At 44.1% G+C, this 139,156-nt stretch overlaps 4 protein-coding genes across 6 annotated transcripts; 2 read left to right on the forward strand and 2 right to left on the reverse strand.

The window, feature by feature from the left end:
* Window positions 1-8,659: 8,659 nt before the first annotated feature.
* GTF2E1 (general transcription factor IIE subunit 1) lies at window positions 8,660-57,972 on the reverse strand. 3 transcript variants are annotated; one of them, XM_048295039.1, is made up of 5 exons: window positions 57,888-57,972; window positions 49,565-50,042; window positions 18,395-18,596; window positions 13,393-13,640; window positions 8,660-10,419 (listed from the first exon to the last, which is right to left on the reverse strand). In XM_048295039.1, the coding sequence occupies exons 2-5, from the start codon at window positions 50,010-50,012 to the stop codon at window positions 9,989-9,991; spliced, it is 1,329 nt and encodes a 442-aa protein (XP_048150996.1). In that variant the 5' UTR covers window positions 50,013-50,042; window positions 57,888-57,972; the 3' UTR covers window positions 8,660-9,988. The 3 variants fall into 3 exon arrangements, with proteins under 3 accessions (XP_048150996.1, XP_048150997.1, XP_048150998.1); XM_048295040.1 differs by lacking the exon at window positions 57,888-57,972 and adding an exon at window positions 57,364-57,864; XM_048295041.1 differs by lacking the exon at window positions 57,888-57,972 and adding an exon at window positions 54,986-55,161.
* Window positions 57,973-58,210: 238 nt separating this feature from the next.
* Window positions 58,211-69,606, forward strand: RABL3 (RAB, member of RAS oncogene family like 3). Its single transcript, XM_048295171.1, has 8 exons — window positions 58,211-58,288; window positions 58,473-58,564; window positions 60,170-60,299; window positions 63,174-63,288; window positions 64,446-64,596; window positions 65,245-65,316; window positions 66,142-66,180; window positions 68,794-69,606. The coding sequence occupies exons 1-8, from the start codon at window positions 58,243-58,245 to the stop codon at window positions 68,857-68,859; spliced, it is 711 nt and encodes a 236-aa protein (XP_048151128.1). The 5' UTR covers window positions 58,211-58,242; the 3' UTR covers window positions 68,860-69,606.
* Window positions 69,607-77,128: 7,522 nt separating this feature from the next.
* HGD (homogentisate 1,2-dioxygenase) lies at window positions 77,129-100,931 on the forward strand. The gene is made up of 14 exons (XM_048295148.1): window positions 77,129-77,283; window positions 82,378-82,449; window positions 85,291-85,379; window positions 87,071-87,176; window positions 89,334-89,393; window positions 89,870-89,961; window positions 90,593-90,627; window positions 91,772-91,851; window positions 91,981-92,080; window positions 94,399-94,523; window positions 95,101-95,205; window positions 96,368-96,494; window positions 99,804-99,985; window positions 100,565-100,931. Exons 1-14 carry the CDS (start codon window positions 77,269-77,271, stop codon window positions 100,694-100,696), a joined length of 1,320 nt encoding a protein of 439 aa, XP_048151105.1. The 5' UTR covers window positions 77,129-77,268; the 3' UTR covers window positions 100,697-100,931.
* A 3,183-nt stretch (window positions 100,932-104,114) lies between these two features.
* Window positions 104,115-106,450, reverse strand: NDUFB4 (NADH:ubiquinone oxidoreductase subunit B4). The gene is made up of 3 exons (XM_048295149.1): window positions 106,250-106,450; window positions 105,850-105,996; window positions 104,115-104,276 (listed from the first exon to the last, which is right to left on the reverse strand). Exons 1-3 carry the CDS (start codon window positions 106,448-106,450, stop codon window positions 104,214-104,216), a joined length of 411 nt encoding a protein of 136 aa, XP_048151106.1. The 3' UTR covers window positions 104,115-104,213.
* Between the last annotated feature and the right edge of the window lie 32,706 nt (window positions 106,451-139,156).

A 139,156-nucleotide genomic window follows, 5' to 3' on the forward strand; every position in this document is an offset into this window, starting at 1 on the left:
ATTTAATCCATTAGTTCTCCCTGCAGACCTCCTGAAGGCTGGGCTGTGATTAAGGAGGAGATAAGTGCCCTGTTTATTGCTCTCCTGATACTTCTTCACTTTCCTCTACACTTTCACAGCATTTTCATCCTACAGTCATGCAGTGCCTTGGAAATGTGCATGGGAACTCCCTGCTCTGTCCCCTTGGGATGGGTTGGAGAGTCCACCCACACTCAGCAATACAGGTCCTGCTCTCCTGTGAGGCTCTCTGAGATTCTGTGATTTTATAGTTACAGCCCTTGGTGTGAGGAAAAGCTATCAGCAAAATGGACTGTCACCTGCAACCACTTTTTCTCCTTGATTCCTTGCCATTAAACTGTAGGCTTGGGTATCATATTTGTTATCCCAGTTTAAAGGGAAAATTCATTATTTTTCATATTTTTCATTTTCAAAACACAAGGAAAGGGCTGGGGGAAGTGGCCAGGCCAGGAAGGAAGGAAAGTTCACCATCTCCAGTAGACCACATTCTTTCTGTTAATATGCTCCATGAATCGTGCAGCATGGCCACAGCTCCTGTAAAAACCAGAGAGGACAAGCATGAGTACTGAATCACAACAGCTCTCCTTGTGCTTCTGCAGCTGTCATTGCCACAGCACAGGCTGCATTGGTCTCACTGAACACTTGGCTTCTTCTAGTGCTAAAAAGTGCTGGATTTCCTGTGCGGATCAATCCATTGGCAGCTGTGAGGTCAGAACGGTTCCCATTTGTGCTTCGCTGTTACATCCCCAGGTGCCAAAGGGTCTTGCATATGGGACAGAGAAAGGTTCTGGTTCACTGCCCCTTTCTACTCAACAAACATAAATAATCCCTTAGTAATGCACAGTTTATTTCCCTCCCAATACGGGCTTCCAGTTTTGATGCTCTTTCCATTACTGACTTAGGCATGAAGCAGTTTTTATGTTCACTGCAGACTTGGAGTGCCCTACACACTTTCTGCAAACAGGGAGCTGTTCATCTCCTGTTCACTGGCTTTGACCACCTCAACAAACGCACTGCTGCCCACAGTATTCATCTTGATTGTTTTTCAGGTTTCTAATGGTTTGCCTCACGCCTTTCCTGGGGCAGATCCCATTAGCATATGAATTAGCAATGCCTCAGGGAGGTCTTTAGTTTGTGGTAGCACCTGGGTGCACCAAAAGATGCTTGAGCCTGCTGCATGAGAAGCAAAAAATGCAAAGAATTAAAGAAAAGCAAACCCAACACTGGAAGAGCTGAAAATGTGGCATTTTGACACATGTTCAGCTGTAAGAGCCCGTGTCTGCTGTCTGTGGACATCAGCACTTTTAGTCCACACTTCAAACAGCTGCAATGATGTGACTGTCTAATGAACAAAAACTCCAGCTGTCATTTGCTGCTCCTGACAGTAGCTTCTACCTAAACCATACAAAGTCCTTATCTGTTAACATTCCCAAAGGGAGGCATGTTTGAGGAGGGCTGGGCAGCCCCCTACATGACTTTGTTTGTTTCTCATACACAGACATAACAGCACAAATTCTGGTGAAATATTAGAAGAAAAAGATACTTTTTAATGTCACAACTGAACTCAGTTTCGCAACTAATTGCTGTGAGGTATTTTTACACCAAACCTCTCAACATGACAAAAGCAGGAATCAGATCATTCAAATGGACCTGCAGGCTCCTGCTGAAGTTGGTTGCTAACTTGGGCCTTTCCTGACGCCTTTATGTGTTGGGGTCCCTCCCCCGCCGTGTAGCCCTGGGAGAGGAGCCCTGAGGGCACAGACACGGGGCTTCCCTGCCCCTGCTCAGCCTCGTTCCCATTGGTTGGTTTGTGTCCCCTGCGCGGGCAGAAGGACCCTTGGTCCTGTGACTGGAACAGTTCCTCAGCAGAGCTCCGGCCATGCGGCTGGAGAAATAAACATCTCTGAAACAGCTATCAAGAATCTGTCTGTCCGTATATATTTCTTTTCCACGGGACTCCTGGTTTGATATATGCGTGTTGCAGGATCCCCACTGCAACAAATGGTGGAGATTTGAGAGCAGAACGATCCCCGATCCCTAAGCGACTGATTTGTGTGAGTAAACCCTGGAAACTTTGGATTCCTCTTCTTGGTTTTGCTTTGCTATTCCGTATCTAAACTATGGAGGAACCGTGGGAAGACTCTTGGCTCTCAGAGCCGCATATGGACATTTATCTTAAACTTAAAATGATTCTTGAACAACGATTTGTAAATTTTAGCTTGATTCAAGCTCAAAAAGAACTGAAACACTTCCTGGCATGGTTGTTTAAGAACTTTTTCTATGTTTCTTGGGATTTAATTCTTACCAAGGGCTTTTGGAAAACCGTTTGGACACAGTTAATACTGGAGTCAAAATATATGCCGATGGAAGAATATTTTCGTGAATATTATTTAGTTACCGAGACTGTTGAGCAATGTCAGCTGTGTCCTGGCGAAGGGAAGCGTGGCGCAGGGACCGTGCGGCCCAGGCCACGTGCGCCGAGCGCTCTGCGAGCAGCAGCGAGGCAGTTCCCGCGCGCGGGCGGAGCCACGCGAGCCGCAGTGTCGGTGGCGGAGCGAGGAGCGGCGGGAGCGGCGGGACCCGGCGGTGCCCGAATGGCCCCGTGCAGCGCGTGGTGGAGCGAGTCCCGTGAACGCCCGGCCGAGAGAGGCGGCGTGCAGGCAGCGGTGGGCGGCGGTGGCGGTGGAACGGAGCCGCGCCCAGCCGAGACGCGCGCTGGAGCAGGGCGCGGGGGAGTCATCGCTCGGGGGCCCGGCCGAGACGTGGGTGCAGCGCCCGGCAGCGGCAGCGAAGCTGCGACCAGAGGAGGCGACGCACGGAGAACTGAGCGGCGTGGCCCGGCCCGGCCCGCGCAGCCCCGAACGCGACCCCGGGAAGAGCCCGCAGGCACCAGCAGCCCCGACAATTCCAACACGGGAGCGACCAAAGGAGAGAGCAAAGACGCAGCGAGACAGAAAACAGCAGCCACTCGGAAAAAGGAAAAGATCATAGTAACTAAGACCTTAGGGATAGTAAAATGGTATAATGTTAAGCAAAATTATGGTTTTATAACAAGGTGTGACAACCAGCAAGACATATTCGTGCATAGAACTGCTATTAAAAAGAATAACCCTGAAAAATGCATCCCAAGCTTGGGAGATGGAGAAGTGGTGGAATTTAATATTGTACTAGGGAGAAAAGGGTTACAAGCATCGCAGGTCACTGGGCCTGATGGTGTTCCTGTAAAAGGCAGTATATATGCAAAAAATCGTAGTCATGTTAGACAGTATCTCCATTGTAAGCCCCCCCTACAGTTTCCCTTTCCTAATCCCACCTTTCCCTTTTACCCTATGTCCTATTACCCCCAGTGTATTCCCAATCCGTTTTTTCATCCATGGTTTCCCTCACAAAACCATGCTTTTGCCAATTGTTTCCCCAAAAATCCCTTTCCAATGCCGAGTGGGGGATGAAAAGGGGGAGGGAAGAAGTTAAACCCTCTCCTGCCTCAGTTTCCCCACAAAGCATGCTCAGAGAATTCTGTCTCCCTTCTGTCAGCCCTAAGATGTTCCAGAGAATCTGTTTGGACATTTAAAGACTCAGGAGGGTGGCTTGTTTTGTCTTGAAACGGTTCTTGTTATGTTTATCCAGTTGTTTTCATTCTCCTTTTATTAAAATAAAACGGGTGAGGTGTTGGGGTCCCTCCCCTGCCGTGTAGCCCTGGGAGAGGGGCCCTGAGGGCACAGACACGGGGTTTCCTGTCCCTGCTCAGCCTCGTTCCCATAGGTTGGTTTGTGTTCCCTGCGCGGGCAGAAGGACCCTTGGTCCTGTGACTGGGACAGTTCCTGGGCAGAGCTCCGGCCATGCGGCTGGAGAAATAAACATCTCTGAAACAGCTAGCAAGAATCTGTCTGTCCGTATGTATTTCCTTTCCACGGGACTCCTGGTTTGATATATGCGTGTTGCAGTATCCCCACTGCAACATTTATGTAACTACAAGAGGTTGGCACACTTGGAGAATATTACTCTTCCTAATGGGCTCGGAGGCAAGGGAATACACCAGGATAAATGCACCATAAGCCAAGTCCTTCTTCATCACATTGTATTTTTCTTTGTGTGGATACAGCACCCATGTGGCCTGGCAGAGTATGCAAGAGTGAAACTTCTCTCATGATACACCATTTTCTTAAGCCCCAATTTCCCTCTAACTGCATTTCCCTCTACTCTTCCGTGTTGTACTGGAATAGTTTTCATCTCCTGACATTGCCAGAAGGGCTGAGGTGTCGAAAGCATACACCTTCTTGGAAAAAGGACTGTGTGGCAATGGAAGAATAGTTGTGGTGGCAGGGCAGGGAGAGCAGATATGTCTGTCTACCAAGATTTTACAGCCTCATTTACATAAAAAAAAAAAAAAAGTTTTTTCTTGTTAGAAGCAGCAGGGAAACATGAGAAATTCAGCAACTCAAAATATTCCCAAGGAACAAAAAGAACAAGGGTTAAAAAAATAAAAATCAAACCCAGTCCTACCAAACCACATCTAGTTCAAGCAGCAAAGAATGTGTGACCAGCCTAGGGCTGATACCTGTTTTCTCCCCATGGAAGGAATTGAGGGGGCCTGAGCCTAGCCAGAGCTCACTTCTGGAAAAACAGAGACCTACCATTCATTAAACCTCTCTGCTGGGATGTGGCACAGGCTGAGGCAGTCATGGCTGAGACCTACATGGTGCACCTGGCGTGAGAGGGCCATGTGTCCCAGGAGTGGACATGGCACAAGCTGGAGCTGCTTGGGGGTGGTGGTGATGGTAAAGCACTTGAAGCTTAATTTTGACACCTGTGTGTGATTGCAGACAGATTGAATTTATGAGAGCCCATCAGCAGTGACTGGGAGAGCAACAACCAGCACCTTTGCAAAGAGCAGGTATTGATAACCCAACCAAAATTACCCAAGCAATCATTGCCTCACATGGGCCAGCGCTGGTTCAGACACTGCACCCTAAAGCACACCCAGGTCAGTCAGTCACGAACATTTGTGGTGTCTGACACACTTGTCCCCCCATACTGCACGTCATGAAAAAACAGCCAAAGCATGGACTGTGGTAACGGAGCCTGCTAAATCTGGCATTGGCTCAGGCAGATTTCCATTGTCAGAAGTGCAGAAAATAAATGCTTAAGACTAGGAGGATCTCTTTACCAGGGGGAACTGAGCCAGGCTTCTCAGCTCTATGCACAATTTTAGCTCACTGCAAAATTACCACTGCTCACCCTCCTTCTTCCAGCAAGTAATGGGATGGCAGAGGCTGGTGATATGGATTCCAGGTGAAAAATAAGCACAAGCAGTATGTCAGGGGTTTAATCACATCTATATGAAATGTGATTTTTTCCTCCTTGCCAGATGTACCTTTTTTTGTACCCAGACATTAATGCTCGTGGAACAGCATTTTATCAGCCTTCATTTTCTGGCTGGCTCCCTGCCCACTTTTGTGGCTGAGCAGCCCAAGGTTTCCTCCTGCTGCCTGGCCAGCCCTGGGTAGGGCTGGCGCATTGGTGGCTGTGACAGCCGGGGCGAAGCGCACGCAGGGGCTCTAACGCACTGCAGTGGAGCCGCTTCCGATGCGGCTGCCTCAGCCTCCTCTCTGCCATCCCCGCCTGCTTCATTAGCATCACACTGTTCAAAGGCATGGAAATCAAATTATATTTAGGTCACAAACATATTTTAAGCAAAAATACCTATTATATTTAAAGCAACTTGTTCAGAGACTCTGTCTGCTGCTTCAGGATGGTTGCACTAATACTCACTGTCCTTAATGTTTTTTAATGAGATACCAGGTGCTTCCAAAGTCTGATTTTTGTTTGAATATAAATTAGGTTCATTCTCTCTCAATTTAAATGCTGGTAAATAAGAAACTACTTTCTGACAGCTCATTTTGGTATCCCAAACAGGCAAAAGCCCAGACTTCCCTGGATAACTTTGAAAGAGAGATAGAACAGCTCTGCCATAGTGACAGGACTGTAGTCCCGAACAGTCTGGTGCTGCCGGTGCTCTGCTCTCTGCTTGCTAGGAGGGAGCAGGCAGGCAGGCAGGCAGGCAGGCAGCCTTCCAAGAGCACCAGCACTCAGACATCGCTCCCCATGCTTTGGGCTGCCACTCCTTTTAGCAGTGGCCTCTCCATGACTCTCTGTGGATTCACATTTTAAACAGATTCAAGCATCTGGCTATGCCTCCTATCAAGACTGTACAAGTGATGATCTCCTTGGACTTTGTAAATATTGATCATTATTCTGGAAGCAGCTCAGCACAGAGAAGCTGCTCTTCAGCCTCAGCTCCTCTGCTGCTGGAGGAGACTGTGTTGTCTCACAGTCCATACACTTCAAACTGGAGTGTATTGTGATGCTTAGGGAACGTTGGCTGTCCATGCTTAGATCAGTATTCCCAAGCCTCCTGTGAACAAGCCTGAGGCATGGTTACCTAGCCCAGGGCTTGCAGTGGGATAAGGCAGTACCAGTCCTGGACAGCCCAGAGCAATTACCTGGAGCACTGTGTGACATGTCCCTGCTCCAAAGGACAGAGCCCACAGCCTCCCTCGTTTATGCTGACACACACCAGAGGAATGGGGCTGCTGCTGCTTCTCCCCCACAGCCCACCCCTGGACAGCCTGCTGGCTTGCCCTGCTGCTGACATGTCCTTCCACCTGCTCATAACCTTTCTGTTTCCATGATGGCTTTGTCTTGCATTTGATTCCTGAGACAATTTTCCCTCTCCTCCTGCAGTGGCACAGTGGGAGACAGAGACCCAAGCACAGCAGGCTGCTTCCCCCGCCAGGCCCTCTTAAACTTCACAGCATGTCCTGGCGCTGCAGGCATCACTGAGGCACAGCTCCTCAGATGTCTTAGGGAGGAGGTGATGCTATTTTTCTGCCCCCCAGGATTCCTCCAGGGGACCTTCAAATCCCTTGACTCTCAAAGAGCAAGTCTGTTTAATCCAAGTCTGAAGGAGGCAGCAGCACAGGAAGAGTTGGATGGAGGAAGCCAATTTTTGGAAGCTTAGTAGAAAAGATTCTAACATTCCTGTTTCCTAGAGTTGACAGTGCACATTTCCTCCATCAACAGCTTAGCTGATCTGCTCTGGCCTGCTCTGTACTGGGCAGGGAGCACATAACTCCACTGAAGTTTTCTTGACCCGCAATGGGAGCAGGAACAGAGGCAGCTCTCATCCAGCTGGGAGAGGCCCCTTTGACCATTGGGAAGAGGAGCATGGGAAGCCTGAGAGATGCAGTTCTCTTTCCTGAGCTCCAGTGCCCTGCACAGGACACCCCCAAGAATCACACCATGCGCTTGAGAGCATTGTCCAAATGCTTCTTGAACTCTCAGATATCACTCATCAGATAAAACGCGCTTTAGGCCGGAAGCAGATGCAGAAACTGGTTTGAATGGTGTTAGACAGAACATCCACCCAGGAAGGCCTGACAGCGTTATTGGGTTAGTGTTAATGCAGCACATGTGGTCCAGCAGGCAGGGGAAGTGGCTGGGCCTTCCTCAGAATTGATGGCTTTATCCCTTGCATTAGCACCAACCTGCTGGCAGTGCCTGGCTTTGCTTGCAGAGGCTATTTTTCCCTCCTGACATGTGTGCAGAGCTCTGTTTAGCTGCAGGAAGAGGAAGAGGGCACTATCAACTGTGTGTTCTGTTCATTCAAGCCGTGCTTGTCATGACAGGGAAGCAGCAGTGTATGGTTGTCTGTCAGCAGCCCGAACTGGCTGGAACGGAGTAGAACAGCCATCCTTTCTAATGCCAGGAACTGTTGGAGAGAGCAGGAAACAATGATGGCATCTGCTCATGCACCTTGATCTTTCCAGTCCTCCCCAGGGCTGCATGTGGTGCATGAGATGGAATGCAAACCCCACAACCACTGCTCTGATTTCCCCATGTGCAGGACGTGCCTTGCAAAATGACAGAAACTGCAACTGCTGCACAAACCACCATTAAATATGTCCATTAAGAAACCCACTACTTTATAGATTGTTATGCTGGGTATTTCTTCACTTCAGCTTTACTAAACCTTGATTTTCCACACTGAAAACCCAGTACAAGGTCCTGGTGAGTTACAAGCACGAGCAGCTTTCTGTATTCAGGATTAGTCCTCAGTTTCTGCTTTTGGCTCCTTGTAAATCTACCTGCTTTTCTCCAGTGTTAATACTGAATTCAGCCAGATTAAATCTAGACAGAATGGGTACAGCACATTTTTTTCTGTTAGCTGATCACTGAATTTGACTTATCAGCTTTGTGACTTGATATCCGGAAGCTTGATACCAGATCTTGGAAGCCTGTCTACACAAGAACACCATTTTAACCAGCAGTACAATGTCTGCGAGTCTTCTACCATCAGCCTATGCCTCCCTTGAGGAAGGAGAAAAGGAATGGAAGTGCTGATCAAAACCAGCCTCCCATAGCACTGGTGTAATGAAACATCCACGCTGGAAATGTAGGAGATTCCAAGAGGCATTCAATGAAGCTCTGGTAAGGAGAAACAATGTGCAGTGGGATTTCAAATGGTCCTCTCAAAAGGAGAGCTCAAATTGGTTTTTTTTCTTGAATCCAATAAATCAAAATGATAAGCAAACAACATTCCCAACTAGGCACAAGACAAACTGAAAGATGACAAAGAGGAGAAGTTTCTGTTTATTTATTCCTCTTTAAAATGACTTAAAAGAAAATTTAAAACACTATTTAAAAAAGAAGGGGATTCAAAATATCGAGAAGCTGAAAACCAAACCACAAAGGAGGCATTACAAGGTTAGCAGAATGTAGAAAGCATAGTTAGTATAAAACAGATTTACAGTCTCAGTGAACGGCAAATTTGTACCGCCCATGTAAGTGGAACAGCACATAATGCTGCCCCTACTCTCTGGAACACAGAACTCTTTGATAATTTGGTTTTATTGTAGTACTATGTAGGAAAACACAACAATTTTAAAAAAGCAACATTTTCAATTGAAAGAGAAAAACATTAAAAACATTATATTGCTCTATAGGCACTGAAAAATGTCTTTCTGTGGTAGAAGAGTGTGCCAAGCAGAATTCAAAATTGTGTAATTCCTCTTAAAATCATACAGCCCTGGTGAGATTGCAAATAAAACTTAGTTATGCTACTTCTCTGGCACTGCCTGACAGCAGCTCTGCCCACTATGAACTGTCTGCAACACTGGAGTTTGGACAGGGCTAGGCAGAAGCAACAGGCAGCAATATCGGAAAATGAAGGTATCTCCTGGCAAGTCAGAGCTCCGGCAACTCAGATCCATGGAGGGCATTTGTTACACTGACAAAAAGTGATTGACTCTGTGTGCTGTCCAAGGCTTCCACTCCGCCTGTTTCAAGTTACACCTGACCTTGAGGTGCTGAGTCCCAGCAGTGAGTGAACGGGAGCAAGAGAAGATTGCTGCCTACAGGCCTGCTTAGAAAGAGCCACTCTGGTGGCCAGTGGCTTCTGGCAGAGGTCAGGTACAAGCCCTGTCCAAGCTTGCCATCAGCAGACAAGTGCTTCCCTCTCCTCTCCCCCCGCTGAGCACAGGCAGCTGTATGTTACGTACACCCTCCTCTGCAGAGCACTCTGCTCAGAGTATGGAGCCCTTATGTCCTCTGAGGGCAGGTATGAGAACTTCACTGGGATCTGCAACAAAAATCAACTTAAAGCCATCAGGGGAAGGAGCTGCTAGGGCCTTGGAGAAGGTTAAAGCAGTGCCCATGTAGGGCACCCTGAAGCAGATTTTCACCTTGCAAGCATCCTCAGTTCTGAGACTTGTCCTCCCCTATGTGTTCTGGCTCATGCAGCTCTGCTGCACCCCTGTTCTGGTGAGCAGGATGCTTGAGTTCAGCAGTGCTGAGCCGCAGTGACCCTGCCTGTGCACAGGGGAGGGAAGATGCGCTTCAGTCTTCTGTTCTGCTAGGGAGTTACTGCCTTGAAAAGTCACCTTTTAAAAAATGCAATGGCAGGGACCAGTTAATCAAACATGTCCTCAAACATGCGTTGCCCCATGGCTATGTAAACCTCTTTTTCCTCCGGTGTCATCTGGGCCACCAGCTCAGGGCGCTGGCTCACTTGGCTGTAAGAATGTGGACGCCCAGCCACTGTGACAGTGGGGTCTTCTGCCACCACCTCGAACTCTTCATCCTCCTCCTCCTCCTCCAGCCCATACGCTGTGGTGGCCGTGGCGGCGGGGCGGGGAGGGGACTCCTCCTCCGACTCGCTCGTCTCGCTCTCGGAGTCACTCGCATTGCCGCCAGAGAGAGGAGCGGCACCGCCGACCGTGACAGTGGAAGCGGAAGGTGTCTTCTTCTCGTGGATGAGCAGGGCACGCATCACCTCCTCATTGTCATCCAGGGCTGCCCGGCCCTCCTCACGCTCCTGGAACATATCCAGATCCCGGCTCCCTGCAAAGGGACATGAGGGAATGAGCATTTCCTCAAAGAGATGTGTGTGATGGCCCTGAAAGAGTTTTCTTAACCTTTATTAATTACTGCCACTGAGCTCAGTTGGCCAAGTCACACCCTTTCTCCAACTCCTCCTCACCCTTAAAACAGTTATTTCTTATAATGGCAGAGCAAGTACTGACATTTCCTAGGAGCAAGGGACGCCTAGAGTCACTGTGGCTCCCAGCTGGAAGCCTTGACCAGGAGCACACTGCAAGTGAAGACAACAAATGCACGATGGGCAGGCACCTGGAAAAGACTTCCCCAAGGAGGTGTCCAACTCAGGCATTACAGTGGAGAAGAAAGCAAAGCAGTCCTTAAAATACAGACCCAAGCCTAGGCCCTATCATGCTGAGCTCCCTGCCTGTAAGGATTAACACGGAGAAGAAATGGACCCAGGCAGACAAGGAATATGTGGAAACCATGTGTTATAAAACAACATTTAGAGCAGCCATGCCTGCTCAGCTCAGAGGTGCACCTACCAGGTGGGAAGGGGAAAAGCTCCTTACAGGAAGATGGTGGTGGCATGGAGCAGATGCAGCTGACAGCCTGCAACCAAGCTGTGCAGCACAGCACTAAACCACTGCCTGCTCTCCAAGCTGAAACACAGCCCAGACAGTCCCTGTGGCTCCCTACCTGCACCTCTTATTTGAAGGGGACTGCAGTGTCCCAGCTGACACACCTGGCCTGTGCTCCTCTTTCAGTAAACTTGGCTGTACAATAACTGGCAGGGTTCCATATGGCTCTGGTAGGCAGGATGTCTGAGTTCATGGCTTCAAAAGGTAAAATTCTGCTCAAAAAGTAGAATTCCACAGGAAACCTCTCCTAATCCTACATTTGATGAGAGGGCTGCGAGTCCACCTAGCACCAAAAGAACTACAGACAATATGGAAAAAAAAACAAACAAAAAAAACCCAGAACAAGACATGAAATACGGAGAACCTTACATAAAAACAAGGCCTAAGAAGCAGGACAGGCTCCCTGTGGCAAACTTTCTGTCTTACACCAAAAGATGCTGCCTATGAACAATAGCTGGAGCTGAGGTGTTGGCATTCTGCCTTCACACAGGCAGCCACTTGCCCATTCCTCCAAGACATGGAATCTCATGGTTTTGTCACCACATTCAGGCAGGCGGCTCCCAAGTCTTTCCCCCCCCAGTCAGAAATGTGCTGGTTACGTTTTAAAACTTGAGATGTAAAACGACTGTGAAGGAAGTAAATTCTGCATTTAGCACTGAAACCCAGGGCAGTTTGTGGTCATTCCTTTCCTGTGGTAAAATAAAGGCCAAAAGAACCACACCTAATTTCACCGGACTTCTGTTTTCATTGTAAATGAAGTCGTAGTGATGGGCGATGGCTACAACTACTAATATTAGAACACTGCCAAATTCTTGAAAGAAAGAAAGAATAAAGGCATCATGTTGGCAGTCGTGTGCTCAGCTCACTGCTTGTGACTGTGGAGCATAAGAGGCTGTGGGAGAGCACCTCTGTGAAATAATATCATAGCTCATCACACTGAGAGCTGTGAAACCACAACAGCCAGAGGTAGCTCCACAAATGCTGACTTTGTGGCTCAGGAGTGGGGCTGTCTCTTGCTTGCAAGAACTGTTGCTGCCAGATCCAAGCAGTGAATCTTTTCTGTCAACGGCCCCAAGTTCCTGTCCTTCCTGTTTATGTGTTGCAGCAGCAATTTCAGGCTATTTCCACAAGCTCCCTCTATGATCTCCAGTAGCTGAGGAGGTTAAGCAGTGATGCCATCATCCTGTAAGGAGACATACTCCCCCCTCCATGTCCCTCAGTGACACCTTGAGAAACATTATGCTGTGTACACCAAAAGTTGTCTCAAGGAGTTGACTTAAAACTAGAGGGGAATTGAATGTCTAGCAGAAAAATGGGGTGAGAACTCACCATGGCTGGTGAGTAACAACATCTGCTACAGACTGCAGGAGCAGATTGTTCAATCATCTCACTTTGCTTAATCTATTTGAAAAATGTTTTAGGATCCATAATACACTTGAAAGGCATTACATGTGAACAATTCTTTAGGTATCTTCTGACCATTACATCACATCCATTTTCTTCACTTCTGCTATACCTAAATACTCCACTCCTCTTCTGAGCACAGCACAAGTTCCAGGGTCATATGCTCACACACATGGCTCCCTTTTGCCATCTTTTCTTCCTAGGGCATCAACAATTTCAGTCCATAATCTTCAAATGACTCTAAAGATTCTATCTATTGACTCACTCTTGCAAAAACCATAAAAGGTCTCCATTTCCAATTTTGGCATGGAAGCTTAAACAGCACACATACCAAAGCAGAATATTTCTACTAATGGTTATAACATCTTGACCACGGTCTGTGGACAACCTGACCCCAAGATGAATGAAAATAAAAGCAGAGATAATGAGAAACAAACAGAAGGGAATAAAAGCTCACCTGCCATGGTGACAGACCTTCCTACTGTACTTCCAGCTCTATTTCTGAGTATTCTTCATATATAACAAGTTTTGAGAAACAATTGGCAAGAAGGCTGGGAGCAGGTAAACACTGCTGATAGATTTAGTAGACTTCAGAGTCACTGAACATTAGAAAATGTTATTTTTCAGCAGTGACCTATTAGGGAGACAGCTTTCTAGATGAAACTGAAAAACCTTCATCCAGGAGCAATAAGCTCTCAAGGTGGAAGACATAACAGTTAATTAACATTTTAGAAGCCCCCACAAAATTTCATGGACAGCTCAGCTTTACTGACCTAGATGTCAATCCTGGATCTAAGGAATTTTTACATCTGCCTACACACAGGTGCTTTGCGCAGCAGAGTGGAGCAGACAAGCTCCAGTATTGGAAGCAGCAGCTGTACACACACAGGAGAACATGTTTTTGACAGCACTGTAAAGGCCTTGCAGGACTTCTGCTCTGTGAATTTCTTACCATCTTTGATTTCATCAGGGTCATAAGCCCCCTGCACCGTGCTCTCACGCAGCCAAATGGGTCTCTCTCTGGCTGGCTTTCCTTCACTTGCAGACCGGTTAAGATCCTCCTGGTCCTCCATGCTGATGACGACATTCTGGGTATACAAGTCCTCATATGATGGTCCTTTTGTAGTCCATGCTTCCCGATGGTGTCCACCTGCAAGGCCAGCTGCTGCCCCTGAACCAGCACCCGCTGCACGCTCCTTGCTACATGAAAGTCAAAGAGAGAAAAACAGAGCTCTCAGAACAAGCCCCTCCTTGGACAGAAACACTTAAATTATGATTAGTTATCTCCCATGACCTGCACTGAGAACTTTCATTCTCAGTTCTAACATGTGCTGCCAGGAATTTTCCTGCCGCCTTTGCTGGTTTGGGAAACCTGTGGTTCTCTAGTGGGAAACCCTACAAAAGGCTACAGCAACATCCATCACAGACACTGAAAAGAAGAGGCAGCACTAGAGATGCAGATGCACTTATGTAAAAACAAGCATAAAATCCCAGAATTCCCTGAAACAAAAGCCACAGCAGCAAAACACAGTCAAACAGTAGTCTGGTATTTGGAAAAGCCTTTTTGGCCTTCACACAGCAACCATATAGTGCATAAAAAAGAACTCAAGTTTAACCAAGGTAGACAGTAGGCCCAGGGACCCAGCACGTTCAGAGCTGTGAACTGTTACTAATCAGAGGACTCCTGAAGGAGTTAACTCACCATGAAAAACACAATTCAAACCCTTGCTTGAATTATGAGTGACAATGCACATGAAAAGTTGCCTCTCCTGTGTTACAACAGGAGATCTGTACTTTCCACAGACACAGCCTAGAGAGGACTGGGGTTTCCAGGCAGAGAAGAAAGAAGAGAGAGCACCTTCAAACCAGAGAACCAGGGCTGGGAAAAAGGTTTTGTGTGCTGATGGAGCACAGGAGGAGACAGAAGAACTGTCTTTACTATGGAAAAGCTGGAGAAATAAAGGTGCTGACCTATGTGAAGGGTATGGCAGTCAAAGCCTAGCCCTCCTTTGCTCCCTGCACATTTTCCTCCAGGGCCCCTTCTAGCTCAGGAGACTCATGGAGAAAAACATTCCTGCTTGGATCTGATTGAAAGAGGATATCAGGTGAAATATTTTCTGCCCACTGATGATGGCAATGAGCCTAAAATACGCCCTGGCCTGTGCTGCTACATATGCATAGATCAGGGAAAGTGGTTGAATGGAAACTCACTGCTCTCTGGGTGGGGAAAGCCAAACATGACTGTTCCTCTACTTCAGAATATTTTATCTTTTCAAAGAAACAAATCCACTGCAGACTGCACCCACCCTCAGCCATATAATTTCAGTCATCTAATTGCCACGGGTAACTACAGCTTTTCAGGAGGAACAGCCCTGCTTTTCCTCCTCCTCTTGGCCAGAGTAAATCCATCAGGGATACTCCATGATGCCAGCTGAGCTGACAGTTGTCATCAGTGAGCATGGTTCAGTTGCTGCTGTCTACCCAATGACCTCTTCTCCAACCAAGAAGCTTAAAATAAAGTTGCACTTGGAGAAGACCTGACTAATATGCAATTTTTTTTAGTTCAGCAAGGACATTACCTTGATGAGCTAATTCTGCTGGATTTCTAGGGGTAAACAGTGATGGGAAATTACGCAGGTAGGTGAACACTGCTCTTCCCCAGATAAAAAATATTGGTGTGTAGAGCCACAGTGTTGATCAAGGCTACTCACAGCCTCTCAATAGTGAATTTTCTGGGATCTGTTAGCAAAATAATTCACAGCATCTGTGTTAGCATGTCTTGTGTCCTTAGCAATCCTCCAGCCAGCTCTGCTAGGAGAGCTTCACAGCAGCCTTGAATTTTGGGGCAGAAGGCTCATGCGCATGTATTGCTTATGTAACCTAAGGAACCACACAGAGACCTTCTTCCCAGCGTGTTATTTCAAGTGTTGGTACCTTTCAGCTCTCCAAGACAGGCGTGTGTTCTGTCAAAAGCACCACTCTGCTTCCCACACAATAGAGATCTCTAACTAGCGTTTCCCTGACGATTTTATGTAATCCACTTTCCTCACAGGATGCACAATGCAGCTCTCCCCCAGGCTCTCCCTCCCCATGACTACAGCGTGACACTAAACACTCAGTAGTGCCAGGAACTACCTAATAATACTTTTGCACAGAGGCCCCTCTAAGTGTGCCTGAAATTGACTTTTTTCCTACACCGAACCACTTAGCAGCAAAACACTTATTCCATGACGTCAGGAACGTTTCAAAAATGAAAGTAACATTTCTAAGAGACACCTACAGTTCTAATTACTTCACGTGATCTACTGCAATGTCCCACACTGAGCTGGAACCATCTAGACACTTTCTGTCTAATTTTGGACCCCAATAAGCTTTGCAAATGTGCCTCAATTTATATCTTTTTATCTTCAGTGACGCTGTTGGTAGGTGTGAGCACCACCTGAAGACTACCTGAGCAGGAGAACACTTCTTTCTGCAAGAAGAGAACTTCCTGTTCACCAACCTGTTCCAAAGTACAGAATTAGACACCATGGACCAGGCACCAGCAAAAGGCCAGGTGTGTCAGTTGCCTTACAGGCAGCACAGAGCAGATGAAGGAATCTCTTTAGTCTCTCTTTGTCTTTGAGATCCATGAACTACTTTTTCCCCACCTTGCTCTACACTTCGCATGGCCACCGTTGCAGGCAGGAACCATGGCAGCTCAGTGGCCCAGATGTGGCTACATTTAGTCTGTTACCCATTGGTTGTTTTATTCACCCTGATGGAAATCCCTTAATGAGTGGTTTAGCTGCCTTTAAAGGCAATATAAATAGTCCTTGACATAGCTGAGGTATGACCCACAGAAACCACACTGTGCAGTGGACAAACAACTTGAAATTTTCATCTCAGTCCTGCCCAGACTATTAAGAAAGGTCTTGGATAATGGGGATAACTCTTTTATTTTTTTGCCACATTTGAGAATAAAACACATTTTCACTTGCTCTTAAGAGCTTCAACTTCAGAACAGACAACCCATGGTTCTTGACAGCATGACCACAGAAAATTAATTCTGTGAAGATTTTTTGTTAATTGAAATCATGCTATTTTGACACAAGGAAATGGAGGGGTTATTAAAATCCATAATTTTTCAAAAACCACACAGAAGGGCTTAAGTAAAGCAGGTTTATTTTGAAACCTGTGGGGCTAATTCATGCTCTCCCACGATTAAGAATTAACAGCCTCTTAGGAAAATATAAATGAAGATCTACCCAGTTTCCCAGGGCAGGTGAATGAGAGTCATGCAATGTCAGTGGGGCCACTTAGAGCTGTAACATGGAGTTGCCTGAGTTACTGCAAAGAGAAGATGCAGGCATTTTGTGACCTTTTCGGTTTGTTTCAGAATCACCAAATGTCAGTTTTGCCAACGATTTCAGACATTCAAGACTCCATAAAAACAGAGGGAATAAATAACCCAGGGTTTGGCACTTTAAAAAAATCTCACAGCAGTGCTTTCATGGAATTAACTGCTTTGAATTAATAAGAGTTAATAAATAATTAAATCATTGTATGTGATGAAACAAGTTGTGTTCAAGTAAGCATTTAAAAAGCTGCCTATTTATTTTGTCATTCCTTGCACAGAGTAATTAATCATTTACAATATTTTTTAAGTATTTAAGAGTCAAGCAAGTGGGTGCTGCTATTTAATCATGGGACTGCATCAGGCCTCTGCTGCGATAATTTCCTGTACACAAAAGGGGAAGACTGAAAAATTACTCTCTTTTTGGTAGGGTTATCCCAGTTCTACTATTTAAACTACAGAAAAGGGGTTTTAAAGCAAAGTCTAATGATTCAGTTTGGGTATAAAGGCTTCAAAGAATTCTCCATATCACCAAAGACACGTTGTGCGACCTTGGAAAAATCTTTTCTGCTCTTTGTACTGTTTCTGTTTTTCTATCAGAATGATGAGGAAAAATAGCTACCTTCTTGGCTAGAAAAAGACTATGAAGAGACAAAGAATTTTTATTATATTAATTAGAAGCTGTCTAGCATGAATATATGAGGAACATTCTCTCTCAAGGTTAGCCTGAGAGAAAAAAAAAGAGCATCCTGCTTGCTCTCCTATTAACTAAAGCCAAGCACCCCAAGGCACTGTGGGAATGGTTCTCCTCATGGTACAGTTCTTTTCCCCTGTGTGTTTAATTAATTTTTTTTAAATACAGAGAAGTGCATCACATTTCACCACAGCTGACAAAACTGACAGCTCCCCACATCTTTTTGCATTATTTAAACGTCATCTGTTTTTGTAAAGCTAGGAATGTTCTGAAAGAAAGTGTCATTTCCCATGGGTAAGAACATTTTAAGGAGTTTTTGATTCCAACATGGTCTTCTCCTGAAAAAAGAGGTGTGTAACAAGTTGGAGAAAATCAGAAGAAAAAAATCTGGTTATCACAAGTAATGTCTTCAAACTAGAATGTTGTAATATGAGGATTTGAAATACAAGGTGCAGACTACAGCCAGCTCTGTTTCAAGAGCTAGGTAGAAGTAAAAGGAACAGATGAAAGATAAGTATTTGAGAGACAGAAGACAGCATAGACAGCCTAGATGGCACCTGCAGAGCTTTGTCAAGCAGCTGCAGTTTGCATTTTTTAAATACTAGGGTGAGGGCTTGGTGTGCATACCAGCTGCAGCATGGCAAGCAGCAGGCAATTGAAGCATCCCACCTCACAGAAAAATACATGCAGGAGGCTGACCAGAAGAACAGTCATTTGCTTTGTTTAGTAAAAAATGGTTACAGCCCTCTGTCTCCTTGTAAACCGCACATCCCTGAGGGACTCTGTCAGTTGTTTGCATAGCTGGTGCTGTACAAGTAAGTCCTCAACGCAGCCAGAGGCTGCAAGGTTTGGGAATGCCCCACAGAACAAAGGAACACACTACAAGGAAGCAGTGCAGTGAGAAAAGACCAGGCGCACTCCCACCTCTGCTTCAGGGCAGGAATCTCTGTGGGTTCTGGCTCCAGGATTTCATAGGCTAGGTTAACATCTTCTGTCTCACGAAGCAGGGCATAAATGGGCTCAATCTGCTCATTAAATCTTGCAACGAGTGTCCTTGCATCCTTTTTGGGCATTGCCGACTCATCTTCCTCCACTTCAGTCTCACAGAAGGTACAGCGGAAAGTTCCTAAAACGAGAGAAGTTGCTAAGCGTTGGAAGGAAAGCAGCAGGCCCAGCTCCTCATGCAGCCTTCCCAACAGCAGTGCCTTAGCTGGATGCTAAGGAGTTTTTCTGCCCCAAAAATCCCTTCCCACACATGGTGTACCGGTTATTATTCAAGCAGACAACAAAGCTAGCATTTTGATAGCATCCAGTGATACCCAGCTGGGTACAGTTTCTCACTCTGAAAAGCCCAGATGGGCTGCAATACCTCTACTGAGACATGTCCCTAATCTCCCTCCCTCCTTCTTGCTGCACATTTTAAATGTCAGCTATGACTGGGCTGTGATAAAAAGCTACACAGTATCCTCTAAGGAGTTCAAATATCATCTGTTTCAGGTGCTTGCACTGGTATCTCCCAGGCCATACCAACAGGCTCATTTCACAATAAAACAGTGTAGTTTTACACTGCACCAACCAGCCTGCAGTAACTGCTAATATAACCATTGTCACTTTGCAGCTACTGCAAAAAAGAGATGGCTTCTCCTTCTGTTTCAGGGCCAAACCAGGCAAAAAACCAGAGCAGCCAATGCAAAAACCTATCCCACCCAACTCCCATATTACCTTCTTAAAATTAAGAATGGTAAGATAAGAATCATGTGAATAGCAGTTAAAAATAAGTTTGTTTTGCAGACCTTGTCAGGATCCATAAAAACAGGCCAGACTGAAATGGCTGCATGGCAAAGCAGCTACAAAAAACCCACTGAACTCCTGCACAGCAGCTTTTGGGTTTCATCGCTCCATCTGTGAGCTCGACCCTTGGGGCGGTACATGCACAGTGGGACCTTTCCATATAGTCTGCTAAGAGGGGAGCAGCACACTGTAATGACTTAGTCTTGCAAGTGCTGGACTGAGAACATATCCCTGCTACCTCAGAACATGACATCCAGAGTGATGCTCACAGGCTTCTTGATTTCTCTTGTCCCTGGTTGATATTTTTTATTTATCCATTCTGTGACACCCATCCACATCTAGCCCCACCTCTCCATACCCCAATGAAGAAATGAAAAGATCTTTTTACCAAGAGGGAGCCTGAGGATAGGTCCTGTCAGGGAAATTATAATCTTACGTATAAAAACCAGAATTAGAATCAGTATGGAAGCCTGCTACGTCACCAGTGCTATGTCCAAACACAGTCAAAAGAACAGGGTTTGCCCAGGGCACTTGGGCATGATGTAATGAGACAGGCTGGCAAGCCAAGGCTTCTGGTATCTTGGTTTGCTGCTTACATAGATTTGCTAGTGTTGTCACTTCATTTTTTAGCACACCTCCTTCCCTGCCTGTAATAGAGTGATAAAAACAGACCCAACTTCTTCAGCGCTGGTTGTGAGGGCTAGACAATGCTCACACTCTTCTCAGCAAACACAAAAAGCACTGTTTATGACAGGAGGGAGATCTGTTGCCTCTCACCACAGTCTGTAGAGATGCAGTTTTGTACCCTGGCACCATCTGAAGTAGCTTTTGCTCACTGCTCCTCAGAAGGGAATGCATGTTGTGTATGTGGCCTGGAATATGGACACATTTCCTGCAATAAATCCTCTCTTTAGAAAGTTTCTCTTATTGACATGCAAAAGCCAGAGCAGCCAACAACAGCACTACGCAAAGTAAAAGATAAGCGGATAAAGTGCTCTTCCCTCCTATCCAAGCATGAAACACTCTGCTTATTTTTTTCCAGGCTGTCAAAACTGTCCCTACTGATTCAAAACTGTCCATTATATAAGCTGTCAGCCCGGCAAAAGCCAAACTCAACATTTGGTCTCCTTATCCCACATCTGAGGCTATTGGTGTGACAGAAGCTGAATCAATTTCAAAGAATTAGCACATCTCAGTTCCCATAATCGACTAAGGGAACAAACACAGGTTAATGAAGAACATTCCCCTCTTTTTACATGCCCCCTGAAAGTCCTGTTACACGCTCCTGAGACAACTCAGACTTTTCACACTTCCATCTGTGAACCCCATGAGTATCTGCAAAAGATTAAGATCATAGGGAGAATGGTTCCAATTCAGAGTACCAAAAAACCAGAAAGTAAATACAGCTCTAATGAAACAGAACTCCTAAAGCTATCACGGATTTGCTGCAACTTCCACCCCTCAGGGTTCTTAATAAGCAAAAAAAAGTTAAGAGATGAATTATGTAAAGAATCTGGGAATGAGTAAAACGACAAGCTTCCTCCATTAATATGCTGATTTTTTTCAAGGTGATGCAGCATTTCACAAGAGGCATATGTGATTACAGAACTGGGAAGCTGCTTTGCCATGGCAGATGGCATTTACAAGTTGCAAACCTCTTGCGTTAGACTTTTAAGAGGTCAGAAAATGTCACCAAAGCTTTTATGACATGGCACATCACATCGGCAGTGACACGTTCCTTTCAGATATGAACTGCATGTGACAAACATGAAGTGGAGGCCATCCAAAGGCTGATAATGGCAATGTTTCCACTCCAATAATGTATTTTTTCCTTCAGCCCTTACACAACAGAGTTTTTCAATTCAGACATGCTGCATAAACCAGGACAAACAGATATCCTGCAGCAAACAGACATGAGGCTTTTCTGCATCTTGGAAACGCTAACAGAGAGCACATACATCCCCATCTTTGAACACATGCTCAGGCACTCAACAGACCTCTCTGGCTGCACTTTAAAAACCAGCCATCTGAAAGATATCTCCTCATATGCTCCCAGACTCTGCGGGGCAGATACACTGGTAATCTGGCTCCCCAAGGCTTCCTAAGATTAAAGCAGCTCAAGCTCTGAAGTATGGGGCCAGAATATTTAGAGACAATTCCTAATGACTTGATTTCACTTGAGACAAGGAAAAGGTCAACCACCCATACACATTGAAGGCAGGATGTCCAAGTGCGCATGCTGTATCTGCTACAGTTAACACATTTAGCAGGCTATAGACTCCTGAGTCTGAGCCCAGGCCCTACTTACATCCTTGCCCAACAAGGTGTCTTCCTTCCACTCTGGGAAGCTGCCCAAGACTCTCGCTACTCTCTTAAAAAACTATTTAATTTTCAACTTCAACTTATTCCCATTCATTTCAAGCCTAATGATTATTTTGCCAAGAACTGTACCTCATCTCATCCAGTTTCCATCTTGTTGTGAATCCTGCAGATGTATTTACAAACTGCTGTCCTACTCATCCCCCCACCTTCATTTTGCAAGGCCGTATCTTCTTCTTTACCTTTTAAAACTGGCCATCCATTCCTCTGACCTTGCTAACAGCTTCACTGGCCCTTTCTCCAGTTTGCTCTCATCTTGTGCTGTGAAGATGGAAGCACAGACAAGTGTCCAGATGAGTTCTCCCAAAAGCTCAAATGCATCAGTGCTCCTCTGATAGCCATTGAGACCTTTTAAGATCACATTGTAACAGACCATGAAAGTGCTGCCTCAATTATCACAAGACCTAGCAATGCTCCCAGGTCTTTCTTTTCCTTTGTATCTTTCCTTCTCCTTTGTAGTTTCCAGTTGATGAACTCCATGTTTATAGCAGACATTTGCATTAGATTGTAGGTGCATGACACTGTACTTTATACTATAATCTTTCAGCTCCTTTATATTCCTCCAGCCTTCACCCTCATCCAATTCTTTATTCTTGATTGCATCACAAAACATTAAGCTAATTTATTTTCAAAATCTCCCACAACCTTCTTTTAGAAATAGCATTATTACCATTACATGGTGAGTGAGCTAAGACACAGATGGCACAGTTTCAGAAGTATCTGCTGATTTGAGCAGTACTTGATTTGAGATGCTTTTCTGAAACTTCTGTTTCAAAACAGAATGTGCAGTATTCTTACCAGTCTCCTTCCAGGCTCTAGGATTGGGCATCTCCAGTGAGTTAGGTACAACACCTAACGACAGCCTCTGAGAAGTTCAGCTTAAAATGACTGGTTCAACATCACGCAAATCAGCTGGCCGGAAGGATCAGATCATGTTCCTGTGGCTGCTACAGCCATTTTCTTCAAGTAATTCCCTGACTCTCACACTGCATTTTTCCTTTTTCTGCAGCAAGCCAGACAAAAAAAATGCATCCTATAAGCATAACTCCTCTCTCTGATTGAGCAAAGCACATTTTGGCAGAGGGGGGGATTATGTCACAGAGAAAAAGTTACAGGATGCACAAGCAGCTTTATTTCAGTACTCCTTAACCCTGAGTGCTTCCCCTGACGTTAAAATGAGAGTATAAAGGCCCCGAGGAAAGGATGGGAGTTTCCTAGGTTCCTCCCAACAGGAAGGCAGACAAATGCCTCCCACCATGGGATGCTGTGCCAGCAGCCATATGGTTCACCAGGCCTGGAGCCCTCAGTTCCACACAGGCCTCTGCCACTTGACTCGACAAAGGCAAGAGGACAACCTGCTAGTGCTGCAGGGGAGCAGGATGCCGTGCCAGCCTGCTTCCTGTAACGAAGGGAGGATGAGAAGCAAACACCTTGGGTGCTCCTCTAGCTTCTTGGAAGAGAGGTGCTTTGTGGGAATCCGCTATTCTACCTGCTAGCTCCACACCTGAAGTTTCTTATCCAGCTCTTCCCATCTACTCCCATCCCAGGTCTGGGCTTTTCCTTCTCTGATGGTCCTATTCTCCTTGCTAGCAAGTCTTGGTTTATGTGTCCTGCTTTTCCAGCCTGGGCTTCTCTCATTTCTCAGACTTCTCTGTCCATTCCTCTTTTCCTGGACTTCTTTTTCCAATTTCAGCCTCTCCTCAATCCTGTGCCTCCCTGCCCCATGCTCTTAGATCAATTAATTCTGCCTCTTGATTTGAGCCCTGGTCATCAAACTAATTTCCTGTTTCAAGCCAGAGATGGAAGATCTTTTCACAGCACAACCTGTCATCCAGAACAACATTACACAGGCAAAAGAATATACATTTCTCCGGTCTCCCCTTCCATTTTCTCATCAGCCCATTCTTCAATACAGCCAAACTGTTTTAAGTTAAATTTTCCTAAGCAATTTAAACGTAGTCAGGTGCATAGAATGGGAAAAACTCAACATATAGTAAGTGTTTGACAAAGTTTTGAACAGAACAAAAATCACAGAACAATTCCTATGCCTGCCGTCCACAAACAAGCCAACCTCATGTAATGAAAATACTTAGCAACCTAAGTAAGAGACAGTGCTGTCAGTACAAATTATAATTAAGCTCCTTTATCATTGATTTTTTAAGATTTAGGGGACTGTTTACAGCAGCACCTAAAGGCATATCTCTGCTGAATCATTAAAGACACAAATAGTAGGTCAAGTGGCTACAACAGACCTGGATCATTAGTTACCATAACATGCTCTACATTAGGATATAAGGATACTCAACCTACTAGAAGTGGCAACCTGAGGGGTTAAATTGAAGCAAAGAGAGTTTTAATGACCTTAACAGACTGATCTGGTAACAGAGCTAATTGTTAAAACAGTTGATTGTTAACTGGATTCATCATAATGCAGATTAGACTGTAGCAGCTGTTGTCCTGACTCCCAAACTTAAACAGACTTCTCAGCCCTCATCAAACTGTTCTCACCTTCTCAACGAGAACGCAGTCCAGTGTGTCTAAGTGGGAAACGCACTCCTGCCACACAGAAAGATGAGTCTGCTGTTAAGTTCATCAGTTAGCCTTCCCTGGCCCCATCCCTCTTTTCTCACTATGGGTACTGGAAATCCATAGTCCCTAGCACATTTGTATGTTCCAAAAATGCAGCTGCTTTAGGAAAAAACAAGAGAAATCCACCAATAAAATCTGTCTCCTGAACACCACAGCAATACACCATTCTCTCTTGCAAGTAATTCAGTGATTCAACACATGCAATGAAAGAGCCAGTTACAGAGCACAGTGTGTCACATAAAATGTAATGCCACATCTTTCTGAGACAGGTTTCATGGTCCACTGGATCTTAAGCTCCTGGAGCCACTCCAAAGCCCAGGGCTGAGTGCAGTACTCTCTCTTGAAATGTGACACAGAAAGTTAAAGTTTTTGTATTAGTCCTGTTTGGGATAGCCCAGAACAGACCCTGTTGTCAGAACATGAAAACAAACACTGGACCATGTGTAGAAAATGTCAGCATTTTGGAAAGATTTGCTGACCTGCTTCTGTAATAAAACATCCAGTTTTGCCATCGAAATCCAAAATGCATCAGGCTTCACCCGATTTGCTTTATAATTTCTAACTATAGAGAAGATAAGGGATATTGCAATTGAAATGAGTAGCCTCGGTCAGAAATGGTGACAGAGCAAATCCAGAACACGTGGGTGATAGCTGAAAGCAGAGAACTGAATGGTTCATGGGCCAGTGCTGCCCACAGAAGGTCAGTGCAGTGGCTGCAGTTTGGAGCTGAGCACACAACACCCCTGGAACAGCACTGCACCCAAATTGCCACACTCGCTGCATGATGCCTGAGCAGATGCACACTGCTAAATACAGGTCCTGCCCCCAAAACTGACAGCTCTCCTAGTAACAGGCTAGTGAACTACAGCATCTTCTCTATCCCCCTATTCCTTTTCTGAAGACCTAATACCAGGCACATACAATTACCATTATGGGCAGGAGGGACAGCAAGAACCAATACTATACACCGCTGGACGTATCCTATTGTCAAATCCTAGACTGAAATTTGCTAGAACATATTTTCTATCACAATTCTGCCTCAGATGAGTGAGGAAGCATGTGGAGTGCACATTAGTAAATGTCAAGCATGGCAGTTCAGCTAAAAATGGGGTTAGGAACAAATAATGTAACTAATACTGTTATCTGAAGAAAGATTTTAATCTCTTTATTAATTTTTCCACAATATCTGAATTCTTAAGAAAGTTGTGTAATCTACTGTTTACAAATGGGATCAAGACCCCACAATGAAGTAAAAAAACCCCCTCCTTTTAACTTTATGTGCCCCAAATCTTGATCCAGTTTTTCTCAGGTCTGTATGTATTCTAGTATAAATCCTACTGAGTCAACAGCTATGAGACTAATCCTTCTCAGTATCAGACCACAAGGTTTTAAAATAGGTTTCTGTGAATTAAGAGAATGAACAATGACTGTTCACCTTCCAACAGCTTGTCTTCACTGACCTGCTGTTCAATATGAAATGGGACTGTAGGGTGGACACGGGAGAGTAAAATCCAGGTTCCTGGAACAGCATTCAACTCCCTAGCCTACAGGTACAGGTTTGGGAAGGAGTCATATATTCTCCTGCCCTCCAAATCAGCCTTTGAAAATGGGTGATTGAAGAGCACTTATTCTATGATCTTAGGAAGCAGAAGAAACAGTACTTCACTATACAATTCAACACCAATTCATAATATATACATACCAAGATACAGCTCTGACTTTCGAGTATCTATTTTGAGCCTTAATAATGCTTCTTAAACATTTTAATATTAAACATGTTTAATATAGATTCAGAGTATTGAATTCCCCACCAGGTATTAAACAGAGAGTAAACATTTCATTTGGGATAAATGTCAATCAGTTTCCTTTCAAAGCTTCTATTCTTGTAACATAGATGTATCAGCCACAGCATTTAAGGGCACTCATGCAGTAGCACTATTTCTGATTCAGATGAGGTAATTCTGCCAGAAACATGTTCAGAAGGTTTCAAAACTGCAACTTGCTAACATATGAAAAATGATCAATTTGTTTAAAAAATAAAAACAAGATGGTAACTTAAAGCAACAACAAAAGAGATAAAGGCATACTCTTCAACACACAGCAGGAATAGCAAAAGATGAAAGAAACATATTTTATAATTGCCATTAAACAGTGTCTCACTATAATCAGAAGGAAATTTCACTTAGCCAATGCATATGTTCATGTATTATTTATTCTTCCTGAGAGCAGTGTGTAAACATATAAAAACTGAGGGACTGGCAGTCCTGGAAACAGAAGATCCCTCTGTTAAGCTGCAGAGCGGATTTTGCTCCAGCAGTTACATTATCCTAGGCATAATTTGGAAAAATAGTGGTGCTAGAATGTTATTACAGATGGCTAAGAATAGTGTCCAGCACTCATTCCGGACCCTCTCGGCACAAAATGAACCCTGTTGTTAACAATAGAAGGAGGACTTGCCAAGATAAGACACCCTTGGCAACACCTTCAAATACGTAAGGCCAGCATTTTTCTTCCCTGAAAATCTCACGTGTTTGGGGACAAGGAAACAGAAGGTTTCAGAGGCTTCTTCCAGATCACCCTGCTTCAGGCAATGGCAAATGTTAAATACTTTCCCCATGCCTGAGATCCACTTGTTAAACTACACCAGCACCTCTGATTTTCTGAGAGAGATCTTTTCTTCCATGTTCACTCCCACTACCAAAACCCTTTAGTATCATACAACACATTCCCTGAGGAGTGAGATTCAGAACTCTGGCACTACTATACTACTTACAGTCCAAAAGGGCTTCAAATTCCATTGCTCAGAAATGGCAACAACTTAAATCCTTTACTTTCAAATTCTCCTCAGAGAATTCAGAATCAGAGTTAATGTGTAGCAAGAAAAATCTCCTGCAAAAACCACCAGGGCCACCAACAGAGAACAATACAGATTAATAAAAAAAATGTAAAATGTCATTTTCTCCTCATTATAATAAACTCCAGTTAAAAAGAAGGGTACCCAAGGGAACACACAATAGATGCTGAGACTCTGCATTTCATGCAAATCTGCTCATGTACACACCAGAAATCTATTTAAGAACAAAGAGCAAGAACAAAATCCTTAAACCATGGTCCCAAGACAGTATTTGAAAGGCTAACGGGGCCAGTATCAGAAGCGTGCATTTCCATACCAGTGCTTGGGATGGCAGCAGCTGGAAATATCAAGAGAGAGGAATTAAGGCAGGAGCTCCAAGCCAGCATGTTGTTTCCAGCCTTATTTTCAACAGCATCACATAATGGAATGGGCCAACACCAAGAGGACAAGCTGCTCTTACGTCCACTTTTCACTTTTTGTTTTCCAAGAGGTTTTGGAGGCCCTTCACAACAAACAAAGTAAGTTTCTGTGATGTTTGCTACGTAAGAATAAAGACAGGCTATTATCAGAACAGGTATCACACTACCCTCCTTCCTGAAGGTCTGAAAGAATTTATGGGCAATATTCACCAACTATTTACTGGTGTAAGGTATTATGCTCCTAGCTGTCAGCTTTTGAAGGTGCCTCAGCACTGCAAAAATATACAACAGTATGTGATGAGTGCTGCTTTTCAGCTGACTTTCTGCTGGGAATTCGAGGGATGATGCAAGGTAGCATTTTCTACTCAACTAACTTGGATTCTCAGCCATACATAAGGTAACAGATCCCCTTAAGAAACTTCTGCACATACCCTTTGCCTGGAAGTGCCACCTTTTAAATGCTGCCTTACACAGTATTTTTATCAATCTATTGATCGTTTCAGTATTTCTCACATTTTAGCACATGAAGCCTCACTTCTTACCTGCCATCAAGGAAACAGAAATATCCATGAATTCTTTTTTGTTCCTTCAGACTGTCTTCTGAATAGTCATGCCATCCACTGTTCTCTTTTCTCCTTAATGTTATGCCTTTTAGAAACTCCTTTGTGCAGAAGTTCTTTCTTCTTTACTCTCAAAGGAAATACCTTTCCCTTGCTCCTTGTGAAAACTACAAGCCACATGAAACCAGTTCCAGTACTGCTCCACCTCTCTTGGCTGGGGAAGGATTACAGCCCAGCCAGCTCCCACCTGCAGGACCCTCTGCACATAACCCGGGACTCAGGCCAGAGCTGGCAGAAGAGAGTGAAGAGAAATCCAAAGAAGTGTGACGGAAAAGCTTCTTCCAAAGACAACACTTAGTGCTTAACTGCCCTTCCTCCCTCTGTCCACGCAAAGCCATTAGAGTAATGGGAGCAGCCCTGAAAGCTTGGGCAGTGCTTCCCACAGGCTGGCAGGGAGGACCCCATTTTCTCATTAAATAGAAGGGAGAATAAATGGAAAGAGAGGCTCCTCAGGACTGAGCTGAGCTCCAAACTGCAGGACGGTGCCAGAATTGCCATGGACAGAAATAAGTTGGCAGTTTCTAAGTGAAAGAATTGCACAGATGCCAGGAGGGAACCTGAAACATAAAGGGAAACTAACACAGAGTAGGACTACAAAAATGTTGAAAAAATAAACTAGGAGGGAATAACAGAGCACGAGGTGAAACATGCAGGAGAAATTGTTGAGGCTGCTCAAATGCTGGCCCATGATACTGGGCAGGATCTCTTGTGAAGCCCACACTGAGGTCTGGGTACCTCTCTCCCACACTGCCTCAGGGAAAGAAGGAATAGAGGAGGTGTATTTTTTACATTCCCTGAGAATGACCTTATCTATCCCTTCTCTTTTGACCTGTGCAATGGGAACCACATGGACCTACACAGGTGAGAGGGACTAAAACAACAGCATGGACTGGTGAAACAGTCACAAGTGCCAAGGTTTGTGTTAATAAACAGGATTTCTGCTAACAACCCTTCTAAGACCAAATTCCCAGCACTCTCACCTCTACTACCTGCTTGGAGAGGAGGTGCTGTTTTCAATTACTGCTCTTCTTGGAGGAGAAATATCTCTACAGCTAAGGGCAAATTTTGCCTTCTGTACTGCAGTCTCTCATCACGGGTTTCATGGTAAAACTGAGTAATGCTCACCCATGGAGCCAGGCGCCTCTGCACTGCAGGGTTTGCACAAAACCTCACCTTACCAGCATCCAAGCACTTAAAAAGATTTAAAGAGCAAGCCATCCCATGTGCACACAACTTCCTTTAAACCACCCTCTCACTCCAGCAACATGCATACCAAAAGCAGCAGTTTGGAAGGGCAAGGGCAATGAAATAAACTGTTTCCAGAGATTATTTCACTTAGTAAAAGAAATAAGTAATGAAGAACATTTTAGGTCATGAAATGTTCTTTGTTAGAGAAGATGAGATGTTAGAGATGCCAAATAGTAAGAGCCTGACCTTCCTGCAGCAGCACACAGGAGAATTGATCAGAAACAAAGCCAGTGAGACTAGTTTTCCAGTTCAGTCTGACCTACACACAAGAAATAATCCAGTAAAAAATTTTAATTCTCATCATTTTCTACACCAAGCAAGAGAAAAGGACTTGCTAGTAACAGGAATACTTTAATGGGGTTCCTGATCGACGGGTTACTGCTGTTGCAGATAAGCCCCCAGCAATCTGCCATCTCGATACCCATGGAGCTGTCAGAGACTGATGCAGCTCATGGTAATGCCAGCCAAAGCAACAGAAAGCCTCCCTGCCACCTGCAAATTTTGAGTACAGAGGCACCACCTCTCTTTATGCCATTCTATCTTATTTCTAACACATCAAATTAGACCACCTGAAAAATAAAAGCTTAAGCAGTTTAATTCAGCCTTGCCTTGACTTCCACTTCCTGTTACAGACAGAGCCCTCAGATTGTTACAACCTAAAACGGCACTATGTTCTTAATAGAAAATATAAAAGAAGAACAGATTAAAAATGCGAAGAAATAGCAAATTTCATTCGTATATTTGTGGAGAATGTGTTGTTTAAGATAGACTGTACAGACCCGACAGTCTTAGATAAAAAGTATTTAATCTATCACCTTGCAAAACAAAGCACAAGTTTTCCACAAATTACACCCCAGCAAAACGTATCTTTGGACATCAGCTTGGGTGGACTCTGAAGGAGATGCCATGATAGATAGCCTGGACAACAGAAGCTGAATACACAAAATAAAAAATTTCATTTAACGCATGTTAGTGGCTTAACAAAACAGACTGACACGTTACCCGAGTTGACTAAGTGATAAAAAATTACCCTTATTTTTCATTAAAAAACAATAACCAAAAATATACTGCCTGTTTTATTTCTTAATTTGATCCATCATTGCTAATTTTTAAATCATGCCATTAACCTCTTTAGTGAAAAAGAAGGAAATAACAAAGGTAACATGGATAAACTACCCTTCAGATTGCTAAAGCATCAAAACTGATACTGCCTTTCAGCTCAGTGGGTTGAGTCAGCTTTTGCCTTGTCTGTTTTGTGAGTGTAGAGATTTAACATTTGTGCAGTGTTTTGAGCACAGCAAGTGTCAAATCCTTTCCTCTGACACTGATCACAAATCCGTAACAGGTGCATTCCCGGATAATGTTTCCTACTATCAACATAGATAGTGCTTGTAAAGATACTACAAATCCCTGAAATCTTTTTATTCAGATCATCTGCAATTCTAGTGAAACAAATGCAAGAAGAAGGTGACCAAGTTTTCCCAGTTACTTTTCAGAAGCAAAGCACGCCTGCAGATAGATAAAAGTGTTAGTACATAAAAAAACCCCAATTCCTAAAAACATTCCTCTTTTTCTTATTCGTCTTGTCTCAATCAGAAACTTTTTGGATCTTCAAAACAAGTGCTTTTCCAACAATTTATTTTACAGAGCTGTTTCTCTGCTATTCCTTCCCTTTTCCCAGGGGGAGCAGTGGCTCCACTGATCATGTGCCACAACAGCTCCTGATTAATTCTGATAGACAACCAGCAGTTAGCTGGCACATCATCATCATCACCCTAGGATGAACAATAATCTGCCTCACCATCTGCTCCCAAATTTATTTTTAACCAGTCCCTGCTCCCTCCAGAGCAGAGAGTACGGCAGGAAGGGCAGCCTTCCCCTGGAAGTCCTGTGCTGGGAGGTGGTGTCAGGGGCCAAGGGGGGAACGTCCAGTCACACACCCCTGAGCATCACAGTGGATGGCAAACAGATGGACAAATGCAGCATCCCAGGAAGGAAAAAGGGCTTCTGCACCAGAGGGGCTGGCAACTCCTGTTCTCCTCCAGCAGACAGGGAATGTGTGCTGGTTTTTCAGTTCCATGGGCAAGTTTGATAAGGTTAAATGAACTGGACCAAGGTGGTAGGAGAACTAGGGGAAAGTGGTGGATGTGGACTAGTTACTGATGGGAATATGCATGCCTGCTTTTTCTGAGGTCCACCCAAAATTTCAATATAAGAGCTTTTTTGATCAGTTCACTTCTGAAAGTCAAAACTACGCAGCATTGACGGACAGACACTGTTCCAAGTGAGCTGTGCTGCTGTGCCAGTTAGTCTCAATGTATGGCATCTCTGGAGTAGCACAGACTCCATTCATTAACTCCCTTTGAGAAGGAGCACCAAGACGTTAAATCTCCAGAAGGTAGCTGGGGGGTGGGAGAAAGACATGAGCACAGGCTTGCTGAAGGCACAGGGCAGTGAGGAGGTTCATTTTGTAACTGCATGGCCCTGCTCACTGCCTTCATGCCACATCAGCAGCAGGGACCAGGAGGTGGCAATTACAGGGTCACCATGGCTGTGTCACTGCTCACAAGTGCTGCTGTCACCAACAAACTGCCCGTCAACAACATCATATGTGGGAACTGGTATCATGTTGTAATAGAGAAAAGAAGGAAATCAGGTGGAACCTAAAGCTGTGTACAGCTGGTAAAAAAAGTTTCACATCTCTGATATACCAGCAGCAAGATCTGATGATGATTCCCCCATAGAAGAAAACAGGAAACTGTTGAAAGCAGGCTCTGGGATGTGAAGAACTGTCAGAATCTCAGAAGGACAAACACAAAGAGTAAAAAGATCAGATCTCAGAAAGAACAGAAACATAGATGGACCTTAGCATATCTCCAGTGCAGCCTCTTGCACAAATGAGGGCAATCAGACCTGACTGCTCATGACTCTATCTAGTCATGTCTTGAAACCTCCCTAGGGTGGAGGCTGCACAACATCTGTGGGAAGTCTTGCTCCAAGTGAAAAGGTCATGTATTGGTTTGGACCCTCTTGTTTTGCTTTGTACCCATCACTTCTTGTCCTCGCACCTGGCACCACTGTGAATATCCTGACTTAGTCTTCCTGGAGATCTCATAGTTACAGACACTGAAGAACAGGCATTAGATGTGATGCAATCTGATGCTGGACTGTTCTGAAAAACATCCTCACCAGGGAGAAAGTCTACAGGTGGACTGATAATGGAGGATGCACAACTGAAAAATATTCTCAATATTCTCAGTGAGTAGGCATCAGTAATTTCTCATCAGGTGGCAATGAAGTGAGGCCCTGACCACAGTTAGTATTTTCTAGTGAGTGTCAGATAACTAAATTTTGTGAATTTAGCTCACAATTTAAATGGTAGGGCTTAGAAATGCTTTAGGAGACAGGATTGCCATTCCAAATGGAGAAACGGTTGGAATAAATATAATGAAATTCAGTAACGATGAGTAGAAAATATAGCACTTGAGTTAGGGGGAAAAAAAAAGAGAGAGAGAAAAAAGACAAAAAATAAAAAAAGGGAAGGGGGATGACCAGAATGGGGGGTAATTGTTTTGGCAGCACACTGCAAAGAACCTCAGGTTTATAACAGAGGACAAAGCCAAAACCAAACTTGTTGTGCTATAAGGAAAGTAAGAGAAAATCTGGCTGCTATGTATATTAATAACCATGCTGTGCATGACTATGACTGTTACTCTCCACAGTATGTTACCCTGCTTTATTCTTCCCTATGAATATCTCCTCCTGATAAACCAGGTGCAGCTTCAGATTCCATACTCGAAGCAAGGGACCAACTGTAAAAATTCCAAATGAACAAAATGACACAGCTTAACATATGTTTCATTAGGGAAAAATTGGAAAGACAGACTTGTTTAGTTTTAAGAAGGTGGTGGTAGGGAACAGCAAATTTTGGGTATTACAGTAATGAAAACAGTGACAAACTGTTCTTTAATTTCACACATACATAAAGAGATTACTCACAGCTTTGATTCGGGGTAAAAAACCCCTTTATAGGTTAGGGTATTATGAAAAACTGAGGATAAGAAGCCTAGAATATGCTAGCCATGGAGGTTAAATTTACCCTGCCTCAGAATAGGATGATGATAAGGCTATCTCTTCTAGCCCTGCACTGTATCTGAAAATAACCTTCAGCATATTCTGAAATGCAGATACTTTTACTGTATACTCATTCCCTATTTTGTATCTACTTTTCAAAGCAGAAACACACAATGTTTTTAAAGCCACAAACATAAAATTGACAACCAAGTACAAAAAATTCAAAAAGCACTTCCCTTCCCTCCCACCACCGAGGACTGTTTAATAAATAAATTGTTAACAACATCTTTCCTTGGAAAATTTGATTCTGCACCATCATTCTGGTTCACAAATGCCATATCTCTTGTTTCAGGCTTTCTTCTGTACATTTTAATCAACAGATTGCCAGTTTTAGACTATATTTTTCCACTGTTTATTCTGGAAGACAGTGAGCCAGGGTCACAGTAATTGAAAGGCAACAGAAAGCACAGCCCTCTGGAGGTCCGTATGATTATCCATTCTCCCTTGCCCTCTTGTTAGCTCCAATAACTGATATTTTAATCAAGGCCCCACAGAGCCTGAATGCCTTTCTTCCTGGGACTGTAGCAAACACTTGCACCAGTGCCTTACACATGGACTAATAGACCATCTGCTAACCTGTTCAAGTGAAAGTCCCAGCTGTGTGTTTTACTTTAACACGTTATTTTATGTCTGACTTGGCACTGAACATCTCTTGATGTTCTTGTCCTGTGTTCCCAGTCTCCAACACAAGCAGGCTGAAAGAAGAGTAAAAAATTGCAGGTTGATTCCTATGACAAATTCTTGATCCTCACACTTTTTTTCTCCTGCTCCTAGCACACTCCCTTACCAGGTATGCTGTGAGGCACACACCCACCCTTTGGGAGACTGAATAGAGTGAATTTGCTGATTTCAAAGTGGGCTGGAAGGGAGCTTAATCCAACTTGAATTCATTTAAGCAATCACGACTGAAAAACCCAAACCAGTGACATGCTTGATCCTTTGCACTTTAAAGCAGTTTCACGGGTCAAGACAAAAAAGTACACATTTTACCTTCATACTTGAAACACTGTACAGAATCTGAGCCAAGATAATTGTGATCTGTTTGCTATTCATGGTTTTAGCAAATCAAAATATAAAGCACAGCCAAATAATAATGACTAGCACAAAAACTATCCTAAGTGATAGAGTTTGCTTTCACAAACAAAAAGTTTTATTAATGAATATTTTCTTGATGAAAACTAAACCCTGTTATTTTTGTAAGACAGCTCAATGTCTCTCCTGGATTGGACTGTTCTACACAAAAGTTTAGTAAACATCAGACCATATGTGAGGTTAGCTTTAGTTCGTGCCAGTTTAATAGGTCTTCCAGAGTGACAGAATGAAACTGGCATTCCTATTGATGCCGTGAGGTGGCTACCTAAAAAAAGAGGCTAGACAAGAATAAGAGAGTAAAAGGAGGTATTTATCTGAAGGGCCTTCAAAGGTACACCCTGGGCAGTCAAAAGGCTACACCCAAGATGGACCCTGGGTCACGGGTTCTTCACACTTTTATAAGTTTGGTCCGTTTGAATATCAGGGTTAATTCTCCAATCATAACTTCAGTTAATGATGTAATTACCCCAAGTTTGCCCCTCCTCTTCAGAGGCTTTTAGTTTACACATTTTGGGCCTGGGACAACCGAGGTGTCTTTAGAAAGCAAACCTATAGAGGCTTTGTTACATCTAACCAGCATGAGAGAACAACAGTTAACAGGCCACACAAAACTTCGGAGTTACTCACTAGGCAGTACAGGATTTGAAAAATAGAAAAGTTAAAACCTAAGGCATCACTATGGTGCACATGACAGGTAGAAAGAACTTCCACTGAACTTAAGGCACTTAAAACCAGACAAGAACATAGGGCCTACCAGTCTGCAAGGCTCCCTTCACTGGCAGCAGAGAAAGATGCTTCACTGGCAGTTTTCTTCTGCCTCAAGTGTCCACGTCTGGTCTGTAAATACCTAAAACTAGGAAAGATTAATACCTTGTCTAGTGTCAGTGCCCATGCTTGGGGAAGACTCTCTCTTTCCCTCCCATTTATTGAGTTGTATTACTGGAACATTTTCTAATGTTCTGCAAATACTTTTTTTTTTAAACAAAACCGTTGTTGATGCTAATTTTGGCTTCCTTCCAAAGTCTTCAAAAAAATACAAGAGTTATCTGCATCAGTTTCCTGAGCTGCATTTTACTTTTATTTTAGCAGAATTAACTAATGAATAGTGCCACTCTACATATCATATTTTGCAGCACAGGTAGATGAAAGGTTCTACAGTTTCAGACAGTGGCATCAGAAAGAAAATAACAATATCCCAGCCATAAGGTTTTCTCTGAGGATGATAATTTAGAAGTCTGAACTCAGAGTCTCTTTCTGGGTTTGTCACCAAGTTATTTCCAATTAGGAACACATCAAACACCTACACATGCAACTTATTTACATTTATATATACTTTCACAAGACCTCACTGTTAACACTGTCAGTTATTGCCATCAGAGAAGAACATTACTGACACAATTACTAGTTCTTTTTAATATATTAATTTAGCTGCCAATATGGCAACATATTTTAGCATTATATATTAAAATGCAGCTTAGTGCAAGCATACACTATCTGACACAGCATACAAGGCAGAAAACTCATTTGCAGAAAAACAATACATTGCATTTCTTCTGAGAAGAAAGGGCATATGCAGATTGTGTCAGGTGCTTCTATACAGAAGAAATAAAGTTGCAAATCTACCTTAACAATGCTAATTTTCTGATTATTTTAGTATCAGTTTTTCACTCTTCTTCAACCAAAGCCAGAAATTCCTGTTAAGATATTTCATGTTCATCACTGCAGTAACTTCTAGAGTCTGATGTCAATAAACTTCTTACTCTGCCTTGCATCCTGAATAAATTTTTGAATGTAGACATTTTTGAAAAATCTAACAAACAGTATTCTGAGTACTTCTCTGTTCCTATATTAAACATACTTTTTTGCAGAACAAGTTTCCATCAAAAAATTATCTTCCCACACAGATCTTTCCTTATTTATGCAATCCTATCACTTTTGCTGGCTTTTAACAAAAAGCTCCCACTTTCCTAAATATTTCCAAAATAATTTTGCCTCACTCACAACAACCTGAGGAATGAAGCAATTTGTTCTGGTTCCATTTGAACACACAGGGATGTTCTGCCTTAGAGCTATGACAAAGTAAGGTGAACAGAGAATAAAAACAAAGGCTAAACCTCAAACCACATAACCTTGCTCTGCTGGAACCTGCAGAGCTAAGAAGAGAAGAGCTTTTAAACAGGAAGCAGGCACAAAAGCATTCACTTGTTACCACTGCAATCCTGAACTGGAATACTCTCAATTCTCCGTGGGCAGAAGATGAAGAACAGCACTACAAAGTCGGTGGCATCCTCTTCTGTGTGCTCCAAGGACTACCCTTCAGCTAGTTCATCATGTAAAAGTCACAGCAATCCTTTTTATCTGATACAAGTCCAAAGGGATGCACAGAAACACGTGACAGAGGTTAAAGATGCCAGAGAAATCTTGATTTCACAACCATATACTCAGTACTTAAAAAGAGTTTACTTCAGGGTCAAGGAAAGCCAGACAAACGATTCCAGTGGAAGCAGGAAGAAACATTCAGATTTTTGACAAAAGCAGTCAGCAAGAGATCAAGGTACTTTATTAAAATCCATGCAAGTCTTCTAAAGAGCACAAAACACTGCCTTTCAAATTGATAAACAAACCCAGAGTCTGATTTAACCCTCAAATAACAAAATCAGAATGCTCTGGATTAAAAAAACTTTCAGAAAAAAAGACCCTGACACTGGGCAAGGAACTGGAAGTTGTCTTTGGAAGGGAAAAGAGGAAATTTGTAGTTCCAGATCACTTTTTTGATTGCATACCCCATCAGTAAAAAATTTTTTGAGCAAACTATAAGAATATTTACTTATGAATTATATATGCAGTACCATAATAATATGCTATACACATTACAAAACATACAGAAAAATAGAAATAAGAATGAGATAAACCAGTTTAGACGATTTTTATTGATGTTACAAAAAATATTTTCTTACTATTCCTCTCACCTTGATCAGTTGTTTTGCATGAATCCCACTTAGGAGACAGCTGCAGATGGCCTTTTCTCCTCCTTCCTACTTCCAAGGACATTATCTAATCTCTTGCAGCTCAGTGAGGAACAGCATTTACCTTGAGTTAATGCAGAGAAAAAGAACAACTATGATGGCAGTGAGTCCAGTGACTAGAATTCAGGACTGAGGAAGGGTGGAGGACAGCTGAGACTCAGCCCATTTTTTTAGGGATTATACTCCATAACACATCCCAGAAAACTGGACATTTGTGGAGGCTAAAGCATGGAAGAGAATTTACTCATAAGGGGGGAACTGAGAAGGAGTATGAGTTATTAGAGAAAAAAAAATGAGCCAAATTTTAAGTTTTAGAGAACCTAAAGGATAATGAGAAAAATGGGAAGCAATCCATTTTGGTTGGGAGAAGAGAGGATCTTCAAAACTGTTCTGGATGCTTATCAGCAAACTAAAGAAACAGTCCAGATAAACTAATCACAAAATGACTGCACACCTGGTGGAGAACACCACTTCTAGAAAAAAAAATCATGGCTTACTGCTAGCCTTAGAGGGCATTTCAAGAGTCTGTCCTGGTTCACTTTAATTTCTTACGTTCAACTAAAGATTTTGAATGTAGACTCTTATGTGCATACACAGTGTACTAACGAGACAAAATTGGAAAAGGTGGCAAATCCTTGGTAGAAGACACAACTGGAATGAAAAACTGTCTTTATGAACTACATAAATTGTCATTAGTCAACAAAATGATGGTTACTAAAGTCCATCTATCTATTTTTCCATTGTTTTTTCCATTATTCACCTATACCTGCACTTTACTTTCCACACTGTCTACAGATGATGGCTGTGAGCTTTATAAAGGCACCTCTGGATTGGCAAAATAGGTATAAAACCAGTATCCCCTACCACAATTCAGACTCTGCAATGTTGGGGCACCTCCAAAGACTGATGCAGACAATCCAAGTGAGTGCCTATGCCTGCAACTATATCACATAGTTAATAGACTTAATTAAAAAAAAAATCAGTAAATATATATTAAAATTTTTTTATTGCACAAATTCCGATGCAGGCAGATCCAAGAAGAAAACAAACAACAACTACATAAATTAATCCTCAGATTTCCAAACCCAATTTCCTGTCTTTCAGCATTCAGTAGCTTACAGGGTCTTAATGCTCTTTCAAAACTGATTGTAAACAAACATATGGACATTAATTGCAAATCTTTGAGCCCTCACGGAGAGTTTCAAGAGCAGGCCCGCTGTGCTGTTTACTTGCATTTGCTTTCCCTCTCCTTAAGCACGCACTCATGCTTGGTGCTGCAAATGCTTCCATTGGAGCAAGCGGAATTGGCACAACTCCAAGGCAAATTGCCATCTTGCTGTTAGAAATGCACCAGTTGATAGAAGTGAGCTAATATATTAAAATTCAAATAAAAAGGGGTTAGGAGGAGCAAGCTCTTATTCCTTTCTTTTGTAGGTGGAAGAGCAGCAGTGCTCCAATGATCTTGAATCGGAGACAGAACTCTGTGCTCTGAAGAGGGAGAAGCGGGGTATAAAGGATTCATTTTTGCCAAAGGTAACAAAGAGTCTTTCGATCCAAGAGAGCAGTGAAAGACAGAAGAACCTCAGAAATTTGTAAACACTTTTATATAATTTTGTCATCTAGTTAAGTATAAAGATACAATTTCAGAACAGTGCTGAAGACCAGCAGACACTCATCGGTATTTCTGAGGCATCGGTCCTAGACGCGTGAGATACGGAGGCTCAGAGTTGCACAGAATTGGAGTCCTGCAAAAAGTATTTGATAGAAAAAATTCTGCTTCAAAAATTGTCAGTCTAACCAGGCAAATCAAGCAAGCATGAGGAAAAAGCATTATACATTTCCCACTTTGAAGACAGAGAACCTAAGTAATTAGTCATAAAGCCATGGAAGGGGGATCTCTGGAGCTCATGCCCTGTTTAAGCTGTGGTATCTAAACAACACAGTCACCCAAGGAACATTTAGGAGGAGCTAAAAGCTGCATGCTGATGGGCTCAGACTCAAGTCACATCTTCTCTGTAGCTTCCACAACTATAGCTATTTGTGCCTGCACTGGACTGTGACCACTGCAGTCTTGAGAATAAACCAGGCGGCAGCTCCTCAACACTCCAATTCCTGAATGTGTACTACTGATTCAGATGACGACCAGGATCACATTTTGGAAGCAAATACTAAACTGCTGAGAAGCACAGCAGCCTTCACTGCCTGAAAGCAGCAAGTTCCTGTCAGCTTTACAAGTTACTGCTTTTGTGGGTCATTAACTTCCAGCTCCAGGCAGATTAAGATGAATCACCAAAGCATTTACCAGCGGCAAGACCCTTGACCGAGAGGGAGGACCACAGGCAGGACTGAGGAACTCAATCCTCAGCAAAAACATTCCAGTCTAGCCACCTGACGTTCATTTATCACATAAAAATATTTGGGTGATAGTAAGCAGCTCAACTGTGTCTTGAGAACACATGGATTTCCTTGAGTTAAATACTTTTTAAAACGCAAAAGAGATCAAATCAAGCACAGAATCAACCCAAAGTTTTAGCTGATAGAGCACCACATAGAGCAGGTGAGAACTAGTGCCTCTTCCTTCATCAGCTTCTGACATTTTTAAGATTTTAACATCAGTATTCTTACACAGACATAAACATCAGCCAATTTAATTACAGCTCTTACTGTCTTCTCATAGGAAAAGAATGTTGGATTTTGTTTGTTTTTAAAATTGATGTGGTCTGTTCCCAACAACAATCATATATTTATGTGATCTTGTTCACAAAGCAGGAAGAACCACTGAGACTGCCATCTCTCCATTTCAGCTTGAGTGAAGATTCATAAAAGACCTAATCCTTTGTCTTTTATGGTCCAGTTACATCCTTGTCCCTCACTGCTTTTTAGGCTTCAGGGTAGATAAGCAAACCCCTTTTTAATCAGTTTCAGCAGCTCAGTGCAATTATTATGGAAATTAAAAAGGTATCTCTTCTTTCAACTCCACTGAATTACATTCAGAAGTTGCTAATCTTCTCTTTGCAACTTAAAACTACAGTATTCAAGTATTCCCATAATCATGGTCATTAGGAGCTTATATACTCCAGTCATGCAATAAAACTACTAAACACATTTATCTACTTCTCAACAGGATTGTTTTCAGAAGTAGGATTGTTTCTTTTCCCCAGCCTGAAGTCAGTAAACTGGGTCATACTGTTTCAGACTAACAGCAAAGGGAATCCAGAAAAGACAGCCTGCCTTAGCTCCACCTGTAAGCACAACCAAAGAACCTGGTTATTATTAGCCACTTGTGTTAACTTATGTTAAGTCTCCAAGAAGAAACAAGAAAGTAAGAATAAAACTATTAAACAGCCCAGGTGGAAGACAAATTTTGACTGCAAAGAGAGAAAATGCTTCCATGATGCAATTTTAGACTGGCATGTTCAGAACAGTTTTGTATTATTGAGCTTCCTCCTGTTCTGCCAAAGCAGCTGCCTGTTTCCTTCTGACACCCAGATTTCTTTTAATCATTGAAGACAAGATGCTGTGTTCTGATGAAATGCCCTTCCTGGCCATCCCTACTAGAGAGAATTAAAAGCCTTGCCAATCCTTTTGAAGTGCAAATCTTCACCAAGCAGGTTTCATGCCTCCTGCTACTGTTGCCTCTCTCCAAAGAGCACAAGGTTAGGTGGAACACTGGACACTGGACTGTTTACTTATCTTCTAAAATGCATCTTGTCTTGCACTTGAGATCCCATGATCTCTGCACTTCCACTCTCTTCTTTCTGCATCCCCAAATCTCATATTTTCAAGCAAAAAAACCTTGGTAACTCTAGATTGCAAAAAGGCTTGTTCCTCAAGCAGCAGAATCACTTACTCACACATGGGTTGACAGATTTTCTTTCTTCAAGCTCCATACCTGACTTGCAGTGTGCTCTCAAAGACACATATCTGTACAGGATGGACACACTTGAGCCTCCAGCTTGTACCCTGACAGCACTTGGGGAGAAAACACACCCAGCTGTATTACTCTGATCTTAAATTGAAAGCCAAATAGACACCAGGTTTTTTTCTGGCCAAGAACCAAGTACAGCTATACAAAGACAGTCCAGGGGCCCAGTAAGCAGTTTAAAATACATTTCTCTAGAGCACTGTACAGGATATAAGTCAATAAGCTCTGCCAGGGGGCCACAGCAGGTTATCAGTGGAGAATGAGGCATGCAAGGTGCTCCAAGGGCAAAGCAGGGCTGTAACTCAGCTGTGAAATAGCAACTTGATCACAGACTGCAATGTGTATCTGGAATTGCCTGTATTTATTTATTCCTTGGCCATAGTTTAGGCAGTAAATTCAAGAAAATTTAAAATATCAACCAAATTTCCTTTGGCATTTCACAACAACATTAACCTACATTGCATGCCACAGTTTCCCATTCCTGATTGAGATAGATTTGCAGTTAGAGAAGGGGAGAAATGTAACCTTTCATGTTTTTAAAAAAAAAAAGGCAGCACCTTAAGAACAACTTTCTATTATCTAGAGGAATATCACGTTGCTCATTCATCTCAGTGTGCAGATCGTTTTTAGCTCAACTAAATTAAAATTACTGTAACACCATTTTTAAGCAAAGAAATTTATCTCAAAAAGGTAAATTAAACATTCAAAAAATGGATGAGACACACATGAAATTATTGATCATTCAGAAGCGTCAGATGATTTAATATGTATTCAATATGTATTCACTATAAACTGGAAGAGAGGAATCCTTTCCTCTTCTCAGTAAACTATTTCTTCTCCATGCACATATGCACAACCTCAGCAGCTCTGAGCTGACAGAGTTCTTCTGTTGGTCCTACTCTGGATAAATTAAGCCAGACACTAAGCACAGAAAAGCACAACTGGGCAGAGGGACTATCCAAAGGAAGCCCAGTGGGAACCGTAGATCGGTATTTTTTCTTTCAATCAAGAAGGCTACACCAAAATACCAACTGAGCCAACATACTATACCCTTGAATTGCATCCAGCAGCAGAGAGACTGCAATACAAGTTACAGGATTCTCCATGAGCTCTTGATCTGACTTAGAGATGCCCATGTCTAAAACAGTAACACTCTTTGCAGACAGCATTACCAAGAATGCAGTTTCAAAAGAACAAGTTACTAGAATAAAAGATAGGAATGCTGCAGTTCAGCTTTCATCACTGAAAATGGCTTAGCAATATTCACAGATTTTACAGAGATCCTCTTGCTGCTATCTATTTCAATTTGCAAAGCTAAGAGAAGTTAAAGTGATAACCTTTACTTGAAGGGCAATTACTTTGTGCACTCAAATAATAAAATGCCCTTTGCAGATTAAAAAAAAAAAAAGGCATCAATACTGTAAGTCAGGCCATGCATTTATCAGATAGGTTTTCTTAATCTAAGAGACACAGCACTCCAGCCAGAGGTCAGTGTAGAATACAGGGAAGTGACCAGCCAGCATTCTGCAGGCAGCAGCTTGTCCTCTGGCCTGATTTTCTGCATAGCACAGGTTCTAAACCTACCTTCACCTGTTTCTCCATCAAGCTGAGAGATCCATGGTTGGACCAGCTGGTTACCTTCCAGACAGGGTGCCCAACCCACAGGGAATGAGTTTAAGATGTACCCTTTAAGTCACTCTACAGAGTATTCTTACTTTGAGGAAAACATGCGTTAATCCTGATACGTTTTTCTCAGTTTTCCTTTCCCTGTGGCTCCAAGCCTTATCAAGCTGAAGCAGAGTGAAGCTGACAGGAATACTCTTGGAGATTTTGCCAGGAATCTGAATAGAAATAGAAAAACTAAGCAGAGCACGGACAGTTTCCTTCTGCTGGTGTTTGCCAAAAGCTCTCAGTGGTAGCACAGACAAACAAAATGTGCTTGTAGAGTCAAGGAAAATCACATTGTTGGGTTTTTATGCACTTGGAAAGCTAACAATGATAACAAAAACCCACAACTTCACAGAACACGAAGTTGTTCAAAGCAGAACTGTTCTGAATTCTTTCTTTTTCAAGGGAAGTTTTGGTATGCCTATTTACATTAAGACTTGCCAAGTCCTCATTTTGGCTGGTTAAAAGCTGTAAATTGTTATAGTAGTAGCATCATATAGCACACACATGGCAGTACGTGGCAGACAAAGCTATCCAGAATGTCTGAAAATTATTGAACTTAAAGGACAAGAATCAACAGCATAAAGATCAAATAGCACTGACTACATTGTGTAAATATATAGAATAAATAGCTCCATGTGATTTATTTTTTTTCTAATGGCTGGAAAGGACAGAATACAAAAAGAGATGTACTAGAAATGGACACAAGAGCTCCCCAAGAAAGGGTAAGGCAAAAAGCAGGGAAAAGGGGAAGCATAATAAAAAATTAACAAAATAGATAGTACAGGCTCAAAAGTAATTTGAATCAGATGAGGAAGTTTTGAAGCTAACATAGAACTTGCCTGAGGAAGTGGCAATTCAAAAGAAGACGAGAAGACAGATGTGTTCTGAGCAGCTCACTGGGGGTGAAGTGAGGAGCTGAGCACTCAGGAGAAAAGGCAGTAGCAAAAGTAGCAAAGCAAAAGTAAAAGTAGCAAGGCAAAAGTAGCAAAGCAAAAAAATGAAAGACTAGTCAAATTTCTCATCTCAGAAACAGGGCCCAAATCATACAAGCGCTCAGCTGCAAACAGGCTGCCTGAATGTGATATTAGGTGCCTTGTGACAGGTACAGAAAACCAGTCTCTGAATGTGTTACGTGCAATTCTGTTAGGAAGTACACAAAGGACATGTGAGAGGCTGACAGTAAAACAAGTGGGTTAAAATGATATTCAAGGTGTTGTCTTTCCTTCTATAAAACTGATATTGTCACCTTCAATTTGTTCTTCCTAAATTAAATTTCTTATCAGTACACAGAATAAGAAAGGCATCCAGATACACAGTATGTTACCATTACACTGCATTTTCAGGAACAGCAAGACATCCCCACAAAATCGTTCACCAAACCAAGAGCAAACTGTGGGAGTACAAAGAGTAGACAAGTAATTAACTGCTGTGATTTCCAAAAGCAACAAAATACTTCAGTGATTACAACTGCAATTAAAAACATCCCAACAAGCATCATCTTTCCAATTCACATTACCCACTTGTCTTCCATCCTTTTCTTTCCACTACTGTTCGCACCTTATCTAACTGAATATTATGGTGAGGACACAATGTATAGATGTACATGAGAGATCAACTGTAATTACGATGTACTGGTAACGTCAATATTTTTCTTCACAGTAACAGAAGTGAAAGAAACACAAGACTGGGTAGAAATTGTATCGCAAAGGTAGAAGAGAACAGTGGAAAAACTACTTCGTCTAGCCTTACACTTTCTAACATCAAATACACTTGCTGCACTGGTGAGTATACTGATACAATTTGGTATTTAGACTACCTAAGGAAATCCAGGACTGAATACCAGTGTGATGCACTGCAGAATCTCATTTCTGCCACTCCTTCACTTACACCTCACTCTCCCTTTTGCAGTTTCTACTCACATACTTTCTTTCAAACTGACCTTGAATTTGACAGTTAACTCCAACACTTCACTAGATTTACAAATATGATTAGGGTATGACAATAGGATACATCAGAGACCTTCTCCATTCAGATTCAATTAATCACACTACAGAAACACACATCCATTAACATAATTTCCAGTGTTGTGACATTCCATTGATTAATCAACCCAAGCCCATCTGTAGAGAGAAAAGACAGAGCCCTCTACCGGGTGAGAAATGCAGCTCTTGCCCTCCTTCCCCCGCACTCCACTGAAGGCACGTGGGCGGATTTAATTCTCCAAAAAGCCAATCCACAAGATGGTATCGAGTTGTTTAGATTGATCTGCGATTCAAGGGATTGGCCTAAAGAACCCAAATTTCTGCAGCTTCTACATTTAAAAGCACAGAGACGAAAATTCTTCCCATAGGTTTAACAGACTAATGTAGCATCCGATCTCTAGGTGAAACAGGAAGACCCAGTGCTCCCTTATGTGTCCACTGTCAGCCCAGGCCCGGCAGTAGACCGAGTCCAGCAGTGTTATTCACATCATGCATCTCACAGCTGGCTTTTCTTACTGCTCCTCAGTTAAACTCTTTCCTGGTACACCCCCTGCCTCAAGAGATAGCCCCTTATCTTGTTCAGGGGAATAGCTTCAGTTTTCCACCTGCATAAGGTTTCATCACAACAGCAGCAGCAAGCTTTGAGCTTCCACATGTGGAATCAGGAGTGATGAAATACCACAGTACGGTCAGACAGCAGATGATGATACAGGTAAAAGGCAAGGATCAAGTGCTTATACTAGGATCTTTCAGGAAAACAACAATCTTTTTCCTTTCTCAGTCATCCCATCTGGAACACAAAGCTCGAAGTAACACTTCATTCATACAGCATTAGTATTTTCCCTCCTGTAGATTACAAAACGCTTGCAAAAGTGCCTGCTCAGCCTGTAACAACCCAGTCTGCACCAATTCCCATCAATAGGCAAACTGCAAATTGACAAACTCTTCAATCAGAAAGTTCTTCTAAGGTTTGTTACAAGCTTCCATTGCAAACTTTCGCACAATAAAATCATGCTGTGTTCAAGCTATTTGCCTCTAAACCCAGAGGTTACTGATACCACTTCTTTGGAGGCAACAGTAAAAAACACCACTGAGGAGAAAGTGTGACAGCTGGAGATCTCCTTTTCAAGCTCCTCACGCAGAACAGATGGGGCTACAACTCCTGACCTGGGCATGCCATCCTCAGAGTTAGGAGGCACTCACTGGTCATACAACCAAGCAACTCCTCCAACACAGCATGCATTTCTTTTCACTTTTTAAAAGATCCCCTTGTGAGCTGAAGCAGGAAAACTCCAGTTTTTTGTGTCATCTTGCCTTTCATTGTCTCACATCCTGTCCTTGAACTTCCTTGAAGTACCAGATAAGAGTTGTTCAACCTGTGACAGCATAGGAAGTCTTTGGAGCTTTTTTTGGGTTGAGATATTTGATGGCACAAAAAGGGATGGAGAAAAAAATCTTATAATGCTTTTAAAAACAGAGAGAACACACTCTCAAAGTAACACTTATACTATTTAAAATCTACATTTAAAATTACTTTAGTGGCAAACACGCTACTCTGTTCAAAGTATTTTTCCCAAGTTAAGTGAAAAGCAGTCAAAAGCACATCTGTACCTACATGCCCTGAAAACATACCCTTCTTATTATCAATTATTTTCTCTCAGCAGACATACATCTACCCTCCAAAACCATCAATAATCACATTTTCTGATGAAAAAAAACCCACTTCCGTTTATTTCAACATTATTCAGAGATAGAGTAAAGAACAGAGCCAAAAGAGAGCCACTTGACCTGTAAGAAACAAAGCTCTGCTAAATCCAAGAGGTAGACACAGATGCTGTGATAAAAATTAAAGAGCTCTACAGACCCAAATTATGGACAGGTTCTTCACAAGCACTCTTAGTTCACAAATTCCAGTATAATGACCACAGTCATGGAAGGGGTCTGGAAACCTCTTCACCCTTGCTAATAAGGAAGGGTAAGAGCAACTCTTCCATTCTACAATTGCTCAGAATTTGCATTTGAGTTGTAGATATGAAAGAGGAAAGCAAAGCAGAAGAAAACGCAGGACATCTAAATCGTACACGTCTCTGAATGACAAGGACAAAAGGCAGACAGAGAAAAAGGATATCTTTTAAGAAAAAACTCTCAATTTAAGTGCAGCTTGGTCCAGACTGGTGCAGAGGATGCCTTCCATGTCCTACCTGCTCCATGGATTAACAGATTTTGGCCCTGCAGGCCTTTTAATTCACGAAGTCTTATCAACAAAGCTGCAGTCTAAGAACAGCTCAGGTCAACTGTGACTGAAGCTATGTGGCTTTCAGCTACCCTTCAGCAGTTGTACAGCCACAAGTTTCCAGGAGTGGGAGAGGCTTATCTTTAGCACTGACAGGAGCTAAAGACATTCTTGGAAAAGGATGGCTATTCACTATCTAACAAACCTTGTTTCTCTGCATGCCTTGACCTCATGAGCTTCCTCTGTGAAAGACCTAAAGGTCTCTCAGTTCTTTTCTAATACAGAATTCCAGAGCAGCAGGAAATGTGCAGACAACACAATCCACTACAATATAAAGCAGCCATACAACAGTATCATTGTACACTATTTAGATGAAGTTAAAAAATAGTATAAATAGAAACAGAATATACATAAATTCTAGGCAGATATGCTCTTACTGAAAGTAAGTGGAGGTAAACTGACAATCTTGTTATTGCACAAATACTGACAGAACTCAGCTCCTGGGAATTGCTGAGAAAACAGCACTCAGCCTTTTCCTCCATCAGAAAATAAAACACTCCATGTGCCAGTGAATGATTTCACATTGTGGACACAGCCAGTGCCTGTACTGCAGACAGACCCTTAGTTAACCTTATCAGTTCCTGGCCTTGGTATCAAAGCCAAATTCCAGCGTTATTATTTTCAGCACCTCCTTGACAGGCAGTTCTTTGCTGTCAGAACTCACTGCCCACACAGGCTGGGAGGCAATGGCCACAGGCCTTTGCAAAATGCTACAGGTCCCCCCGGAATCAGTGTCTCACACTTGCCACTGTGTGTGCTCTCTGCACAGGTTCTCTACTCTCCCCTTACCAATGCAAGCTACAAAAGCACTATTTCCCTTCAGCCCAACACACTCAACCATAGCCACCACAGACAATCATTAACTGTGGACAGCACATAGAGCTTCTACACTCAGTGGTGAGCACAGAACTTTTGCGCTGGCACTGCTGGTTTGGTCCTCCACAAGGAAGCAATTTCTACTCAGCGAGTTGCACTGAATTTTATCAACAACTGTTACTTGACTTAGTGGATTTTGCCTCTCCACTACTAAGTAACATCTTCATGGTTGCTCAAGTAAAAGGAGTTTCACAGCTTTTTAACTTTGGAGGCAGGAAAAAGGGAAAATGATAGGCTGAACATCTACTGGGCATTTGCACTTTGCAGGTTAGACATCAGTAACCCTAGATTAAAAGCTTCAATGTTCCTGAAGAGTCAAATTTACAGTTTCTCATTATGTTAACTGACACAAAACATCACACCTAAATGTGTCCAAGAGCTGTCCTGACTTTTGTCCTCTTACTTTTCTGAAAAAGTAAGATCAGGACAGAAAATTCAAAAGGAAAAACTTAAAAAGTAAATTAACACCTAGCCTCTCTGCCTTCCCCCCAAAATAATCCCAGATTAGACTAGCAAAACAATCTCATCAGGTGCAGGTGTTCCTCCTTTTATTCCCTGGCACAGTAGCACAAAGTAGACAATGACACCCAGGAAAGACTCTCATTTCATATGCATGAGACAGATACACACTTCCACTGAGACTTATACATGAATAAGAATCTTGTTTACTCCCAACCACAAACAAGTCTGTAAGTAATTTCTTTTAACTTTCGTGAGACTGCCTTACACCAGGAAACAGGGTTGTGCAGTATAATGCACTAGGCTAGGAGAATATTAAACAGTAACAACTCACTCCTTGCATGACCAACTAAAGTCAACTCTACATATGCCCTCTCTGCAAACTACCTGGAAGTCTTACAGTTCATGGGCAAGACCAGGTTATACCAAAAAGCCGTCAGCTTCCAACAAGGACAGATTGCCTTATTCACCCTTGCATGTGACTTTAAGGCTTCCATTTCTCTACTGCTTGTCACTCAAAAGCACTTCACCAAGAGTGCTGTTTGTCTGTACAGTCTGTGTTAAGTCTGTATACACTGCTTTTGTATTTTGCTCAAGCATTTACCACCTGCAGAAACAGAGTGCCCTCTAGCTCTGGCCAAACTCAAAGAGAATTTTCCTAAGGCTCTGTCTCCTTAAAGTCCAGCACTTAGAACCACAGGAGACATCAAGAGCACTCTGTTACCTGTACCCTTACCTGTCCTGGGGTCAAACAGCTGGTTGGCCTCCAAATCTGTGAAAGTGCTGAAGCAAATGGGGCACTTAAAAGAGGCACGATTGGTGGAGTCTCTCTCATCGGTCTCGATCCTGCGGCGCATGTGGTCCAGCTTATACTTGACCACGTTCACCAGCAGGCGGTAGTTGATGAAGTAATAGTTATGGCGTGTGGTTTTGCCATCGGGAGCTGTCTCGACCCTCATCCTGCATTTGATGAACTTGTCACCCTTGAGGGTGTTGAGGACAGCCCTCAGCTGCTTCCTGTCAAACTTCAGGAGCTCTAGCATGTCCTCCTCCTTCACGCAGGGGTTCCTGATGAGGATGTCCAGAGCCAAAGCATGCTCAATGCCATAAAAGCCACGCACCACATATTTGGCAAGGCGTTTGAGAGCTGCAGGGACCTCAGTGAGGACGTCTGGGTCAGTCATAGCAGGTTCAGATCTTGGACTTCATGTATACTGCAAGGAAAAAAAGGCAGATGAATTCTTAACTAGTCTTCTGGTCTTCCAGACTTTCTATTTATCTTACTTACAGGTAAGAAAAGGATGGGGTGTTTTCCATTTCCCTTTCCCAAGCCCTTACTGTCTCCTTAGGTGTCAATAATGCTACAGAAATAGAAATAGGAAATGGTACCTCTCATTCAAAACAAAATCATGTAAAACTTTTTAAAAAGCACACGAGAAATTGGTACCAAAACATACAGCACATTTCATTTCTATTCAGTCACAGCCAACACAGCTAGACTAAGAAAGCTGTCTTCAAGCTGAGCTCCAAAAGACAGTTTTGGGATAGCTGAGACTTGTAAATTGGGAAAAGAAGAAAATGGCTACAGCAAGAAAGGTCCTAAGACAGCCCAGGAGAGGAGTCTTATGGCCTCAGCTGACATCACTTGATCCCACTGTAAGCAGCCCTGTCTGGTTTAACACCTCAGCCATCCCTGGGCAGAGATGCAGTATGAGGACAGCTCGCTGTACAGGCTGGTATGCACTCAAGCAAAAGCTCCCAGCTGCACCATGAGAACAGATACTTTCTGATAAACAGACCTCAGACAACTATCTGCAGTATGAAAACCATTAGCACTACCAACTCCTGCACTACAAACTGCTTCAGCCTTCTTCTTGTATGAGCAAATAGGCCCTTAAAAAGGACTGAGCCTTCATTTAAAGTCCCACACTCAGACTTTAAAAGCCCATGAAGAATGTAGCATAATAAATGAAGCAAAAATCAAGACATACCCAACATGAAGTGACAATGTGTTTAAAAAAGAAGAAAGTATTCCATGAAGTATCCTTTGAGCTACTTACCATCACTTAACCAGGCTGTCTGTGACAAGACAATCACTTCTAAGTACTGTATTTTCACTTCACTTTCCTTCACCTTAACATCAAATGGCACAAATGATCACGACTATTACAAGTTTCTGTGACATACATGGCAACATATATAGGATCACATGGAAGGAATCTCTCACATTGTCACCCCCTGTCAGATTTAGCTCACAGACAACAGCAGGGATTCAAGGTAAGAACAAAGTATTAGAGGTGCTTTTGAAATACCCACTCAGAAAGCTGCACTTCCAGTTAACATCAAATAAGACTCTGAATTATCTTGTTCAGTATGAGTTTCCTATGTTAGTTTAGGACATGAGTAACCATTTCTTAAGCAAAAGGTTCTTCCACTAAAGAAAAACCCCCCCACACCCTAATTTCCATTTCTTTATTATTGCTACTCAATTTTCATCTGTGAACTAATATGATGAATTGCAAAACTCTGCCAATCTCAATTTTCACTTCCATTAGATGTTGCACACACTGTATGCATATCTCCCCAGTATTCAAGCCTATCAAACAAAGGAAAGCAGAAAGCGACAGCAGAAGAAAGGACCTGGATGAGCATCCTGTTTTTTCCATCGCTATCATAAAACCTGTGATAGGCCCTTTGGCAAACACCATTACACAACTTTTCTACACTCCCCACACTAAGACATTCCCCAGAGATCACCAGCTCTGCATGTAACCCAGCAGCTGCTGACTCACTTTCATCAGCTAAGACTTCTCCAAAATCTGTGATCATTTATCCCAGTAGCCTGCTTGGATTTTTTTTTCTAATGAGGAACAGTGTCCTTTCAGAAAAGTGTAACATTACCCACTGAAGCTTTACTCCTCTTCTACCCCTACCCTCTTCTGCCACTGAGGAGGGATGTTCCTCCCAATGGTTATGGCCAGTGCAACTGCAAAGCAATTAGGCTGTGGAATGTGAAGCTTCACAGTAAGTAAATTAAGATGATCCTGTCTTTTCTGCCTGTTGGATAAGAAAAAAACCACCTTCGTGTTTTTCTTCTAAAACACTTCCCCGCTTAAGCTTTTCTTTTCCTCTAACTTAGGGCCAAACGGTATTCACAGTGCTCAAACTGAAATTAACTGAGTTTGTTGACTGCTGGCGTGCAGGCTGAAAATAGCTTACAGAAAACAATGCCTGGATGTCCAGCTACAGCTTCCCTTTAAGGAAATTCAATTAAAATACGTCTATCACACCACAAATTAACCATGAAACAAGTACTTCTAGAGTCAGTCAGCTTTCTCTTGTATGCCAGATACACAGTGATTTATCTCACACAAAGGAGAGCTTTATAGAGCTTTTCATTGAAGGTGAAAGTGTTAGCAATAAAGGATGCCCCATCAAGAGTTAGCCATGCAGTATTTTGGAATCTCTAAGCCAGACCGAATCGAAATACTGTCACAGGATACTGTCCTTTAAGATCAACTTCATTCTGTTGGTATTTTTTCCGTCTTTCAGTCACTTAAAGATAAATCTTGGTTTTGACTGTATCTGTCAGCAACATACTGACACTATAAAACAACGTCAATGCAGAAGCTGGAAGGAAGCCTTGATATATTCAAATTGATTAAATCTTATTCAGAGTTAAAGCACAGTAAAGAATGAACGTAAAGATCAATTTTAAATAAAACCCGGCACCCCAGGTGATTTAAAAACTAAAATTTTTAAAGTCAAAAGCTTTTTAAGTGCTGATTTGAAGAGCAGACAACCTTCTCTTCTCAACAATCCACTTTCCCTAAAACTTCCTTGCAGAAAAACTTGGTGATGCAACTTGCATGGGGCACAGTAACCTTCAGAATATCAGCTGAAATAAAAAAAAGGAGAAAAGTGTTTTTAAATAAGCACATCTCACTCTGGATACCTCATCTGAGAGCTGATGGAAAGCACTTCCTCTGCATTGATAAGACAGCTGCAGATTTCCACAGACACTTCCAAAACAGGTTTAAAGAACAATTTCCTGAATTATGCACTCAAACAGCTTAAACAGAGACCTACAAGGGGTCAATAAATAAAACCAACTCTGAGAGTTTTCAGCAACAGTCAGAGATTTAATAATATTTCTTAGTGTCAATCACTAGAAAATATTCTTTTTCATCTAGTGGGACTAGGAGTTTTAACACAATTTCTTCTCCTCTGCTGGAGATTTTGAGTGATGTCCAAATCTTCTATGTCCATATGTACCTTCTATGTCAGGTCACAGAGGGCTTCTTGACTGTGATACTGGTTTCCTTCCAGCTGGGAATATATGGAAATACAAGCATCCTGAAAATACCAGAAACCATTCTTTCCTGTTATCCTCTACTTCAAAAAGTGGATTAACACAGGTTAAGTTCTAAATCCTGCAGAGGACAGCCTTTGGGTGAAACAAACAACTGACTAGTGCCATCTTTGAGGGGAAAAATAAACCAAAGCCAAGTGCATACAGCTGCCAGATCTCACCAGGCCAAGCTGATGTCTAGCCCATGAAGAATCCAAGGCTTTTAATCCCTAAACTGCAAATTCTTACCATCTTCCACCAGGCAAAAAACACGCCAATACAGCTCACAAAATTCAAAACCAGGGGACTGTACTGTTGCATCCTGGAGCAATGATTTCACCTTCCCCTGAAGCAGTAAGTCAAGCCTGAATTAATTACATGTGCAAAGAAATATGGTAACACCTTTTAACAAGGTTTTAATGGACGTGCATGTGTTTCATAATAATGTCTGAACTGACCTTAATAATTTATGAACATCAAGGAACATTTTCAGGAAAAAAAAAAAAAAAAAAATCAATGGCCAAGATACTCAGCTATGCCAGTAAGCACCTACAGCATCAATAATAAGGCACACTGGACAGAATCATATTCAGAAACAGCCAAAAGAAAAAATTCCAAATTTAAACATGGACTTTATTAAAAAAGACAGTTGTTGGGGAATTGCTCTGGGTAATTACATTAATACGATTCAGTATTATGGGTACAGGAGGAAAGCAGACCTGTCTGTGTTAACACAGTAGGACAGCAAACCTAAATACACATCTGCTGGGTTTTTAAAATTGCTGTAATTGAAAGAATTAATATTGATGTGTCTATAAAAGGCAACACTGAAAAAAGAGACAGTTACACACCACAATCAGATCTGTTGGGTGAAGAAAATCAGGGTACCTTCTGCAAGATTGTACCTCAGGTTGAGTAAATGTACGAGGCCTTCAGCATAACCAGAGATGCCAGAAAGGAAATCAAGACGAAAACAAGCGACTGCAAAAAAACCCCATTCAGTATGATGGGAACAAAGACCACATAGAAGCCAGAAATTCAACTGAGCAAACACCTCCACTTTCAGGATTTTTCTGATGCAACATCAAAGCAACTGAACTATTCTTCTCCACATACAACAATTTCAAGAGTTTTCAATTTCAATGAACTCTAACAGGAATTGCGCTAATGAAGTTAGATCTGTTTTTCTTCCTGCTTTTCTTGACTAAAAGTGAGACAAAAAGTGCTAGAAGGGTTATAACCTAGAAGCTACAATGTAGATGAAACTGGTACTTGAAAATATGAAGTCATCAGCCAGTGAACTAATATGAATTTTTATCCAATACTACAAATGTTGATCATTCTGTTTCAACTTGTAACTTTTTGAGACTTACATTAATTTTACCCAGAAAATGTAATGGTCTCACTATTCATATATTTGACAAAGGATCTTTAAAAGCAGAATCTTAAGAAAGGAAGCAGACTGCTCTTCAGACTCACACGGATACACAAACCCTTTATAACACCACAGATCTCTTTTGGAGGAAAATTTGGAGTTGCAGGTTTGGCTGTGAACCTAATCTATCAGACATACTGTTAACACTTGCACAGGTGCTTCCTATTTTTCCCCACATTTATATAGTTAGTGCTATTTTTCACTAAGTCTTTGAAACCAGCTTTTGCTGATTTGCTTGGAAAATGTTTCTCCAAGATTCCGACACAAGATTTTTAAGAAAGGGAAAAAAAAAAAAAGTTACTTCCTTACACCACTGACACAGTTTCTTGAGGTAAAATCAAAATCAGGTTATAATAGGAGAATCCCCTCACCTGTAAATGTGGCAGGTACAACAGGCTTCCTGGAGCCAGTGCATGCCATATCCTGCTCCAGGTGTCACTTGCAAACACCAGATCCCAGTTTTGTAGCCTCTCACTCTAACCAGATTTAAAATTCTGTCTTTCAGAAGATGATGAGGTTAAGCTACAAGAAGCAATTCTGAATCTTCCTGAGAACAGGGAGAGAAGGCATACATTTCAGAACTACAGTGGGAAAACATGCCATCAAGACTTTCAATGTCTGTACAATGTAACCTCAGACACTACTCATCCTTTCCAGAAAAGGGCACAGAATCTTCCACTTTCAAGTCTTGTTTTTACTTGCTTCTCTCTGTATTGAGCCCGGAACTGCCTTTATCCCACATCAGTTGCAAAGCCAAAGTCTTCTGGCATTTTATCAGGAGCTCACTGAGTTTCATTCCCTGGAAAGTTCAAGAATGCTGCTCAGCCTTCCTCCTGCACTATATCTTGATGAGAAATAGTGTATTTTCACTGCAAGACCTGCCTTGAAATATTAGGGCAGAAAAGAACCATCTGCTTTCACTTAAATCCCATCTTATTGTTGGCTTTCCATAAACTGAAGCCAGGAGGCCACAGATACCAAAGGGTTTTCTTCATTCAGGATGAAAAGTTGTGCTGCAGCTGCACACAGAAAGGCTGAGGGGCCTGCCTGAAAGGAGGGCATTTTCTCCTACTTTCACAAGTAAAAATACATGGAGCCAGGTGTAATAAGGCCACAAGGTCTGACCACACAAGGCAGAAATTCAACAATGCAGGCTCAGGATGTAATTCTCAATCACTTTTATGATCTTAACCCAGCATAAACAATAGCAAGGTGTCAGGAAAGTCAAGGACCACCTGTGTGCATGTATACAAATGGATGAAACTTCCTGTTACAGCTTAAGTCAAATGGCCCCTTCCCTCCCATGAGGAAATAATTTCCTTCCTTGCCTTTAGCCACAAGCCCCACCCTGCTGTCCTAATTCTGACAGTTCACTGTTCACGTAGCAATGTGAAGCAAGTTGATAAAAAGTGAGAAACTAACATGCCAAAATAAAAAAGTGGGATATTTCAGAGAGGGCAAAGGGGAAAAGTTCAAGAATTGTATCATTTATGTTACCAGACTAGAGCCAACACAAAGCAGAGAAAAGAATGCATGGCTAAGGATGTAGATGAGCGAGCTTTCCCCACATGGTGGCAAAATTGACTCAACTGTAACGTGAAGCCACTAGAAGATTTTAACTATGGACACCAGAACCCCTTACAGTTTACGCTCTGAACACACCAGAATATGTGTTATTTTGGAGATGTGTAAGCATTGGCCCTCGCATAATGCAGTTGTAAGGTTTTGGGAGTTTGTTTAAAGGGAAGAAAGTAAGATCACTTCTCTCACATATCAAGCCTAGGAAGTCATAATTACACCAAAGCACAGTGGGCTTAACACCAGCATTCCTTTCTAGGTTTCTGCGAGGAAAAAAGCAGTAATTGCTTTTCACATTATGGATTCAATAAACCCTGGAACACCACGCTTTTCATCATGATAGGTGATGTAATACTGTCTTTTGGAAATTCCAGAAAGACAACGAAACACTATGGAAGTATTGGATTCAGTACAGTTTTAGTGCATCGGAGTGCAAGTGTGTATCTATTGTGGATAGAAGCAATAAAGAAACAAAGAAACTAAGTAAAAAGACATCAGATTAGCTTTAATTAAGATAGTTTCTTGTTTAGAAGAATCTCCTAAGGCATCCGGTGAGAAAGTGAGCTGTATGTCACAGGAAGTGGAAGGCAGGAATGCAATTCCCATCAAGCCTCATTCCTGCCATAAAGACATGTGCTCCTCTCCCAGGCACATGGCTCTGCCCTCACTCATGCCAGCTCTCCCGCACCAAACCGATCACTTAACAGTAGAAAAACACATCTTTTTTTTTTTTTTTTTTCCCTTTTTGCGACATTTTTCAGCAGTTTAATGAGCTGGTGGAGAATTCTGACAAGCAACAAAACCAGCAGGTAAGAGAGGATACCACTACATTGGAAAGGATGAAAGAAAAATCTCCACCTTTCGTGGATGAAAAATATCAAACCACCTACACTTCATGAAAATGCACCTTAGATGTGCACTGCTGAACACCCTTCTCAGAATGCTGATCTTCCCTGTTCGTTCTCAGCTGCTTGGAATGGCAGAAGCCTGACAGCTGGACCCATTTAACAACAGTTCGGTGCCACTATGAGATGTGATGTTCTCCTGCTTCTCAGGGAACCAGCACGTTCCTGACGCCAGAAGAAAATTAAAACACAAAAAAACCCCACCAAACAAAAAAAACCCGCCCACAAAATAACCAAAAAGAAGAAAAAAACCCCACAAGCCTCACCTTGCTGACCTGGCAAACTGAATGGCTACACCGCTGGCTGGTTGGCTCAAACCTGGCAAACAGGAATGGGCTCGCTCTGCCAGTCAGCTACTCCTCAGACGCCCATAGCCCTGCATCTCCCTTCAAATGACAAACTACACAGACCTCCTGGACTACAGCAGCAGACTAAGCTTTAACGCCAGAGCGGAGAATCCCTCTGCCGTCTGCACAGCTTCCCATTCCCTACGCATTCTATGTGTGAGGTTTAAACATCGAACTGTGTTGGTTTCTGTAGGACAGGAGGAGGTCAGCAGCTCCTCTTAAAAAAAAAAAAAAAAAGACAAAACAAAACAAAGAAAAAGCCTCAACAAACACCGCAGGAGGAACGGCAGACGGTGGGAAGGAGCCAAGGCATGGAAGGGGCCCAGACGGGCACAACGTGGGGGGAGCACGGGCCCCGCGGGCCGCTCTGCGGCACCCAAGCGCCAGGCCGGGGGCCTCCGCGGGCCGCAGGCACCACCCCGCTCCCCGGGGCCGGCACTGACCTGGCGCCGCTTCCAGCTCTTCCCGGCTCCGGGCGGCGCTTCCAGCGGCTCCGCCACCCGCGTCACCGCCGCGCGCGCCTCTGGCGTCAATGGCGCCGGCGGCGCCTGCGCAGCACCGCCCCCTCCCTTCCCGCGCCCCGCGCGCCGCTCAGCGGGGTGAGTGACAGGGAAGGGAGCCAATCGCCTGCCCGTACGGCTCCTCGCCTTCCCGCCTTCGCGAGAGCTAAACCAATCAGAAGTGAGAGCCTCCCAGGCCGCTCGAGCAGGCAGCCAATAGGCTGAGAGAAGCGCAAGAACACGCGTCGCGATTGGCGGGCGCCCTGGTGGCCGGGCGTTGTTGCTAGGCAGGGTAAAGATGGCGGCTCTGGACAGGGTCAAGGTGCTGGTGCTGGGCGACTCCGGTGAGTCCGTGTCCCTAGGCCGTGTGTCCTGGGGCCGCTCCTTGGGGATCTGCTCCTTGCCTCCCTTCTCGTTACCCCGTAAGAGGCCGGGACCTCCCGCGTTCACTCAGTGCTGCTCCAGGCCTCGCCACCTGTAACCCTGGCACCGCCTCCTAGAAGTTGTTCTCTTTCTGTGCACTTGCAGGTGTCGGAAAGTCGTCGCTCGTTCACCTGTTGTGCCACAACCAGGTTCTGGGGAACCCGTCCTGGACAGTGGGCTGCTCCGTGGATGTGCGAGTAGGTGACGTGCACGGCCTCTTGGTGGCCCTGAGCCTGGCATGTGAGGGAAGGGTCTTGACTTTTTATTTTAATTACTTACCGCCCCAGAAAGAAGTGTACGTTGATCATGTGTTTTGCTGAGGACTTAATCTTCTGATGCAAGTAGTGTCAAATGTGAGCCAAGCACTTGTGTAAGCAAGTTTTGACTTTTCAAGGTTGTCACAGTCAGACATTTGTCACTCGTATCTCCTCTCCCTGCTGCAGTGGCCACTGGCGTGTTACAAGGCACAGCGTGGCCGATTCTTTGAGAACAGGCAAGGCAGAGCTAAATTGTCAGCCAAACACAGTGGGGAAAACCAGTTGGTTTGTTTAGGTTGTGGGTACACAGGAAAGCTCTGGGTGATATTCATGTGTTAGAAAAGCAAACTGGAATTTAGGGCCTGACATGCTTCAGTGCTCTTAGACCCGAGTGAGGAAATTAACAGGAGAAACTTATTGTTGAGACCTGGACACCAGGAATGCAGAATTTATAAACCACAAAGACACCTTGCAGAAAGCAGAGCTGAAGAAGAAACTAACAAAGACAGATACTGAGACTCTCCCTCTCTGGGAAAAAGATAATAAAAAGGCTGAAAATGTGGGCTAGTTAGCAGGAGAAGTGAGAAATCAATAACCAGTAGAAGATAGAATACTAGTTAACGAAGAGAACTGCATAACTTGTAAGCCAGTGAGCACTAGTTCCTTTGTTTGCTAAAATGTGTAAATAGTTACAAGTTTTGATGACTGATGTACACGTTTGGTGAAGTGCTTCTCACGTACCTCAGTGCTGCATAAAGCAGTGTTGATTTTCTAACCTGACTGGGTTTATATAGGGAGTTTATTTCCCAGTTTTTGGTGACAACTGTGACCAGGGGGTTGCTTCTCCTCCTGACTGCTTGCTGCAGGACCTGCTGTGGGAGGAATGAGGATGTTCATCCAGCAATTCTTTCACCCAGCCTACAGCCCTCATGGAGCATTGATAAATGCTTTTTTCCTTCATCACTCTTGGCTGCATTCTCCTTGAAATGCATTGCCCTAGGTTAGGAATGTAGTTCCAAAATTTGAGGAGAGGAACATGGCAGTCCTGTTTCATTGTGGAGCAAAACTACCCAGCAGATCTGGGGCCAGAAGCTGTTGCTTAATTCAGCTGAGATGTCAGAATTTGGAGAGGAAGATGTGGTCAGTTGGAATCCAGGTCTGTCACCTGTGTTAATATTCTTGCAGTGCTGCCATGTGGGTTTTAACAACTGTAGGAAGTCAAGACCTTGATTTTTCCATTTGCTTTAGCAAAATGCTATTTCCAAGCGCATCATGAGATGTTAGGTTTGTTAATACTGAGATGGAAAGGGTGCTCCCTGCTTACTCACCAGGCTCCATTTCATATAAGAGCTCTGGTATCCAGTCATTGCTGTTTGACTCATTCCATCTCTCTTCCACTTCAGAGGTTTGAAATGGTGTCAGCCTGAGAATTTCCAAATTTCTATTGAAGTGCAGTAATCCTTCCAGCTGAAAGTGTTAAGTGTCACGTGGATTAACTCCTGTGAGTTGGTGCTGTGGTTATGTATGATGTGAATTTTTCATCAGATCCATGACTACAAAGAAGGGACTCCAGAAGAGAAGACCTATTACATTGAGCTGTGGGATGTTGGAGGTTCTGTGGGCAGTGCCACCAGTGTGAAAAGCACACGAGCAGTGTTTTATAATTTGCTGAATGGTAAGTTGGCTTGCCATAAATATGGTTTTACTACTGTTTCTGCTAGGAGGTGTCTTGTTTCTGGGGCAGAGTTCCATGCAGCCTGGCTGAGGGCTACATTGTTTTGTTTTGGTTTGGTTTTTTTTCCTGATACCATTTGTAGGCAGAACTCTATGGATTCAGTTGTGAGTGGCAGATATTTCAGGGAAACCTGTGCAGAAGAGTTTCATCAGCCTTTCCCTTCAGTCTTGTGCAGCTGGCACAGCAGGGAGTCTTTGAAGGTGCAGTGGTATCCCTTGCAGCTACCCTTGCAGACATAAAGGCTGCCTTCACCTTTCCAGGCCTCATATACTGCAGAAATATGATTTATATTTTCTTGCCTGCTCAGTTGTAAAACCTACAGCAGAGAAATGATTAGTTCAGTTTTTATGAACTTTGATAGTTACATCCTATCCTGGCAAATTTGAACAGTCTCCCATAAAATTGCCATATGCTGATAACCATCTGGCCTCTGCTCATTTAGCTTACCAACTTATTTTTAAGAGTTGTATCTTGCAACTTGCTGCATGTATAGAAAATAGTATTTTGTGCCTTCTGTTGAGATACTGTCTTAAAGGCCCAGTAGTTCATCTGTGCCTGTAGTAAGAACAAATAAGAGATTATAAACATAACAGTGCAGTATTTCAACTGTTACTTTTTGTCATCCCAGGATAGTTCACTAAAAACAGGTGTGTATCAGACTAACAACTGCTTCTGAAAATCTGGCTCAAATGTTCTGTTTGATTCTCCTTGCTTGTTCCCACTCATTTGAAGGTCTTTCAATAACATGTTAAACCACACAATACACATTTTTGGTCTGTGATTAACTAGTTACTTCTTCCTCCTTTCTCAGGGGGAAAACTGTTAGGTACAAGTGTCATGTGGATTAACATGAGGTACTCTTGCTTATGTTGTTAACCAGATCTCTGTAAATAAGGCTTGTGTTGAGTTGTGCCCTCAAAGCAAGCCTCTTCGGTATATGAAAAAAAAATTGATTTCTTTTTGATACCAAATCCACAGTGTGCCAGCGAGTGTGGGTCAGACTTGGAAATACCTTAGAACAGCCCATTAGGAAATGAAATCTTGGACTCATACATTTGAATTATAATTGATGACATTAAAATAGAGTTAGTTATCTCCACTGCCCAAAAGATATTATTAGCTCACATATGAAAACTGTTGACTTTGGTAGAAACTTGGGTCTTGTTTCTTTCATTAGATTAATTTCTCCATTAGAGCTTGTCTCACAAATTGCCTGTTTGACCTGATTTAAGAAGAGAAGATGAATGCATTCCTCCTGCCTGACTGCTTGTGCTTTCTGGGCTTGCAGTGGTCTGAAAACAAGTTAATGTTTGGTTGTGGCAGCACCTGTGCAGGCTGCCAGATTGTTGACAAGGCTGGGTACAATTTGGTTTTGGATTATCCACAGATCTTCTGCTTTGCTGACCCTCCACCTGCTGTGGGGACTGTGATAGCTGAGGACAGTGACTGGGCAGTAAGGCTTTGGCTTGCAGACCTTAATGTGGGAGGAACGTTTCCTTGAGTAGTCATTGGTCCTGCCTGCGCTTTTTGGATGTTGACAGAGTCGTCTTCTGCTTGTGCAACTAACTGTGCAGGTTTTAGGTGAAGTAGATAAGGGAACTGACCAATCAAAAACATAACTGAGGGAGAGTGTCTGGAGGTGGAGAGTGTTTCTCACAGGTTGTGCAGCAGTGCCTCTGGATCTGCTGCTGTAGGCCAAGTTATGTTGTATCAGGCATTTTCTCCCTACAGTGGGGGTGGACATGCAGCAGAGTTGCCTTTTCATACTGTTACTGAGATAAATGCTTTGAAATAGGGCTATAGCTGTGACATGCTGGGAATTCTTGTGGGAGAGCCTGTGCACAGTCATGTGGGGTGGTGGAAAATGTTTGTGGAAATGTGGTTTCTTCATAGTGTGTACAGTGGGTGGCACCTCTGGGAGTTAAGGTGAAAGACTAAATTAGTAGGTTTGTTCCACCTGTAGGCTGTGAAGTGTTCTGAGAATGAATCCTGATGCAGATAAGGGGTATCATTCCATTTTGTCCTTAAATTGATGATAATTGGACGTCTGGAGGAAGTGGGAACATTCCACATATTGCAGAAGGTGTGAATAAATAGAAGAAATTTGCTAGCAGGAGTTGGTAATTGAGTTGGGAACTGTGGTTATCAGAAGTGGGTGTCTGTTAATAGCACAGCTAGGAAGTTTGTCTCAGAATTTACATTTTGAAGGTTCATGGTAATGAAAAATGCTAGAAACCTAATCTTAAGTACAAGAAATCTTATTAATTCATGCTTCTACCAGCCATTTAGTGGACTATGAAATTTTATCAGTGTCTGTTTCCCCTTTGGATTCCTCCCCAAGTACATAGCATTAATTCTTGAAAATGCAGGAAAGCAGTAGTTCTCTCTGAACTCTTTTGAAACAAAGAAAAAGCCTTTAGACTTTATAGATGGTGTGACAAAAAATAATTATGTTTACCAGTTAGAGAAATGCTAAATTTTCTGCTGCAGTAGTATAGAATTTCAGTATCATGAGAAGTAGACAGAATCAGTGAATGCCTGTGAGCCTTTTGCAGATTAAACCCGGAGGTGGCTGTTTGTTTCCTGCTTTCATGTGATTTTTCTCTTATCTCTTATCCAGTTCTTGATAAGCAGCTTTGAAAAACCTGTTGCATCCTGATATTTGCAGCCTTACTTAATCACTGTAACTCAACTGATCATACATCCCTTACTTTGTTCTCAGATATCTGGGAACCTGCAGGTGTCATTTTGGTAAGATAAGGAAGAGAATGTGTATCATTAAATACCATCTTTCTGTCTTGTCTTTCATTCTAGGGATAATTTTAGTGCATGACTTAACCAACAAGAAATCATCCCAGAATTTGTATCGCTGGTCTTTGGAAGCCCTCAACAGAGATGTCGCTCCAACAGGAGTTCTCGTGACAAACGGGTGAGTGAAAAACATACACAAAGACAGGCATACAATTCAGGCACAGTGTTTCCAAGCTGTTATAGAAGTCTTTGTTCATCTCTAAGGCTACTTGGTCTCCACAGGAAAGTAGATGTGGTTAGACTTTGAAGAAAGAAAGAAAGAAATGGGGAATATCAAAGAAAGTTGATTGTTGATGATTCTTTTTGTTTTATACTTCCAATCAGGCCATTCTGACAGCAGATTCTGTAACTGAATGGCAGAGACCTTGCTTTAAGGGAAAAGATATTTACTGGATCCTTTATTTGTCTGAGGCCTCTGTGAGACTGGGTCCAGTCCCTGATACCTGAAGATTTCTTAGTCTGTACTGAGAGGTGCCATTGTACCGGAAATGCCATGGGGGATGATGTGTCTGGTTCAAGAGGCTTTCCCTCCATGTACCAAGACTGAGGAAGTTCACTGCATAGATTTTTGGTTTGGGTGATAGGGGAATTATTTTAGGAGTGTGGCTAAAAGAGCTTAGAAAACTCTGCTTAAACAGCATGTTTATAATTAACTCTGCGACACCTTGTCAAGGAATTCCTCCTGAACCTCTGTGCTCCTGTCATCCATCTAGTCAAGGAAGTTTGAAAATCATTGCTAAACCTCACACATGAGCAGGAAGGCAATAATGAGGAGTAGCTTTTTGTGGGAAGAATATCAATTGTTTATCTGTCTGTTCTGATACACAGATGTTTCTGTAGAAATGTAGGAGATGGGAAAGAGGATTTGCATTGTATAAACTGCAAAATTCTCCAGTGTTTCCAAAGACAGGTTCTTCACAATTGTTTTCATTTTCAAAACTTTAAATTCTGTCAAGGACAGATGTTCAGCCACTAGCAATTGCTTGCTCAAGTTGTTGCTGTTGGTTGTAAAATTAGAAAGTTTGGTTTAGGTAAAAATGACAGACAAGTGATTTTCCTAGCTAAGGAGAATGGTCGAAGCTTGGATTCCTGCGTAGTGACTTAGATGCAGAAGCCCTTCCTTAATTTATGGATACTGCACATTCTCACTTAGATAAATAGACCATTAATAAATAAATAACTTTTTTTTGAAAGGCACAGGGGAGGTGACGTTGTCCCTGTGCCCACTTACGTGGCCATCAGCTCATTCAGAATTGTATTTGTTTCGCTCATCAGTGACTATGACCGTGAACAGTTTGCTGATAACCAGATCCCACTGCTGGTAATAGGAACTAAGCTGGATCAGATCCCAGAAACTAAGAAGAATGAAGTTTTGACCAGAACAGCTTTCTTGGCTGAGGATTTCAATGCTGAAGAGATAAATTTGGTTAGTATCCTTGTCATCACTATTGTTTTTCTTTTCTATGGGAGTTAGTCCAATTTTTAGTAAGTAAAGATGTTGTAACAAAAATTTGTCTTCTGGAGATTTTTTCAGTAGTGCCACTCATTCACATTTGGGTTGGCTGTGCCCCTTGCTTGATGAAACAGATATCTTTGTTTCACTATAGGGAGATGTAAGGGGTGTTACATAGGGTCACTGAAGCTTAGAATTGATGGCTGCAAATGAAATTTTCTTTTTCCTGTTCATAGCTCTGACATAGACTATCTTTGCATAAAACATGAAGATGCTTTTATCGAGATATATGGGTATAAAAATATACATGTGCTGTATGAATGGTTGTGTACACACTCACAATTTCAGGTGTAGCCTGTGCAAATCACTGCCTGACTGTATAGCTGGTGGTGGAAGGAAGATGTGGAGCATACAGGGGGTTGCTTGGAATTCTGCAGTTGATTCACAGAACAGAAGTTGGTCTTTTCTCAGAAGTGACTGTGGAGCAGAAATCAGCAGATCCATTGTTTTCCCCCGCTGATGGTGTGTGTCAGGGGAAGGGGTATGTTGATTTCCTTCTGTTTGGCTTCCTTGCACTGATTTCCTTGTGCTTGGTTTGTTGTTGTCTTTTGTTTGTTCTAGGATTGCACCAATCCTCGTTACCTGGCCGCAGGTTCATCCAATGCTGTCAAACTAAGCAGGTTTTTTGATAAGGTAAGTCCATGAAATGATGTTTTATTGTCCTGTGCATCGAGTGCTGTCTGGGATTTGAGCGTGAACACTTGAAGCTGCTCCTTTCACGTTCCGCTCTTTGAGTTGGTTCAAGGCAGGTGTGGGGAGTCCAAAGCTTGGTCTGCTTTTGGAACTCTACAGGAGATAGCTGATGTGCTTGAAGATTTAGTTCCTGATCTACACAGAGCAATGAAAAAGAACTCACGAATGTGCAAAGACATTCTGCTTATGCTTTTGAAGTCATCTGGCAGGCCAGAGGGATTGCAGCATTCTGAGGTAGTAATGTGGGGAGATAGAAAACTGGTTAGCTCTGTTGATCCTGGTTAAAGCAACCTTTAGGTATCAAGAAATTAATTAAGAATATTACTCTCCCTTCCTGAAACAGAGACCATCAAGGTCCACTGTGAAAATGACAGAAGGAATGCTCTGGTTTAAGCATCCCCTGGGCAAAGATAGCATAGTGGGGCTACTGTGCAGTGGTAGGAACCACTACCCCTGCAGAGAGGGAATGGGAGTAACTGACTCTGAAGCAGAAGACTCACAAACCATCACCTCCATTACCCAGGAGGGCTAACTAAATTAGGTGTGTTGAAGTTGAGGATAATAAGCTTTTCTAAGAATGGCTGGAGGTGGCAACTCCTAGGCGTGCTGGAGCAGTGCACTAAATCAGTAGGCCTGGAGCAGAGATGTGGGGTCAGACCTTGTCCCAGTTAGCCATGAGTTTGAGTGCTCATGTGTGAAGTGTTGGTTGGAATCTGAGGTTATGCATGTGCTGTGCAAGCTAAGATCATTCTCTGTTATTCCCAGGTCATAGAGAAGAGATACTTCTTAAGAGATGGCAATCAGGTTTGTCACTTTTCCTCCTCTTTTGTTTCATTTCTCCCTGTGTAATGTGAACTGCTGACACAGTCCTCTTTAAAACACAGGCTTCATGCAACTTAAATGACAATCTGTGCTGGTAATTGAGTTCTTATATCTGTGGGAGCACAGCTGTTATGGCTAGACAGAAAAATGGCTGACTTTTTTCAGCTGAAGTATTTGTCTGTAATGTGATTGGCAGTGAAATACTTAAGTATGATAACGTAGTAGAAGTTGGAAGAATGAAATAAAATGGGCAAATATGATTTCTTTCAGCTCTGTCAGCTTCAGGCTGCATGGTTGCAGATTTAGGCCATAGATGTTATCCTGAAGGTCAATGAAAAGGCTTTCTTTTGCACAGCTGGAACTAGATTTTATGTTTAATACAGGTAGTTTCCAGAGGTTCAGTGGAGCCACAAGAAAAATGGCAGTATGATACCAGGTTGTAATTCATTCCTGAAGGACTGAATTAACTGTTTTCAGCACAGCTGGGGAAGTGCTTGCAAAATGACTTCTTGTTTGGGCAGGCCACTTCAGCTTTTGTGCCCCCCACCTCCCCATGTGCAGTCTGCCATGCAGGGAGTAGTGAAGTTGCATTTACCACATGTAAAGGTGTTGCAAATTACCATGAAAAGCATCTCTGAAGTACAGTCACTCCTATCCTTAGAGGTAGCTGTGCTGAAAGCCCCTTGGGGAGAATGGGGAAAAAATAGTCACAAATTACAAAATGCTTCCTTTCTTTGAGCTCTTTTTTAGTGCCTTTTAAAAATAAATTCGCTTTTGCCCCTTTCAGTTCTGCATGATGCCTTTTTTTCTTCCCCTCTTGCCTTCCCCTCCCCACATTCTAGTGAAAGGAAGTTTCCCTTTCATGGGAATAATATCTTAATGCAGAAACCTGCTTGTGTGCTGGTTGTCTTTGATGCATGATGTAAGATTTTTATTTTTATTATTTGATCATATTTAGCAGCTAGCGAGGGATTAACTATGCATTCCTTATGGCTGTGTGCCAAAGATTGCAGCCTGCTGATGACTATCTACTTCCCTGACAAGAGCTCAAAAGCTTAAAACAAATCTTAAGTAGCAAGCAGTCAGGTTTAAAGAGGAAAAATCCAAATTGGAACTGGAGATTTCAATACAACCTCTTAATGTTATCATTTGACGTTATCTACTTAATGTAACTCTGATCAATGTGTTTGTGGGTTTTCTACAATAGGTCACTGCGGTCATTCATGTTTTGAGGTATTTCTGTTATAAACTTCTTCAGGATGAAAAGAATGATAAGTTTCAAATTGTTCATAGCTATGACTTCAATCAGATCTCTGATAAATAAATAATTGTTACTCTTAATTAGTGACTTTGATATAAAAGATGCTAAAGCAGATAACTTTTTACCTATGGTGTCCAGGTACTTTTTAGTTAAAGTGATTGCATTTTTCCTTTTTAAATTCCCAAAGCAGTTCTCACAAGGAGAACCTTTGTACAAAATCTGCCTGATTTTATCCTTAGAGATGATTGCTTTTCAGAGATGAATAAAACAGTACCTTAGTGAATACCTTGCATATCTGTTTGAGTTTTTGGGCCTGAAAACCCTAAATAGATTTAATCTGTGAAGATTTTAGTGGACTTGTATTTTGGGAAAGCTCTTTAGCTCTCTATTTACCAATGAAGTGTGTAACCTGAGCAATCTGCTGTGAATTGTAGATCATGTTTTTGTCCCATACCATCCATACATGCCCATGTTCTCCTGGAATGATTTGTAGTGCTTGGTTGACTCCTGCCATTTTAAAAGACTGTATTTCCTATGAAAGTATGGAATTGTTTTGGGAGGGTATGTCTGCTGGGTCTGCTGTTCCTGCTTATGTGTAGTGAGTAAGGTAGAAATTACTCTGGCCTGTAATCAAATAGTTTCATGCTGCCAATAGGACAGATATGCAGTATTAGAAAGCAGCACATCACTTTCTTTTGGCACTTCACAGATGCGTTGAATTGAAAACCTGTCTGAAATACTGTTAAAGCCAGAGAAGCTTCTGATGGTTTCAAGTCATTTTTGTTTGTAAACATCCATTGTCACAGTGTATCAGTGTTTACAGAAGGGCTGCAAAAGCAGGAGTGCTAATCCTTTGTATGGTTGCAGCCATTTCTACCCCTATGGTTTCCTTAAAGCTTTCAGCCATTGATAAAACTGTACTTTCAACTGCCAGTGAAGTGCTGCTGCCCAGGTTTGAAGGCATAAAGCCTCCACAGCTCTTTGGTAGGACTCAGTTGTACTGTTTTATAGTTTCATAAATGAATGGGGGAGAAATTCTTGTATGCACTTGAATCTGGGGGGAAATACAGGCTTTGAAATCTCTCATTAACTGGGTTAGGATTGAGGTTTTCAATTTCCCTTGCCAAAAAGCCTTGAGGAGCCCCGCAGAACAAATGAGCCATAGTGATGTTGTGCAGTGTTTAATTAGTGGTGCTCCTCCCACAGTCAGCTGAAGCATTGTGGCCCTGGTTCTGGAGACGGCGTGGAAGATGTTGCAGTTGGCTTGGTAACAGTGTGGGCTAGAGGGAGCTCATGCTGATTCTGACATGACAACTTGTCTTCCCTGCCTCTAGATTCCTGGCTTCTCTGAAAGGAAGAGGTTTGGAGGAGGAACACTGAAGAGCCTTCATTATGATTGAGCACTGAAGAAGTGGAAGGTGACTTCTCTGAGTTCCTAATGACATTCCCATTCCGACTGGATGCTCGAAGACAATAATGCTTCTGTCAAGCAGAGTAAAATGATATTGCAGCTGGCTAGCCTGCTGAAGCTTCTGTTGTTGGAAAAGACTTGGGAAAGGTTTTCCAAAAACCTGATCTGAAACCTAGAGTGTTTCCTAGGGTTGCAGGCCTGGATATATGGGAACATCTGGGGAAAGTGTGCAATAAGTTGAATGCCTCTCACACTGCTGGGGGAAACTTCATCATACACAGCACGTATATGTGACATCCTTGTCTCCATTTTGGAAAACTTACGGACAGTCTTTGCAATGATTTGCATTCATTTTACCTCTAGAGGAAAGATGACACTGAGTGGGCCTCTCATGTACTGTAAAGTGACCAAAACAAGTGAGCAAAATATAAGGATGGGTAAGAAGTGGTCTGGAAAATCATAGAATGCCTTCATTAAATGAATGGAGTGTTGTCTCACCTAGAGCACACTGTTCATCCCTATTCAAAAGGGATAAAAGCAATAGGCAGGATATGAAAAAAGATTTGAAGCCTTAAAAAGAAAATTATTAGTAGAAAACAACTGGTGTTAATTCTGCTACTTAAATTAAAATTGTTTACTTTGGAGAGGGCAAAGTAAATCAGGTTCTCCTGTTTATCTTTTCATAATTGATTGTGGTCTTGTTTTTTATATTAAAAGGCAATGCTTTGAAAACTGATGGGAAAAGTTATGTTTTTGTACAGTGCTTATTTGGAACAAATGTGACATGGTCCTACTGAGCCTGAGGACTTAGTGGATTCAGAAAACATGAAATGTAAGAACATCCTCTGAATTAGGATGGATAGAAATTTAGAAGGGATATAAAGCTGTGTACAAAGTAGGAACTGAGCATGATGAGAAGGAAAGTTCTGTGATACAGATGTTTGCTTTACATAGTTAGCACTAAAGATAAAGGAGACTTGACCTGGTCTGATCTGCTGTACAGGGTCTTGTCTTCCTAAATAGCCCAAGCTTTGCACGGTTTCTCACCTTGCCAGAATTACATGGAGTGGTAAAAGCCTGATTTATGGCAGTTTTTTATTTCCACTCCTTCCTCACAATCACCTCTAATGGTTAAGCCTCTGGCAAAGGCTAACTAGGAGCTGGAGTTAGATATAAGTAGAGATTAATAATAAGTGGGGATAGAAGAAAGTAAAACGCTGCTGTGAAATTGACAGGGAGCAGAGTTCTGCAGTCTCTGGATTACCTCTGCCTGCAGCTCTTCTGGCAGCTGCTTAGAAATAAATGCAAAACTGCCTATTGCCACTAATCAGGCACAAAAGTGACAGCTGGGGGCACCAGTCAAACTTACTAAAAATATGGATGCTTTGCTTTTCCTTAGGCCATTTCCAGAAAGGTCTGGGAGCAGTTGTAAACATGAGTGCAGTAAGTTTTTAGATGCCTCTGTGAAATAGGTTGTTAGTTTACACTTTACAACCAGAAAAAACAAGGTACCAAAATACTCATAATAAAGAACCCGTATCTGAGCTGTGCAGCTCATGACAGCACCAGTGTCTATCTCTGATCCTTTGATAATGAAAGCTGGAATTGTTTTCTCAAGGTCAGGTGCAATCTTAGGGTAACCAGATCTGGGCTCCCTCAGGTTCCTAAGAAACTGCAGAGCAGAACAAGCAAACTTCAGTGCCATTTCCTCCTTCACCCTGTGCCATCTTTGGAGTGGCCAAACCCCTGGTTGCAGCTCACCTGTCTGTGTTTTAAAATAGGCCTCTAGCCCAGAGTAAGTATCTTGTTTGTTTAGATCTCAGCAGGTAACCATAATTAGGTGTATTTTTTCCCTCCTAGGACAAGGTGATAGGTAATGGAGTTGTGTGTGTTGATGGCATTACATTTATTTTTGCAGGAAGTTCCAGCTTGTCGGAACCAGAAGTATGTGACCAGCTGGAGTTAGTTCCATTGCTTTTTGAGCCTCACCTGTTTCAGCTGCCCAAAAATGGTTCACTTGCAAGCTTAGGGATGTGACACCAGACAACTTCGGTGTGTCACACTTGTTTTATGTGTTTTACCTTTCTTTTCTCTGCACACACCCCCCTTCCATGGCCTTTGACTCTTCTGTCTGTCTTGCCTGTGTCTGTCTATACCTCCATTCTCTCTTCCTCCTGCTCCCTTTCTCACAATTACTATCCCTCTTTCTCTCCCCATTTACCCCATCTGTCTGACCCCTCCATATCACAAGAAGTCACAAAGACTCCTCTTCGTGCTTCCTGCTCTGCTCTCTGGTTTCCCCTTTTTTCCCATTTTCCTCTCTGTTTCTTTCTGCCATGCATTGTCTCTCTTGCTTCTGTTTCCTTGTTTTTCTTCATCTCTGGTTCTGTCTGTCTCTGGTTTCTATTACAGGCACACACATTTCACATCAAAACATTGTTACCCAGTCCCTTTAAATTCAAGCTACTCCATGTCTCTGTTTTATTTCCCAGGCAGAAATACCTGCCCAGGTGCTGTGTACCAGCGGTATCAGTGAAGGTGGCTTGTGCAGGTGCACATGAGATGTGTTGGACCTCCCATGCACACACATGTGAAATGTAGAGCAAATAAACATGAGCCTTCCCTGTTCCCAAGGGGCTTGGCAGAGCTTTCTAGTTTATCTGTTACCACTTTGATGACTGGGGGGGATAGTCAGAATGAATATGAAAATGTCCTTAATGTGGAAAATTTAGCAAAGATGTCACTGGCTTTTTAAGCATGTGAAACCTATCCAGTAATGGGATTTTGAGTGCAACCTTAATACAAATTTTCATTATTGATTATATTTGCAGAGGCAGCTGCAATATGCTCCATTTGTCACAAATGAGAGATGAACTGTGTCATAGCCTGCAGTCAGTCAGCTATGGTGAAGTCAGGGTTTGGGTTCTCATTTCTCAGTGGATAACAAGGTGACAGTTTTCACTGATTGAAAACCTGCTTCTTATTTTCGGCAAAGGGATCTTAATCCTCCTATTTCTTTTATTAGTCAGCTCCTCTTGTTAGAAGTCATGTTTCTGTCTCCTTACAAGAATGCTGGTTACTTTGATTCCTTTGTAGGGTTGAGCAAGTGTGTGGCTTAGTGCACTCGTTTGCTTTGACAAAAAGCCATTATCCTTATTGATGAACCTGTCACTGGCAAGTTACCGGGAAGTGTGCAGAGGTACGGCTTTCCTTAGGGTGTGCTTTGCTGCAGCACTGTGTGTTAGGTCCTCAGACACAGAGGGATTTTAGGAAAAAAACATCACATAAGGTATCAGGTGGAAGAGGAGATGGAAAATAAAATCAGTCCCAATCTTTAATTCCCAATATCAATGGCAAAGCTCTCCCACCTAGTGAGGGCCTGCGACGTGTAGCCAAAAGTATTATTCTTAGTATTTATCCACTTGTGCTACTGTGGGTTTATTCTGATGTGTAAATGTGGAAAATACGTTTCTTTATGGTTCATTAGGACACAAAGAAGAAGTTAAGAAGAGTCTCTGTCACTAACAGTGGCCATGTGAGCAGCATAAGGGATTTCCAGTTGCGCAGGCAAAGCTGCAGTGAACAGCAGTTCTCAGGACCTGCCTCTAAACAGATCTTGAAATGAGATGTAGCTCCCTAACAATGAGAGTGATGATGCCTGAAACAGTTAATGGAAAAAAAGCAGATTTGTCAGTGTTTGGGGTTCTTCAGGGTTGCATTAGTAGCTTTGGGAAAGGCGTGCTTTAGCACAGCTTTGAGGAAAAGTCCCCCAGCATACTTGTAAGGAAGGTGGTTTAGATGTTCAGAGCTCTCTGTGGCAGCAAAGAGACTGTGAAATCTAGCTCTGGCAGTTCAGCTGCCTAGCCAACCCCTGCTGCAAATACCATTAAGCACAGAAATGTGTTTTCTTTTTCCGTATCACCAAGGTACAGCTTGCTGTGCCCCTTGGGTTTATCAATGCACAGAAATTCTGGTTCCATACCTACTGAAATTGCACAGGGAAGTTTATTCTCAGCATACCACCACAGACTTCTCTCAAAAAGATGTGGAACACGAGACAAGCTCATAAATAAAAACACATGCTCTTTCTTTACTAGATCAAATGAAGATCAAAGAACACAGTAGTCTGGACTGTGTGAGCAAGCCAACTTAAAATTCAGTCATAATTTTGACTAGGAGGAGCATAAAGTGAAATAGTGGGTGATTAACCCATGCACATCTACATTCCCTTTGACCTGAAAGTTAATGTTTACACAGTGGAAATGCACTGCTGCCTTTGGGTTAAAGATTTATTAAAGGACAAGGATGCCCAGTATCTGTGAAGGCTACGACTATGGTCAGAGCTTTTATCTTGCTGTCTGATACCATCTGCTCTTCCTGAGGTTCGTTCTGCTGTGGCTTACGTGGGTTTGATGGACTGTCCTACCCTTGCTGAATAAAAGGTCAGATCACAAATTCAGTGGCTGTCCAAAATTAGCACCCTCTTCAGCCAATGTACCAGAGTGGGGAAGGACAGAACCAGGCAAGGTGACCAAATTTTCTGCTGACTTCTAAGAGCAGTGGTTCTAGCTTGAAGGTAGAAGCAACACAGCAAGGTGAGCAGGTGGCTTCTCCAGCTTCTATTCATGCAGCAACAAGGAGTGTGTGCTCTCTGCTGCAGACAACTTTTATGATCTTTCCTGAACAAATAAATGATAATAATTAACCTGTCTGGCATCTCCTGCTGAACAGTCCCAGAAAAATGACAAGGACATATTTCATAAGAGCCACTCTACAGGAAAGTACATGTTATTAAAAAGAGCCTTTTTTAACACAATGCTGTTGGCAGTGATAAAAAAAGGTACAAGTATTATTGCTTTATTTTGCTATGTTGTGATGAAAGGTTCAAAAAAGAGATTAAATCTCCTGGTACTAAGTAGTACACGATCAGAGAAACAAAGACAGCTGCTCTACAGAGCTCCTGTCCCATTTGGCAGTGTGTAAAGGGTTAACAAGCAAAGAACAGATGCAAGTTGGGGAAGCTGGGATGACAGAGAAGAAGTGAATGAGGATATTTATTAATATGTACATCACAGATGCATGTTACCTGATGAAGATAGGCAGGAGGAGAAGTTGGTCCTTTTAGAAACGGTGCATCACTGTGAAAAGCAACAGGTTGTTGCAGCAGGAGGGGCACAAATGCATCAGAAAGGATCTGCCTCAGTCACCTGTGATGTCTGTTGTTCACAGGAAAGAAAAGCTTGACTTTTGGGACTGGACAATGCCTTGCTGCAAGAAGCAGTGGTGAGCTGTGATCCAATAATAGTTCACACCACGGCCCCACTACCTGAATCAGCAGGAAACAAAATGCCTTTTAATGCATACGCTGTGAATTCAAATTTTTTGAGTCCCCTTTGTCTACTGGATCAAATACAAGCTGTTTCAGCTTCTCTTTAAAAGGAAATCTTTTCCATCCTCCTCCTCATCCTTCATTCACCACCAGGATGTTGAACACTAGCTGCTAAATTTTCAAGCAAGTCCCTTGGTACTTTCATCCTGCCTCCCTGAAGTAGATGAGCTTTTTGAGCACCTCCTCAGCTGCCTCTGAGAACAGCTGACAAGTAATAAGCTGCTGGTATGCAGGTACCATCCAGTTGTTCATACATCATGTAGCAAATACAGTGGTACTGATGTCTTTTGCTTTTTTACATATTTCTTTTGGGTCTTGTTGTGTCTTTCAGCTGGAATCTCCTTGGAGTAAAGGCCAGGTAAAGACATGCACTGGATAATGTCATAAACCCTGAAAGGTAGCTGAGAAAACACTGAATGCTTTTAATGCTCATTCTTCCAGGCTTAATTTGTTGTGTTTATGACCCATATTTATTCAATAACAATTCATTGTGTTTCTGTGTTTCATATTTACATGATAACGAACACAGTTGCTAAAATATTAATCAAGTCCATCTATACTTCATGTTACATAAGATTGACAGTCAAGATTTATACTGCAGCTAACTAAAGGGGTTGTTTAGGCTAGATCACAGAATCACTGAGGTTGAAAGTGACCTTTGGAGATCTAGTCTAACCACCTACTCCAGCAGGGTCATCTGGAGCAGGTTGCCCAGGACCATGTCTCAGATGGGTTTTGAACATCTTGTTTGGTAGAGAATGCACAACCTCCCTGTGCAATCTATTCCAGTGTTTGATCATAACTTAATATTCACATTTATGGGCAAAAAGGGAAGTCCACAGAACTACAGGCCAGGCAGCCTCACCTCCATCCCCAAGAAGGAATGCTTCAAGGCAACTAATCCTGGAAAGCATTTTCACACGCGTGAAGAACATGAGGATGATTTGGAGTGATCAGCATGGATTTATGATTTCCCTCTTAAATGGTATGGGCTAGGACAGAAACACAACAGGTGTTAAGATGGGGGTTTTTTTGTATTTCATATAACTTGAGGGTCTATAAATTAAGTGGCATTTCACAGAATCTTACTACATAATATATGGAATGGAATAGAATGGAATGGAATGGAATGGAATGGAAAAGCAAGGTTAGGCAGCCTAATAAGTTTTAAAACATTACGTGGCCATCAAGTGAGTAAAGTGAAAGTACCTTGTCCATTTTTAGGAAACAAGAACAACCAGGAAATAGGCCTACACATAATTAGAAAACAACACCTTTATTTTTACCTGTCCCATGAGAAGAAAACAAGAGAATGGAGCCTGTAAAGAGATGTGAGCAAGGTGAAATGTAGGTTCTCTAAGGGAAATGTAAGCTAAAATGTGATGTTCTCTCTCCTGCTGTGTGTCTCAGTAAAAGGGGATCTTGGAAACCCCTGAAACTTTGCAACTGCAGTTTGCTAAACTGTAGTCAAATGTGTAATTCTTCACTGTCAGAAAATAAGTGAGGTGAAGTTTTTACTCTTAAATATTGTCTGGTAGGAAAGGAGTCTCAAGGGTAGGTGACAAGTGCCAGGTACTTTATTTCTTTGGCAATGATGAATTGCTGCTCAGGGTGAGCTAACATATTCACAAACTGCCTTGTCCTGGAGAATTCCTCTCTGCTGGAGTGATTTTTTCTAGCAAAGCTGGAAGAGGCCAGGGTATGGAGAGAGCCTTCCTGGTGTGCAGAAACAGAGACCTGAAGAAGATTTTTAACTTGGAGATCACTCACTCTATATTCGTCTAGAGCCAAGGAAAACTCTCTCTCCCTCTCCCCCATCCAGAACCACTGTCTCTTCATACAACCCATCTTCTCCCTCAGGGCAGCCAGCCAATTTTGCCAGACCTTAAAAGTGGCAGCTCTCAGTGACTCTAATGTATTACTCAGAATGGTGTGAGGAGCTACCAGTTTTCAGAGAAGCCAAGATGATTTAAGACCTGCCCCTCTTGCAGCCCAAGCTCTCAGTGACTGCTGTGGGGACCACAGGGACTGGTAACTGCTTTGGGGAGGGAAGGCTTCCCGGATGCTCTAGGAGAGGAGGAGACATTAATTCAGGGTCACATTCAAATTTCAGTGTGTGCCTCCTAGAAATTTCCTCCTGGCAGGGCATATAGCAGAGTAGGTGATGGAAATAGAAAAAATACTGCTTTTGCTTTTCCCTTTTTTTTTTTTTTTTTGGAGGGGGGTTAAGTTCAGAATTCAAAGTGGAAAAAAAAATCAAAATCAATTGTGTTTTTTCCCTGCAACTTCTGGAGTGCAGAGCTACTTACATTAGTATTCTGTAGCTAAATGCTTGCTGTCACTTCTTTCCCAGCAACAGCTTTCTTGAAAAATATTAATACTTCAGAATTTGTAAGTTCCCCCTACTAGCTCTAATCATAGGAATACAAAATCCTCCCCTGCTTTTGGCCCCAAAATGCTGTGTAATGTTGGCACACAGTGTTTCACAAATATCACTACCTTCACCACGATGGGGACGTGATCTCTTCTATCCCCAGTATAACACAGCTCAGAAGAATTAGTGGACAAATATTTGTTACACATTTAGAGGACTATGTATAAAAATTGCTAGAGGTATCATTTATGAAAGAAGCTTATAAAACAGTTGCAAAATGGCTTTTCTTGGTTCTAAACACCTTGTTGTTTGCTCTTCCCCACATGTGGGGGACCCCTTTTTTAACATCTAAAGGGAAAGAGGGGCGATGAGGAAACCCAGTCCCTCTCACCCACTGTTTATTCAGATCGATCCTTGGGCTGGTTCTGCAGAGAAGGGCTGGCATTTGGTTAAACACAGACTGGGCTGAGCAAACAGGTTGAAAATTCCCTTGGACTTTCTCACTCCCAGCACTGTCAGCCTGCCTCCAGCCCAGCTCAGTTGATCAGTGAGCAGGCTTTGTTTGGCAGGCTTCTTTGGCCAGATATCTGCTTGAGGTTTGTGTCTGCTCCAAGAGGAGGATAACCAGGAGGAGGATGACGGGCCTGCAGGTAAGAGGTCGGGTGCCTGTAACCCACCAGAGCTTCTCTGCGCACACTCATTTTTTGGGCTCTGTTTCCTTTTATTGTGCCCCTCTTTTGAGTGTCAAGGTGTGTTTCTAAAGCTTTCTTGAGATGAAGTATTTTGCTGTGTTTCATCGATAAATAGGCATTTCTCTGCCCCTTCACCTCCTTTGGAGGTCATCATTCTTGGTCAGCACCTCGTCATGGTGGGAGTTATCCTTTCCGCACCCTTGGCACACACCCCTCCTCCCACCCTGGCTGCCAGGGGGTGTTTCCCTCTCAGCCTATGAAATCTGGATGGCAACATCTGCCCAGATGTTGCAACCCTGGCTGCCATCTTCCCTGACAGCCCTGGGGAGATGCTCCATTGAGGGCTGTTTCTCAGTGCCCCTTGCAGGACACCCTGGAACAGCAAGGTTGTGGCCATGCCCTCCTCTCTAAGCCCCAGCAAGGCACCATTTGGCAGAGCACAGAGGAGCTTTGGGAGAAGGGTGTGATAGGGTGGGCTTGTGGCTCAAGCATAGGAACATGAGACTTGCAACCCTGAACCTCATCAGCACCTCACTGCTGTTGTGGGGGGCCAGCTGCCCCAGGGTCATTGGGGTGCATGAGCTGCTGCAGCAGGCAGCACAGCCTCACCCCAGGACGTGGTGGGTCTCAAGAGCTTCTGCAGGATCACCACATTTCTCCCCAGACTTTTGGGATGTCATTGTTCCCAACCCTTTTCCTAGCCCTGGAGATGCATGTGTGTGCTCCTTGACCACCTTCTGCAATGCTCATTATTTTACACAGCGCTTTTACAGGTCTTCTTATTCACCTCTGAGGAGTCCTGTCTCCTCACACAGTCAGATTTCACTGCGCCTCTTCCTTGCCTGTCCATGACACATCCCAGCTCTCACTGCCCTCTTTCAGCAGCAGGACAGCCTTGTCCCTGTACCATTCCAGATGAGGGTCTGACTAGTTCATGTCATGGCTGTGACTGCATCTTCCATGTCTGGCTTTGAGTCACTCCTAGCAGCCCCATACACCTTGGTGGCTGGACTGTGGCTGCAGGCTGGGCGTGGCTCTGCTCATGGGAACAGGCTGCTCTGCCAGCAGCTCCTCTCTGAGACGTCACATGTGTCCCTATCCCGTCATCACCTCACCTGCTCCACCTTCTCTTGGCATCTCTCCTCCAAAACTGTTGCTTTACCCTTGCTCTCCATTCCCCTGGCATCCATCCCTCTCTTCTATTGCCCACAGAGTGCCATGTCCCACCCTAAAGCTGAGCAGGTCCTTTCAGGAAAGGTCTGGCCTTGGACCATCTCCAGCCCTTTTGGAGCAGAGGGATGTGGAAATGTCCAGGGAGGTGGCAGCTTCTGCTGGGGATATTGGCCCTGCAGCACCAGGGCAGAGCTCTGGTTTGTGTGCTTTGGCTACAGCCTGCAAGGAGGCTGTGGAGCCCCACACAGAGGGTGAGAGACCTGCTCTGCTCGTTGCCCCAAATGCTCATGTCAATGTTTTTGCATTTTTGTTAAACACTCCAGTGCTGACTGGACTGAGCTGATAAAAAGTGCCATGCTTCTTGCCGAGAGAGGAATGTTGTTTTCCTGTGTCCTGCAGCAGGAGCTGATAGAGAAATATATTATGCAGTGTTTGAAGAAGGGTCTTAATTATTTTGCAGCCTATGTGTTCAGACTTCAAACACATTTTTCCCATGCCTGCCGTCTAATTTGGAGAACAAAAGGTTATGGTTTATAGGTCAGAGCATGACACCCATTGTGAGCACTCTGCTTTACATCCCAGTTATTCCAATCAATGAGATTTGCTGAATTTTTTATGCTGTGCTGGGCTTTTATCTCTCTCATTTCATTGAAAAACTACAAAATAAAAACCAAAGCAGAGTCAGATGAATTCCTAAGGTCCTGTTGGCAGAAAAATCTACAGGATCTTGAACAAAATAACAACAGTAGTTAAAAGCAGAACTGAAAACAAAGAGCCACAGAGAATATTTTGTGTAACAGAAACCACCTGCCCAATTACGATAGTGCCCATCAACCTGCCCAACCTGGAGATATCTATAACTTATCTAGGAACTGTAGAGGCCAGGCAGAGACCTAGGGGGAGATGCCTTTGGTCAGATCATGGTGCCACTTCCTGGAGATGGGCTGTGTTCCATTTTTGCAGATTTTTCGGCCCAGGAAGGATGCTCTGGTGCTGGGCAAGCAGAAAGTGGTCATTTCCCTTGGCTTGGGGGCACCTTGTGCAACACAGACTGAGAAGTGGGAGGTGGGCTGAGAGAGTTGGAAGGGAGAAAGGCCATGATGTGCCTGGCCCTTCCACCGCTGCCCCCAACCAACCTGTATCAGCAGGGTCCCTGCATGCTGCCCCAGAGCCCTGGAGCATGACAATTCCGAGGCATGCAGGGAGCTGATATGGCACAGCGTTTTGGGAGCCCAAATAATGTTTGACACCAACCCCTATGGGTGTGTAGAGGAGAGAACCTCTCTGAGGTCTACCACAGAGAAAGACAAAAAGAAACAGTGAATAAGAAAAGCCACATCCAACATCTAGGCAGAAGTCTTGGAGTCACACTCAGGGTGATAAATCACCAAGAAGACATCTCCCCTCCAGTGGCTGCAGTCCTGCCAATGTCTTTTTTTCAGCACTCGATGCAGTTATCCGAGCATTCTATTTTTTTTTTCTTGGCAAGAAAGAATTTATTTGACCAAACAATGATGCAGCAGCTTCTGCCGCCACTCTGGAGGCAGCGGGCAGTGCCACCCTCTGCAGCCCCTGGTGCAGCTGAGGAAGGCAGCAGCTCTGCATCCAGCCCAGTGGGAAACTGCCCCCTGCATTGCTGCGCTCAGGCAAGGTGCGGTGCAGCACCAGCGTGGCCACACGGCAGCTGCTGCCACCAGATGCTTGCTGCTGGGTTGGTTTTCTTTCTTTCCTCTGTCCCAGCAAGCAGAGACAAAGGGACCTCTGGGGGTGTGGATGGGCAGGCCAGATGTGCAGGTCACCAGCTTTTTAGCCTGAAGGACAGGGGATGGATTTGTCACAGAAAAGTCTCTGTGCCTTCTTTCCCTCTCACCCCAGCAGTGTGGCACGGGGCTGCCGGGGAGCACGCAATGCTTGCCAGGTACACAAACCCTCCAAAGAACCACTGACTGTCCCCTCCCAGCTCTCCGTCAGCATTCAGCAGAGCCTGTCGAATCTTGCTGGCTATGCCTCCAGAAAATCAGCTTGTTCCCTATTCCTCCTCTTCCCCCTCTTCCCCCTGTCCTCCCCTTTTCACCAGGGCTGCCCCGAAGGCAAATGCTCGGACCACCTTTATGTTACTGGTAAAGGGGGATGCAGTATGGAAGCCTCAGTTAATTCTGGAACTGCTGCAGTCCCATCAGATATTGCTGCATTTCCGTTTAAAAGAAGGGAGGGGGAAAAAAGAGGGGGGGGGGAAAATGCTCCAGTACAATACATTTGCCAGGGCTGCTTAGGTGACCTACTGCTTTGCATATCAATATGCTTCTTGCAGAACCCAGCGGAGAGCAGCTCCTAGCGATGTATATTCATTTGCAAGACGAGAGAAATATCCTCCCTGAACCGATGGAAACCAGGATGTTTTCAGGTTCAGGCTGAGCAGGGCTTCCAGCCAGCCGGGGCCCCCTGGGAATAGTCTTCTCTTACACGTCGCTGAAAGGAGCCTGAGGAAAACACATGATTTCTCAGGAGGTTTCAGGCTTGCTCTCTGAGTGTCTGCTACACTGGGAAAATTATAAGGGGACCGCAAATTGCCCAAGGTTGAGCATCCTTGGGGGGAATAACCCAGGCACTGTAATACTATATATAAAATAAACCAGGTAGAGGGGCTTTGTCAGTTCACTTTTATCTCAGACCTGTGCCTCTCTGAAGGTGCCTGCCCCTGCCAGAGCTGCTCATGGCTGGCCATAGCCAGTGTGTGTGACAGCCAAGCCTTAGGGCTCCTGGGCTTTGCCATCCTGGCACTGCTGTGTGAAGGCTGATGAGCAGCCCTGCTACCCTTGCAGTTGTTAGAGGGGAGCATTAATATTTAACTCCCTCCCCAGGCCACGGGGCTGAACCGCTGGTCACTGCCAAAAAACACCTCTGCGTTCACTCAGAGTTCAACAGAGCTGCTTCGTGCCTTCCTGTGGCATCAGAAAGGACTGTATTTACATTTCTGACAGTGCAAAGCTAAGGTCTCTGTTATTCCTGCTTCCCTTATGTGTCTCAGGCTTGCTGCAGGGCTTTTCCCAGTGCTGCAAAGATGGGATCTGCATCCACTGTATCCTGTGGCTTTTAGCCATGCTCAGAGCACGGCAGCTGTAGGCAGGGCAGGTGTGGAGGACATGTAGGTCTGTTCCATCCATGGGTCTCTTGGGAATTCACTGCCCTAGAGAGCCAGACAATCACCCAGTAATGGATTAATTCTCGCTTACTGCCATGGTGGACAGTTCATGCCCAACTAGACAGTGCTTATTTAGGGCAAATCAGTGACACAGTTTAACTTGGCTGTGTTTCCCTTCCTCCCTCATCCCATCTACATCCTGACCTTTTCTTTGAGCATGGGGATTTATCACAAGACATGTCAACCAAATGACTCCCAGTTCCATTCCCTAAGAATCTGAGGACCAAGTGAACAAATTTGCAAGGCAGTCTGCAGATTTTGGAACATCCATGATTGAAGCAAAGTCAGATTGAATGTGAATGGTGCTAGCATACATCCATAATGTTGGTGCACAGTTCTTCCTATCCATCACCGTGTTGTTCTTGAGTCTGACAGTCTATGTGATATTTGGGTTATTTCTCAAGTGCCTTGATGGAGCAGAATGTAGTCAAAATAGACATGTGGACTTAGGAGAGCAATTCCTGTCTGTGCTTCCCAGCCCACCACACGGTTAGCTAATGAAGCAAATCCAGGAGCTGTGAAAATGGTCTATGGCAACATGCAAACAGAACACTTGAGAAAGTCTTAATGCATACAAAGAGCCTGGGAAAATGCATGGGAATGCAATGGGTGGGTTGTGTGGAGAGGTTTTGATTGTGTTTTCAAAACAGTGATGAGCTGTGTGGTTTATTTTACAGTACATGTCGGGATTTGGAAATGAACATGTTTCTGAGGATCCACGCTGTCCAGGAGCTTTACCGGAGGGACAGGTACTGAGGTTTTTTTAAGTGCTTTATCAAAATGCACTCTTGAGTGAATATCTAATCCCTTCTTTTCATCTTAACGTGTTTCCTTTCTCTCTGCCACTATGAAAATCTCCAGGAACCTTCTTTATGCAAGACTGGTGTAAGAAGATGCTGGCGGAAGTCAGAACTAAAGATTTCCATTCACACTTTCTATTTTTAAGTTATTTGTGAGCTTCCAAGTTTCACCCTGGGGATTAATACTTGCCTAAATTACCTCTGCTCAGCAACAGGGGTTTTATTCCAGAGTCTGAAACGCAAGTGGCTCAGCCACAGAGAAGGAAACCACCAGCTCTGGATTAAACCAGAGCAGAAGTTTGAAGATCAGCAGAGACATGCTTGTGGCAGGAGAGGCAGCTTTCACAACTTCTGTAGGACTGGGGTTCAATGAAGCTGCCATATGAGTCTTTGGCAGGGAGCAGGGAGGGGACATGAATGCCTGTAGTAATAAGCTGAGAGATTAATTCTTAAAAGTAACTTCTGAACATGTTTGATGAAAATAAATTATGTGGGGTTGTTCTGTTTTAAGGAAAAGAATCGCAACCCACGTGGTGCTACCCTCTTGGTGCCCAGAGGCGAAAATGAAACCCTGAAGAATTAAAGTGCTCTCACCTCCTTTGTGCTGGTCTCCTTTACACCAGCACACATTTTGAGGCTGCCTGTGGCTTCCCTTGGATCTCCTGTAACCATTTGGACTTGGATGGCAGCACCTCTCCTATGAAGACAGGCTTAGAGAGTTGGGGCTCTTCAGCCTGGAGAAGAGAAGGCTCCTGGAAGAATTTATAGCACCTTCCAGTACCCAAAAGGGGCTACAAGGGAGTTGGAGGGGGAATTTTCACAAGGACAGGTAGTGGACAGGACAAGGGAGAATGGGTTTAAACCAAAAGAAGGCAGGTTTAGATTAGATATTAAGAAGAAATTCTTTACCATGAGAGTGGTGCAACACTGGCACAGATTGCCCAGAGAAGCTGTGGATACCCCATCCCTGGAAGTGTTCTAGGTTGGGTTGGACAGGGCTTTGAGAAACCTGGTCTAGTGGGAAGTGTCCCTGTCCATGGCAGGGGGGTTGGAACAAGATGATCTTTAGGGTCCTTCCACTCCAAACCATTCTAGGACTCTATGACTTGGTGCTTAGCCAATTACATCCCTTGGTGCTCCTCTTCACCTTCTGTGCAAAGAATTACAGTCAAATGGAGACCTTCTCAACTTTTGCTTTTCCTGAGTTTTCTGGATTTCCCCAGTTCTGATGTTTTACATGTCGTGTGCCAGTGAGGACACACAACACAGGGACATGTTAAATGCATATCTATGTCCCCTAGGTCTGCATGGCAGCCCACGGTGTGGTCACAAGAAAGACAAACTGCTGTGCTGATTCAGGCTGGTAGCTTGGCTGGTGCAGTTTCTTGTTTCTGAGGCTGGCTAGAAAAAATGTAAGATAGAGGCACCTTAAAACTGGAAGAACAATAGTGGTGGCTGCTGGTCTAAAAAGGCACTGGGCTGCAGTGGATGCGCTCTTTGAGGATTTCCACAGCACACTGCGTTCCAGAGCAGACTCCTCCAGCTCCTGGCTGAGGTGCTCTCATCTGGACAGAGTGTGGGCTCTGTATCAAAAGAGTTAACAGAAAAATCTGAAAACAAGTTAGACAAAAAAATCTTCAGTCCCGGGAGTGGATCCTTTCTCCGATGCAGTATTTATAAGACTGGCATCTGCAGTAGTGCTGGCTAAGATAAAAATTCCAAGGGTTATTGATCCCCCTGCTTCACTGCATACCCACACTGAAAAGATGGAGCTTGAGGGCTGGAAGCTACACACACTCAGAGAGCTTCAGCTCTCCCCTCTGCCCACCTCTCAGGGCAGGGTTTGATACCTTATGGATGGCTGGTCTGCTCAGCAGCAGGATGACAGGATGTTATAGTAGACCTTGCAGGAGGGAGATAGGATAGCAAATGGTGTATGACTGTCCCACAGGGGTGTTTCCTGCAGTTCTTGGGTGCCTTTGCTTCTTGCTGATCTCAGACAAATAGATGGTGGCCTACTTAGATCAAAATGCTTCGTTTCTGTTCTCTAAAAAGGAGGAGTCTGTCCTCCAGTTATGAACTCATAAGGGTTGCTAAAACCTGTGCTAGTTGTACCCATGGCTCTGCAAAGGGGAAAGTGCCCCCTTTGTACTCCAAAGGAGGATTCTCACTGTGCAGAAGCCCTGCAGGAAAGCAGAGGCACCTACACAGGTCACTCATGCTTTTGGGCAGCAAGCAGCACTGTCAGGAGGAAGCAGCACAACACCACAATGCCTGCTCTTGGCAGCGGTTCCATAGGCAGAGGGCAGGGGGAGAAGGGGGGATTCAGTGCGTTCAGCTGCTGTAAGTCTTTATCAGCCTTCTGGAAAGCCAGCCAGACATGATGCTCTGGGGTAACCCCTCTGAACACTTGGTCTGAGAAAAGTTTGTGCTCAATAGCAGTCTGCTTCGCAGTCTGTGTTCACCGGGAATTATTTCCTTTTCCCTGATACTCCTGCTCCTGACCCTGTGGAGCACTGCCCCTTGCAGCTTACTCTGTTGCTGCCCCAGTGGGCTGTGCTGACTCCTTGGGGCACTCTTGTGGCATGTGGGAATGGGGTCTGGGGTCTGGCTGGTGCCTCAGAGGAGCAAGAACATGCAAGTACTGGAGCTGAAGCACAGCCTCAGGACAGCACAGCACCCCATTGCATCAGGGTGTCAGGTGCCCAGGTCAGTGCTCTGCTGGAGGCTTCAGAGCCAAGTTCCATGCCACTGCCTCTCACTCCTTGTTTTTCCTTCTCCTCCATCCAGAATAACCCTCAAGTCTGCCCGTACGGCCTGTACGCGGAACAGCTCTCGGGCTCTGCCTTCACCTGTCCCCGGCCCACCAACAAGCGAAGGTACCGTGGCCCCTGGCACTGGCTGGGGGATGTGGCACTTGGGGTGATCATTGGGGAGTGGTGGAGAGGCTGCCTCGGTGCCACCAGTGTTTTCTGCAAGCCTAGAAGGGTAAAAAAACCTCTACTGTGCACTACGAGAGGGAAAGGGACAGAAGACCATGGGAGAGGGAAAGAAAAGGATTTAGTGGGGCAAGTGGGTTACGAAAATGCTGAGAAAGGAGTGATTGGGATGGGAAAGAAAGTGGTTTTCTGAGCAAGGCGTGGAAGGGGGGGATGTTCACAGGGACCACATGGTCCCAAGCGGGTTGTGTGTGCTGTGTGAAACAACCCTGGGGTTCCAGCCATGATGCTTCTATGGAAACATCACCCCTGCCACTGGCACTGGTAAGCACCTGATGAACAGGGTCAAAATGAAGCCTCTGAGAAAGACTGTTTCCTCCTAATGGATGTTCCTGCACACTGTTTGGGTCCAAAGTGCTGCTAGCTCAGTCTGTTCCCATTTTGGGGCTGCCCAGGGCCTCAGAAAAGTGCCAGGCACCCAGCATGCTCTTTAACACCTCAGCAGTGCTGGGAACAGCTTGTTCCAGCCAGCAACAAACTTCCCAGAGCTCTGTCCTGATTGTCATGCTCCAGCCACAACCAGATTGCAGAAGATGGGTTTCTCTTTTTGCTTCTCCCGCTGTGGCTCTTCTGTCCCTTTTGCTGCTTATTCAAATAAAAGGCAAATGCATCATCTGAGATGCCTCTGCTCTCCAGGCTGCTCCCAGCTCTCAGTGTGCGTGGGAAAGGGATGAATCATTGTTTGCTGCACGCAGTTGTACTTGATGGAATTTTTCCAGCTCTCAAGGGAGAGCTCCCTCCTCCCCTCTCCCACTTGCCCAAACTGCATCCACCACAGTTAACACATCAAAGGCATTGGCAGCCCTGTCTAGCTCAGGCTTTCCTGATCACCTCTGCTCTCTCACCTGATTGAAAGCCCAGCTTCAGGCTTGGCTGCACCATGCAGGGCGTGTGGATGCTGGAATGGCAGCGGTGGCAAGGTGCACAGCCACAGCAGGCAGCAAGGGAGGAGAGCAACAGTCCCAGGCAGTGACGGAGGCACGGGGGACCTCCTACAGCAGTGGGAAGCATCACATAACACTCTGGGCTTTGCTGCATGGGCATGGCCAGCCAGGCATAGGATGCTACTTTTTGTAATCCATCCAAATTCAGATACAGGCTGTGACCTTCTGTCTCCAGAGAGCTTCTCTGTTCTTTCTGTTGGACACTGCTCGTCCCTGTCGTGTCTGAGCTGCTTTACAACTGTGTTTAAACAAGCTTCTTTTTCCAACTGCAAGGTTGCTGTATTTCAGCCACAGAAAAAGCTGTGCCTTTATATTTTATATGCATATATGTGTGAATGTAGACATATGTAATTATACATAAATACACATACAGACATTTACCTACACAAAGCACAACATGTTTGTATTTAGAGCCTATAATAAAAGCCATGTCTCTGGAAACCTCTGACTGTGAGCTGTTGTTTGATATTTCATTTTAATATTAATATTATTAATTTGATATTTAATAAACCTTTTTTTCCAGTTGCCACCCATGTAAATGTTATTCTAGGAGCTCAATCAGCCAGCAGCTACCCAGAGGGTTTAACCTTTTCCCCAGGCTAATCCAGGTGTTTTCCTTCTTTGTAGCTGGCTGTATCGAATCCTACCTTCAGTTTGCCACAAACCCTTCAAACCTCTCAAGGAAGGCCACTTGACACACGACTGGGATGAAATTGAGCCTGATCCCAATCAGGTAACCATGCTGGAAGGAGCCCTAGTCCTGCCAAGAGGACAGTCAAATATCAAAGTAGTCAGAAGTGCAAAGGCACTGAGTTGCAAGAGGTCTGATGGGAGTCATGAGTTCCTGGGGGTCTGGCCAAGTCAGGAGCAGGCTCTTGTCTGCCACCTGTTCATTGTTCCTCACATGATTACCCAGGGAAGGACAGCCTTTGATGCTTGTTGCTTCGCATCTTGTCAGATCCTTGTGCTGCTTCCCAGCACAGCTACAGTGCCACAGGGTTAGACCTGTGCTACCAGGCATCTCCCCTGGGGGCTCCTGTTGGTCACCTTTTAATCTGCTTTCTCTTCTCCTTCCGTGTCCCCCATCAAAATCTCATCATGCCCCAGCCCAGCAGGCAGAGCAGAAGTATGTCTCTGCCATCCATCCTCTCCTTCCCTGCACTTTTGGAGAGGTTACTGCCTGCCAGCCCATTTCTCTGCAGCCCTCATGGGAAATCTCGCTTCATTCTGGAGAGTCACACAGAGAGATGGCATTTGTCTTCCTCTGTTACAGCCTTGCTGTTGTCTTTAATCATGATTTCTTCCCTGCCAGCCCCAGAACATTTGGTTTTGCTAATCTGCTGCCGTTCTCCTTTCAACATCATCTCATGGTCATTGGTTTTCACTTCTCTCAGGTTTTGCCCTTTGATGCATCATGATTAGCTCATTTCCAGCCTTCCAGCAGCCTCACCATTTGTCTAAACAATCCCCCAGCTCTGCTGGAATATGTTTTCCAGCCATTAACCAAGGAGAAGTGACAGGCTCATATTTACATGCCTTTGGTGCTCCTTCCCAGATGAAGCTCCAATGACTTCTGTTATCACCTCATCCATCCTGGATGCCCTTTTGCACCCCACACCTGCCTTTATGATTATTTATGATTACGGTAATTCCAAGATGCCCAGCTCTCAAGCATCTGAAGCCATTTATGTGTAGTACCTTTTTTGCCTAAGGAAACAGCAGGAAAAGCTCTTGCCCAGTCCCTCTCTTTCCACTTTCAATGGCAACCACCAAACCCAGAGACGTTATTTCCTGCAGTAAGTGGGAGCTGCCTTCCTGCTTTCTTTCTTATCCTCTCTGAAGCAGAGCCATAGACAAGGTTCAGTTTGTTGGACAAGACCTACTCTTCCTTGTGATGCTTTGTGTTTCACCTAGGTACTTAGAGGACCTTCCCCAATCCTCATTCATCTAAAAAGATGGCCATATGGAGGCACCTTATGCAAAGCCCATTGAAGTCAAAGGGAAAAATTACACTTTAAAATTACCCAAGGACACTGGCAGAATTATAAAAGACACAGATGACAAAACTGAAAAGGAGTCAAATGTGATGAAAAAATATGGAGTGGCATTTGAGCAAGAAATGCTGAAACAGAAGAAAGCTCTCCAGACTGGAACAGAGATGACCATGGGAAGCTACGATTGAGAGGCAGGGAGAAAATAAATACCAATAACAAATGTCACAGTAAAAAAAAAAAACAACCAACTCAAAAAGAACCGATCAAAAAATCCCCAGACAAACATAAACTCTGGAACTTCTTGTCAGAGGATGCAGGTGGATTCAAATCCAATACATTGGACTCCTCTGGCACCTTCTGCCTGAGGACCTTGATAGACTTTGCAAGAAGTAATTAGTGCCGGTCATGGCTCCTACTCATGCAGGCAGAGCTATTTCAGCGTTGGATGTGGGGAAATTCAAGTGGAGCAAACAGGAGTGTCCTGTTTGGGTCACAGAGGGACTGAATCATTCAGCATGGAGTGGAGCACAGGACCATGACAATTTGACTGTGGAAAGCTGGCTCATCTGAATTTCTTTGCTCTCAAAAGTGTTGTTAGTAATAGAGACACATTTTAAATAGGATTTTTTTTAACCTTGGCACTGCAAAGGCTTGCCAATTACTTTACAAAACTATGATTAAAAATTTTAAAAGCCCCCCAAATAAAAAAAAAAACCCAATAAGGAAAACACAAACCCTAACCAGATTATCAAGAGAACAAGGAAAGAGAGAGCTACCTCAGCTAGCAGAGGGCAGGGAAGCAGGGGGAGGACAGGGGTTTACTTTCTTTTGAATTACCACCATTTGTGTTCTGACCACTGGCATCTCTTTCTTGTTTTTTGTTTGCTGCAATCTAGCTGCGATGGAAACCTTTTGAGATTCCAAAAGCCCCTCAGAATAAGATGGACTTTGTGAGCGTAAGTTGGGGAACCAGGGCATCTGGGCATCCTCCATCTCTGTTCCCCCTCAGGGGGGCAGGGCACACAAGATGCTCAGAATTGGGCTAATATTGGCAGTTTTTGAAACCACTGGGCTTGCAGAGCATCTGTGGGAGGGGAGAGGATTGCAGATTTCAAGCAACTGACAGTGGGCTTGATTTTCTTCATTGACTTTTCAGGAACTCTTAAAGGAAAAAAAAAAAAAGCCCCAGCCCTCAGTTTTCCCTAGAGCCTTGGCTGGAAAACACCAGCTTACATGGATTTTAAGAAACCCCAAGTATGTTAAAGAGAAACCAACACATTTGACAAAAGGCCACACAGAGAAAGACTGGTAGCAGTGTGGAAAGTGGGAGAGGGAGTGAGTCCCAGCAAGGCGGTGAGGTGAGGGGGAGAAACAGGGCCGCCCCTGCTCCCCTGCCTGCCGCTCACTCCTGGTGCTTTCGGTTTGCCTGCAGGGACTGCACACCTTGTGTGGCGCTGGTGAGCCCAGAGGACGCAATGGCATCGCAGTCCATATTTTTGTCTGCAACACCTCCATGGTCGACAGGTCAGTGTCTGTTGTGCTGGTGGCTCAGGCTGCTCCAGGCTGGCTGGCTGTATGTTCCTGTCTGGTGCCACCAGCTTGAGTCCAGCTCCCAGCATCACTGTGCGTGCTGTGTTCCTGTGTGCACAGGCAAACGTGTTCCCCGTGTCCACAGCAGGTATTTGTGCAGCAGGTTGTACTCTATGGTCAAACACCGGAGGAGTGGGTGGGGAACCACCAAGAGAAGTAGGGAGCTGGACATGGGGGTGCACCAAGAGGAGATGTGTTGGATTTAGGTGCTCTTGTCTTAGGGACTGGAGCTGCTCCTCAGAATTCAACACACATGCAGCAGGCATTGCTGCTCCCTGCAGTGCCTCGGGGGGAAATCAGCCCCACTCCCCAGTTTACAACAACTGATGTGCGTGAGAATACAAAGGCAAGAACCTGGCAGAGGTCAGAGAACATCCTGCTTCCAGGCTGACCCATTTACTTAAGACTTGGACTTGATGATCCTTGTGGGTCCCTTCCAACTCAGAATATTCTGTAAAACTCTGCCATGTCAGTCTCCCAGCTCAAAACTCCCAGCTGTGGCTGTGGTGTACAAAATGAACGGGGCTTGTAGCACCTTAACGTTATTGTTTCCCTTTTTCTTTAGATGCCTTTATAATTCGGATGGTGACTTCCTGATTGGTGAGTTGATGCTTTGGCTTCTTTTTTCCTCCAGGTGGTTCTGCCTGGGATACCACCTGCCTGCCTCTTTGTTCTTCCAGAGCCTTGGGCCCTACAGCCAAGATTTGGAGGAAAGGGCTGGCTTCACCCCCATGCCATGCAGATATGGTGGTCTGGCACCAGCTGGGCTGTTGGGCAAGTTGCACTGCTCTTGTGCCAGACCTCAACTCTTTGAGCAGTGACCCAGGTTCCTGGACATGGTGCTCAGGGATCATTTCCCAATGCTCCCCAGACTGGTATTAGACATACCACAGGCAGAGGTTTTCTGGAAATCATAAACCTCAGGATTTCTGAACAACTTACAGTTAGCTGCCTTTGTTGCTTTAGCCCAAGATTATTTGGCACGGCAGCTTAGCTTCCGTGCTGTGCCACCCTCAGGCAACCAGACTGCCACAGTGAGTGTGGAGGTTGACAGATAAAGTCCACCCATGCTGAAAAATATTCTGAGTGGTATCAGAAGTCAGATATTTTCTTGTATCTTTCTTGAGTAAAGAACAGCAATGCCTTCGGGACACCAACAGGAACATTTGTCCCATCAAATAGCTATTAAATTGTTCTCACTCACCTCCCTCACTACTGTGAAGTAAAAGTGCCAGGGCAGGTTTTGTAAATCTGCTAGTTTTTCAAGTCAAAATGTGAGCTCTCCTGTGCCAGCACAATCATGGAAAACAATGCAGATGTTAGCAGAGTATTGCTTCTACCCTCAGGAAGCAGTTATTCCCAGACATCTCACACTGCCATGGTCATTACAAAGATGGGTACATGCTCTATTTCATGTGAAGGTTGTGAGACAGACAGATATGGACCCAAATACATCAAATCCCATTTATTTGGACTGTGGTGCAAATCTTACCTCAAGGGGCCATGAAGTTTTGGCTCATACAAGTACCTTCTGTGACGTGGGGATGATGGGGCTGATCAGGAAGCTTCACTCCAATGCAGGTGTCTCTGCTTCAAGACTCTGCATGGGAGCCCAGACTCCCTGTGTAGCTATATCAGAACGGGCCTACTGCTCTTCCTTGGAGCCTGGGTGCTCTGACAAGGACAGAGAGGGTGGCAACCATCACATTACTTCAGCTCTTCTGCCTCCATTTTGTTTCCACAGTGCCCCAGCAAGGAAAACTGCTCATCACAACTGAGTTTGGGAAGATGCTAGTGGAGCCCAACGAAATCTGTGTCATCCAGGTAAGGACTGAATGCACCTTGCCCGTGGCTCAGAGCCAGATGTTGGAGCAGGCCTACTCCTGCACTCAGCTGCTCATGGTTTGTCAGCAAAGTCCTGGGAGGATCCTAGTATCTTTCTTTATTTTCCAGCAAGGAATGCGTTTCAGCGTGGAGGTGTTCGGAGAGACCAGAGGCTACATCCTGGAGGTGTATGGGGCACACTTCGAGCTGCCTGACCTGGGACCCATTGGTAATGATCTCCTGTTAGATCTGCAGTGAATTTCATAGGGACAGGCATGAATTGCAAGCCCAAATCCATCACATCCTCCCATGCATGTGCTCTTTCACAAAGATACCTTCCATTCCAGCACTGTTATTCCCCAGAAGGGCAAGCATTTGTCCAAAAAAATGTGACAGACCAGTTGTCCAGAGATTCCCCTGGCACTGAAGGGACCATTTATCTCCCACCCTCTTTTCTACTATGTTCTTTTCTGTTCTGGTCTTGGAGTCCCTATCTGCTGGCTCTGAACCTGTTCTTACCAAAAGAAACCCAAAAGGCCATCACCACTGATGCCTCATACTTACAGATACGGCATAAACTGGAGTGATAGGAGAGAATTTTCCTGGTAAAAGGGCAGATTTCAGAGGCAACACATATTCCTGAAGGCTCACTTTAGATTTAATCAAGTCGGTTTTTTCCCCCTCTACCTCTGTTAACAGAGACACCTCGGAGCTCTAGAGTGCTTTACTGTCAGAAACTGCTTCCTGTGGAAAATTAGAAACCAATAAAATGAGCAGCACAGGACTTGGATCAGCAACACATTCACATCTCTGTGTGCTGCTGCCAGGGCGGATCTGCTTTCACTGAGTGCAGGTCTAGCTCTCATAAATCACAGATCCTCTGTGTGGGATGCCTCCTGCTCTGTGCAGAGTCACAGATCGTGGAGGCACAGCCTCTTGCTGCCACGACAAAGATATTGTGAGGGGACACAGCATCTGAAGGCCTGCTGCCCACATTGTGATTTCCCAGTCAGCTTTCTGGCAGTGCTCAGCTCAGGTTATGTCACCTTCCTTATCCCTTCAGTACTTGCCTCCAAATTTATCTTGCTGAGAAAAACACCTCCTGGTTACTGCTACTAAGATTGTGTCAAGGAAGGGAAGTGAAACTCCTCTTACAACAGCTAAAATAAATACAAAACCAGTGCCAATAGTTCTCCACATTGAGACTGGTGCTTTGAGGTTGGTTGTTTTTTGTTTCAGGTTGGATTGGGGCTTTTTCCCCCACTAGATATTTTTAGCTCTCAGCATGATCTAAAAGACTGGCCATGCTTCAAGTAAATTAACTGGTATTATCAATCAATAACAAGCTTGGCTTGGCTAATCTGCATTCAGGGGCATTTGCATCTCATAGCTGTGGTGAAACTGAAGCTGGTCATTCTTCCAAGTGGAGAACCAACCCAATTTGCAGCTGTATGTGGGACCCCACTTGAACATCTCTCCTCTATGACACGCTGGGTACATCTTTTCCCACATGGAGCCTACAGTGATTTTTCAGCAGCTTGCCTTTTAGCCAGCTGCAGCTTTCTGCCTTCATCCACCATACCCTGTGCCTGCTCCACTTCATTATTGATATGGTTGCCCAGCCTGTTTGCAATAAGTTTTCCCATTAGCTAGTTTTTCAGAAACAGTTAGACTTTCTTTGGGATTTTGGTTTGGGTTTTTTTTGTCTCCAGAAGGTAGGAATCTATTCTAAGGCTTACTTTCTGGAGAAAAGAAAAAGAGTGCACTTGCCTGTAAACCTTTTCAGGAGATGGTAATTATAAGAGCTCCTCTTCTTACCACCTACCTGCATTCCCCTCAGAGACCAAGATCCTTTGTATTTCAGTCTTACTTTATTTTAACTTCACTTTTCACTTGGAGAAAAAGTGACAGCTGGAGAAAAGCAGTGACTGTTAAACCTTAGCAGCAGGTAGTAATGTCTGCATTTTTATCCAAGAAACTCAAAACCACTTTGTAACAATACTACTAATGAGGAGAAGAATGCTCTAGCACCCATATGGTGCTTTGCACTTTGAAAATTCACTCCTCACATTAAGCAACCCCTCAGTATGCCCGGAGTCTGTAGGTATCACTATTTTATTACTCTCTTTGTTAGCATTCAGGAATGTATTTGGCCCCTCATGACATGCCTCATAACTTCTGCGTGGCCAAGCATCCAATCAGCAGGATGTCCAGGAACAGAGAGCAATTCATCCTCCATTTTTCACTTAATTCCTGGTTGTTACATACCTTTAATTGAGGATGACCTACTAATCTCATTCAGAAGGCACCTAGTGGAGACCTGTCTTAGTCACAAAGGGAGCATGGACTTGAACACTAGGATGAGTTACAATTACCTACTCACAGGAGCATGAGAAGTACATGACTATTTCAGGTTTCCTGTTGGGCCAAGAAGAGTTGGGTCATTCACAACACAGAAGGACACCCACAAAGCCAAGAAATTGCACCAGCCTCTCACTTCACTAGCAGATTGCCCAAAGAGCTTTGTCACCTCTCCTTCTTTCCCAGGAGCCAATGGCCTGGCCAACCCACGTGACTTCTTGGTGCCTGTGGCATGGTACGAGGACCGCCAAGTGCCAGGGGGCTACACAGTGATCAGCAAGTACCAGGGCAAGCTGTTTGCAGCCCAGCAGGTGAGGATGCCCTGGGAGAACAGGTAACACTGAAGTGCAGTGACTGCCAGTGCATGGCCTGGGATATGCAGCTCAGTAGCGTGGATGTAGTCTTAGGAAGTCCTGCTGAGTTAGGTGGAGCAGAACTGAGCCCTTGTCTTCTTGGGTCATTCATTTTCCCAGCTGAGGATCCTCAGTCTGGGAAAAAAGTGTTTGTGAAAACTTGGTTGTCCAAAAACTCAACAGTGGTCTTTGCCTCCATATGTTTATAGCAACAAAGTAGAAATAGGAGCTGGGGCTACTCTGAAAATCCAGTTTCCTTACCAGAGAGCTGGTGTTACAGCTGGTCTTGGGCAAGAACTGCCTGAGCATTTAAAAGCTCTTAGAGACCAAACCCCAGAGGGAAGGCTGAGGCTCACCAAGCAGAAACACTGAGGAAAACCTCATCCTCACAACGTTGGGCTGTGCTTAAAGGGCTGCCAGTGTACCTCTAACCAGTACTTAACCCACTTTTCATTTGGGAAAGAGCAGCATCCTGCACATGTGCAGCATGTTGGAAGGCTGTATGTGGTAATCCTCTGTCTCTTTGCTTTGCTAGGATTACTCCCCCTTCAATGTTGTAGCTTGGCATGGGAACTACACACCGTACAAATACCATCTGGAAAAATTCATGGTCATTAATGCTGTTGCTTTTGACCATGCGGTAAGTTCTGGAACTGGGCAAGGCAGAGCTTTGTGGCTACCGTACCATCCAAACCCACCCTGAACTCCAGGGGCTCTGCGCCTCTTAAAAAATATGTTATGCTCTAAGAAACAGTGTGAAATCTCTTGTGCTTCTTTCCCTGGGCCCAAACCAAGATTTCATAGAGGAAGACATCCTTCTTTGTGGTACAAAGACATAACTGGAGGTTGATCAGCTTCTTAAACAGCTCTGTGCAGCTTCGCATAGAACTTCTGTACCTTGGAGGAGGGATGAATACTGATGCCAACATACACTCTGCAACTCAGCAAAAAGACTGTTGCTTCAAATTCTTGCCTTGATTTATTTCTTGCTATTGGACAGATTCCTTTCTCTAAGCTGTGGATGTGTCTGGTTCCTCTGAGTCCAGCACTGAAATTCATTTCGAAGAGCTGGCAGCTTTCATTGTAATAATTTCTAATCTTATGGAAAATAAGTAAAGCCAAAACTAATGTGAGCAGCTCATCTATAAAGGAAACCAGTCCAGTGGGAGAGGTGCCCACAGCAATGCAAGTGAGTGTGCAAGGAGACTGGAGCATTTCTAGTGAGAAAACCAACAGAAAGTTTTGTTTAAAACTCCAGACAAATCTGCCAGGAGAAGGATGGGTTTGGGATCAAAGCCCAGAAAATCACTTTACTGGACTTAAGACTTCAATAAGTCACAATTTCTCTGCAATTTCTTCTCCGTTTGTAAACTAACAGGGCCATGAGGCTAAATGCCTCTAGCAGGATGTTCCTGTCCTCTGTAACTGGCTAAGGAAAAGCTGTGGTTTTGTGGCAGGAGTGTTGGAGACTGCTTCTGGAATTGCAGTACCTCATCTTGCAGTGCTGTCCACCCTCTGCATCTGTGCTGCCAGCTATAAGGCCAGGATGGGGAAGGATCATCAAAGCTGCTCAAAGGAAGAACCATCCAGTCCCGTTTCTTGTCCCCCCATGTACAGCACGGAATTGTGACGCTGAGTGCTGTCCCACAGGGTCCCAAATCTCATCCACGCTATCAGATGCAGGTGACAAAAGTGTTTAGGCAAGGGAGAGGCTGTATCAGTCAGGTTTACCAGCTGCGTGACCTGAGCAGACAGCTCTAAGCCCTGCTGTTTCATGCTTCTTTCACTTTGTTTTTTTCCAGGATCCTTCCATCTTCACTGTCCTGACAGCCAAGACAACCCGTGCTGGAGTGGCACTTGCTGACTTTGTCATATTCCCCCCGCGATGGGGGGTAGCCAACAACACCTTCCGTCCACCTTACTACCACCGTACGTCTGGTCTTTCTTGGTTGTGCTTGAGCCCAGGACTGCAGAAAAGAAACAAGTCTCCGTTTATTTGAGAGCGTGTGCAGGGAAGCAGCAGTCTGGTTCATTGTCCTTGGCTCAGTTAGTCAGCTTCTTGGAGTCAGTCAGTCCTCCCTGGAAAATGAACAAATCCAAAGATGTTCCTATTTAAAGCATCTCATGAAAACTCGGAGGTTATGGGGCTCATTGAGTCCTCATAGATGGATGTGTCTGTACTCAAGGGCCTCCCACAGAGACTGGGTGCATATTGAACCTGGCACTGTACAAATGAGTCAGATACTGTCCTGTCCAGCCATGAATCACTTAATATCTCATTAGAGTACATAGATAAAGGAGAAAAAGAAATATCATATTACAAGTAGTGAGAAGCACAAGGGGGTGTAGAGCTGGCACTTGTATGGTGAGATCAGAGTTACAGCAAAGGAGGAAATTGGCTTTCCTGAGCCCTTCTTCACCACCTGCACAGTGATGGAGGTACTGCTGGCATTTAAGAAGCCAGTCATGAGGAACTGGGCTCCTTCTCAGGCAGGGAGTTGATTAATGTGTTTTGGATTTGGTTGCCATCCCTAGAGCTGGTTTCTTTTTGGCAGTTTTTTGGCTTCATCTTGTCAGAGCATAGCATTGTGTTGCATTGAATGGATGCTAGAAATCCAGTTCCCCACGTGGGACTGCCCTTTCAGGGAGACGATGAGACCCCCTGCTCCATGAGACTGAGGGGGAAAGCTTGGCCATCCTGCACCCCTTATGTCAACAGCTAAGAGGCCTCATCTCAGAAGCTACCAAGTGACAATGTTGTGGTCACTTTGAAGTGCTCAGAGGCTTTCTGCACACTTACTAACCACAATTTAACAGCCAGTTCCTTCTGCTACTCAGATTATTTCCAAGCATCTTGGAGGCCAGCAGAATCAGTGGCACTTGCAAGCATAGTAGACAGCTGTGCAGCCATCTGAGTAAATCCCACAGGCAAAGTTCTGCCCTGTCATTCAGCTTTCATTTGCAATAATGAGGGTGACATGAAAACACATCTCCTGACTGCCTGGAATAGTGCCAAGACTTTTTCTAGACCATAAGAGGTGAGACACACTCCTGCTTAACCACAATGAAATTGTTGCTCATCAGTAGAGCTGTGCTAATTTTACATCAATGCATTGTGAGCCATAGCAAATACGAAGTTGTTCAACCTTGCTTCGTGTGCACTAAAAGACAGAAAGGACTGTCCTTCTCTTGTCCGTGTTGCGATGATCTAAGTACCCATGAAGATGGCTGTGGCTGCCACAGCTACTCACTTGACCACAGCACCTCAGCCATAAGCTTGAGCACTAAATTCATGATAAGCAGTTTGGTTGTCTGCTCTACCCCAGCCATGGAGGGGAAGAGCTTGAGTGGGTAAGGCAGATATTGTGGTAGTCAACTACTAGGACACTGCACATGTTAATTCCCTCTGAAATGAGTGCTGTGATGAGAATCTTGTTGCATTAAGAGAGGTAGAGCAGGACTGAGCAACTCTGGGGTAGAAGTACCATATTGATTTCAACAAGTTCAGTTCTGCTGAACTCCCTTCTCTCCAAGTATTTCACAAGAGGCCTACTTTGCTTGCCAGAATCCTTAGTTGCCTCCTCTTCTCAGGTGCTGTGGAAAGCCTGTGTTCAGAGAATTTTGATGCACTCAAGAGTTACGGTTTTCATATTGTGTAAACTTTGACCCAAGTATAGCAAGGGTGTTTCAAAAATATTCCTCTTAGACACCATAAAAATTTCACATTCAAAGGGGGCCGTGCAGCTTGTAAATAATGACTTCTCCTGGCCACATTTACATCCTCAGAGGTTGTGAATTACTCCTAAGTACTTCTGAACTCAGACTGAAAATGTCTAATGCAGTTTTTATACCATGGGCATATATTTATTCTGTCTGAAAGAACGCTTATGTGATTCTCATGATGGTGCTTATGTGATTCTCTACTGGCCACTAAGAAATTTTAACTTCACAACATCCTGTTTGTAGAGACAACACTATTTAACTAACAGGGAAGGGAGGCACACCTAAATTGTTTGGGTTCACATACGAAATTTGCAAGCAAAAAGAAACTGGACTCTGCTCATCTCTTAAATTTCAAGCTGGTTTCCTACTTTCCTGCCCAGTCTTCCTAAGAGATATTAAAATTCCTGTTGCAGACAAACTGGCTGTCCAGCTCTCAGGGCCTGTACTGCAGTTTAAATGCGCCAAGTGCAGTACATGAGCAGGTTCAATGAAAAGCTTGTAACAAGCCGGTCTTACATGAGACTCTGACAACTTGGGATGAAAATTAATGAATGTTTGCATACATATACAGGCCAACCCTGCTTTGACCTAAATTAGTTTTGTTGCTAAACATTTCAGACTCTGGATTGTACTAAACAAAGGCTGAACTAGTGGTTAAAAAGGGCTATATATAAAATAGCTACGGAAGCATGTCCCAGTTTTGCAAAAACTAACTGCTGGCAGAAAGTTGCCATATTGTTTAGTCACATCAGGAGTAGTAAAGCTGAAAGCTTGGATGGCAGCTGTTAAAATACCTTCCTTACAGGGAGCATAACTGAGTAAGTACTGAATGATTAGATATAACCATCCTTGTCTAAGTTAGTGGCATGCTGCTCTAGTGGTTTCAGAGGGTCTACGGAAAGTATTCTTTCTCAGGGAAGGACAGAATTTGGCTCCTTGTCTTTGGGCATACAGTGGCTGTAGAGAAATAGGCAGATAATGCATGAATTAAAAGCATAAGGTAATGAAGTGCCTAACTACACTGGTGGTGGTAGAAGAGTATCAAAATAATTTCATGCTTATAACCTGAGGCAAGCTCTCTCATAAGGCTGTTGATCAGGCATTTTGTGTCTGTAACACAGGGATGATTATACAGAACTTCCTTTCTAGCACTTCACAATCCCTAATCCAAGTCTGTAAAATCAGGTTACACCATGCAGTCCATATTTAGGTGTATTACTTACACAGCTTGAGATGGTAGGAAAAGCACAGGTCATTTAGGGATTGATGGAACCACCTTCATTAGGGTGATTTCTAATGAATGTCCTTCATTAGGAAGCTCTGTTTCTGAATCCAGATAATAAAATCCTGTACAACTTTACAAGCATTGCCTGTAGGATCCCTGATGTCTCCTTGCGTGACACCCTGTTCAGAAACTTCCACTCCACCCTCTTGGCCCGGCTTAGCACATGGGTTTCAAGGAGCTCACAGCCTGTCTGTGATCCCTCCCAATCACCTTCTCTTTGCCTCCTGCAGGGAACTGCATGAGCGAGTTCATGGGGCTCATCAAAGGCCACTATGAAGCAAAGGAGGAAGGTTTCCAGCCAGGAGGCGGCAGCTTGCACAGCATGATGACCCCTCATGGGCCAGATGCTGACTGCTTTGAGAAGGCGAGCAAAGCCAAGCTGGAGCCGGAGCGGGTTGCAGACGGGACCATGGTAAGGAGCCAAGGGAGGCTGGAGTACAGCATGGCATAGTGCCCACTTTTAAACTACAGCCTAGTACTGTAGCTTCTTGCTGGCAAGTTGGAAAAGTACTTGGACCCAATGGCTGCAGCATCCACCTCCCTCACCAATGAGCACTGTTCAGCTCCCAGGAGCTCCCCTGGAGACATTTGATGCCAGGCAGCTTTGATCATCTCCCATCATAAACTGCTGCCTCTCAGGAAGCTGAGAATTTCATTTTGTCTTAGCCTGTGGGCAAAGAAGCAAATGCCTTGACTGTCCTCCTGTCTCTACCCCCTAAAATCTAATGACGATCATCAACAGACCTTTAACTAGAGCTTTTGGAACAACCTGGCTTTCCTGGGCATGCAGGGAGTCCAGTCCTGAGACTGGACTAATACCAGCATTGCACTGCCAGATCTGAATAGCATTCTCCCTGAGTTGGTCAGGCTGAAGACAGAACCTGGAAGTACTGGACTATGTATACAAATGCTGTTTGTGGTAGAGCAGACACCTTGCCTGGATTTAAATTTTCCCTCTTTTACCCTAACCTACCTTTTCTCTTCCCAACAGGCCTTCATGTTTGAATCATCCCTCAGCCTTGCCGTCACCAAATGGGGCCTCCAGACCTCCAATCGCCTAGATAAAAACTACTACAAGTGCTGGGAACCTCTGAAAAGCCACTTTAACCCTAGATGCAAGTAAAGAGAAGTGCTTGCTGCTTGTAACACGTGAGAGAAGGCAGGGAAGTCCAGCATACCTATGTGTGATGGCAGTTGACTCGAGCAGTGCAGAATGCTCTAGCACAGAACGGCACTTCCACCAGCCACTGAGCCACAAAAATGATCATCCCTAATGAACATGGGAACGCAACAAAACCCATCATTATTCTTAACTTTCAAGTATCCAATTAAAGCTTTCCTGGTGACATGAAGCTGAAGTACTTGTGTGGCTCTCACATGTAGCCTGGTGTGAAAGCTGCACCTTGTGTGGGCACGAGGTGACAGCCAGCTCCCGTTCACAGGGCCTCCTGAAAATACAACCTAATGTGTATTTCGAAGGGAGAAGCAAAGGATTGACAAAGCACTGTATGCTGTCTGTATGGGAAGAGCTTTATAAACAGAGCTGAAGGCTCTACCAGGCCTAAGCTCACTATCAGAGCAAGCCACTTCAACCTGCTCATCCATGGAGGGTTGCCAAAGAAAGACCTGGTTGTCAGAAAAGTAGACCACAAATGAAAAAAGGTTGGAAAATCCAAAGCACTTCACTGCTAAGTAAGAGAAAGTTTCTCTTCCATGCTATGGCCATCCTGCAATACTGACTTGTTTGTCAGCACTTGACAAATTCTCTCCTTAGCTCTGTGCTAATCTGCAGCATAGCAAATGTGGAGGGCTTCTATAGCCAGTCCAAGCATTTGTTCCTGGGAAGGTACCTGGAAAAAAGCTCAGCTGCAGACAACATGGAGGACCTCAACATTGATTGGAGTATGCAAACCTCACCCCCAGCTGGTGAATTCCACAGGGTAGAGGCAGCAAACAAAGCCCCAAGTATAGTGGGAACCAGGAGCACAGCCAGGCACCCCACACTTCAGGCTAAAGCACTCAAGTACAGACTTTAGCACATACCCACATGGAAGTTTCTAAACTCAGTGCCACCAGACACAGTATCAGTCAGTTACATCCATCATCAGTTTTGATTGCACCAGGTCCTTGGGGGAAAAAAAAGCATCAGCTTTGAGCAAAGTATTATAAAATCTACACGGAGATGTTTACTCTAAAACAGCCAATTCAGAGAAGGACGTTTGGGAGAATCAATTTGCCAGAGAAGCTGATTTAATCAGTGATCCAGGGATAAATGAGGTCTAAATGTTTCACAGGCAGAGGAGAAAAGCTTGTTTTCTGTTTGGGACCTAAATTATCATCCAGTGACCTGAAGGCTTGAATTTCTCTTGTACAGACACATCACCAAAGCATGTATGTGTGGTAACACATTATTAGTCAAGGGTAAAATTCCATAAGGCACATTCACCCTCCAACCTTCACTCTAAGTACCTGATTGGAAACTTCTCTTTCCTTCCTCACTGCACCCAGAACCACTGCCTCAAACACCAACCCCACCTCCAGCAGCATGGCACGCTCATTCCTAACAAGAAAACAGCTTGGAGAGTTCTGGAAATAACAAGAGAGAAAAGTAGGGCAGCCTTTTCCCCAAGCACCATGCTCAAACCTGCAGGGATGTAGCATCAGACTCTGGGCTGGAAAAGAAAGGGCTGTGGCAGGCGCCGCAAGCATCAATCCAAGGTTGGCCTGAAAGACCAGAGGCGCTGTGCTCATCCACAACCCATCCCGAAGCACTTGCTCAGCTGGCCTGAAACAAATACAGCTGCAAGGGAGAATTTACATGTGTGGCAACTCAAGTTTCAATTAGCTGAGGAAATGGGTCCTGGGAGATCAAATTAAGTTTGTGGCAGCAAGAATAGTTAATTTAGCATGCTCTGACAAGCAATTATTTCTTTCCCTATATACCACTCTCTCCATGCATTGATGCCTCTCTGCACTGATCCACAGCCCTATCTTGTAATATCATTTGTGACAGTCTTTTAGGAGCTATTCTGCAGAGAATAATCCGGGTTTGCTTTAGTTAAACTAGCAGAACAAGCTGCAGAAAGTGGTGCAAAAGGGTTGCTGGGAGCACATATGGGATTGCAAAATCAGGGCACTGACAGCTTCTGTACACAGCATTATTGCCAAACTCCATACGACCTGAATGTTTCATGGCCCACACAGGAAAGAGCTACAATAGGAAACACTTAAAAAAAATTAAAAAAAAAAAAAAAATCAGTGAGGGTGATTTTATTGTGAGGGTGACTGAGCACATGCACAGGTTGCCCAGGGAGGTTGTGGAGTCTTCACCTCCTGAGATACTCAAAAGCCACCTGTACATACACGGTCCACTTTAGATGGCCCTACTTGAGCAGAGGGTTGGACCCAGATGACCTGTAGAGGTCCCTTCCAACCTCAGCCATTTTGTGATTATGTAGAAAAGCTCATCAACTCTGCTGGAGAGGGACTGCAAATGGCCCATATTTACATCTTCACCATGCAGGAAAAGGATGCAGTATAGCTGCTTTTGCTGACTTCACATTGGCTGCCTTCCCAGCAGGCAGAGGGAAGTTTTCAACTTTTGTATCAGACTGAGCTTCTGGTATGAACCTCAAAGCTTGGGAAGAAACTGCCCCCATAGTCTCTGAAGAATGAGGGCACCTACAGGCCAGTAAAAATTCAGGTATGCATCAAAAAATCTTTTCCTTGCACTCACATCTCAGTATACTGGCAGTAACAATTCCAGAGTCCCCTATACCAGCTGACCTGGGCAGAAAAGGCTTGTGTTCTTATAAGAATAAACAGAAAAGGCATATTTGCAGGCGTAAGATTCAGTTATGCTTTGTGGTAGATTTTTTTTCTTTGGAACACAGCCCCCTTACAGGGATGAAGTGGAATTCTCCTATATTACAAGAGAATCAGTGTCAAAGTAAAAATCCTTATCTTACACTTCTTGTCTCTCACTCACAGGAACCACAGAGTAAGTGGAAATTCTAGTTACATATAGCATGACAACATTCAGCTCACTATTTCCAAATCTGCTAATTTTATCCAGAAGGTTACTGCAATAAACAAACACATAGTTTAGGCTTGTAGTTCATTAGGGAAAAGAAAAATTACTCAGCTTATTGAGAGCAGTCAGGCAGACTCCTAAGTTCTTAAAAATCATAGACCTTGCCTATTATCCTGTTAGGGCAAACCACACAGCCAAACTGACACCCACAGCCAAAGTGACACCAAGAAGAAATGTCTAGAAGGCAAGCAGTAGTTCCTTTAGGAAAAACTGCTTTTGCAGCTTCCTTCAGGAAACTGGTCTTGCTTAGCATTTTAGCCTGCTAGTAATTTTAAACTTCAGCCTTCTTGGACAGCAGCAACTTCCATGGTTTAAAAACATCCTCTGTATGTACACCAAAAGAGTACAACGGCTGAGTTCCAGACACCCTTTCTGTATCCATCTGGTTTAGATACAAAGATTCTACGTTTTTGCGCTTTTCCATGATTTTTAAAGATGCAAGACAACCAACAAGCAATTAAGATTTATTCTTATGACAGAGAAATGTCATCACATAATACATCTTATTTTATTTATATCCCATGAACATCACTGCAATTCCAGGACCTTAGAAGAATACACTGAATGGTCGCTTGTATTTACCTTCCTGGATACGCTTCTCTTTAAGATCCTGTGGAAGAAAGAGAACATTTATCATTATCCTACTAGAGAAGGACTTTCAATCAGCCTGGGGTAAGAGAACAGCACTTCTAGTATTTCAGCATGGACTACATGAAGATAGCACCATTTGGTGCTTCTTTTAAGGGTCTTTTCCACCCTAAATGAGTCCATGAGCACCGACTGTTTAAAAGTAAAAGATAACAAGGCACTTAGCTTCAGCTTCTAAAAACCTGCTCAGTTTGACCTCACATCTAGGTACTCTCACAGGCCAGCAGAGACCAATTCCTGTGAGGCATTTTTCACCAAACTAGTTGTGTCTCAGATAATTTATACCTTAGTTTCTACCACCTCCTTCTGGCTGAATAATCCAGCTTAGACATCTAATTATGGAGAAACTTCTTAATAATTTGCCTAAAAGTGCCTGTGCTCACTTTCTACCCACTTGTACCTCACTCTGCAGTCATGTACCTTTCTGACAGGTACCATTACAGTACACAGGCACTGTGGATAATGCCCAGATTCCTTCTGCTGGATAAAACCAGAAGATTTGCTTAAGAACTGGCAACTTATCTCTTGCTCTCCCAGACACACAGCAAACACTCCTCAGAGAAAAGACCATGACTATTGTGCTTTATGTACTACCAGGAAAACAAGAAAAATCCCCAAACATCACGAAAGGAACTGGAATAAAGGAAAGCAAATTACCCTGGACACTAATTAAAGACTTCAGCATGACAAAATACTGCAGAGGTACTGAAGTCTCAAGAACATTTATATCAACATGCTCAGCATGTTTCCTAAAACCTGAATTTTTGATTCACCCTAGCAAACAACATTCCCTACAGATATTCTATTAATTTATGTTAGTGCTTTGTGGTCTACGACTTGATCTAAAATGCTACTTCTGTGCAAAAGAGGGAAATAAAAGTGTTTTACAACAGCCACAAATTCTCTACTAAAACCAGCCACTGTCTGCCTGTTAGCATTTTTTATCTATGTATAAAGTTGAGTTTTTCATAATGATCTACCATTGCTCAGATTCATAGTTTAGGAGTTAGAACAGAAACAAGAGAAACCTTCCAAAATATTAAAACATCCAGCTGAGATCAGACACTGCAATTAGCATAACTGCTCCTCCCCATCTGCTTCACGAAATGAGAGAAATGGTCAAGCAATTGCACAGAAACATTGCTAGGTCTGTCATCCATAAGCTTCCTGTGTATTTTAAGTTCAAAAAGCATAGTTAATGCATGTCAATTGCTGAAAAGAAGAGTAACTTATGATTAATTTTCACTGTCAGTGCTACAAAGAGCTTCGTGATTGCAAACCAGCCTGATCAGGCAAACTGTGACTGGCCATACCAAGGGTACAATAAAGGGCTCTCAGGAAAACAGGACTCTGCAACCAGGAACAGGCTTTGAGACAGCAGGCTCGCTATCAGCCTTCCTTCCCTCATTCCTTTAATGGTATTAATCATTCTTGGGCGCATGAGGATCCCACAAATTGAGACTCCAAGCAGATCTACATTTCACAAGCTGATGTTTTTGGTGTTCGCTGATGCTCAGCGTTGTCGGCCGACTTACCCTGTCAGCTTTTAAGACAAAAATCCAGAAGAGGAGGGGACCTAACCCATAAGCAGCTCCTAGAAAGGACGTCCTGGGTGTCGCGCGGAAAGTAGGGTAGACGTTCTGCGACTTCGCATAGGCCCAGCGGACCAAAGCGGGATTGTCCTGGGGTGCAAAGAGAACGGCGGTGAGGCCCGCGGGGCTCTGCACTGGCCCCTCCACCCGGGGACTGAGGCCGGGGCACATCGGGAAGGGCACCAAGGTCACGGGGAGGGCGGGCAGCGTCCCGCCGGCACGGCCCTGGCCCAAGCACGGCCCCGGCCGCAGGCGCGGGCCCCGCTCCGGGACGCCGCCGGGTGAGGCGGGCAAGCCCCGCGCTTCCCCCGCCACCCCCTCAGCCCCCTCCCTCCCCACTCACGATGATGGCGGGCGGGCTGGGGTCGTTAAGCTGCAGCTGGTACTGCCGCTTGAGCTGGCAGCGGATCGCCAGGCGCTCGGCCTCGGCGCGGCGCTTCTCCCGCGATGTGTCGTAGGTGTCGGACTTGAGCTCGGCGGGCAGCGAGACGAAGCTGTTCGCCGAGTACAGCTTGGCCGCCGACGGAGGCGGCGCCGACGCCATTTTGGAGAGCCGGCCCTGCCGCCGGCGGGAGGCGGTGCCGGCCCCGCCCCCCCCGCGCCCTCTGCGGGAGCAGCGACCTCCCCTCACAGAGCCGGAGCCACGGCGTGGTTTGGGCTGAAGGGATATTGAAGGGTGTTGAAGTTCATCCTGTTCCAACCCCGCTGGCACGGGCGGGGACACCTTCCACTAGACCAGGTTTATTAGAGCCCCATCCAGCCTGGCCTTGAATATCTCCGAGGGATGGGGCATCCACAACTTCTCTGGGCAACATGTGCCGGTGCCTCACCATTCTTAGGGTAAAGGATTTTTTTCCTAATATCTAACCTAAAGATACTCGTTCGATTTGAACCCATTCCCCCTCCTCCTGTCACTAGATGCTCTTGTAAATAACTTTTCCCCATCTTTCCTGTGAGTTCCCTTCAGGTACTGGAAGACCACAATTAAGTCGCCTCAAAGCCTTCTCTTTCCCAGGCTGAACAATCAGCCTTTCCTCGTAGGAGAGGTGCTCCATCCGTCTGATCATGTTGTTAGCCTCCTCTGGACTCGCTCCAACAGGTCGATGTCCTTCCTGTGCTGGAGACCTCAGAGCTGGAGGCAGCACCGCACGTGGGGTCTCACAGAGCAGAGGGACAGAATCCCCTCCCTTGACCTGCTTTGGATGCAGCTCAGGACACCTTTGACTTTCTGGGCTGTGAGTGCACGTGGCCACATCATGTCCAGCCTCTCAGCCACCAGCATCCCCAAGTCCTTCTCATCAGAGCTGCTCTCGACCTGTTCATCCCCCAGTCTGTGTTGGCACCACAGCTGCCCCGACCCAGGTGCAGCACCTTGCACTTGGTCTTGTTAAACCTCATGAGATTCCCATGTGCCCACTTTTCCAGTCTGTTTTGGCCTTGCCCAGCCTCACCTGCTGTGGCTTAGGCTGGCTCAGGGCATGTCAGGGGAAGGTTTTGGTGTCACAATAACAACAGTCCCAGCCAGTGAATTTTTCCTGTCCCCTGCAATTAAAATGGCCTTCAGGATGAGCCACAGGTCAGGACTATTGACCTGTTTGAGTCTGCTGGACAAGGGGGTGCCATTGCTGTGGGGGTGTTTACTGGCCTTTTGAATAGTATTTCTGTGTTTTAGAAAGTGTACTAAATGTATGTCAAATTGCTGAAAGTAAAAGTCTCTTACAATTACAGGATCATGGAATCACAGAATATTCTGTGTTGGAAGTGACCCACAAGGATCAAGTCCAACTTAGCTGTGCACAGGAGCATCCCCAAGAGTCACACCCTGTGCCTGAGAGCATTGTCCAAACGCTTTTTGAACTCTGTCAGGCTTGGTGCTGTGACCACTCCCCTGGGGAGCCTGTTCCAGTGCCCAACCACCCTCTGGATGAAGAACCTTTTCCTAACATCCAACCTAAACCTCCCCTGACTCAACTTTAGGCCATTCCCTCGGGTCCTGTCACTGTTCACCAGAGAGAAGAGATCCCTCACAAGGAAGTTTTAGACTGCAATTAATTTACACTGTCAGTGCTACAGAGAGCTTTATTATAGCTATGCTTGAGCATTAATTCCTTTTTGAACTGAATAAAAAATCCCTAAGTCTGTACAGTATTCCATGTTACACAAGAGATATGTTGCAGGCAGACTGGTATTTGCAAAATCCCACAGTTATTGACTTTCAGCTTCAAATTTGATTCTTTAACCAAGGCTGAGCTGACTGCACAAGCTGCCAGGTAACCTCCAGGATTCTCATGAGGTGACTCACCCCGACATTATTGACAGGTTCAGGAATCACCCTCTGCTTGGTGAACACTGGGCAGAAAAAGCAGGGGTTTGACCTTGCACTGCTTTTGGCCAGCGTGTGCCCAGGTGGCCAAGAAGGCCGATGGCATCCTGGCCTGGATCAGCAATAGCGTGGCCAGCAGGACCAGGACAGGGATTGCCCCCATGTACTCGGCACTGGTGAGGCCACACCTTGGTAACTGTGAACAGTCCTGCACCCCTCTCTACAACAAAGACACTGAGGTGCTGAAGTGAGTCCAGAGAAGGGCAATGGGGCTGGTGAAGGGTCTGCAGCACAGGTCCTATGAGGAGCAGCTGGGGTTGTTTAGCCTGGAGAAAAGGACACTCAGGGCAGACCTTATCGCTCTCAACAGCTATGTGAAGATGTGGAGTTGGTCTCTGCTCCCGTATAACAAGTGGTTGGACAAGAGAAAATGGCCTCAGGTTGTGCCAGGGGACATTTAGATTAGGTATTAAGAACATTTTTTTCACCGAAAGGATTGTTCAGCACTGGAACAGGCTGCTTGAGGAAGTGGTGCAGTCACTTTCTCTGGAGATATTCAAAAGACATGACACTGTTTAGTGATGGACTTGGCAGTGCTGGGTTAATTATTGGACCTGATGATCTTAGAGTTATTTTGCAACCTTAATGATTCTAAGACTTTGGCTTTAGGAAGTTTTTATCTTGTCAGTATTAAGAACTTTGTTCTCCAGTGATGTAAAGAAATATATGCAAGCTGTCTTTCTGGAAACAAAGTAGCCAGTAAACAAGTTTACTGTTGTGTTTTCTTCTTCCAATATACAAAACAGTTATAGTAGTTATGCTGATTGGGACCCAATAGGTTAATGGCTGTGCATATATACACTGATTTACACTGTGGTAACTGCAGACTCAGGTAATGTTGGATGAGGGATTACAGTTTCCTCCTAAGCATACACAAAATAATATTGCTGGCTTTATTTAAGATGCTGTGCTTTGGCTCTGCAATAACAGAGCAAAAGCTCTTCCTCACATCCTACAATTTCACTCTTTTTCCTAAGTACTTGGAAAATAAATGACCTCCTTTTAGTCTGAACAGCTAATTAGGAGTTGTGACTTGCTTTCAGCAGGATGAAATGCAAGTTGGATCTGAGTTTGTGTACCTTGAGCAGCCCCACCACAACACATAGCATTAGGTACTTTTCCCTCTCTTAACAAGCCTATAGTCCTCTCAGAAATCTGTTCAGCTTCTCCACCCTCATTTTCTTCACAAACATGTGTCTGCAAATCCAAGTGAAAACCAAGCTGCTTCATTCACAGTCAGCTCCCAGAGAAGTACTTATATGCCCTGTCGCTTTTTCTTCCAGGGCCTTTAGCTTGGGTCAGTGGCTCCCATTGCATGGAAAAGTATACTCCCTTTATGTCCCATATTGTGACCATTGGATTTAGTGAGCTCTGTGTCTCAAGCTCCACAATCTGTGTCTCTTCATAACCACCATGTAGAGAGCTACTTTAGCAGCACAGTACCTACACCAGCCATGTGGCACTCCTGTGGTACTTTCATCTCTGAGTGTTCCCAAAGACTTGGCAGCCTGTGTTTCCCATCCCCTGCATGACTTGCTGCCTTAAGAACTGCTCCTCCCTGCTCTCTCTTATTTCTTAATAAATGACACGTGCAGCCTTGAAACAGATTGATTCCTGGCAGGAGCAGGAGTGCAGATTGGATTAGCAAACTGGGAAGGGTTAGCTGCTCTGTGGGAAATGGTGGGGTTTTTTCCCTCTTTGCTGCATCACAGAGTGGAACAGAAGACTCCTGTTCCTGCAGACCTCCCACAGGACTTTAAAGCAGCCAGATGCCTTTCCCCCAATCTGCTGACTCCCAAGGTCTGTCTGTAGTGTTGTGCGACAGTTCCTGTGGGCAGGAGCAAAGATGGTCTTGTGGTGAAGTCGCTTGGCAAAGGCAGCTGGTTCAGCTCCCAGCCCTGATGCAGAATCTTCGTGATCTTATCAGTGCAGGTCCAAGCTGTGCCTTCTCCCTCTCCCCAGAGCTCATAGCTGTGAGTGTGCATGCTTGGCATGCAAACAGTGCTGAAATTAATTCTACTGGGAGAAAAACAGAAGGTACAAAGTAACATTTCCATTAACAATGTAATGTACTATATTAGAAAACTGAGCAGCCAGCTGCTATGCTATGCACACCTTTGCATTCCATCTCTAATTGCTAACGCATCCTCCTTCCCAAAGGATCAAAATCCTCACAGGGAGTCTTTTCTGAGAGATGGCACTTGTTTCATGGGGTAAGAAAATAACTAAATCCCTTACAGATAAACATACTCTCTGACACTGAAGCCTGTTGTTTTCACTCCTCCAGGGGTGAAATTGTGCACTTTCTTTGTTTTGTAACAGCCATGTCTCTAACTTTAAAACATACCCTTCAGCAAAAGCCCAGGTGACCAATAGTAAGAGTCTAAACCTTGCATAAAGCAATGCAGGATAAAGACAGAAACGCTGCAGTCAAAGCACTTGACTGAAACCAGTCGTTGTTTTTTCTCCTGCTGACAGGAACTGCTGCACACAGTGAGAAATGCTGCGGTGACAAACTGTACTCCTGTGCTCCTCCTGGACCATCCTATGGCAGACCGAACAGTCTTGCTGCTACCGCAAACCACCTTTGAAACAGAAGATTTTGCAAGAATGAGCAAGACCCTTCTTGCCCCTGTTTTTGTCAGCCAGATCTTGAAGCTCGTTTGACTCTCCTGACTGCTAGTGTTGACCTAAGGCAAGCAGCAGGAATATAAAGCAGGCTCTAGTGAAGGTGGAGCCAGTCTCAGTAGGGCAGCACAGGCTTGAACTAGAACATGCTGGCCATAAAACCACATCCATGTGGGCTCACCCACCAAGGCTTAACAGGTAAGACCCCAAGTGGTTTTTTCTTATTTTTAATCAGGACTGATGTTTATTGAATGTTCAAGGTTGGCAATATTAAATGAAATGGACAATTCTCCTATGAAAATGCCTTTGAAGTTTACATCATCTGTTTTCTTTGCCATCAGCAGTAACCAAAATGGGAAGGACAGTCAAGAAAACTAATTTTTGTCCAGAACCCTGTGGAGGGTTGACCTTGACTGACTACCAGACATCCACCCAGCTGCTTTCTCACTCCTCTCCTTGAAAGGGCTGGGGGAGAAAATGACATAGAAAATCTCATGGTTTGATAAAAGTCCAGTTGTTAAGAAAAGCAAAAGCTGCACATGGAAACAAAGTAAAAAGAGGAATTCATTCACTACAACTCATCAGCAGGCAGATGTCCAGCTAGTTTTTGGGAAGCAAGGCCTGAATAGGCACAGCAGTTGCTTGGGAAGACAGATGGCATCCCCACAAATATTCTCCCTGCATCCTCCTTTCCTTCATCTTTTATTTCTAAGGCAGACATCATATGGCATGGGTTATCCCTTTGGTTATTTGGGTCAGCTGGTCCAGTTATTCCCTCTCAATCTCTTGCCCATCTCCAGCCTACAGACCTTCAAAGTTGTTGGTGGGTTGTTGGAGAGAAAGCCCTGACACTGTGCTAGCACTGCTCAGCAATACCCAAACCCGTGTGCTACCAGTGCTATTTTAACCACAGATGAAAGGCACAGACCCTATAGGTTGCTGTGAAGGAAATTAAGTCCACCCCAGCCAAACCCAGTACAAAGCCAGTTTGAATGCTGTCTGACAAACCACTGAATTTCAGAGAACATTCTCATACAAGTTAGCCTGAAATCAGACACACTTCTATGAACTCTTTGATTGAAGCTGCAAATAACTTCCACCTGGAGTTTAAAGTAACCCAAGATACGTTTGGTTTAGAACTGTGTGATTTTGCTGATGGCTTTTCAGTCATGCCCTGAAATACACAGACTGGATTTTTTTGACTGTATACACAAAGTCACATCTTTTCAGTGTGACCAGACTGAGTGACTCTGTGCTTCAAGTGAATGAGAGAACCTCCTGACAAACAGGTCTGCTCCTGACAGCAATGCTGCCTTTTTTTCAGGCAGTGATAGAAAAGGTCCTTCTGGCCTGTGGAGCAATCTCAGAGCAGAGTCACCTCTAGCTGTACCCTCCCACCTCTGACAGTTGTCAGGCAGTTGACAACTTCAGTTGACAGCTTATGGACTTTTATTCTATTTTCCTGCAGCACAACCTCTCCCAAATACCAGCATCTCTTTCTTGTCTGACTGGATCTATATTGCATCTGGCACCAGATTTATCTTGATTTTTGACTCTATTTGGGACAAATTCTTCTGACTTGCCTATCATGTAGCATACTGCTCATGCAGACTTTTTAGATGTGCTGTGCATGGTGCACAGGAACACAACCGCAAGACGTGACACCGTGGTGAGAGGTCTCTTCCCTGGGACATCTTGGAGGGAGAAGCTGACACTCACTGCATTATCTGGACCTTGTTCAGAAGCAAAGGTGAAAAAGTATTTCTTGGTGCCAGAGTCTAGACAGTCACAGGTTTGATCAGGACTGAATTTGAACAGTTTCCTACAGAGGGTACTGCCCTGCTCATGACCCTAGGGAGACCTTGGAGCACAGCATGCAGAGGGATGTCCCTAGCAGTTTAGCGCTGGTGATGATGTTAGCATTGGCTTGTCCTTGCCTAATACCTTATTCTTGGAAGAAAGGAAAAGTCAGGATTGGGTGTCCCTTGGACAGAACATTAGTTGATCAGAGCATAGATATTTTGAGGTGATTTCTTCTGGTAAAGGATTACTTTCTTGCTTAAGAGTCGCTTGTTGTTTGTGCTCTGTGGCAGTGAAAGGCCAGTATGTGATGAGGAAAAAGGTGGGCTTTAGTTTAGCAAAGTAAATCAACAACCCCACAGCTGGAACTGCATTTGTGACATTGCTTGGCACCGTCCTGTTCTTTGGGCTTGACCCTGTCTCAGGATTTCTGGAGAAGTCATCAGTCTTTCCTAGCAGTAAGAGGTAGTGCTGAAAGCATAGTGGGTTAATGATGATGGTGATAAAAATACCAGTAAAAATAGTCTGACAAGATTTCCCTCAACAACCATTTTCACATATTTTCTGTTTTGGTGCAACATTTTGGGTTTTTTTGACAGAAGCAGAAGCATTTTCTCATCCTTCCATTAAAAAACCATTTTTGTTTGTTTATTTTTCACCTCCTTTTCTCCCTTTATACCAGTTGCTAAGAGAAACAAAGGAGTAAACAGGAGGAGAAAAGTGAGAGGGATAAAGGAAAAGAAAACAATTCAGGTTTTGGTATTTTGGATAAATTTTTTCAACCAAACCCAGATATGTCATCATGAAAAAATACAAGAAAACTCCTGTCAGCAAAAGCTGCCGGTTCTCTGTGCTTTCTCAAATGAATTCCTGCTGCACTGTGTCCCCCTGAGTGTAGCAAAGGCTAGCATGAGGTATCCAGAAAATGTTTACTCCTGACAACATGGCTGGTTTGGTTTTAGAACTGCAGAAATGCAATGGTAAACAGCAAATCTGACGTGTTTTCTTAATAATTATCTATATCTGCTGCTTCACTTTAGAAAGTAACTTTAGGTTGCTCCTTTCTGCACCAGTGATCAAAGCCTCCTGAGACTCTGCACATGCTGGTATGGGAGGTGTGCTGCAGGTGTGCTGGAGTCCTGCTCAGAGAGGATTATTATTATTATTATTATTATTATTATTATTATTATTGATGAGAAACTTCAGCTGCCGTTCTTGAGCTGAAATCAGTGAAGCTCTGCAGAAAGCAGGAGGTGAATAGCAGTGATGCAGCAAAACTGTTTCCTAGTTTGGTTTTTTTTTTCCTAAAAAAATCTTTTCTACAAGGGCTCACACTGCTCTGCAGAGACCAAGAGTCAAAACAAGCTCTGTACACTTTTAGGCAGTATCAAACATATTTTGGCAAAACTGATGCTCTTTATTGAGTTCTAGAATACTTTTCTACTAGGTAGCCAACAATTATGCACAGCAGAATGGGGAAGGAGGTTTGAGCAATGCAGTTCCAAACTAGTAAAATAATGAAGGGTTCAAAAAGAAAAGGATCTCTAATCTAATGCAAAACTTGATATATGTTTTCAAGATATATCTTGGCTGCAGCAGTAAAGTAGTAAGGATCAGAAGTAGTTCTGACCATTATGTGGGGTTCAGCCCAAAGAAAAATTTCTAAAGGGAAAAATTAAGTTTATGAAAGAACAGAAACACTGACCAAACTGGAGCTGTGATCAGTAATGCTTCTTCTACACCTTCATTCTTAACCCTGAGCTGAATTCTGTGGGTAAAAATAGCTGCTGCCAAAAATTACTAATTACTTTAAAGAACCTGCAGTGCCATTACTTCTAGAGGAACTTCCTATTGTTTCTGTGTACAGTGTTAAAATAAGAATTTGGTTCAGAAAATAATATTGGGGTTGCAGTAGAACCCTTCCAGATGCTGTTAACTTTTGCAGAGAAAACAACATAGGAGGAAACTGAAAACACACGAGCCTTATTTACACGGAGCCCAGTGTAGCAACACTGAATACCTAGGATCTCAAGCACAGATGAGAGAGAGCTTCAAGGATCTGTCCAGAGGGATCCCTGTCAGAGGGCTGTCAGATGTCTCATTGGGAGTGAAATGAAGGACTCTTCCCCAGAAAGGACAAGCTGGTGTGTTGGCCCTGCACAAAGGCACAAAGGAAGGACAAAAGCAATCTTCCCCTGCTTGGTCTGGTAGCCAACACCTGTTAAAAAGATACAATGTGTGGGAGGGAAAGAGAAGAAAATACACTGCCAGGCCCAAGTCCGGGTGGATTATTAAAAGTCAAAACACTTTGCCATCTGATGACGGGATCAAAACTCATTCTTTTGGTTGCTTCAAGAGGTTCATGCACAACATATCATGCTGCAAAAGGGTGAGTAAGAGCTCTGGGCTGAAGCAAAAATTTATCATGGGAAGCTCAGTTAAGTTTCCCCTCTGGTCACTCCAAAAGGACTGCTAGAGCAGATTCTCACAGGCTAAAATTGTGGGTAAAAAGATAATTTGACATCTGACTTATCTAGGTCCTTAGTGCACAAGGCCAGGAGTCAGTCCAGCTTTTTCTGAGTACCTAATTCAGAAGTTTTGCCTAGGGATGCTACAGATTGCTCACGTTACCTGTTATTTGGAAATACGTATCGAACTATTTATAGCACATTTTCACCCAAGATCAATGCAGTGGTGCCGCAGTGCTGCCAGATCAGAGTTCCTCAGTACCACAATATTGTGCCACTGGCAGAGAAGACTAAGAGCCATTTGACAACTGAAGGACATAGGTTTAAGAGGGGACAGAGCAAACTTTTTTAGTTGCTTTATGCTGAGCAGGAGATATCAAAAGAAATCATAGATCACATCACAGGGGTTTTACCACAATGATGATGTGTTCTCATTGCTCCTGCTTCTTGTGGTGGGACTGCTGCTGCCTGGCTGGAGATCAAGCTGGGAGGAGGAGTAGTGGCTGTACTGCACCATGGGCACCTGCCCACCATTTCCTTGGAGACCTTGCACTGGGCTTTTGCAGGCCACAGTTTTAGTGCCCAAATTTTGTGTGTCCTTTGGGAGGAACTCCACCAGTCTCCTGGGAAGGCACACCTCATCCATACTGTTTTCTGCTTCACTGATGATAACTGACTTTCCCTTTCTGAATCTCCTGGGCTGACTCCCTGGCAGCTCCACAGCCTTGGAGGCATCTGGTGCATGTAGAGAGACAACTTGTCAGGGAGAGAGGGTGAAAGCAGATGTTTGAAACACCCATAAAAGACCTGCTGGTGCCTGCTGGTGAGCCTGATGGAATGCTGATTTGTATGTATTTCTGCTTATATAAAGCTGGTCCTTTCAGTTGCCTGGTATTTTTAGTAGCCTAATCATTTGCATAAGAATACAATCTTGGTTGCTTGGGAAAATTGTATGTCCTATATCACGGCTTTCAAACTCCTAACCTTTTCCAGCACAACAGGCTCTGATACCTGACATTTAGACACAGCAATATCTTAGGCTGCCTTTTGTTTTTGCTTTTACCACTAAATTGCTAAGCTCCAATTCATATCCATTGTATCTTCAAAAAATAAAAATAATCTTTACTACATTTCTTCCTTAATAATATGTGGTTGCTTTGGTAAGCAGGTTTGACTATTTTGCATGGGCTTTGGTTCATATGGATGGAAAATTACAGTTATTTATAACTCCGTACATATTTGCATCTGAACAACTGTATGCATCTTGTTCTAGTATTAACTGAGGAGAAATAAAATCTTAGTTCATTAAACTAAACCAAAAAGTTTCACTGGTTCATTTTTTGTTTCTTCTGACTTTTAATGTCTAAAACAAAAATTTGGTTTTTCTAATCACCAAGCCAGAAAACTTAAGATACCACTGTTGGAGACCAGGCATATGTGTCTTATGAGGAAGCTCAAGCAATTTGCCAGCACCTCACAACCTAAAATACATTTGCATAAATTCCTGAATGAACACTCATCAGTGAGAAATACCTCTGTGAAATTAGTCCTGAGTCCTCATACAGCATCAAAAAGGCCGTGCTGGTTTGGAAGTGCTTTTCTTACAGAAAAGGTTAACAGCTTTGCTGCAAGCTAACATTTTTTGCTTCCCAATGGCTGTTGGAAAGCCTCACTGTAAACTGAGTAGTACTCAGTTTACCCCAGCCTAGTGCATATTACCTTGCATTCATTGTTTCTTCTTTTTTTTACTGTCAGTGTTCCTGAACTTGCCTTAGTCTCACTTCCCAAAGGCATCACTAACATTCTGTATTTTAGCCATATTTTATTTATGGTAAAAAAAATGAGTAAGACAAAAAGGGTTCAGATCTGTGCCTGCTCTGGTTAGATTTCTATTGTCACATCAAAGGAGAGGATATGCTGGCTGTCACACCGTGCTGGCAGTGACTATTGCAGAAGAAATAAAACAGAATGTGCTGTTTACTGAATGGTCATTGCAGAAAAGGTCACTGTCCTATTACTCTCTGCCCTGCATCTTGTAGTTCTGAAATGGCTGTGAAGGAGGAATGAGCATCTGGTTCGGTACCCAGCTTGCTTCCCAGAAGTCAAGAGCTGCAGGAAGCCTCACCCTCCTGTGCTCAGGCTCTGCCTGATGCCTCAGCGGCTCTGGGGCCGGGCTGTGGCTGCTGCACAAACCTGTAGCACAGTGCAAACGAGACAGAGCTGAAATAGGAAACAGGGCGTGTTGGCAGAGCTGCTTCTAAATGAGCTTAACGTAGGATCGAGACATGTCAGATGCTTACTCAAGCCATGCAAAGTGACAGCCGGGTGCCTTCCCTTGCGCCTCGGCTAAAGTTCTCTGGGTATTTTCTTCTTAGACGGGGCTTGAGGTCCAGCCAAGAGTCTGAAATGCAGGTATAGGGAAGGTGGGGAAAAAAGAACATCAAACTTCTCCAGCAGGCAATCCCCTCGTCCTTGCAGGCTGTTGCGTCTCCTGGCAGAGCGGGGAGCCGTGCCCTCTGGTGGCAGAACAGGGGAGGAAGAAGTTTAAAACCTTTCCAAATATCCAGTCGAAGGACGCCGAAGCAGAGTCTGTGCACTCTGACTCCTGCCAAAATATTTGACCTCTGATTAGGGTTGTACTGCCCTTGAAGTTCAAGCAGCTCCCGTTTGAGGTGGGGTCCCTCGCTGCAGTCAGGATTTCCATGCTGCAGTCAGAGGCTCGCCTGCGCTGGGAATGCCATTGTCCAGGTGGGATGGCAGATTTTGGAGGAGTCCTCCAGCTACTCAATGCAAGTATGTTCCCTCCCCAGCACAGTTATTGCAGCTCCAACTATGCAGCCAGGGCTGTCAGTACTTGAGTGCTTCAATACCCGCTCTGTCTCTCAGAGCTTTATAACGAGTCCATCATATGGCAGAGTTAGGAACCTTCTAATAGTTCATGATGAAAGATTAGGTTGATTCAGATTCAAATGTGGAAGAAAAGCAAGCAGAAGAGTCTTCCTGCTTACAGGGAGAGCACAGTCCAAATACATTTTGGCAAAAACACCTGTGATTAGCGTGAGTGGGCTGTTTGTCAAACTGTGAAGCTTTTGTCCTTGAAGAATGAGTTTCTTACAGTTGCTTTTAACCTAGAGGAGTGTGGCAAAAGCACTTTATATGAGCTACCTCAGCACAGCACCTGTACAATGCTTGAGCAACTGACCATCCCTTTCCATCATGCTACAGATGCAGCACAGCCCAGGGGCATCCACCCCCACTGAAGTGATCTTGCAACCAAAGTTAGGGGATCCTTAGTTTGCAGACTTCTTCAATCCCAAATAAAATGATGTTGCTGCTCCTAGGCACACACAGCCTCCACAAAAATCCTGCTAACTTCTCATTCCTAATGAACTTTGCCACTAGAGGAGGTCAGCAACACTCTTTCTGATGCAAAACCTCTGCTGCTGAACTCTGCCCTCCATCTTTATGTGCATGTGGTTGGGTGCCGGCCACACAGGATCATGCCAGGAATCAGTGTGTGGAGTTAGGAAGAGATAGAGAGAGGAAAGTCATTCCTGAGCATCAGGTCCCCAGACCTGTTTCCTTATCAGTACAGTGGCAAGTTACCATTAGCTGTAGCTCAATACCTTAGACCTGCCAACTTTAAAAGGACTTTCCAAGTAAAAACTTCACGCAGTCTCCCCCTTTCTGCCTCACCTTTAGCCTTTCAGCAGAATGGAGCATTAGAGCCAGGATGCTTTCATCACAAGGAATCTCTCTGCCTTGGCTTCCATTTTCTACCAAAGCAAGCCCAGAGCTCAATACTTGGCATAACTCTTGTTACTGATGCTGGAGGAACATGGAACATGTCCATAGATAGCTGAAAAAGCTTTCATGTGACTGTGGTCGCAAAGGTATCTCACCAAATGGACCTGTCTGTGTTTAGATATTATATATAGGTTCTAATTAGGATTTTGTGTTGTGAAGAGCTCAGGAGAGCTTTGATATGTGTATAGCAATCTTTGAAACAATTAAAACATCTTGTGTGAGGAGACGCTATGGTTAGTCACACCTAAAATGAATTACCAGGGAAGGCTGGTGCAACAGTCTGTTGGCTAAGAAATCATTTCTTTAGCTCTGTGCAGAGCAGGATGCTCAGTTCACTAAACCCAGTGGACCTGGGAATATTGATTTCAAATGATAAAAGAATAGATTGAGATTTATTTTATAGGTGTGCCAGAAATAGTAGCAGAGTGCACAATCATGGGCATTTTATTTCTTCACAAATATGTTAAGAGCCTGAAACTGTTGGCTTGTTGTCTTAATAGGGTTCTTTCTGCTTTATTTTTTCTTTCAAGTGGGAATGCAAAGCCTGAAGTTTCATCAGCTTTGTAAAGGATTTGCCCAAGTTCCAGCAGTGAAATGGGAATGTCATCAGATCCAAACTGAAAGACTAGAAAACTTATATTCTCCTAATTGTTTGTTTGCCATTTAAACAGAACTTTTTAAACAGAAAATAAACAAAAATAATTTAAACAAATTGATAGCAACAGAAATTACTTTGCAATTGAAATTTGTGCTCACTGGTATATTACCTTTATGATAATACTGCTAATTTTTCTGTTGGTCACAGAAATTTCAAGAAATCAAAAACTAGGAAATTCAGAACCATGTAAGCACTAGCAGGACAAAAAAATGCTGTTTGGAGGAGTACTTTCAGCTTTTCTTTTTGCACAAGAAGCAAAAGATATTCCTGCCATTTGGAAGCAATTTTTGGGGTTTCTGAATTACTAGGAAAGAGTTCTCTCAGTTTCTAGTCTATCCTTCAGCTTTGCATAGATGTTTCTTGTTTGGAGACTGTACTTTTGTGACATGCACTCCATATGTTAATCCCTTCAATTATTTATCTATTTCATAATATATTTAAAGCCAGCCTTTTCCACCCAAAACCACATCTGGCCTATGCAAATTCAACTTGCAAAGGGATTTTTTATGACTACATATTAAAATACTGTCTCAGTTCATTGGTCCCTGTATGATCATAGCAACAATGCAGTAGCAAAAGATACGGAAAGTCTGTGTCTCCCTGGAGCTGATGGGCAAACATGATACTGTAGAAGATGCTTCTTTTCTATGCAGTGGAGGACCACAAGCAGCAGCCTGATGCTGGGAGGTTTTTCTGTCTGAGAGGTGACATGGCTGAGGATTTTAATATCTTATAATTCATTTACTTGTAGTGATGCCTTTTCCTGGTCTTAAAATCAAGAGGCATACACGGTTAGAAGGGGAAAAGGGATTTTACCTTGGTATTTATTTTTAAGGATCCTTAGGTGTACACGTCCAGGTCATATGCATCAAGATGTACCCCACTGAGTCTTTCCCTGTGTCTCTGTCTTTCTTCTCGTGTGTGTCCCCCCCAACATTGGGTATAACATTATAGGCTTTACTAATTAGCATATCTATCAAAGATTCCCCAATGAGAGGTTCAAGTGAGCCCCCCTCCCCAAGGAACCTTCCCCTGGATGGTTCAATCTTAGTTTACAGAATGTGTTCTGGAGAGGACCTTGGGGTCTGGGGCACACTGATCCCTAGCTACGAAGCTTCTAAAATGTTTAGTCTCTTAGCTTAACAAACAAGTCCAAGAATGTAGGCAAAAAGCACTAGGAATACAGAAGCTGTAAAAAGGTATAACGGGTATAACAGGGGTAAAAAAGAAAAGGCAAAAATCTTCATGGCATCAGTAGCATCCACTTCAGCCACACTAAAACTCCCCTTTCGGTGCCAGACTAGTCACTCATGGGCAGTCTGTTATATATCGGAAGTGGCTTAGTAAACAATATCCGCACTTCAGGAACGATTCCTTTATTTCCTATAGTGTCTGATAGACTCACAGGGTCCTATAAACTCCTATAGTATATTATGTCCTCATTAGACAAGAACAAAATGCAAAACTGCTCATCTCAAGCAGCTTTAAATCCATGTTATTTAGTGAATGTTGCAATGTCATGTCATGTTCTCATTCTCAAAAAACACCCTCAACTTATGAAAGAAACTTCACACAACAGTCTAGCCATTTTCACCCGCTTTAGCTGCAAAAAGGCAAAGATTACACTGGAAACATCAGCTTCAGTCCTTTGCACTGCTGTAAATTCCCTTCATGGTCCTTGGGAAATTGTTTGCTCTTGCTGTGACCTGGTTGCTGATCTGCAGTACAGCACATTACTAACCAATCTCCTGGTGTGTTGGGAGCAAAACTACGTGGCTCACTTATTATAGCAATGAGGTCTGAAATTTGGGTGCATATTTTCATGGGCACAGTGCTAGACATCCAGAGCAGTCCTTGGTGGTCTGTAAAGCCCTGCAGAGCCTCTGCTGCAGACTTTCACATCTCCCCTGGACTCATCTCACCCCGCTCTCCTGGCAGGTGTGTGTGCACTGCAGCCGGCTGCACTTGAAGCACATCATGTCCTGGATGGGGGACAATGTAGCCGGGGTCCGGACAAGCTCTGGCTGCCTCGTACATGCAGAGCAGGATGGGACAGGGGAGAGGTTATGGTGGGGAATTACTTTGATCTGTAGGTTTTTAGCAAAAAGCTAAAAAGAGGAACAACTGAAGGAGGTCAGAGGAGACAAAGGTAAAAAAGAAACGTGCTAAAGAAGGTTTATTTTTAAAAGCAAAGTCAGGCCACCCTACACACCCAGGTGTTGATTCTCAATGCAACCCATGCTGCATTGGGGATACCCCCAGGCTTCTGCAAAGGGTCTTGCAGAATAAATTCCCCACCAGGCTTGAACATGAGTTTATTATTACATGCACGCACACCAGGGAGGTGAAGTGTCTCGGTTCCTCTGGCACTTGCATCCGGAATATTTCCCTTCTCCTCCTTGTGCTGGCTCTGGCACAGGGGCTTCAGGGGAGCTGGCAGCCATTTGGCTTGACTGTCATGTCCATGCAAGCAGGCAGACTTGTGTCTAATGGCTTTAAACTGAGTGATGGTAGGTTTACATTATATATTAGGAAGAAATTCTTTACTATGAGGGTGGTGAGGCACTGGAACAGGTTGCCCCGAGAAGTTGTGGATGCCCCATCCCTGGAAGTGTTCGAGGCCATGTTGGATTTAGGAACCCTGGTCTAGTGGAAAGTGCCTCTCCCATAGCAGAGGGATTGGAATTGGATGGTCTTTAAGGTCCCTTCCAACCTTAAACATTCCATGATACCGTAATGCTTAGGGTGAAGTAGCTCTTCTTCAAGGACTCTATTCTGTAATGTAACCCTGGGATGGTGAGGAGAGGTGTGCAGTGCCTAGAGGGCCCCACCTGGAAGTGCCTCCATCTCCCAGACTGCTTGGCTGGAGAAAAGATAAAAGATGTAACTGCTTCGCTGGTGTGAGTCTCAGCAAGACCAGTGTGCTCCCACCTTGCATCTGGCTCTGTATTGGAGGAGTGGGCTTAGCAGAGCTGTGGGATGAAATCAGCAGAGGTTGGTGAAGGAGTCTGCAAAAGGTCCACCTCTCCTATGGCTCTGCGTGGGCAGCTCTTCACCTCCCTCAGAAGAGTGGTGCTCCTCAGTATGGCAGAAGAACTTCTTTTGTTTCAACAGCCTGCACTGACTGTGAGGGGAAAGATAAAATTTGAAGGAAAAAGACATATTTTTGGAGTTGTTCCTTATTTCAAATGTTCCACCCTGCTTCCAGTCTTAAACAATGCCTTTGTTCTCAAAGCTAGGACATTTCCCTTGCCCAGCAGGGAGCTTAGATGCTTCAATTTGCAGCTAGCACTTGGCATATGGCTTTGCTGCTGCGCGCAGAGGAAGGAATGAAATGAGCTTTGGGCTTCCAGGAGATCTCATGGCACCTCAGCTAGGGATATTTGTTATGCCTTCCCTGTGCTGAGTGAGCCTGGTTGACACATACATAGCCCTCCATTATAAGTTTTAAATTGAGTTAGTTTTCTCTTAAAGATGTTTTCTGTTCATTGCTATGGCTTGCTTCCAGAGGCATGGTTTGCCTGTGGCTGATTGAACTGGGCTACCAGTCACTCAGAAACCCTGTAGAAGTGCCCCAGGTTTGTCCAGCTGTGTTAGCAGAGGCTTTGTCTATACTGGCAAAGCTCAACTTCTGTATGACTTAATGGTTGTGCTCCCTGGCCACCTTTTTGGCCTGTGCCAGTGAGCTCCAGCCTAGAAAAGGCCTGGATACAATTTAAATGAGAACTTGTAGAGGAGCAGTTCCCATTTATTTCCTTATGAACTTATTAACCCTGAGTCTGGTGTCAGTTTCTATTCACATCAGAGCCCCCTGGACAGGTCTGGGATCAAGCCCATGATTCACTTTTAAAGCTCTGAAGAACTTATTGCATGAATATAGGCAGCACCTTTCCTAGTACTTGACAGCATCTCTAGGTCTATGGATGTACCAACAGGCAAGAGGAGACTCATCTGCCTGCCATGCAGCAGCTTTCACCAAGTCTCATTTCACTCTGTAGTGCCACTAGCTGGGATCTTTTGTGGTGGTTTTTGAAAGATACTTCTTTTTCAATACGCATTTGGCCTCCTCAGTACAGATGCAAGTCTCCATGAACCAAACTCTGCATGGGCTGAGCAGGATAAGTTTACACAGGTGACATTTCAACACAAACAGGATCTGCAGCAGATCATAGGATCAGCATTCTCCCTGAAGGCAACAGGGGCTGATGAGCTTTTCGATGAGAAAAATGGGAAAAAAGGGAAAATGGAGAAGATCAGATTATGTAAACCAGCTCTCCTTCACCCAGCTAGAAAAATCAAGCCAGGCAAACCTGCAAGGATGGCAGAGCATTCAAGCATAGCAAATGTTCTTGCTGTTGACTGGTCCCAGCTCTCTTACAACCCTAACAAGTAGCGCAGGCTGGAGAAGAGGCTGGTGACAAGGAGGAGTCAGGTGCTATAGCCAGTGATCTACCAGCCCTAGAGCCAAAGTTGGATGTCTCTGGCTGTGGTAGGAAGGCAGGCAGGAGGAGAGCCAGGGGAGAGCTGCTGCTGTAAGAAGGCCTTCTCTTTCTCCTGCCCCTCTCTTTTTTGGACTTGCTGTTGTTTGAGCAGAGCTAATGTTTGCTCTGGCCCCATCTGCTCTTTGCAGAGCTTTTAGTAGTGAATCCAACTATGGCAGCCTGATACTGCTTCACAAAATTGACCCTCAAAAGTCTCTGGGATAGCTGCTGAAGGGAGAGTCACACCTCAAAGAGTGGTACAAAGCTGCCAGTAAATGAGATGGAATTGCTACACATCCACAGTGTATGGACACATTTGCCATAGGCTTCCTTGACACAGAGTGGATGCAGTCAGCTCTCAGCTCCCTGCAGAAACCCATAGCAAGGGTTCTGTCCTCTGGGCAGCATCCAGCCCAACAGGATCTTGGTTCTCAACTGCGTTTCTGAGATACTGGTGACACATAAACAGAGCTTTCTTTATCTCTGTCTTCTATGAAATGAGATGTTTGAAAGACTCAGAGTTGGTTTCTTACTGGCTTCTTCTCTCTCATCCTGCCATGGCATAATCCACTGGTCTGATCTTCACCTGTGCCACCCAGTTTTTTGAGTTTCAAGGTTGTAGCTACAGCCACAGTGTTATCTCCCTTGCCTCCAGCTGTTCCAGACTGTCAGGATCAGATGTGGAATCCTCCATAGAAGCATGGCACTCTGCCCATTCATACCTTCAGATTCTTCCTCAATCAAGATAAGCATTACCTTGAAACCTGGGTGCCCCAAGAGAGCTATTATCTACATGTTATTTCAGCAAGCACTTGAAGAGCTATTTTATTTTCATTCTACAAGAGTACCTATACTAATCTGCTCCTGGTATGAGCCTTCAGGGATTTCAATGCACAATCTGAATTCCTCTCCTTCTGGATACCCTTAGAGATAAGATTTGTCTCTTTTCTTAGTCATGTTTTACCTTGTTTTGATTTTATAGTTGGAGGTTGGTTACCTTCGTTTTTGTTGAAATCTTCCTTACAATGAAAATACTTCATTCTGCTTAATGCCCACACTTCTTCCAAAATACCTCCTAAAGTCTTACAGTATCTTCGAGGGTGACATCCGTTACAGATGGTAATTTCAGAGGAGAGACAAATGCTCCTCTGTAATTCATCTCAACACAGAGTAAATGCACCAAATTCCTCACACGCTCCCATTTCTTTTGTGGAGGGGCAGGCAGATGAAAGAGAACATCTCTCTGGGGATGAACAGATGCTTCCCAGCAGAGCAGGATGGTGTGTCAAGGCTGCCACTCAGCCCATATTGCAGAAGCCAGTTCCCGGAGCTCCTCTTCTGAAAGATGTGGAAGGGATCCCTGCCTGTCTTCTGGTACAGACCTGATGTCAACCACTGGCCAAGCTCTTATATTCAGCCCTAGGTCAGAGATTCTTTCTGCTGTCCCAGCCAGTCTCTGCAGTGCAGTATCTGCACAGCAACAGCTCCTCTGTCGCCCCGGGGCTGCTACAGCTCCAGTGTCTTTTGGTAGTTCTTCTGGGATGGATGAAGTGTGCTGCTGGCCATCCTGACTCCACTGACCAGATCATCTCTAAGCATCTTTTATAAGAATTCCTCCAGTTCTTCCAAGCTAGGGATGAAGGTATAATTTAAGCAAGCAGATCAGTTTTCATCTGCTGCCAGGAGATTTCTATCCTTCTGCTTTACCTGCATGGAGGATTGCAGACCATGTCATCTCTCAAGAAAGCCCTTGCTCTTGAACTGGCTTGGATGTACTGCAAACTGCCCAACCTTCACTGCCCACATACTTTTCAGACAGCGATTCAGCTTCCATCAGCTACCACACGAGTGTGTTGAAGCAGATGAGATTGACCCAAATGTACACAGGTAAGAAAGAAAACATGTTGCTTAGGATTTTCAGATGACTAATGTGACTTTTTGGTTTCAGATCAACCTGCCAGAGAATGACAGGTGCAGTGGAGAGAAGGCAGATTTTATACTGGGATGTCACTTCACTGATCAATTGATCTCCAGTCTAAGAGCAAAGCAATAGAAAGGTATTTTGAAGGAGGAGAAAGGGTAAGTCATCTCTTTGGTTGTGTACAGGCTTTTATTAATGTGATATTCAAGATAAGTTCTAATTCTCCTCCCCCCCTTTTCAGTGTTTCAGTGTCCTTTGAATGAAACCTTAAGGTAAAAATGCTTTGGTTCTGTTAACATGGAAATTGCTGCCACTTCTGTTCTGCATCAGCACTGGTGGTGCTGGGCACTCCAGTTTTTTTGCCTCACGTCTGTCCAGTCCCACTGCACATTCTGGCTGTCTGGGTCCTCGATTCCCTGTCAAAACCCCAAGGAAGACCTGCACAGCTACCCACAGTGGTACAGAGATGTAGGCAATGGCAGATGTGCCTCCTGCTATCATAGCCCTGCTATGGAAAAAGCCACTCAGTGGAAGAACAGGAGTCTACAAGCTGGTGGCAGAAGCATGGTAGCCCTCATTTGCTGGACTGGGCCTCTGAGAGCTGGAAACTTTTCTCATTGCAGCCTTTGAATGCTGCCTTCACCTAGCTTTACCAGCCCTCCTGGGGATGCCTCCTGAGGCATCTCTAATTCTGATAATTGTGTCCCTCCTGGGGCACAATTTTGTCAGCAGCAGTGCTTTGGCCCATACAGGTTATGCTGTTTCCCCAAAGAGAGCACAGCTTTCTGGACAAAAGGATTTTGTGGCCAGCCAGCATAATTACATTTACATGAAGGCTTTTGCCAGCTTTGCTATATTGGTTGGGACCAGAGAATGGTCTGAGGGTAAATGACACTCTTGGAGATAGAGCTTTGCCAGAAAAAGTTCCAGTGCCTTAGTCTTAGCAGCTGCCCTTCTGATTCTGTATCTCTGATTATTTTTAGTTTGCCTTTGCAATAGACAGACCCATGCCTTTCTCATGAATAATGTGAAATTTGCCAAGTTCCGAGTGCACATTTTAATTAAGTCAGTGTTTGCTTCAAAGAAAATGATATTGCTGCACTTTCATTTGATAATTCAAGTAATACTTGCTGAGTGTTCACTCCTGACCTGCAAGCCCTCATATTTAAAACAAGCCAGGAGGTGGGGGGAGTGGGGAAGAAAGGCATTTTTTGGCAAGGAAACTGCTGCCCTCAGGCTATTAATGCATCTTAATCCTGAACAGAAGATGAAATCACTTTGGGCAGGTGCCAAGCAATACAATGACTTTCCTCTGATTTTAGGGACTTCTTGAACAGCCTGTCCTGTATGGAGTAAGAGCCATATTCTTCATTTCACTCTGATTTTACACCCATTTTATACCCCTACCAAGGCAGTGTCCCATCAGAGTTCCCCCAGATTAACAAAAGAAAAGCAGTCCTCATTGCTGCTGGTATTTATTACTTTTATTATGGCTCAGGGTCTGTGTTACTGCTGCTGACACTGGACTTCATGCCTGCAGAGCCAGCAGGCACATTTTTTCTTCTTATTGTGCTTTTGAGCATAATTACTTCTATATGGCATCATTTTCTGGTCCCCTGATAGTGCTACTTAGAAAGAAAAATATCTAAACCTCTTCCTGCAAGGCAAAAGACCTGTGATAGTCATCAGGCTGCTCAAAGAAGCCAAACAGTATCTTCTTGTCACTGATTTGTCCCAGGGCATGATGCATGGTTCTGTTTAGCTACCCTGATGCTGCAGTGCTGACAAGAGGGGCTGTCCCACGTTTTTTCTGCTCCCCTGGGGGCTTCTGGCTACCTCTTATCACCTTGGACCTGGCATGAGATTCTGTGATCTGAATCAGATGAGCTGAGTTATTTGGCTGGAAATTACCCCAGGAAAATGTCTGTGGGATGAGTGTGCTGCTCTGAATGACTGCCCAGGCATGCATTGATGGGGAGGTGCAGGAGCAGGATGGTTTCTGTTGCTGGCAACCCACACTTAAATGTCCTCTGAGTAGTAGCTGGTAAGATGCTGGGTCCCTCCTTGATTTGGGCAGAAATGTAAGCACATGAGGAGAGCAGGACATGAGGGAAGGAGCAGAGGAGACCAGAGCAGGGGCATGGGGGGCTTCTGGAAAGACAGCAAAAGAGGTGAGCTGGAGCTGAATGCTTTGTGGTGACTGGTGAGGAACTCAAGGCAAAGGAACAAAGAGAAAAAGCTCAACAAAGGAAAACGTTTCTGCACAAACACTAATTATCAATGGAAAAAACCAAACCTAGGCAGGAAGAGCCCAGTGGTGAGTGGAGATCTGAGGCTATGAGGAAAACTCTGCTTTGACAGAGATGAATGGTGTACTAAAGGAGAAAGTTTTAACAGGGTCAAACCAGAAAAGGGCACAAGGAAAATTAGCAATGAATACCCATTTAGCAATTGAACAGAGGGGGCTCAGAGAGCACAGGCATCATCTAGAAGAAGAAGTTGGGGTGGTGGTACCTCATAAAATGGAGCGACAAGGACAACAGAGTGCCACAGGCAGTGCTGAGAGGGGAGGGAGGTAGCAGAGGGCCTGAGCCACACCCAGCAGTAAAGTGGAGCAAGCAGCAGAGGTACATCAGCAGGACACTGGGGTGATGCATTGCACTGTGCAAAGCAACAGGCTGACCTCGCTCTCCCCAGTCCAGGTGAGAGCTTGTCATTTGAGCAGATGGAAAGGTACCTGTCCACACCCACAGGTGTGACTGCAGAGCACCTCCAAGGACAGCAATTCAGCAACAGTGACATTGCACTCTTCCTGTAGGGCCAGGAGTTAGACTTGATGATCCTGGTGGGTCCCTTCCAACTTAGCATATTCCATGATTGTATGAGAAAAGTGCTGAGGCATCTCTAATTCTGATAACTAGGATCCTAGGAGACACACTGGTGACATTGGATTGTCTCATGAGTCTAGAGGCCAGTCACCACCCTATCACAGAGTGAAGGAGAAGCACTGCCTGAGCTGTCCCATGAACACCATTGTGAGGCTGGCAGGATGCAGAGACCTACATTTGGCACAGCAGGGAAATGCAGTGTTTCAGACACATATACATCAAAGTGTCAAATATCTCCAGAGCTATGATATAAAAATGCCAGGAAAACTTGCCCTGGGACAAAAAAAAACCTTAAGTCCCTGAAATTTGATAAAAAATTTCAAAGTCTGCCTAGCAGAAGAGAAAACCAAATGCTTTCCTGGAATTTGGAGACATGGGATAGAGAGTTTGTCAGGACCCTGAGTGCAGTCTCCCTCTGCTAGGATTTTGGTTGGCAGCTTCAGACCAGCTGGCTGGTCAGAGCTGGTGAGGAAGGAAGAGCTGGGAGAAGCTTTTGGGGGGTATTCCCTGCAAGGCTCTGCTGAGACGTTTTCATGGGAGACGCCCCCTCCTTATCCTGGGAACTGCTTGAGGTCACAGCTCTCTCGTACTTGGCTGCTGCCTGAGCTGCACTATGGCCGTGTCCCTGGTATCCTGCTGATGGGAGCCCTGACCCTGCCACGGGCTCTCAATTTCCCGTCTGAACCTCAGGCTTGCCTCTTCACTTTGGGCGTTGCTGCTCCCTGCTGTGGTTTCATTGTGCCTGCCAGGATGGGCTGGGGCACTTGTCCAGCAATGGAGCTGTGCTGCAGCAGAGAATGATGGATGATTTCTCTTCTGCTGCAGGAGAATTGAATTGGCAGGAATCATTGAGGATGACATCCCAAGCTCCCTTGGGATTCAAACTCAACCCCTCCCTGCAAGAGAGCAGCTACTGCCTAAAATTATGAACACACACCATGGCATCCACCAGCAGCAAGACTCAGAAAGGGCTGGGGAGCAGAGCCTGTGCTGCAGCTAAAGACAATTGAGCAGATGGAGAAAGCACTGGAATGATTTTTCACAATAATCACAGGGAAAGAGAGAAATATAATCTGTAGCTGCAAAGGCTATTGAGACAGAAAGAAAGCAATAAAAAATTGCACTTTACACACCCAACATGAGATCACCTATCTGCTTTCTACACAAAATATACTAGATGTACTAAATGTTCCATCTAGGCACAGGCAGTTCAAGCTGGACCAAGAAAGCAGAATCTTAATGACTTTAAGAAGACAGTATTTCAATTTTGTACCTCTTAAAATGCTGCCTGTGCTTGAGATATTTCCCAAAATACTCCTGAAATGACACAAAACTGGTGAAGGGCGGGAGTCGCTTTTGTTGACATTCTTATGAATGACAGACCCAGAGAAAAACATGACAAAACTCCCCAGGTCTAACAGCATTACCTATAAGAAGCAGAGAGTGCAGCCTAAAATTGAATCACAGCAAAATGCAAATCCATGCAAAGGAACTGAATTGTTTTGTCTATGCTGCAGAAAGAGGAGACATCAGATTTGATTCAAAGTAAAGAAAGCAGCTAATGAACAGCAACTTCCCTCTCAAAGTCAGCAACTGCATAAAATATTGACATACCTATCAAGATTTATACCATGAGCAGCATAAATGCATGGCTCCTGAACTGGGGAATGGTATAAATGAGGAAGACTAAGAAGGGAGAGTGGAAAGAAAACCTTGAACAAGACCTCCAAAGCAGTTGCTTTGAAATCAGGCTAAATCAGCAAAAGCAAGGAAAAGACCACATCAGACAGTTAAAGTAGTAGGAAGGACCTCTGGTAGCTTATGGATGAAGTGAAGCCAATGCTGCAAAATTATATTCCTGGAAAAGTTCTTGTTTGCCATTGTCTAGATGTCAGTTTTCTCTGGCACAATGCTGGAGCACAGGCTAACATTGCAAGAAATTCACAGTCTTTTAGGAGATGTTCTTCACAAGCCTCATGTTCCTGTACAACCAAGTAATTCACATGTAACTCTAAAACTAGAAAGATTCAAATTGAAAGGGAAAATATAATCAGGGAAAGACAAGTTCTTCTGGTATATCTTCCTTGAAATTTCATACAGAAAAGAAAAAACATAAGAGTTTGAGGAAGGAAACCATGCTGATAGTCCAATACTTAACAGTGTCTACATTTAAGTTATTAGAAATAGCAAGAAAAGCAGAGTGTGGGATGTGCTGTGTTTTAAAAGGAAGCAAAGAGAGCAGAGTGACCTGCACAAGAATAACAAGCTCCCTTGGCTATTGCAGGCTTGTGGAATGAGCAAAACATTGTCTGCAGAGAAAAGGCTAAGGATGAAACACAAGGAGAACAGTGATTCCTAGAAAAATTGATCTGAAAAAAAATAGGTAAAGGGGGTTTTTGCTATAATGGTTTATAAAAAAAATAGAAAAGGAAGGATAAGTTTTTAACATGGTGTGAAACCACGGGTAGAAGGAAATATGGGCATTGCTGCTCAGACAGAAAGAGTACTGCAAGAGATGAATCAGAGTTTGTGTTATTGGCAGAAACTGACAATGGATTTATTCTCTAGAAGAGATACCACACTCATTGTGAATTATTGTCAAAAGGTAGGTCTTGTTTAGCTACACCATTACCTAACAAATTTTATGGCACTGTGTCGAATCCCACAAAAGCAGCATTCACTCAGCATATAGTTATGCCTGCAGTTCATCAGGTCAAGACAGTGGGGTGAGAGGGTCCAGGAGAAGTCCTTAGGATATCAAGTGCTGTCTGTGTGATTAATGTGTCGGGAGGGAAGGGAGACACTGTGAGGAGCTGGGAGGCAGCTATCGGTGGAGACACACAGAGTTGTACATTAATTGTTACCATCTACAATTTCTGAGCTGGCCTTAGAAACATTGTCACCAGCAGGGAGGCCATTCACACCACAAGGGCTGTCCTCACTGAACGACACAGTGGAATTCAAATGCAATGTCAATCTCTTCCTCTTCTGTACACTGCCTCCTCCAGCTGCCCCTTACTTGAATCAAATGGCAACAACATATGTCATGCTCTGAGCTTTTCCCATTTGTAGGTGGGATGTAAAATGGGGAGGTTAATTTTAAGAGACATTCAGCAAGAGATTCTGGTATCCCATTTCCTCTTGTTTGTGTACAGGTGTGTGCAAGACTTTGGGTGTTTGATATGGTATCAAGTGTCAGAGACAGACTAGTGACTAGTGCAGTTTAGGGATATGGTTTAGTGGGACTTGGCAGTGGGAGGTTTATAGTTGGACTCCATGATCTTAAATGTCTTTCCCAACCTAAATGATTCCATGAATTTTGACATTCATTAATTTAAAGAAGAAACTTGCAGTTTCAGGCGAGAAAATGGAAAATGTGACCCAGCTAGAACCAAAGACTAAAAGACAAAAGAAAAACTTGGCCAGTCCCTGTTTTTCTGAAAACCCAGCATGAAGCCCCTGAATTTCCCTCACTCTCATGAAGGGACAAACAAACACTGAAGCAAGAATAGATCATCATCTACAACAGGTGTCATAAGAAATAATGTTTTTATCCTCCCTTTGAACACCAAATGATATTTTGCATTGGTCTCAGCTGTCACCTGATTTTTGGCCCATCCTAACAAAAATGCAACCGTTTTGCAGTGCCAGGAAGATGGACAGCAGGACTGTGCAACTGGGTACTCCAACTAGAGCTGACAGGGAGGAGAAAAGAGAGTTAATTTTGAAGGTGGTCTAACTAACATCACATCCAATATGTGTTTGCAAAAGACAAGTCAGTCCAGGCTCATCCAAAAGTTCCAGGCTCACCAAAAATACCAGCATCTCATGGGGGTTTTGTTGTTTTCAAAGGTCTGTAATTTGAACATTTTAGGACATTGAGGAATGCAAACTGTTCAGTGAGATAAGAAATTCTTCCTTGAAACTTGTGCTGCTTTCAGTCCTGCTGTGCTGTCTTTGGAGGGTTGAGCCAAAAGGTATCAGCAGGCTGAGCTCACAGAGAGAGTGGGGTTACTTAACTGGGAGGGCTCAAATGCCTCAGCTACTGGTTTTAGGGGACATATTTGGTGGAAAAGAGTCTACATTCCCAGAATGGATGTCACACAAGGGGAATGAGTCTGGGAATGTACACTTACCACTCCAGATTATAAACTGTGAAATTTCCTTTGCTTCAACTGTGTCCAATTGCTTCTCATCCTTTCAGGTTGGACCTCTGTGAAGAGTCTGACTCTCTCATAACCCTCCCTTTAGTCAAAGACAGCAAGTAAGTCCCCAACAACTATCTTTAGTCCAGCATGAACAAACACAGGTTCCTCAACCTTTCCTTATGCATTAAGTTCTTCAGATTCCTGATTTTCTTGGTGTACCCCACTTAGTATATGAATATCATTCATACCCTGGGAAGAAAAGAACAGGAAAGAATGCTCCAGATGCAGCCTTGTGAGCATTGAATAAAGGGAAATAATCCCTTCCCTTGACTTGCTCTCTTGTTTCTGCAGTCCAGCATGCCCTTGGCCTACATGTCTGCTGAGTCTTCTGGGAGCCTAAGGCCTTTTTCTGCAGAGGTGTTTTCTGGGCAGTCAGCAGCCAGCCTGCACTGGCAAGCACTGCAAAACTTTGCCCTTGTCACTGCTGAACTTTGTGAAGTTGCTGCCAGCCCTTTTCCCAGCTTATTTAGGTCCTTCTGAATGGCAGTGCTGACCTCCAGAACACCCACCACTACTCCAGGTTTGTATCATCTGTGAACACTGCCAGGCGTTCTCTGCCTCCTTTTCCTCCTGTAGATGAGGATGTTAAATGGTATTGATCCCTTGAGGAATGCTACTCCTAAGTGGCTTCCCATTTTCCCATTAGACTTTGGAATGTTGACCTCTACACTTTGAGTTCCCCTGTCCAGCCTGTTTTTTACTCACTTTGTAGTCCACTCATCCAGCCCATACCACCTTGTTCTGGCTACAGTACTATGGGCCAGTGTTGTAGAGATCCAACACTTCATTTGAGGGAGAAATATGCATGCACCTAGACATCAGTAACCAAAGAGTTTTCCTGTATCACATTTGGCCACATCTTCTCAGCTGGCAATAGATCAGCTGGACCAAAGTTCTCTGCAAAGTGGCAGGACACAGGGCCAGAACTTACACATGGCAATAAAACTGTCATGGAGTTGTGGCAAGGGGCCAGAACCACAAGCTGTGCTATGCTAGTCACAGATGGGAAATGGAAATTTGTGACATTTTGTACTTCAACCCAAAATCTGAACAGATTTTCATGAGACCATATTACAAAAAGTTATATTTTCCTGAATTATATACCCTACCACATTTCATAGTCTTGCTACAACACTGCAAATATTGCAAGAAAAAGGAAAGTCATGAAAGGGTGGGAGGAGAGCTTTATTATTTCTTTTTTATCTTAAGGAATGTACCAGGCTGCCAAGTTTTAGTAGTGTGAACTCCTCTGTAAAATCAAAGAAATCAGGATCCAGATTTCAGCCAAGGTCTGCTGGTTATTTCTACCAGTTGGCCACAGGAATCAGTTAGCTGTAGCCCAGAAAGACTGGTATTTGTGCTGATAAATTCAAACAGTTTCCTAAGAGGTCTGATAAGGTCAGCCAAGGATCTGGGGGGAAAAAAAAATAAAAGGGGTTTGGGTCCTCTCTCTCATCTAAAGTTCTTGCTTCAGCTCCTTGAATTTCTGCCCCTTTCTGGAATGGTTGAAAAAACAAATCTGCACTGTTAAAACTATTCTTTTCCCAAGCCCCTTTCAGAACACAAGGATGCTATTTCTGTAAGAATTTAAAAGGAAATACATGTCTGAGACGGAAAGCAAGAATGGAAAATTTCAGTACAAATAAACGGTGAATGTTTGGCAGCCAGGACAAAGTTTTGTAATACACTGTAAGAAAGAGGTTGTCTTGTTGGCTCTACCAGTGGTCAGATTTCTAAGGAAAGAAAAGAATGTGCCTGTTGGAATGATTTTTCTTTTGCAGAAAATGCTCCAAGAGGCTACTATGGTGGAGAAATAGCAGGTATTTTTTCAGATGGAGTCCAGTATGTTCCCAAAAAATTGTCTCTCCTCTCTTTCTCTTCCTTTACCTTGTCCCAGCCTTGGCCAAACATTTTAGCCACAACTTTTTTTTTTCTCCTGCTGTACTCAGCCTTCCCCACTCCAGCCTATTTCCTCCCGCCTTTATTTTACTGTGGTCAGCCATGCCAGCAGCATGGAAAGGGAAACAAATGGCTTTGTCTTGTTTTCTTCACTCTGTGAAATGATGGAAAGATTTGGTACAATCTTCTGTGTCCATCAGGAAGGTCAAGTTGAAGTTAATTACCATTATCAGGAATGCAGGACTGCAGCCACCAGGTTTCATGATCTTTCTCATCTCCCATCAGGAAATGACCCAAGGTTGTACATTTCTCCACAGATCATCTATTGCTTTTCCCAAGGATACAAATCTGGCTGCCTTAAGAGGGCTTTGCTTTAGTGTGTTTCCACACACAAACACTAAAAGGAGGCATTTCCACTACAGAGCAGTACTTTTGTTTGAAAGGTAATCAACCATGAGAAGGTAAAATGGAGCTGTGTCTGAGGAGGAGCATGATGTCCGTATCTCCATGTCATCACATTAGCTGAAAGCCACTGCGATGGCCCCCACACTTCTCCCATGCTGGATGGGTGTGTGGGTACCTGCTTTGACCTTCCTAGGTTTGAGTGAGGGCAGCAGCACGAGTTTATTTGCAGGATGGACGTGTTTGCCCATTTGTTTCCCAACAGGAGGCAGGAAGTCTGTTATTTCTGTGCTATTCTGATGCCTTTGCCAGTTGCCCAAGCAGCTTGGAGAAGGAAAGACATTTACCTGCAATGCAGAGTAGGGAGGCCCAGATGGGAAGGAAATGGGTTGTCCCACACAGGACAAGCCTCCAGGACCTGAAAGAGGGAGAAGGCAGTGACTGCGGGTAGCAAAGGATGACCAGGAATATGTAGTACAGGAACTGTAGGATCTGGAGCACTGCGGGAGATCAGACAGAGAGTGGGGAGACACAGCCAGAAGCAGCCAAGTTGGAGGGGCTGTGGACAGCCTGAGGAAGGAGACTGGGAAGGGTGGGTGACTGGACAAAGAGCTGGAGGAAAGAGCCTAGGATTAGGTGATGGATATTTGGGGGAATGGTAGTGAGGAGCAAAAGGAGGCTGAGCCTCAAAGATGAAGGCAGATAGGTACTTTGTGGGGCAAGTAGAGAAAGCAAGCGGGAGCAGTTATGAGAGGGGGAGGCAGTGACTGGAGAGCAAAGAGGACTGGGATGAGAAAACAGCTCCAGGTACAGGAAGGACTGGGACAAGGTAGGAATGAAGGAATCAGACTGGGAAGCTAGGGCTGGGTCACAATGTCACCAGGAGTGGCTGGGCAGCAGCCACCCATCTGCTGCCCACCAACCTCAGTGGGATGTGCTGTCAGCATACAGGCAGCAGCCTCTCCTTCAGGTGATCTGTTTACAGAGGCTCCCTCTTAGAAATGGTTTGAACCCCACTATTGTTTTGGGCAGTGATCCATCTGATATCACAGCGTGGCGGTTTGGTGTTGTTGCTGTTGATTTTTGGGGGGTTTTTTTACATTATTGTTTTGGAAGATGAGACAGATGAGAATCTTGCCAAGTCAAAATGCTTTGAACCTGCAGGACATGAAAAGTACTTTCATATTGTGCCTTGCATTGCAGTGAGACCCCAAGAGACCTCCTTATACCAGCTGCTCTTCAGGAGCTCCATACATGGCCTCTGCCAGCCTGTGTGCTCTCACCTCAGCTAGGGCACCACTGTTTCCCACTTCCCTTTCTCATCCCTACCCTTTTTCTGGGCTCTGTCTCCTCTGGATGACACACTATCCTTTTTCCTTGCATGGGTACACCAGAGACATCTGTGTGTGCTTACTGTGTGGTGTAAGCACAGGCTGCTCCCCAGGCCTCGTACCTGCAGTGATTGCAGTGTGCCCTCTGCTGTCTTGCTATCTGCAAGTAGTCCAGAGTGCCTGAGAATTACAGAAGCTCAGTCTCTGCCCAGAAGCAAAATCATCTGTGAACCCCCTGCCCTTGTACCGCCTCAGCTGAGAGAGCTGCAGCATTTCTTGGCAGACAAGAAGAAGACAGCAATGCTTTGGGGGAAATATCTGATCTTTGCTCTGACCAAACAATGTAACCAAGTTGTTTTTAATTTTGTTTATCTTACCATTGGAGTATAACATATGCAAGAAAAGAATGAAGGAGGTATGACCCCCAAAGGGGAGAGAGAATTAGCTAGGTGAAGCACTAGACCATTAATCTCAGCTAAATTTGCCAGGTTTTCCTACTATTGCTGTATCTGTGCTCAAAACAAAAAAGGCCTTTTACCAACCTTATGCCTGATCAGAGCAGGAGAACAGGAGCAGAAGGTAGTTGTGTGCAGTTGAATGCCTGTTTACCCACTACTAACAAAGGAAATGCAAGTGGAAGAATTTGTGAAAAATAATTAAAGGAGTTGTGCATTTTCAGGCAGCATTTTATATTATTTTTAGTTTTGTAGCAAGTTTATACTATTAATGTGTATTAATACATATTTTTATGACATAATAATATTTGTAATAATAAAAATTATATAATGATCATAATTCCTAATTTGTAGCCATAGCCTGAATTCAAACTAATTCCTGATGTCAAGTAGAGTGTAGTGCCAGAGTGACTTCATCAGTGACTCAGGTTGTCTATGGCCAAGACCTGTCCAGGTCCAGGAGATTTCTCAGAGCAGTCAACAGCTCCATTTCAGACCACTGATCTCCTACATATGGAGACCCACACAGATGTTGAGGAACCCCATGTCTGGGGACATGAGAAGGGGTGAGGGTAAGTTTAGGGAGGATGAACACTTACAGGTTCCTGGTACAGTGGTGTGTCACTGTAACAAGTCCCCAGGGAGGTGGTGGAGTCCTCATCTGCAGGGATATTCAAGATTTGGTGAGATAGAGGCACGGCCAATCAGATGAGAGTTGGCCATAGCCCTGTTTCATGTAGGAGGCTGAACTACACAGCCCCCAAGATCCCCTGTAGGCTGGCATTTCTGTGATTCTGCAGGACTGCTCAAGCCCACACATGGTCCCAGCCTGGGAGAGGTGCTCAGGTCATATCCCCTTCCCTTTGATAGTTCAACTCTGCAAACAGCTGCCAAGGAAACACTTTCTTTCCATCTTCCACCATCTACCCAGGTTTTTGGAGCTTATATGGAGTTGGTGAGACATGCATCTAGGCTTAGGATGGCAAAAAGGGAGACACCAGGAATTATCCAACACTTTTGCTGAAATCTTGGGGCTTGCAAGTGAGAATAAGTCAAACTCATCAAGCCAGTTGAAACAAGGTCTGGTCCAGAAGGTAGAGGTCATGAGCTCTGATCCTGGAAGCCAGGCCTGCCTATGTGTTTTGCTTCCCAGAACATCCTGATAAAATGCAGGATATAGCCATTGGTACTACAATACTGCTGCTCAGACCTCCCTTGTCCTAGGGCAGTCCTTGCTCCTGAAGCAGAAGAATTCCTTCTGATTAGGTTGCTGACAGAGGAGTCATGGCAAATCTTCCTGCAGCAATGTAAGATGTGGTTCTGAGTACCTGTTTCACATCTCTGCTGTAGCTTTCTTTCACTTCCTAGAGCTGAGTTGGAGGGAAGGGGACATGTAGGGAGCCTAATATCATTGCTGGATGGTTTTCATCAAGTGGCGCCTTAACTTTCTTGCGAACATGAAATAACAAATTGGAGATTTTCCTTCTCAAAGCAGATTGAGATCATGATGGTTGGAGAAACTTCAGCAGAAGTCTCCAAGGGCCAGAATGGGAAAGTTATGCAAGGATGCAGAAAGGGGCTTTGTGGGTACTTCAGATGTGTCCTTCCAGCTTGGTGACCTCCTCTGCAGCTGAGCTCAATGGAACGAGGGATCTGCAGAGCAGAGCCTGATGCCATTCCAGTAGCTGGTTTCTGTTTGCAGGAAGGAAGCTGCTTGGCTCTGTGCAGTAAGTAGGTGGCCCAGCTCGATACATGTGGTCCCCCCAACAAAGGATGATGCTTTGGGCAGGGGGGTTGAAGAATGCAAACAGAAAACCTCCCTTGGGTTTCCCCTCCCTTCCTCTGACCCTGTTTGGTAGTTTTCTATAGCAGGGGCAATTTGACTCCTAGACAGAGGCAGCTTACAAAATATGAGTAAGTC

The sequence above is a fragment of the Corvus hawaiiensis genome, chromosome 2, assembly GCF_020740725.1.
Source record: "Corvus hawaiiensis isolate bCorHaw1 chromosome 2, bCorHaw1.pri.cur, whole genome shotgun sequence".
Lineage (NCBI taxonomy): Eukaryota > Metazoa > Chordata > Aves > Passeriformes > Corvidae > Corvus > Corvus hawaiiensis.

Coding starts and splice junctions, on each gene's coding strand:
- RABL3 (XM_048295171.1), top strand. CDS start 58,243: ATGGCGGCTCTGGACAGGGTCAAGGTGCTGGTGCTGGGCGACTCCG. Junction 58,565..60,169: donor GCTGCTCCGTGGATGTGCGA/GTAGGTGACGTG, acceptor ATTTTTCATCAG/ATCCATGACTACAAAGAAGG. Junction 63,289..64,445: donor GGAGTTCTCGTGACAAACGG/GTGAGTGAAAAA, acceptor TTCGCTCATCAG/TGACTATGACCGTGAACAGT.
- HGD (XM_048295148.1), top strand. Junction 91,852..91,980: donor ACGAAATCTGTGTCATCCAG/GTAAGGACTGAA, acceptor TTTATTTTCCAG/CAAGGAATGCGTTTCAGCGT. Junction 99,986..100,564: donor GGGTTGCAGACGGGACCATG/GTAAGGAGCCAA, acceptor TCTTCCCAACAG/GCCTTCATGTTTGAATCATC.
- NDUFB4 (XM_048295149.1), bottom strand. CDS start 106,450: ATGGCGTCGGCGCCGCCTCCGTCGGCGGCCAAGCTGTACTCGGCGAAC. Junction 105,997..106,249: donor CCAGCCCGCCCGCCATCATC/GTGAGTGGGGAG, acceptor TTTGCACCCCAG/GACAATCCCGCTTTGGTCCG. Junction 104,277..105,849: donor TTGTCTTAAAAGCTGACAGG/GTAAGTCGGCCG, acceptor TTTCTTCCACAG/GATCTTAAAGAGAAGCGTAT.
- GTF2E1 (XM_048295039.1), bottom strand. CDS start 50,012: ATGACTGACCCAGACGTCCTCACTGAGGTCCCTGCAGCTCTCAAACGC. Junction 18,597..49,564: donor GCTGTTTGACCCCAGGACAG/GTAAGGGTACAG, acceptor CTCTCGTTTTAG/GAACTTTCCGCTGTACCTTC. Junction 13,641..18,394: donor ATTCCTGCCCTGAAGCAGAG/GTGGGAGTGCGC, acceptor ACTTTCATGTAG/CAAGGAGCGTGCAGCGGGTG.